We start from the raw sequence: 108,695 nt of genomic DNA, 5'->3' as shown, positions 1-108,695 counted from the left end.
GAGCAGATCAGGTGGCTGCTGGGGCTTCCAGGCTTGTTTTTTTGCAAGCTCTGAAAGGCTTTGCAGGCATTTGGCGGGGGCTGGAGTATTAATTTTCCAGGATGCAGCTGCTGTGCTGAGTCACTCCTGAGCGCAGGTCTTGCAGTTGCAGCATTTCTCTTGCCCTGTCACGTTACCCATGTCCTTAAAATCTCCACTGCCAAATAACTCATCCCTTGTTATTCTGTCTACAAATGGAAACCTTAATGGTGCAAATGCTTCTGGTTTATAATACTGTCATTTTGTATACTTATCTTCAGAGTGTTTTCCATTAACTAGGATCCTGTGTTTTCTTTCTGGCTGGTGTTGAAAATTGCTGTTACAGGACTGTACGTAGGTGCAGGATTAAAACTTTTCAACATACGGACAGATGAAATACAGTGCAAAATAGCAAGAGCCTTTATTGGGAGTGCTGGGGTGAGGTATTCCCTCGCTGGCAATGAAGCATTGAGCTCGGTGGCTGCAACATGTCTTCAAAGCACCACGAAGAAACAGAGCGTGGCTTTTGTGCCTGGCTTGTGCCAGGTTGCTAAAATCAGTATTTTGAGGTAGGGTTCAATACCACCCTGTTGGCAAATGGTGGCATTTTGGTTTTTTTTTTTAATCTTTGTATTGGGAGTGCTGGTGGTTGCTGTCAATCTGCCTGGGCAAGAATTGGCAAGAGGAAGGAAGGTGTGCAATCACAAGCTTGATCAATAGCTTAAGGCAAGCACAACGTGCGAGCTTTAAATTATCCTCAGCAGGTTCTTGGAGTGAGTATGACTGGGAAGTTGGGGATTTACCTTTTTTTTTTTTTTTTTTTTTTTTTTTTTTTTTTTTTTTTTTTTTGGTGGTGGTCCAGGTGCTCCCAGCCAAACCCTCGGGTTGTAAATGCTGGAGCCATCGGATCTACCATCCCAGGGCATCACCAGCCTCGACCCGCAGCTCTGCTCTCCATTCTGGCAGCTGCTTGCATTTTCTGATGGGGTTTGGAGGTAAAGCAAAAAAAAAAGATAAGGTCCTGGGAAGAGGATTTAGCAGTCAGCTGAAGAAATGCCACAAAGCAGGCATGTTGTGCAGGTGCCTTGGCCAGGAGATGCTGAGGAAGCAAGATGAAACTGTAAAAATGGACACAGGTGGGTCCCTGGGCTGTTTGGACACATTTAACTCACTTTGGTGGCAGAGTCATGGGACAGGCCAAGGTTTGGGCAAGCCCTGGCTCTACCCGTGCCCTGCACGCTTCTAGCATCACTCCTTCCTTCGCTTGCACCTGGATGTTGGTCTCATCCCTGGCTCCATCATTTTGTATTTCCTAGCTGTGACCTCTAAACAGCCCTTTGTATGCATAGGTATGTATGTGCAATATATTTATTTACTATATAAATTTAATATATACAAATACATATTAATATATTCTGCATAAATATTTTCTATATTGCATTATATAAAAATATATTTTAAAATTATTATGTATTTATATACATGTATTTTTTATATATAACTATTTTATGTTTCTGGGGGTGTGCGGGGGAAATGTCTGAGAGCAGCTGAGCCCCACACACACAGGCAGAGTATTTCCTGGCAGTGTGGGAGGTGTGAGGAGCCGCAAGCCCAGTGCTCCCACCCTTCCTCTGAGCCAGCTCTCTTACACTTCAAGAAAATAAACCAGACGTCCATGGGTTCGTGACCTGGAGGTATAACTCCACAGGGGGAGAGAATGTCCTTGTCCGCGTACGTGGCTTCTTTGAGATGTTAAAAGCAATGCGTAAACCTTGCACGCTGCCGCACTGGCTGTGTGCAACTCAAGTGGGTGAAGTTTTTGGGTAAATGGGTTTGGCAAGGCGCTCTTGCTTGCTGTGAGCTGGGACAAAACCCTCTGGAGATGCCTCCAGCGTGGCCTGGCATCCTCAGGACTGGACGGCTCTGCTGTTCCGAGGTATTTTAACACCTTCAATGCAAATGAGATTTGGGATGATGGGTGTTTCTTTTATTCTCTTTTCTTGGAGTTGTTGGAGTGAGTCCAGAGGAGGCCACAAAGATGGTCAGAGGGCTGGAGCACCTCTCCTCTGAGGACAGACTGAGAGAGTTGGGGTTGTTCAGCCCGGAGATGGCTCCAGGGAGACCTTATAGGAGCCTTCCAGTACCTAAAAGGGACCTACAAGAAAGCTGGATAGGGACTTCTAACAAATGATAGGACAAGGGGTCATGGCTTTAAACTGAAAGAGTGGAGATTTAGATTAGATATGGAGATGAAATTCTTCCCCATGAGGGTGGTGAGGCTCTGGAACAGGTTGCCCAGGGAAGCTGTGGATGCCCCATCCCTGGAATTGTTCAAGGCCAGGTTGGATGGGGCTTTGAGGAACGCGGTCCAGCAGAAAGTGTCCCTGCCCATGGCAGGAGGGTTGGAACTAGATGACCTTTAAGGTCCCTTCCAACCGAAACCACTCTGACTCTTTTTTTCCCCTCATGAATTGCAGTGTTCCCTGCAGAAGAACAAGGTGTCTGGTGCACTTTCTTCCTACCTCATCCAAATTGGAATTTTTCCTAATGAGGAATTAATTGCAACCCTCCAATGTGGCTGCTTGCATTCCAGGTTGGAAAAGCACCTGGTATTTTGCGGGAGGTTATTCAGCCCTCCGGCTCCTTTTACACCAACTAATTGCCTCTGAATTGCAACACGGTCTCTGCGTAGGAGGAAACATCTGTGCAGCCTTTGTGTGAATAACCCGCGGGGAGACGGGTGCCGATGCCGCCCAAGGATGCCCCGCGGGCTCGGTGTGGGATGTGGGGGTTATTCAGGGGGGTCCACGCCCATCCCTGGGCTTTAAGTCTTTAAGCTTAATGTCATGAAGGCATTGCAGCATGGTTTTCTTCTCTTGGACTTTGCTCCTGTGAGTACCATGGCAGAGGAGTTTCCAGGGCAACTGGTAGGAAAGGGGAAAATGAAGGAGAAATAAGAGGAGTCATTGTTTATGTATTCATCGAGTACGTGCTTCATGGTGGCACCTCCAGACATGTTTATCAAACCAGCCTTTAGGACATGGCTGCTGCTTCACCATGTGAGCATTTATGAGGTTTACAGTTTCCTTCCTACTGCTGTAATTTAATTTTGTCTTCCAGCTTCCCTCCCTTTCTCAAGTATTTTTTTAATCAATGTAATCCAGAAAAACAACCAAAAAAACCCCAACGACAACAACAACCGACAACCAAAAAACCCCAAACAAAACAAACAGAATTAAACCAGGAGCATCCAAATAATGTTGGATCAGCTGTTGGTGAAGATGCTGGCCAGCAGCTCAGGCAGGGACTTTGTGGGGTTTCCTAAACTTGCACCAACCTTTCTGCTGTTAGAGTCGGGCAAGGTTCTTGTCTCTTTAGGTGCCAAAAATGCTCTTGTATCTGGTTCTGAAATCACTTAAGCAATATTAGAGATGTTTATCTCTTCGTCTCAGATTTGCTTTGACTGCTTGACTAACTGGTAATAGTGATCTAATTAAAAATTGGAAGTTAGTCTTTCCTCTGATATTTATAAAATATTGCAGCCCTGTGAGTTTTATTTTTTCTTTTAATTTTTTTAAATTCAATTTTATTTTTTTGGTTGTCATTTTTCATTATTCATCCTTGTGATTTCTTTATTCCTTCCCATCATGGATGAGATTAACTTTGCTTTAACCTAATTTGAAGGCAATGAGTAACTCTTCCAGCATGCTACTCTCAAAATACATTTCTGGGCACAGGATCTTTCACCAGGGCCTGTCAGGACCAACAGGACTGTGGGCAGGATGTTAATCTGCCTGACTTTGTTTCTGGCAGCTCAGGGCTTTCCAGGCTAATACTTCATGAGGATTAGATTGATTAAATCATTGATCTTCCTGGGTGCTTCGATGGGCTGATGAGTGCTTTTCATGGTAACTGCTGCTTCTTCTTTAGCGGTAATTTATTATAAGAATAACTAGTTGTCCTACAGCTCTCCCAGTGAGCAGAGCGGTGGGTACCTTGCAGCAGAGGTTGGCAGCGTTATTGTAACTTTACAGGTGGGGAAACTAAAGGATGGAGGTGAAACTCTCCATCAGCAAACTGATCAGAAAATAAATCGGGGTGAAATTCAGAGACAAGTGTCACCCTGTCAGATCCCCCCACCAGCCTCTCTCGAGGAGCATGTGGGTAAGATTTGGGGTTTGAAGTGCTGAGCCCCGACAAACAGAGAGGGTTGGAGGCAGTGTTCCTAAACCATGCTTTCCAGTAATTAATTTGCCCATTAAATTAGGTTTTGAGCTGAAAATAAATCCGTGTCCATGCTGGCTCCCTGGTTAGACCATCTGCTTTCCTCTTGCCCCATCTCACCAGATGCGGCTGGGAGGAATGTCCAGCTCTGGAGCTGAGCAAATGGTCCTTCACCATCTGCCCATTTCCCCCTGAGAAAACCACTCACTCCTGCCCCAGCCTGTCCTGTCTCCCCAGGGCAGGGCTGCTCCTTCCCTCTGCCCCATGCCAGGGCATGGCAGTGATGCCCATAGGGCTATTGATGGGAAAAAGACCCGAAACAGGTGAGCACAGCTCTGGATTTTGCAAGCAAAGAGGTTCCATGTGGCTGGGAATTCACATCTGGAAATCACAGTTGGCCATGAGCTGCAAAAACTTTATCATTTTTTGGGCAAGGGGGTGAGAGAAGGGAATTAAAACTTATGAAATGCAACGTAGCAAATAAAGCATTTCACCCATTTCTTTTCCTTTTTCCTTTTTTTCCTTTTTCCTTTTTTTTCCTTTTTCCTTTTTTTCCTTTTTCCTTTTTTCCTTTTTTCCTTTTTCCTTTTTTTCCTTTTTCCTTTTTTTTCCTTTTTCCTTTTTTTCCTTTTTCCTTTTTTTTCCTTTTTCCTTTTTTTCCTTTTTCCTTTTTTTCCTTTTTCCTTTTTTTCCTTTTTCCTTTTTTTCCTTTTTCCTTTTTTTCCTTTTTCCTTTTTTTCCTTTTTCCTTTTTTTCCTTTTTCCTTTTTTTCCTTTTTCCTTTTTTTCCTTTTTCCTTTTTTTCCTTTTTCCTTTTTTTCCTTTTTCCTTTTTTTCCTTTTTCCTTTTTTTCCTTTTTCCTTTTTTTCCTTTTTCCTTTTTTTCCTTTTTCCTTTTTTTCCTTTTTCCTTTTTTTCCTTTTTCCTTTTTTTCCTTTTTCCTTTTTTTCCTTTTTCCTTTTTTTCCTTTTTCCTTTTTTTCCTTTTTCCTTTTTTTCCTTTTTCCTTTTTTTCCTTTTTCCTTTTTTCCTTTTTCCTTTTTTTCCTTTTTCCTTTTTTTCCTTTTTCCTTTTTTTCCTTTTTCCTTTTTTTCCTTTTTCCTTTTTTTCTTTTTCCTTTTTTTCCTTTTTCCTTTTTTTTGGCAGTGCAGGGACTGGCAGCAATGGGAAGAGGATGGCCTGGTGCTGGTGCTATGCCAGTCTCCAGGATGGTGGCACCTCCAAATCCCTTTGTAGGAAGGGAGAACCCACCTGCCAGTCCCAGCTTGGACAAGCTCTGTGAACTGTTTGACCTGTGCCAAAGCCAGGCTGGGAACCATCCAAAAAATTCTTTACTGGACAGTAAAGATGAATTAACCAGACAAGATGCAGTCAGACCACCTAAAGGAGGTGTCAGGACAGGGCACCCCTGCTGTTGCCATCTTACATAATTTCCTTTTTTAAAATGACATTTAAGCTTGAAAACAGCTTTCTTTTTTTTTTTCCTCACCTCTGCTCTCTTCTCCTCTAATGGCTAGGAAGTTTCCTCTAATTAAATGTATCCATGGACAGATAATCCTGTTTTGGTCTTGTGTCAATATGATCCTTTAGCTAAATTAAATATTTTTCCCTGCCTGATGTTTATCCCTCCCTGTCTGCCCCTTGGCTCCCTCCTGGAGGTTATTTGAAGACTGTGATCCCATTCCATCAGATTTTTTTCAGAGTTCTGACTCGTGCCTCATCATTTAAAGGGTTCCCATCCCCAAGCCTCTAGAGGTTTCCACTCCTGTAGCAGCAGTGTGGAGAATCACAGAATCATAGAGTAGTTTGGGTTGGAAGGGACTTCCAAAGCTCACCCAGTGCCACCCCTGCCATGAGCAGGGACATCTGCACCAGCTCAGGTTGCTCAGAGCCCCGTCCAGCCTGGCCTGGGATGTCTCCAGGGATGGGGCATCCACCACCTCTCTGGCCAACCTGGGACAGGGTCTCGCCACCCTCAGTGTAAAAAAATTTCTTCCTCATGTCTAATCTGAATCTTCCCTCCTTTAGTTTAAAGCCATCACCCCACCTCTCTCAACCTGTTCTCACAGCAGAGCTGTTCCAGCCCTCTGATCATCAGAAGGGGTCTATCATCTCCCCAGCTGCCATAGCTAAAGCCATCAGGAACTGAGACCCAGAGCCCCTTTTTCTTGCGTGAGCAAGTCCATTCTTCCCCATCGGGTCCCCTCCAGCTCAGCCCAGCTGCAGAGTGGGAAACCAGGGCTGTGGCTGGCACTGCTGCTGCTCCAGACCTCAGGGTCTTCCTTGGTACATCCAGTGTGTGAACACAGCGCCGTGCCACCAGCACACATCTCTAATGAAAGGTGAAATACATTCACCTCTGCGCTGACCTCGGGGTTCTTCTGCTTGCAGCTTCCCTGCAACTTTCCTCTCTGCTTTTCACAGAATCACAGAGTGGCTGGAGTCAGAAGGGACCTCTGGAGATGATCCAGTCCAACCCACCTGCTAAAGCAGGGTCACCAGAGCAGATCACACAGGAATGTGTCCAGGTGGGTTTGAATGTCTCCAGAGAGGGAGACTCCACAGCCTCTCTGGGCAGCCTGTTCCAGGGCTCTGGCACCATCAAGGTGACAGTTTTGCTTGGCTTGGATCAATGGATGGCAATTTATGAAGTTAAATATTTGTTGAATGCCTTCCCCTGTTTTGGGGCTGCATCTAGCTTTGTCTTGAGCTCCACATTTCTGCACGGGGTGGCAGGTCATCTTCCTTCTTGAAGCTCTTTGCTGTTCAGCGAGCTCGACTTCCACTGCTCCCCTCTCCCCTCCCATTGTGGACATCCAAGGGAGGGCCCTCACTGCTGGGAAACCCTGGTTACTTTAATTCTTTGCAGTCTTGTTGTTTATTCCTTGTATCCTTAAGATGGAGAGTAAACTCAACAGTGCCAGTGCCAAGTGGTGGTGTGATCCCCCTCATATGAAACATCAATTCTCATCCTCTCGCATGGGGTGGCCCTGTCCAAATTCCCGCAGGGACAAGACGATGGCCCTGCCTTCCTCCAGGAGCTGTGCACAGGTGACCTTTGGGAGGGTGTGAGCTCCCCTGGGCCAGATCTGGGCCAAGGATGTTCCTTACACCGGTGGCATTTGCAGCCAGCCTTTAGTGATGCTTAGTTTGTGAGCTTTGCTCTTGTGAAATCAGGAGCCTTCATCATGGCCCTGCATTTGCTTATGCTTTCACTTCGCTTGCATCAACCACCCTGTCTGGACTAATTCGGCCCCTGTCTCCTCTGACTTTCTGTGGTTGTGGTAAATAATTTATGTAACAGGCTGAGTCAGGATTTGTTGCCTGGGATAAAGCACGCAGGCTTCTGCAAAACCTGCCTCGGTCTTGCTGCTAGCCTAGAAATAGGGCCATTAATAAAATAAACATGTAATAGTCTTGGCATTTCTCCCTCCTATGGTGAGATAAATTGGGGGTGACACTCACTCGGTAGCTGCAGCTAATCAGTTGTGCCGTGAGTGTGCAAGATGAAGTGCCAAAGAGATGAACCTACAAGGTTTTCTGGATCTAGCAGGGAAATAAAAGCTGGTCTAGCAGGGACCAAATCCTGACAGGTCACCGACAGACATAATCTTTGAACTCATGAGCATGGGCACATATCATGGAAGAAGCTCAGCATGCCCTTTGGATACACAAGCAATTCCGTGGTGGGGGAAAAAAGCTTTTTGATGGGGAGAACAAAAGTAACCTGTGTTTTCTGTGGCCTCATACTGAATGTCACCCTCATCTTTACCATCTTTTCCCCCTTCCTTGTATTGCTCTGCTTTCCCCTGCTGCGTCCGAGAGCAGCATCCCTGGAGGACCTCAATGTGGAAGGATGTAGGGTGGGAATGTCTAGGGGTGGCTTTCTTCCTGCATTCATTGCCAAAGTAATGCACTCCTCCACATCATCCCCATGGATAAATAATTCCAATGATGCTTTGCTGCCATGAACAGCCATGTGGGTCTTGGTCTGAGCCTGGCATTCTGAGCCACCAGTGCTCTGGTCCTTTTGAGGCCCTTCTGGAGGAAGCAAACTAGGATGGCATGTCAGATTTTAAATGAATACGTGTGTATCTGTGGAAGAGGCAGTGATACAGCAGCTGGTTTGTATCCTAAAATAGCATTCAGCTTAAAATCATGGAATAGTTTGGGTTTGAAGTGACCTTCAAAGCTCCTCCAGTGCCCCCCTGCCATGAGCAGGGACATCTGCACCAGCTCAGGTTGCTCAGAGCCCCGTCCAGCCTGGCCTGGGATGTCTCCAGGGATGGGGCATCCACCACCTCTCTGGCCAACCTGGGCCAGTGTTTCATCACCCTCATTGTAAAAAATTTCTTCGTTGTGTCTGGCCTGAATTTCTCCTCCTTTAGTTTAAAACCATCACCCCTTGTCCTGTCACAACAGGCCCTGCTAAAAAGTCTGTCCCCATCTTTCTTATGGGCCCCTTTTAATTACTGAAATGCCACAATAAGGTCTCCCTGGAGCCTTGTCTTCTCCAGGCTGAACTAGCCTGGGTTCACTGATTTTTGGGATGCTCATCCCAGCATACACTAGCTGAGGGGCACCCAACCCTCTGGTTTGGGTTTGGATGTTTGCAGGATTAAAAAAACTTCCCCTGAGGGCAGCAAATCCTTCCTTTGGCTGAACCCCTCTAATGCCACCCTGGCACTCAGTGCTGCCCTGAGGTTGGGTCCCTAGGCCAGGTCCCAGCTCCCTTCTCCTGTGCCACCCACTGGGTTCTCCATACAAAACCCGCTAACCGGACTGGTTAGTCACTGTAAAAACCCGCCGCTGCCATTGCACGGTGGGGAAACCCGTGCTCAGCAGGGATGGACAGGCACAGGGAAACTGCACGATGGCCGAGTCACCCGACATAACCCCTCGTTTGTCTGGAGTCCCAGCAGCTCCTGGAAAACGAGCCGAGTGACTAATGCTGCAGCATCAACACATGCTGACAGAGCACCGCTAATTATAGCGCCCAGGCTCAAGCAAGCGCAGCACAATTAGTGTTTCTTAGACGAGGTTGCAAGAGGCAGGAGTGCTGCTCAGCTGGTCCCAAACTCCTCCAGGCTGAAGGTGACAGCACGATGCCCACCAAGAGCTGCCCTGCCCTGGTGACAATCCTACAGCGACTGGCATTTACACCCCACTGCCCCGAGGGTGATGTTTAGGCTCAGTGTCCGGTATTTAATAGCAGAGCAATAAATCGCATGCAGGTATTGGAGGAAGGCCAGATGCTCCCCACTGGCAGCTGCAGCAGGAGGGGGGCAAGTGGCCCGAGTGTGACATTAAGGCTCGCAGCGTCTGTCCTCTGCGTCACTCATTCTCATTGTTCCCTGAGGCTCTGTTATAAAGCACAAGGTGTAATTTTCAGCGCTAAAATGCCAGCAACTTACCACCGTCGATCTCTAAATGTGCAGCTACTTCCTTCCTGTGGACACATTTTTCTGAAGATAGAAAGAAATGTCTATTTTGACCAGAGTAAGTAGTGATTTTCATGCACTTGCTGTTTCTTGGAGCATTTGGCAAGCTGACTTTACCACATTAATATCCGATTTAATGTAATACCACAGCACTCCATAGACACACCCCTCATTCCATCAAGCTGGAACACAAGAGATTCCACCTAAATTTGAGAAGAAACTTCTTCTCAGTGAGGGTGACAGAACACTGGACCAGGCTGCCCAGGGAGGTTGTGGAGTCTCCTTCTCTGCAGACATTCCAACCCGCCTGGACACCTTCCTGTGTAACCTCATCTGGGTGTTCCTGCTCCGGCGGGGGGATTGCACTGGATGAGCTTTTGAGGTCCCTTCCAATCCCTGACATTCTGTGATTCTGTGATTCCGTGATCTTCAAGCTCCGGGAAATCTCTGTGACAGGCACAAATAAAGCACCTGAAATTTTTCATTAAAGACCAGGGATGGTCCCTGTGCCCCAATATGTGATGCTCAACGCTGCCACGACTGGTGCCAGCCTGGGCACCAATTCCAGCCTGGAGTCTGAGGAGATTAAGTGAACATTTTTATCTGGGCCTATCGGGATGGGACAAGGGTTGATGGCTTTAAACTAAAGGAGGGGAGATTCAGGCCAGACATGAGGAAGAAATTTTTTTACACTGAGGGTGATGAAACACTGTCCCAGGTTGCTCAGAGAGGTGGTGGATGAACCATCCCTGGAGACATCCCAGGCCAGGCTGGACGGGGCTCTGAGCAACCTGAGCTGGTGCAGATGTTCCTGCTCATGGCAGGGGTGGCACTGGATGAGCTTTGAAGGTCCCTTCCAACCCAAAATGTTCTGTGATTTCTGATCAAAGGGCTGAGTGGGCCTTACTAGCTCTTCTCATGGGATGTAGGCGCTCAAGTCCCATGCCAAGGACCTGCACCCACTTTCAGTAGGGAGATGGCACAAGTGAAGTGCCATCAAGCCTCACGTGGCTCTCCTGGGACACATGGTGGTTTGGAGGTCGTCTGTCCCCATCGCTGCAGTGAGCAGGCATCCCGCTGTCCCCCAGTACATAGACCTGGGTCCCCATGGAGTTTCTATTTGGATGAGCTCAATGCCCAGCACATCTTCGCATCGCATCCTACACCTGCGCATTTTCCCTCTGCTTCCACCCAGCAGCTCTCAGCGGCATTAGAGCTGGTTCATTAGTTCAACTGAAAAGTTTGATATTTAACTCATTTCCGCAGCTGTGAGAGGTGAACCAGCGAGGTCTCACCTTATTTCAGCCAGAAAAATCACGTCTTGTTCTTGCGGCAGGAAAAAAACTTGGCCACAAACTTCTTGCATCTTGCTGTGCACTGGAAGTATCTGCTTCTCACCCAGGCTGGTGTCTCCTCCTCTGATCCATGCGGTTATGGGCTAAAAACTGGCACAATCCCACCAGCTCAGCATCAGATTGATGCATGTAACTGCCTGGTGTGTTGACAGTTTTAAAGTGTGGCCCATATGGTGCTCATAGCTTAAAAAACAACCTGCCTTGTGCCTGGGATTGGGCTTGCTCCATCTCACCCAGCAGCGGTTTGGGGATTGTGCCTGCCTGCGTGTGCAATCTCACATCCCCAGCACAACTGGTTTAACGAATCTGAGCAAACGAACACAGAAACATGGAGCCATAAGGATTTTATGTTACTGCCAGATTTTGCACCCATCTCGGGTGGTGGGAGCCAGGGAGACAAAGTACAGCTCATTTTGTTGATGTCAATGAGTTTAAAATTCGAGACTAATTAATTACAACTGCAGTTTTTGATTGGTGAAGGCGATTTCATGAAGCATTTGTTAAAGACACCACTTTAAGGAGGAATTTCCCAACTGCAGAAGTTAATAGCTTTAAAACTGCTACTCAGGCTCCCTGCAAATGGGACTTTGTGCTGCAAATCTCTTTGAGACTCATAATTCAATCCTATTTAGAAGCAAATTTCTTAGATTTAAAGCAATGAATATTTAAATACTACCAGTTGAAACATTTTCAATTTTGAGATCATTTCAAAGCCGGGAGAGTTTATAGCATTCGACTACTCTGCAACGCTTTAGCATCTGAATTGATATGGACTGTAGCTGAATCTTAAGCAGCTTAAACAGCTATAAAGGGTTAGAATAGTTTAAAGGGTTAGGGTAATTTAAGCAGAATATCGTGTTTTCAGGGCTTTGGTTAAAGAAACGAGTGTTCACGGGCTGTCAAGCTGAGCAGCTCCAGATGAAGGACCTGACAAGCATCGCTCGAAAAACTCTCTGAAGCACTCAGCATGTTCTCTGCTTTCAAACCTTGTCTGCTTTATTTTTTCTAAGAAAAACAAGAAAAAGGAAACAAAATAAGCAGGTTGAATATGCACACAAAATGCAGAATAAAGGTAAAATGTATGGGTAATCCTGTGAAGGTGGCTTTGCGCTGACAACAGGCTTGTTGCTGCTTTCTGATATCTGACACTCATTTTTCTTTGGTACAAACCACTTCAAAACACAGCAACACTGTGAAAATGGCTGTGAAGAAAACACATGAGCTTTCCAGTGCTTGCGTTTAGCCTCTTCCATGTCAGATACATGTAAACTAAAAATTGAAAGAGAGAGCTTTTAAAAACTCGTGAGCCCAAGCTCATTCTGCACAAGTATTTGACCAGGATGATTATTTTGGACGGGAAAGAAGACAAGGAGAGAAGGAGGTTTGTTTTTTATTTTTGGTAATGTATATTTATGCCAGTCTTAGCCATTAAAAAAAGCCTCTGTGTGCCATTATGATTTATTCCTCTTGACTAAAAGCCATGCATATTCCAGTACAGTTGCTCCATCTGTGCTGTTAATGTTGGACTGTGCAAAAAACAATTCAGGATTTATTGGATGCAAGAGGCAGCTGAGGCAGAGGGAAGACTCCTTAGCTTGGTATAACGCAGACGGATGAATGTGTGGGATCTGATTCCAGTTGTTTCTCCAACTGGACTGGCATAAGGATGGTACCTGGGCTGACACAAGCCACCCACGCCTGGGTGACAAAAGCGAAGTGAGAAACAGTGCAGTGGAGGTGACCCTGCAAAGGGTCTTCCTGGTGTTGTCTCTGCTGCATCCCCTTCCCATCAGCCGAAGGGGTTACAAGAATGGGACAGGACTGCTGTACCAGGTCACCTGCATGTCCCAGTCACCCCCTGTCCTGTCCTGGACATTCACCAGAAGCAGGTGTCTGGGAAAGGGATAGTAACAGGTAATGACCATTGCCTTTGCAAACCCTCCTGTCTCTGACCATGTGTGGCCTGGGGAGGGTCTGCAGCAGCTGGGGTCTCTGGGTGCTGGGCGACCCTCCATGGGCGTCTCACCCATAACCACCCAGGCTCCTCCAGAGAGAGAAGGACCAGCCTTTGCCACCCAAAACTGGCCCTGGCAAGGAGTTTTACAGCTTATCAAAACCTTGTACCAAACACCAACTTGTTTATTTCAAGCCTGGTAACCTTAGCTGATGCCCTTATATATTTAGCTAGTTAGTTAGTTAGTTAAATAGTATTTTTTACTGGATGAAGCAGTGAACAGTCTGTCCCCTGCTGATTTCACAAGCCTCATTGTGTTTCTCCTCCAGCCATTTGTTTTCAAAGACAGGGAGCCACGACCTACTCATTGGAAGAGCTGTTGGATTTTCCCGACATCCCTTCTCCAAACTTCTCCCCTTCTGCCCGTGGTGAGTGGGATGCCAGACAAGGCAAGATCACATCCACACCGGGACCATACCCCAGCAGCACTATTGCTGCAGAAGAAAGCACCAGCCTTGGTCAGATGTCCCCTTTGAGGCTATTTCCAGGGCTTTCTTCAGGGATGGGCTGTGTAGCATTGCCACAGTAGAATCCAGGTAATCATTCAAGTGGAAAAATAACTCAGGTGCCATCTTCTCCCAAGTAGCAAGTGATAGGATGAGAGGAAATCATCTCAAGTTGCACCAGGGGAGGTTTAGATTGGATATTAGGAGAACTTTCTCAACAGAAGGGGTTGTCAGGCATTGGAACAGGCTGCCCAGGGCAGTGGAGGAGTCACAGTCCCTGGAGGGGTTTAAAAGACATGGAGATGAGGTTCTTAGGGACATGGTTTAGTGCCAGAGTTAGGTTATGGTTGGACTTGATGATCTTGAGAGTCTCTTCCAAACAAAATAATTCTATGATTCTATGTTGTCCTCAAAAGCGTCCAGCCCTTGCTTTAATACTTGCTGTCCTGGAACCCCTTTCTCTCTCACTGGGTTGTGGTTAGAGCACCAGCATTCTCTGATCTGGCAGGATTTTCTGTCCCCTCTGAAGTTGGCATGTGGCAGATCCCCTTTCTTTTCTAAAGCACTTTGCAAGAAAACTGCTTATATATCATATTGAAAAGGATAGTAACATCTGCATCAACAGCATTGGGACTTCCCTGCATCAGGATTTCTTCTGGCTTGTGAACCAGTTCCTGGGACAAGACAGTGACAAACTTCCCACCTGACGTAAGTCACCAGCAGATTTCATCATCCCAAATCTTTCCAGGAAGCCCTGAGTCAGGACTGTGTGATCCCGTTCTCCCACCCAACCCATTGCCTTGACCTCCTCCACGGTGGTCAGGCTTGGGGGCTGGAGACGTCATCACAAAAATGGGCTGAAAAACGAAAGACTGGGGGGGGAATTCCTTGTCAAGGGTCTTTCTGTTGCGGTTTTGCGAGCAGACCAACTCCAGCTTGGCTGGAGCTCTTCCCAGCGTCTTTTCAAAGGGTTTTCGCCCTCTGGAGGCTAACTTTGGGAAAGCAAACCATAGAGTCATAGAGAAAAAAAGAAAACGGGCTGACTCAAATCTTGCATTTGCAGAAATACAGTCCTATGAGAATAAACCTGCAAAGAACTGGTGGGATTCCAAGTGCTTCTCCTGAAAAGCTGGTCACGGGCAAGGACAACTGTTGCAAGGCATTGAAAGCCTCAGTGGGACCCAGAGGTATTGTGCTCAACCTCAGCCTTCCTATTCCCACTGCAACAGCACTAAAAAATATATCCAGACAATGTTGGATCATCTTGCCTTGACAATTACAGATGAGACCTGCTAATATGGTTCATTTTACAATTATTTTATTCCCTTCCCCCCCCCCCCCCCCCATCTTTGCCACATTATGATTTTTAACACACTAGACAGAGCTGAAATGCACATGACATTTCTAAATTTTCAAAATTAAATGTTCGGATATCCTTTGAAACTCTTTGCCTGCACTTAGAACCAGAGGACAAAAACAGTAGTTGTTTTCCTTGATACATAAATATTGGGCGGGGGAAAGGGTGACACTGAAAACCTGGACTCAGGTTTGATTTGCACTGGGCTTGTTCTAGCAGCATCTACACATCTGTCTGATTTTATTTCCCTGTGTCTTTCTGCCATGATTCAGTCCTGGTTCTCCAGAGACCCTGATAGCCCATGAGGTTCCCCAGTTCTTCTGCATTTTTCTTGCCAGCCTCTAGTACACCCTCTGTTGAAGTAACACACAGCTCAGCCTCATGAGTCTCAGCAGGAATACAAAAGCTGCTGTGCGTGGAGGCATGAGGCCAAGAACATGCCCAGTGGAGGCTGTTTTCCAGGCGTGGGTGATGTGATTCAGTGAGCTGCAGGCAGAGATGCAGAACGTCCCTTTCTGACCAGTGCTCCCACGCGGGACACTCTTGTTTTTTGCGTTTGCTCTCTTCCAGTCAGGCCAGGTCCTTGCGTGTCTGCCAAAATGACAGCTTGAAGCCAGGTGTATGAAAGAGCTGCAGGCACCAAGCTCCTACTGGTGGCATAAACACTCATGGGTGCTGACACAGGTTAGAAGTCTACATAAGAATGATGCTCCTAAACATCTTTGTGGACTTGGATCTTGTTTCCAGAACACAAAGCACACAGTAAATGTGAGGGGCACCATAGATTGTTAGATTTTCATAGCCTCAGAAACATTCACCCGCAGCTTCTTACCCCACTGTCTATTCATCTGTAAGAAGGAGTTTCCCAACTGTGACCTATACATCTCAAGAGCTCAAAAAGCTCCCATAATCCCCCGATATGTCACAGCTCTACATCACCACTCGTGGCTGGAAGAGAAGGTGTGCAACACCATGGAGTAGCCAAGTGTCCCACACTTGCCCTGTCCAGCTTCATGCCCAGTCATGACAAGGTGCCCACTTCCAACTCCATGATGTTCAACTCTTGTGCATGGGGTCAGCTCCACCCCACAGGGCTGCCAAAGTGAAAGCCTTTCCCAAGCAGAAAACCAGAGACTGTGGGAAAATGAAGCCTGAATGAGAGAGAGATAACAAGGAAAACCTAGATGGGATTTGCCACATTCTTGGTCTTTGATCTTGAGTAGTGATGGTTTACCCAGTGCCACTGGTTGAGTCCTACATCGTAGATTTGGGTTGGCCTTTGCTTCTCTGCAGGCCTGTTTTAACTTCCCATCCCTGAGCTTGTTAAGGTCCTTCTCTGCTGCCCATAGGGCCCACAGGTCACTCAGTCATCTGCAGACTGTTCTGGGCCAGTAGCTCATCAACTGTCCATGGTCACCACAGCCACCGTAGTTCCTTGATGCCAACACCAGCAAGCCTGTGAAGGCCTCAGCTCAACAAGCTTTGATGTTTCTTGATCCCTCAGCACCTGAACTCACAGCCATGAGTTTAGCATCCTGGATCTTCATACAGGACTTGAGGAGATGTCTGTTTATGTCTGAGAATGACTCTTCCCACACTTGTATAGGTCTGAATTTGGGAAAAAGCCTTCTAAAAAGCTAACCAAAAGGGGAAAAAAAACCAAAAACAAACAAACAAACAAAAACCCAAACAAAAACAAGCAAACAAACAATCAAAAAAACCCAAACCAAACAAAACAAACCTCCAAACCCACAATTCTTTTGCATGTCCCTTTATCTCAAATAAAAAACATGACCATTTCCTACTGTGCACTATTGGGGAATCGCATGCATTCAAGAGACTTCAGAGGAACTCATAGCCATTGTAGCCAAGGAATGGTGGCATGTAGCTCCTCCATGGGACCTCTTTTGGTGTGTAAGTAACTATTTAGTGTGAGGAAATGTGCTACTTATTTGGGTTTGCTCTCGGCAATTCCCAGTACAAGAGCTGTGAGAAGGCATTGGACAGAGGGGGACCCAGAGGTTGCTCTGCCCCAATCCCCGTTTTAGGGGTTTGGGAGGCAATTTTAAGAGGATGCCTTCTCAGACATGACACTGGTTGTGGGTGAGGGCTGAGAAAAGGGCTTTTCCCTGTTTTTGAGGGATATTATATAGTGCCAATGAAACATGTCACATTTTAGCAAAAGATTCCACAGATTTCAATGCTCTTGAACATCTGACCAGAGACCTGTCACCACGCAGCAAAAAGACAAAGCTGAGACAGGTGATGCTTGTCACAAAACCCCCAGAAGTTCTGGGTACCACTGGAGTAGGGAGCAGAACATAATTTAAACCACACTATTACAACACCTGTGCAGCCCAGCAACTCCTAATGCAAGCAATACCATTCCCAGCTCCTGTAGGCAGTAAATTACTTCATAATTTAATCCTGTGCTCTACAATAAAGGTAAATAGGTTTTGGTGGAGGAGTAGAGGTAAATGCGTTTTGGTGGTGGAGTACATCTGGTGTGCACTGAAGTTACTAAATTGAAGCAGAAGCCAGAAGGGCACTTTCATAGCATGTGGTGGGAGGGGTACGGTCACAGGGACGTGATGATTACTACAGATTTGGGATCGGCTTTGTCAGTGCTTTACAGGGAACCCAGGAAGGCGCCAGCGATGTTTTGTATTCTGTCTGCAGGACCGAGATTTGTACAGCTGAGCAGGTTTTAATGTGATGTTTTCTGAGGCAATAGATGTGGAAGCCCGAAGCGCCACTGTTACGAAACTCCAGTCCAAGCAGAGACACATTTTAAATAAGCAATAAAGATGCAAGAGGAAGTCAGGACTGAATAGCAATTCCACTGAAAGATCACGAAGCCATGACCAGGCATAACCCGATTATTTATGCATGTTAAAGTAATTGGAAAGTTGCCTTGTACCTGTTCCTCATCTTATTAAAGGACCTGCTCCTATGAGGACACACAGGGTCATTTTTCAATGTTTCTGGCACTCTGCACAATTCCTTGGCTGGGTTTCACAGTGTGCCAGTAAAGACTTACCTGCTTGTTTACTGGAAAAGCAAGGATTTCAGACCTTCTTTAGAAGATTATTTAATCTTCTTACACATCATTTTGCACTTGGATAAGCAGGTCAGCAGCCAAGGGTTGAACCAAGAATACGGTCTGCCATCTCCTTACCTTCTGCCTCGGCCAGCACTGGTGTGCAGGAACAAGGAAACCAAGCAGGACACACACGTCTGAGTCTCTGTAGCTTTAGCTTGTTTGTTCATACTTGATGTACACATGCCATATTAGCAAAACTGTGAAAATTTGACTCAGCGTGGCCTGGGCTGAACATGAGTTGGAGCCCTAGCAAGTAAACAAACCTATAAGTCATTCTCCAGCCGAGCTGCCAAGAGGCTCTTCAATCCCCAGGCAGAATTCAGTGGGTGCCACGCTGCCAGACTGTCCACAGCCTGCTGCTAATAAGGAAAAATCATCACAGTTTTGCTCTCCTTTGATTCATCTAGCGTACACAGAGAGCTAATCCTGCAGACTAATTCTCAGCTGGCTCAGCCACAGGACAAAGAAAGGGAAGGTCGTTTTACAAAAAGCAACACAATTCTGCCTTGCTCAGCCTGTGGTCACTCAGGAGGCGGAATTGCACCATCTCACTGTGACGCCAAGGGTTTACACCCGTGACAAAGACATGCCACACGATGTCCAACACATTTCAGGAAGCAGCTGATACTTCCACTTAGTCCTAAAAACCTACTTTTGTCATGCTCCTGCTGAGCACTGCGTTGTCCTTGGTCGAGTCATCACCCGCTGGGTAGGCATGTAAGTATCTCTGAAGTCAACCATTGCTGGTGAGTTAGTGACTCAAATCCCAGAGTTTCTCATCTGAGCAGCTCTTTGCCTGTGCAAAGGTAAGAGGAATCAAGTCTGAATAAGGAGTAAAATCCAAAACCAGGAGGATGAAATGATGTTTTCCATCATTTATAAGCTGGCTCTGAACCATCACTATTTGCTCTCTACAACTACCTGAAAGGAGAATGTAGCATAGAGGGGGTTGGTCTCTTCTCCCAAGTCACAAGCAATAGGACAAGAGGAAATGACATCAAGTTTCACCAGGGGAGGTTTAGATTGGATATTAAGAAAAAAATTCTTCCCAGAAAGGGCTGTCAGGCATTGGAACAGGCTGCCTAGGGAAGTGGTGGAGTCACCATCCCTGGAGGGGTTTAAAAGACGTGTAGACAAGCTTCTTAGGGACATGGTTTAGTGCCAGTGTTGGGTTAATGGTTTGACTCGATGATCTTGAGGGTCTTTTGCACACAAAATGACTCTATAATTCTATGATTCTATGTTTTTCCAGCTCAGTCCCTACATGTTGCTATGACAGCTGAGTGAAGGCAGCTGCCTTTGTCTTCACTGGGGTGTGACGACCAACCCAGCTGCCGTCACCCCTTGGCTCGGAGATGGGAGAATCAATACAGCTGGGCAAACTTTTTTTCTTTTTTTTTGGTGAATGTTTTACCTGTAACTGCCATCCTGCATAGCATATACCCATCACGTGTGCCCTGCTTCCTTGTCCCATGAATGGGGCACGTGTGGTACATAATGCCACTTGCAGCAAGAACGTGGGCGGGAGGAAAACTAGGTAAGGAGGGTAGAAAGGCTGACGGTGAGGACAAGAAAAAAATGAAAGAAACTATGCAAGACAGTAGAAATAAAACAGAACCTCTGTAGAAAGCTACAGCAGAGCTCAGTGAGAGGATGGCACATCTCCCTCTGGGTTCATTAACCACTAAGAGGATTTATAAGAAGAATTTGTCACACTCTTAGGAGTATTTAGAAAAATGAAAAAGTAATCTGGAAAGAATCTTACACCCTATAAACATCTATCCTTTTTAATGAACACTTCATGCTTGTTAAGAGTGGAGGAAGTAAAAGGAGCTAAGCAGAATCAAGCAGTGTCTGGTTTGAGATGAAACCCCCTGAGGTGCGCAAGGACCTGGAGTCCTTGGCTCACACAGATATTTAGGGCTGTAAGAGGTGCCCTGAGCATCTGGCCTGGCCTCCAACCACCACTCAGTGGCTGTTGATGTCCCACATGTTGCACCTGGAGCACGTATCTATGTCTCTGCTGCCCATGAGCACCTCGATGCTTTGGGCTTTCAGTGAAGCTAAGCAATAGTGCTTCCATGGGCTTTCTTGTATGGGTGCTGCAAATTATGGGCCAGGCTCAAGGGTAAGAAAGGTCACATTCAGATTCAGCAGATGTCACAACCTGAATGGACCAAAATCCTCCACTGTAGAAGGAACAGTCTCAAATGGCTGCTGGTGACCCAGAAGATTCTCATTCTTGCCTGGGGAGAGAAACATCAGGCAATGACCTACTTGAAAGCAACTGTGCCACCAAAGCCAGGACCGGTGACACTGAGGCACTGACCCCTGACTCTCTCACAGAGCTGAGCTTCTCAAGGTGTTCTCCATTTGTTCTGGGCTTTAGGAGTCCTAACAGCAAACCAACAAGTAATGCCTGAGGCATTTTCAAAGCCACCCTGATAATCATTAGCTTTCAACACAAGGTGGCAGGCTGTCCCCAAGATGGGGAGCAGCCAGGGCAGTCCAAGCGTCCAGAAATGGTCCTTTGTCACCACTGAATAGAAAACGTTGCTCCTTCTTGTCCCCTCTTAGAGGAGCGAGGAAGGGCACAAGGTTTCTGTGGGACCTGTGGTGACTTAGTTGTAGATGGTGAATGAAGGATTGTTGCTGTGAAAAGCTTCTTCTGAGCCTGAGCTCTTGTCCAAAACTACCTACCAGGTTGGGAGGAAGGTGACTGCAGAGTACTGGCAGTCTGGGTGTGGTGGTGGTGGTGGGATGCTGCTGTAGATGCATCTCTCCTGCCCAGAAATTAGATACTGGCAGCACCCTCAGTGCTTGGAGAAGAGGAGACTGAGGGGTGACCTCATTGATGTTTATAAATATGTAAAGGGTGAGTGTCACGAGGATGGAGCCAGGCTCTTCTCAGTGACGACCAACAGTAAGACAAGGGGTAATGGGTTCAAGCTGGAACACAAGAGGTTCCACTTAAATTTGAGAAGAAACTTCTTCTCAGTGAGGGTGACAGAACACTGGAACAGGCTGCCCAGGGGGGTTGTGGATTCTTCTTCTCTGGAGACATTCAAAACCCGCCTGGACACCTTCCTGTGTAACCTCATCTGGATGTTCCTGCTCTGGCGGGCGGATTGGACTGGATGATCTTTTGAGGTCACTTCCAATCCCTAACATTCTGTGATCCCCTTTAGTGGTTTGGCTACCAAGTCTTGGGGCCAGACTGGAGATGGAATAGCTGAGGGCTGTTTCCCATCCTTTGGACCTGTCTCACCCATATGGACTTGTCTGGTGATCACCAGGCTGTGTCTAAGCCTGTTTACCCTCACCAGGCCTGATCCTGACCCCAACCTGCAGGTTGACTTTGCAGCTTGATCTTGGATCCACCTCATCACCTCAACTTGCCTGAGGACCTGGACTCTTGGTTATAGAATCATAGAACCATAGAATGCCCTGAGTTGGAAGGGACCCACAAGGATCATGGAGTCCAACTCCTGCCCCTGCACAGGACAACCCCACAGTTCACACCATGTGTCTGAGGACGTTGTCCAGTCTCTTCTTGAACACTGTCAGGCTTGGGGCTGTGACATCTCCCTGTTCCAGTGTCCAGCACCCTCTGGGTGAAGAACCTTTTCCTCATGTCCAACCTGAACCTCCCCTGGCACATCTTCGTGCCATTCCGTTGGGTTTTGTCATTGGTTGGTAAAGAGAATACCGGTTGAACCTGGCCATCATCTCCTGACCTGCAGCAAACCTGCACCAGCCATGTCAATAAGGAAGAAACAAGAGGTAGGGAGATGCCTTTGAAGGCCACTCACCAGTGCAGATGTACCCCTGGCTCAGCTGCCCAGAGTTACCCCAGGGGTTCATATCCCTGTGGGTGCGGGGTGGTTCTGTGATCATCTACCTGCTCTTTGTCATCCCCTGATGAAGGAACGCAGAACACATGGACCACAGAGCTCTCCGCGGAGCAGGAGCTTCCCATAGCTCCTTGTCCTGAAGTTTATTTATAGAGCACTTTATATTGCAAAGAGCAACTAAGCATGGTGGGACCATGGAAAGAGCAGTCTAATCCATCAGGTCTCACATCTACAGCAGCTGTTGGCACTAGGTGACTGGCGTGCTACCTTTGACGCTGATGTTGGAGTTTGAACGCTCCACACTAATGGCTTGATGCCCTGCCTTCCCCTTTCCCAGTTGAGAACATGCCGGGTTCATTAAGCCCATTTGCATACAGCTCTGTATGAAGTCATTAAGAAGTGCCAGACATAAGAGTGAAACTGGATGAAAGCTTCAGCAGTGGGAACAATCAAAGGAAATCCCAGCACTCAAGCTCCAGTTTGCCTCAACAGAGGGGAATTCAATTAAGGGCTGATTTGATTTGTGCAGCTCAGAGAAAAGCCACCTGACTGGGTGTTGGACATATTTTTGGCTCTGAATCAGCCATAAATACCAAGGATTGTTTTAAGCAGACTGGAACAAACATGCTGGACCAAGCCCATCTCCAGCTACCAGCTGGGGAGCCAGGGTGGGCAGCAGAGGAGGCAGAATTGCCCCTCACAGCTAGAGAGCTGATGTGTAACTGCTCGCAGGGGTTGTCTTCTCCACAAAACCCTCTCTAGGAGGAGATCCTGCAGATTTCAGCTGTGCTGGATCTGTCCTTGGCTCCCATGCAGCTTGCTCATGCTCCCAGCTGCCACACACCACTACCTCGTTAGTCCTCAAAGACCTGCACGGTCCGTTGCACTAGAAATGCACCTTCTCACTTCAAGAGCTTTTGATCTTGCAGTTGCCTCCCTGGGGACACTGAGATAAGGATGGTAACCAGTTATGATCAAACTTTGCAGAAGCGATTAGGTATCCTGTGTTACTCATCTTCCTGTTATCGTTCTCTTTTCTTCCTTTGAAAAACTGCTGTTTGTAAATGAACTGATTAATCCTTTGCCAATGCACCGGATGAACAGTGCCTGGTTTGGTTTACTTCTCCCAGGTTTCTGGCTGAGGATACTCAAGATGAGTGGTTTCTTAGTGATCTGAGCCCACCTCTGGTGGGTACCCATCAAATCCTATCAGCTGCTGGTCCTCCTAAAGCCTGGAGGAACTGCCCTCCCTGTGAGTGCACAGGAAAATTTAGCTCTTGCGTGCAAGGAGCTGCTGCACTAATAAAATTAATGTGAACCTTGCTCCCTAAACACATGGGCTTGTGCTCAGCTGTGGGGCTGCATAAACACGAGGCAGCTCATGCAGCTCCTACAGGGACCTTGTCTGTCCCCGGGGTCCCTCTGTGCCGGGCAGGGACGGGATTGTCCCGCTCTGCTCTGCACTGGGGCGGCCTCACTTGGAGCGCTGTGTGCAGGGCTGGGCAACACAGGATAAAAAGGATATAAAGCTACTGGAGAGTGTCCAGAAGAGGGACATGAAGTTGGTGAAGGGTTTGCTTTCTCACCGCCTGTGAGACCCAGCCACCATTGGTGGTGCTTCCAGGAAAACCCTGCCCAGCAAAGCCCTCCTGTGCTGAGGGCCTCAGGATGTCTCAGACCCCAGCTAGGGAGCCAAGGCAGCATAGATACCTGGAATCCATATCTTGGACACCTGGGGTCTGTATCTTGGACACCTAGGATACTTTCCCAGTATGACCTTGTGGGTCCCTTCCAACTCAGGGCATTCTACCACTCTGTGTGCCCAAAGGTGCTCATAGGCTTAAAGCACAAGGCAAACGCCAGTTCTTGTGCACATTGGGAGCAGAAAAGATGCACAGAGCTGCCCACAGTTCCCAGGAGCTACATCCACAGGGAAAGATGATGCCTGGAGGCACAGCCAGAGCCAGAGTGATCCCTGTGAAATGGACAGGACAAATGGAGCAGCCTTGGGTAGCACAGAGCAAGTGGTGCTCAAAGACTAGTGCAAACAAGTTGTTCATTGAATTCCCTCAGTATTTCATATGCACAGTGGGAATTAGGGAGTCCTTCTCAGATGAAAATTTATTTCCAGTGCAAAGCAGAGTATTGGGTTGACAACACAGTGTTTTTTTCACTTGCTCAGGGAGCAAAATGGAAATGCGTAGCCCCACAAGGGAGCAATGAACTGATTTAAAAGGATTTGTCCTTCACATATTAAGAAAGTCATTGGTGCTGCACCTGAGGTCACATGAGACATGTCTATGTGAGGGTCTTGCTTGTCTACATAAAACAAGAACTTCTTGGTAGGACTGGGCAAAAATCCTCTCAAAATATTTACCTCGGGAGGATATAAATTTTCTGCTGAAACTGCTCAAACAGGAAAATTCCTATGGGTGAGTTCACTTTGTTTTTTTCCTCTCGTCTGTATGACACAAGGGCTCAAACAGAGCTTATCATCTCTTCCTCTCATGCTCTTACCCATTTCCTCTGCCCTGTGGCATCTCAAGCGCTCAACCAGTTTCTCCTTCTGCCGTTCTGCTTCATCCCTCTATTCTGACTGCAAACCAGCCCAGAAAGCAAACATCCCAGAGGTTTCCTGCCAGCTCGGTGAGCTGAATCAGCTGCCCCAGCCAGGCACCCATCGGGAGTCAGGGAAGGGGAGGAGGCAGGGCTGGAGCCTGCCACATTGTCCTGCTGGAGCTTTTTACCAGCTAAAAATTATTCTTAAAATTGGGGAGGGGGTCTGGGAAGCACCGAGTGGTGATTGGGCTGTTGGGAAGAGCTGCCTCCCTCAAAGACTTTTAATATTGTTGATAGCTTAATGCTCCATATGTGAGTTCCCTCAATTAGAAAGGATGCCAAAGGCTGGCTGGAGCTGCCTGGGTAAATTTTGAGTCTGGTACGAAACTCTCAGGATTTCTGTAGCAGTTCTAACATAAAAGTGGACAGACAGGCTATCGCTAGCCAGCTACAGCCAAAGCTAAACCTATCTGTTTCAATACTTGGCAAAGACTGCATTTAATACTAAATAAATATCGCATTCTTGGAACCATTTCCCTTTAAAACGAGCAGGCTGGATGAAAGGCTTCCCTGGCTCTCCCAACCACATAAAAAGCAAGATTTATTTTCTTGCTCGGCTGAGCAATGCTGGTGGACAACCATACCTCAGGTTTTCCTTCCTGCTTCTATCATGTCTGCTTATCAGAAAGTATCACCTGTTTACCCAAGGTATGACAAACAGAGTTTGCTCATCTGAGGACCTTCAGAGACATCCCATGAGCATCCTTTGTAGTCTGAACTGGACAACCTGAGACCGACAGCCCCCTGAGCATGCAGCTCAGGCTGCTCAGATTTGCCGGTGTTTTGAGCTGCATCAATGCGTATTTTTATGCAGAATCAATGTGAAATCTGGGCTGTGCTTCCCAGGGAGCATCTGACCAACTTTAAAGCTTTGAATCAGAAGGAGGAAGCAAAAACTGTTCTTCCCAGAAAGCAGTAGGGACTGGCGCCTTTCCCATCTGAGTTTGATTTTTGGTCATGGGAATGGACATCGTGGCCATGTCTACACAGATCGGTGTTGTCCCATGGCCCCTCACACTTTGTGACTTGCACTGTTGGACATGAACAAGTGGGTGAGCAGGGGCTGGTAGCGGCGTGTAGCCCTTGGCAGGACTAAAACCCACCAGCAGCAAGCGGTGCTGGTCTGTGCTGCCTGGTGGGAGGGGGAACGGGAATGATGCTTCTCCTTTGGGACACATCCTGCACCAGACAGCACCCATGGAGAGAGGTCCCACAGGGATCACAGCTCCTCCATTCACCCCAGGAGCACCAGCCCCTGTGTGCCAGTAGGGCCAGGGGGATGTGTTTAATGAAGTCTGTGCTTGAGGCGCTTGCCCACACAGTTCCCAAGGTCATGTCTAAGCTCCAACAGCCTCCTTTCAACCTGGAGAAGAGGAGACTGAGGGGACACCTAATCCTGGCTCCAGCTTCCTCACAAGGGGAGCAGGAGGGGCAGGGCTGAGCTCTTCTCTTTAGTGACCAACAACAGAACCCGAGGGAACGGCAGGAAGATGTGCCAGGGGAGGGTCAGGTTGGACATGAGGAAAAGGTTCTTCCCCCAGAGGGTGCTGGACACTGGAACAGGCTCCCCAGGGAGGTGTCCCGGCCCCAACCTGACAGTGTTCAAGAAGAGACTGGACAACGTCCTCAGACACACGGTGTGACCTGTGGGGTTGTCCTGTGCAGGGACAGGAGTTGGACTCCATGATCCTTGTGGGTCCCTTCCAACTCGGGACACTGATTCTTTGATTCTATATGTATCAGCAGCACCATGTCCTATTGTCCCCTGCCTCACTTTGCTGGGACCATAAGGATAGTGGATTTGGATGAACCAGCAGTTTGCTGCGCCAGCTACTGTGCAAGGGATCTGATGAAAGGAGAAAAAACAGGAGATGTGCCACATCCACCCAGCAAAGTCCTCCTACACCGTGTCTTTTACACCTGCTGCCAGCAGCACCATCTCACACCCCAGGAGACCCCTCAGAGTTGTGTCAAGTGACAGCACGTGTCACCCCTGCATTCTTTGCTGGGTTAGGATAAGGCCAGTGCTTTCAAGTGTAGACTAGTCTCAAGAAATTTATCTTGCCAGCTTCCCTTTTGTAACAGGAAGGATAGCAGGCAAACAAGAATTGCAGGAAATGTGCAGCTGACCCAGGCAAAGGTAGAAAGTTTGCTCTGGATCGACATTGTGTGCAGATGGGAATGAGGAGAAGAGCCATTGCTGAAAGTCTGTCAGTCTTCTTCATGGACTTTTTCTTTAACTGAGAAATGCTATTTTGTCACAAATGAATTCTTGTGGAAATGTGTCTGACTCCACAAAACTACATATGAAACACTGACAGGGTTATATGTGCTAGAAGACAGCCTGCTTTCTCACCACCTGTGAGACCCAGCCACCATTGGTGGTGCTTCCAGGAAAACCCTGCCCAGCAAAGCCCTCCTGTGCTGAGGGCCTCAGGATGTCTCAGACCCCAGCTAGGGAGCCAAGGCAGCATAGATACCTGGAATCCATATCTTGGACACCTGGGGTCTGTATCTTGGACACCTAGGATACTCAACAAGTAACAAGAACCACTTCTGAGCTTGGTGGAAGGTCCTCAATGCCCTGGCCTGGGGCAATTTTCCTCTAGTGTTCAAATTCTGTAGAACTTGAGTATTCACTGTTTGGACTGACAGCTAGCAAAGTTGAGAGAAACCATCAACACCCATGGCTAAGCCTCTGTTTCAGTCTCAGTATCATTTATCAGATAATTAAAATGAAGTATTTTGTTTATTTCAAAATGTTTTTCCTGTATTTCCTTCTCTTACAGACCCTATTAGAGATTCTTGTTTAAAGTCCTAGAGCAGGATACAATTTTTACAATATGTGATGACTTTCAGCTGAAGGAAAAGTCCAGTTTTCAACCACCTCTAATCTCAGCTATCTTCAGCCTCCATTCCCTAGCCTGTTGGACAAATTGCACTCCAGAAATTGGACTGGGGAGATCCTGCAATGTCTTAGGCCTTCTGTAAGGATCAGCATGTTCAGTGATCTGGAGCCTGGGGAAGAAGACTCCCAGAGGAGCGGCTGTACTTGCCAGTCCACAGGTCTGGTCCCCTTCTCCATTCACCCTTGAAAAATGAGAATTTACACTGATGCTGATGAAATTCTGTTGGTGCAAAACCCGTGTGAGAGGAAATTCAAGCCAAACATTTGCTGTTCAGCTGGGACCAGAGAGAAGGTCAAACCTGTGTCCAATGTCAGCTGAGCCTGCTGATTGCACACCCTAACCTAAGAGCTGGGTTTATTTTCATGTACACAGTCTACTGTTGATATTTCATGTCCATTTATGTGTTAACCATTGAGAAAGAACCACCTTTGTGCTGCACTAATAAAAAGGCCAGGTGTGTTGGTTAATAAACAAATCTTTTTAATCCATAAATTGCATTGCTGGGACGTGTTAAGCTGATAGTTTGGTATTGCCCCTTTCTCAGAGGGCTTTTGGGGTCTGCTTTTGGAGATTTCTGTCCAGATCTGTTCTACACGTGATATGCCTGTATTGGGCCACAATCCTGCAGGTTTTCCAGTAATTTCTAGAAGTGAGATCTGAAATGCTATTGGGAGAAAACAAGTCTGGAAGAAATCATAAAATGCACATGCAGTCCCAAATCTTTGACTTGGCCAGGGACAGCCTGTAATCATCAGCAATGTCTTCCTAGGTGGATGATGTCTGGACCTGGTCCAGGCTGAGCTCCTCAGGAAGGGACTCTCAGAAACCTGGGAAGCTGAACAGGGATCTACCCAAACAATTATTGAGCAGACAGAGGCATCTATAGGCTTAGACAACAGCTGATTTGGGCTTTCAGCATATTCGATAATGGACACGGAACTTGGCACCTGAGGTGGCAATTAGGTTCTCACAACCCTGCGGGTGCTTTGTTTTGGCTTCAGAGTTCCCTGCTTTGAAAAGCACAGGGACTTCCCAGCAAAACCTGTTGTTAGACGCAGCACCTCACACCCGTTCCTGCTTTACTTCAGAAATACCAACGCAATGCAGCCTCAGTACGTCCAAGAGATGTGAAGGAGGCCATGACACTGCTTATCTCACCTAAATCCTTTAAGGTGCAGTTTGCAGTTGCTCAGCAATGCCTATATCAGCTCTGCATGGGTGTCAGAGCTCAGCTTAAGGGATCAGACCAGAATGACTGCATACCAGAGAGGCATATTTTGGTGTTGACAAATGAGAGAGCTCAGGGGCCGAACAAAAGCCAAACTTTGGTCTCAGATCTGGGAAACTGAGTTACAAATCAAGGTTGTGTCTGGCACTTGATCCCTTTGGCCTATAACACTGAGGTAAGTGTTTTCCTTGTTAAGAAATATTTGCTTTGGCTTCTCAGATCTGTCTTTCTCTATTAGTCTCCCTACTTTTTTTTTTTCCTACTCTTTTTTTTTTTTTTTTTTTTTAACAAGGAGAAAACACAGCGAACTGAAGCCATCAGCACAACTGAGGGCCCCAACCATGGGAAAAGTCTCTAAGTGAGGCTGCTGACAGAAGGATCCCATATCTAGCAAGGCGCAAGGGATTTGGTACTCAAATGCCACACCATTCTGCATTTCACTCTTGTTCCAGCTGGATCTGGGCCACAAGTCAATCAGTCCTCCTCGTGTGTAATGGCAAGCCTGAATAATGATCTGAGAGCAAAGTATTATGGTAGGAACAGATGCTTAGATGAGGCGCTGCCTCTTTCTTCATGTTGAGTCTCGGTATCTTTGAGTTTTGCAATATAACTGCATCCCTATGGACTGAAATACTCCCAGTAGTCATTCCCTATGGATTCAGATGTCTATGGGCAAGCGTCATGGCCCTGAGAGCACTGACAGGCTTTGCAAGCTCTTTCTCTCTTTGAGGATTGTTTGCCTGTTCCCAAGGCCAAATCTGCAATGGTACAGATGTGTAACCAGGGCTCAGACTGCTGGGAAGACAGCTAAGCTGTGAGAAGCAGCTGTGGGACATCTCACTGGGGACCCTGGCTGTGCTCAGGAGCCACATTTAAGTTTTGCCCTTGGTCCTTGGCTGAACCACTTTTTGCATCGGCGTGTGCCCAGCCTTATACCTTCCTAATCCCAACAGCAATTCAATGATGTGACCTCCCAGCTTCACCTTGAACCTGCACCTTCACTATGGGTTCATCTGGGGATGGGACTGTGAATCAACTCAGTCACTGTCACCAGACCTGCTCTGCTTTCCTTGTTCAGATGCCATGGGACTGTGGCCATCGGTGAGGGCACTGCCCTGCCATCCTCACCACCAGTACAGCTCCTGGCTCCTGCCATGCAGATCATCCAGCTCCTTCTGCTCCCTGGCACGGAGTCTCCCCTTCCCCTGTGGGTTGAGCATCCACCCAGGCAGTTGTAAGCCAAGTCCTAAGTCCCTCGGCAGGTGCCTTTCCACTGGCTTTCCTAGGAATTTGCCAGTCCTTGGGAGCAAGCTATTGCAAGTCAACTAGAAGCTCTGCTGGTGTCTTCCATGCCAATGGAAAGCACCAGAACATTCGGAGTAATGGGTTATCCAGCATTTGGGATATCTGCTGGTGGTTCCGATCTGCAAGATAATTCAGTTCCTTATGGCTCCCTTTATCTTGAGTAAAAAGCGGCTAATGGGCTGGTGAACATCATGTATCAGGCACAAAGCAAAGATACTTGGAGCAGGGGTGTCAGCCTCATTTTCACCAGGAGCCACATCAGCCTCGTGGTTGCCTTAGAAGGGCCGAATGTAATTTTAGGACTGTATGAATGTAGCAGTAGTTACATTCATACAGTCCTAAAATTACATTCAGCCCTTCGAAGGCAACCGTGAGGCTGATGTGGCCCCCGGTGAACATGAGTTTGACACCCCTGACTTGGAGAAAGTTTAACTAACTACCACAAGAACATGATAATGCAAAAATTCTACCAGCTAGGGGATGAGAAGGGGATGAGTCATTTGTCAGCATTCTCCTGATAAGCAACTGAATTGTGCCAGACTTCTTCCACACTACCCAGAAAACAAACTGCAGCTTCCTTCATGCTGTTATCAGGCAGAGTTTCCCCATTTCACAGGGCTGTAAGCAAACAAGGAAGTATCTCTTAGAAGATGGGAATTCAGGTGAACCACCTCTCCCTGTCCAGTAACACTGATAAAAGCTGCTGAAACACTCCTCACTGGAGCCAGGGTGCCCTTCCCCACTGCTCTGGCTCCAGGCCCATTGCTGTGTCTCACACCCGGGACACTGTCCTGAGCTTCTCTCTCCTGAGTCCCTAAAGTGCAGGAAGATATGGGGCTGTTCAGCAACCTCCCACCTGCTTAGGATAGAACTGTAAAAAGATAAAGTCTTATGAACCACAGAAGTGATGAAGTTTTTCGCCAACTTTATATCCAACAATTTTTATTGCAATGTTGTGGAGTCCCATCATATTATCATAGAATCATCGAATGTCCTGAGTTGGAAGGACCCACAAGGATCATCGAGTCCAGCTCCTGTCCCTGCACAGGACAACCCCACAGGTCACACCGTGTGTCTGAGGACGTTGTCCAGTCTCTTCTTGAACACTGTCAGGTTGGGGCCGGGACACCTCCCTGGGGAGCCTGTTCCAGTGTCCAGCACCCTCTGGGGGAAGAACCTTTTCCTCATGTCCAACCTGACCCTCCCCTGGCACATCTTCCTGCCGTTCCCTCGGGTTCTGTCACTGGTCACCAGAGAGAAGAGCTCAGCCCTGCCCCTCCTGCTCCCCTTGTGAGGAAGCTGTGGCCGCCATGAGCTCTCCCCTCAGTCTCCTCTTCTCCAGGCTGAACAAACCAGGTGACTTTAGCCGCTCCTCATACGGCTTCCCCTCCAAACCCTTCACCAACTTCATGTCCCTCTTCTGGACATTGTCCAGTAGCTTTATATCCTTTTTATACTGTGGCACCCAGAACTCTTCCCTGTAATATTCACCCGTTATGGTAAATAGTATAATATGGTATAATACTCAAGCTACCACCCCTGCCTTAGACCCTACTGCAGTCCCTTTGTGTCCTCTCTATGCCTCTGTTCCCAACGATTTCCAACAGACCTGCCCCTTATCTCCCCATGGTGCTTCCCAGTTCATTTCTATACTCCCCTTTCTAACACCATCAACCAACACATGTGTCTGCTCCCTGGTTCAGCCTGGGTGTTGGCCTATCACGAGTCTTCACCGTACAGTTGGCAACCACTTAACTGGTGTTTGACTAGTTGGACATCTTTTCTAGCAGCTCAGAAGCCAAACAAAACATACTTGTCCTTTAGGTATTTGTCTTTCAGCCCAGCCTCTGACAGGAAACATGTTGGTATTTATTATCGTTGAGATTACAAGAAATGACAGTATTTCTGTCCTTCACAGAAAATGTGTCATCAGTGTAAAAGGTGTTAAGGAAGGGATTAACAAATATTGCAATATGCAAACCATGCTCATGGCTAAACAAAACCCTGCCTCAAATCAGTTTTCTTCTCCCAATAAATGTGGTGTTGTCTCTTTCTGGTGACATTAGAAGTGCCATGGACAACTAGCCAGGGGACCTTTGTGGAAATATTGTCTTCTTTTTAACAGTAGAAAGAGCGCATCTTGTCCCAGAGCAAATAAGTGCGGCAAAGAAGAATTTGATTTCATAAAAAAATAGGACTAGGACCTGGACCTAGTCCAGGGAACACATGGTGGTGAAGACCATGTCATGTCATGTCTGCAAAGGAGCAAAAAGATCAGATTCAGACAGGAAAAGTGCCTTTCACAGGCAATTGTACCAAATACAAAGGTTTCTGTATGGTCAGAAGTTTCTGTTTCGCCTAGTCATTTTCTATGCAAAAGAGGAAATGGCTTGCTGAATGAATGGGCTATATATATGTATTTATATATAGAGGCTCTCTGAAAGCTGAAATTCACAAATCCTTTTCGAATCTGGCTCTCTTTGGACTCAATTACCTCTAGTCATCCATGTAGTGACTCCATGGCTCCCATGGAGTGATCTGACCTTTGCTGCCTCATGCTTGCTTGGGATTTGCAGCGAGCTGATGGACATTTAGGGCAGAAGGGTGACTGGGGAGCAGATGTACGACCAGAATGCTCTTTACTGGTAACCAGTGTGATGCATAAATATGTTTGGACCCAGTCAAAAGTTCTCTCTTCACTGGAAAGGATATGTAAATCCATGAGCTAAACATACATGCAACCCACTGCCATGTACTTCAGCCAACACACGTTAAATGTGAATCAGTAGTGGTTGTACAGTCTGCATTCTTTCACTTTGGAGACTCTCACAGATAGCGGTTCCCTTCTTCTTTGCCTTCATAAGACATTCTGCACGGAAAACGCTTTGCAGGAAATGCCCAAGGTATTGTGCCTTAATATCATAGATGTCATTTGCTGTCAGAGCAAGAATTTTAAATCCGTGTCTTCCTAGGCAAGTTTATTATCCTAATGCTTACCTACATGAGGCTTCCTCTCTCTTGTTAAATAGATTGACTACTAAGTAAATAGAGTATTAAATGACAGGAGCACGAGAACATAAGAAAAGGCAGTATACACACAGTCTGTCTGCCCACTTCTGTGCTTGTCATGGAGACAAGATGAGGAGAAAAGCTCCTGGAGCTCTTTCCCTACACATTCTCCTTTACCCCAGGAGAAGAATACCATTTTTTTATCATAATGTAACACCTCAACTTCCTCACCATGTTGGACTATGTTCCACATCAACCAGACTTCAAAAGAAAGGTCTTGGCCCTGAAAGCACTCCCAGCTGGTTCCCCATGTGCATGAGGTCACTCCCATGCCAAAGTCTGCGCACTACCAGAGCTTTAACTTTTCAGGAGCTTCCATTCACACCCTGCCTGAATCCTGAAGGTTCTGCTTGATTCCAGCTCCAGGTGATGATATTCTCTTCCCTCCATACCCACTCGGGTTCTGGCCATCTCACTGATGGCACCATCTGGATGATGACAATATTCTTCCATCTCTTTCTGCTGGTATCTACTGAGCAGTGTCCTAGTTTGTCCCTTTGACATGCCAGGACCAGGACCACTCCTTGTGCCCCTGTCCTGTCCCACTTGTGTATCTTCAGCTCCTACTTGTCCTGCTCTTTGGAGCAGCAGCTCTGTGTCTGCACACCTTCAATGCAAAGGTATCCTCCTGACAGCTGGGCTTCTCTGTGTTGTTATTATTACTTCTATTAATAAATTTTATGTGCAGCTAATACAATAAGTGGGAATTTAACAGCATACTGCATTGTATGGAGTTCTTAAACCTCGTGTTATGTAGGATACAGCTTTGCAGAGCTCTCCACACTCAAATCCCTCAGGCCATCATTTCTGTTTGATAACGCACCATTAAAGAGCATTCCCTTCATTGTCCATTGTCAGCAGAAAGGATGGGAAAATGGCCATTGCCTGGAGCCATCTGTTTTAAACGGGGCGCAGCTAACCCAAGGGAAGCTGCCTGATGTTTCAGAAAGGAATGGGTGGGTTGCACTTTGTGGGTAGGGACTCATAAATCCCTGGAGGAATTGAGGAATTACTGCATTTTCTTCTAGGGGAAATCCAACAATCGCATGAACACAAAGGCTACCATTTACAGGCGTTTTCCACTTCCCCTCTCGGTTTTCACAAGAGTTCAATGAGTTCTCCATCGTTCTGCAGAAGTTGCTACCTTGGCCTGGGTCTCTCCAGTGGTACTTCGTATCAGCTGTGAAGGCACTTGGCTGCCTATTGTCAATACTGCTTTTAGCACACGAAGCTTTATATAACCCCAGGCAAAATGTGCCATTAAAACCACAGTCCACCAGAGCACCCAGATGCCTAATTTAATAATAAGAGGGCTCCAGCAAATCTAAAAGCTGAAAGAGCAGGCCCTATATTAGGGATGTCAAATAGTTGTATCTCTATCTAAGCCCAAAAATGAAGAAAAATGAGGCACCTAATGTAGGAAAGCAGCCAGCTGTGATATGAATGTGTCAAGTATTAGTGAATAGCACAGAAATTTGAATGGATGGTTGATTGTCAAGATTATTAAAAATGTGAACCTTTGCTTTTAAATTAAATTTGTTCATCTTTAGTTTCCCACATTTGCTTTTTCAGTGCCTTTCTCTAGAAGATTAAATAGCCATTTAGCATTTTGTGGCTTCTCAACACCATGATTGCATTACGCATTATTGTAGTCATCATTCTCCTATGATGAAATTCATACAAGTGTGGCAATTAGCCTGAAAAAACATGCTATAAACCCAAGACATTTAAACCTGAAATAAACTCACAAAGTTGGATGATGGCAGTATACAACTGAAGCACTCCAAATACCCAGATTAATTGTAATCACTGCAACAAATTCCTGGCGCTTCTGGAAAAAAGTAATCTTCAGGAACCTTATTCATGCAGATAAATATTTTCAGTTGACCACTGGCTGCAGTGAGACAGTCCAGAGCACGTCGCTCCTTTTGATATGAAACCATTCAGCCTTTCAGCACTACTGTCAGTTCTAAATATATTACTCAAGTCAGGTGTATAATGAGACATCTCATCACTTCCTTCCTTCTCAGCACATTAGAGCAAAGTGAATCAGGATTTGCTGCCCCTGGTACGAGCAAAGGTTAATTCTTTGCTCTCTGCCAGGATCACCAGGAAAACTGAAATATCTCTTTGCTGTCCCCGTGCACATCAGAGCATTGCAGCTCACTTGATGGTCATGACATTCCTTGATAAAGACCTGCTATATCCTCCTTCTAGTGACCTGTGGCATTTAACAATTTAGATTGGATATAGTTGTACTGAGATTCCCCCGCCAACTTCAGAGCTCCATAGTGCTCAGTGCTGTGGAAACTGAATAAGCTTTGCCACGCAAAAACAGAACACAGGAGATATCTATATATATCTATCTATCTATATAGAGATATATATAGATATATATAGATATATACATAGATATATATAGATATATACACTCTCCTCAGGCCCTGCAAGCCTTTCCTAACCTCTAAACCAGATTAATTCAAACCTAGCCATACTTTGCATTTATTCATACCTGCTCAAATATCAAAAGTTCAGGCTTTCCTCATTCCCTTCAAAATGTATATGTCCAGCCAGAGCGCCAGCCTGCATTTTGGCAAATTGAATTGTTGGATGTTGCTAAACCATGCCTGTCAGCTCTTACCTTGAAGTCCAAAGAACCATTCAACTTTGCATAATGACACATTTATTGCAGCAAGGTCTTTCCACAAAGAGTGTTATTCACCTCACTTCACTGGAAATGCCGGCAATGTAGATACCTGCTCCTGAGATGGTCTTTGAGGCTCCTGATACTCGACAGACAGTATAAGCATCTCTAGTCCAAGTCGATTTAGATACTTTCCTCTGAGCTATTTTAGACATTTATTTAACTGTTCTCTAGAATACTCATTTCTCTCTAGTTCCCAGATGTGACAGTAAAATCTGCCTCAGGCTTTGTTGAAGATTTTAAACTTATCTTGATGTTGAACAGGAACAATTCTGAAACCTTGGAAACTAGTGTGGGGATGGAAACCACCTTCCACCCAACACAAAACCCACCAGCAATACCAATAAAAGTCAGAAAAACAAGAATGAACAATAAACGTACCACAAGCACTTTCTATATACTTTAAAAAATAATCCGTCAGGTGCTCCACTTTAGAGAAATAATCATTCTGTCACTCTAATCAAAGAATGTCAGCAGCATTTTCTTTCCTAAATGTCCCAACCACCATATTTCGCTCATCCCAGTCTGCAGACGGAGATAAATGGGAATAAAATTTCCAGCTCCAGCCAGACAAAAAAAATGAAACTGAAAAACCCACTGAAATGAAATGAGTGCTGTTAGATATAGAGTCTGCTGCTAAATACAAGGAAATGTAGATCACACTCATTAATTGAAAGAACATGAGGATGTGGTATACAGCTCTGTCTCTTTCCCTCTCTGCGTGAAGTGTATGTCAGTGAGCACATGGGTGAGGGGTATTCAGCAGCGAAATGTCCAAATGTCCCTTTTTGCTTGTATAGTATGAACTGGACCATGATACAGTAACTAAAAAGTGATCCTGAGTAGAGATATCAGGCTACTAAAATAAATTCCTGATGTGTCCAGAATGAAAGATGCTCTTAGCTGTGGGGTCTTGAGTCCTATATACAATTTTCAATCTTAAGACATCCTCAGAAGGATGGTCCAGATACACCCTGTTCAGAGCCTGAAACAGAGAGAGACGAGCTGTTCTCAGCTAACAGTCAAGACAGAGAAGCTGATACCCTCACAAAGCAACACTCATCATAGGTGGCACACGCCCTGTGCCATCTCATGGGTTGATGTAGGATCACAATGCTGTAGTGTGTTGCTTGCAAGAAGATCAGAGGTGGTGCAAAGCCAGGAGAGACTCAAGCAAGGAAGCCATTATTGTGTCCATCACCATGACTGAGCCTTAGGGAGCCATCCCCACCTTCCTGGAGTGCAGTCCTTTGGCTAGCTCACGAAAACCACAGAATCATAGAATAGTTTGGGTTGGAAGGGACCTTCAAAGCTCACCCAGTGCCCCCCCTGCCATGAGCAGGGACATCTGCACCAGCTCAGGTTGCTCAGAGCCCCGTCCAGCCTGGCCTGGGATGTCTCCAGGGATGGTTCATCCACCACCTCTCTGGGCAACCTGGGACAGGCTCTCACCACCCTCATTGTAAAACATTTCTGCCTCGTGTCTGGCCTGAATCTCTGCTCCTTTAGTTTAAAACCATCACCGCTTGTCCTTTCACAACAGGCCCTGCTGAAACATCTGTCCCCGTCTTTCTTATCGGCCCCTTTTAAGTACGGAAAGGCCACAATAAGGTCTCCCTGGAGCCTTCTCTTCTCCAGGCTGAGCACCCCCAGCTCTCTCAGCCTGTCCTCCCAGCAGAGCTGTTCCAGCCTCGGATCATTCCTGTGGCTCCTCTGGCCCCTCTCCAACAGGTCCATGTCTGTCCTGTGCTGAGGACCCCAGAGCTGGACAAAGAACTGCAGGGGGGGTCTCACCAGAGCGGAGCAGAGGGGCAGAATCACCTCTCTCAACTTGCTGGCCATGGTTCTTTTGATGCAGCCCAAGATACGATTAGCGTTCTGGGCTGCAAGTGCACATTGCCGGCTCATGTCCAGCTCCCTCTCTGAGATCCCCAGTGTTAGGCAGCAGGACCCACACAGCACAGTTTGGGTGTTATTCCAGAGGTACTTGTCCTTCCAGATGCATGAACCTGCCAAGATTTCTCTGAGACCTTGGCAAGGAGCCTTTGTGCCACAGCTGCATCACTGGGTGTTGCTGAACACGAGTTCTGTGTGGAAAGGCTCACCCATATTAATTTGAAGACAACTTCAGCACCTCTCAGCATGAAAGGCACCATGGCTGAAAGTCTGAGAAGCACCTAAACAATTCAGACTCCAGACCACTGTGCAGAGTGACAACTGAGGAGGCTCTTAGGACACCTTACCCTAGAAAAACAAGGTAATTTATTTTACTTTCACACCCCGATGACCAAAAAAGTGTTTTCTTCATCTTGAAATTACGCTTTCCAGCAACTCTGTGAGCACCCCCACCCAAGTGTCCCTTACATCCACTTCCCCACCAACAGCAGGAAATCGCTTAGAAAATATTTCTCAGGTTCCTTCCTGGCCAGAGGTCATCTCCGTGTTTCGTAGCAGCAGGAATCACCGTGTTCTCTGACACAACAAACGGAGAAGGAAGATCAGCCCTGCCCATCCAGCACAGCGTTTTCAGGCTTGTGTTTTTCAGCTGCAACTCCACCCCGTGCTGGTGGAGAAGGCATCGGTTCCCACTGATCGCAGGAAAGGGAGGTCACGGGATTTGCTTGATTAAATCACCACAAGCCAAAAGGTTCTCTCCCTTACAGAGAATTGCTCACAGGCTGTTTAATTTGTTCCAAAAAGAAACGCAAAACAAAAAAGCAAACAAACCCCCAAGCCCAACAACCAACAGCACACACGGAAAAGCAGGTGTGTCTGGAGCTCTTGGGAAAACAAAGGGCAGAGACCGAGGCAGGAGTTGACACTTGGATGGGAAGTTTCCTTCCCAGCACAGAAGGACCAGTTTGGAAAAGACTCGGACATGACCAGCACTTGTTGTCCTACAGGTATGGATGATGTGTGTGAAATGCAGCATCGGTCTCCTTGCATAGTTGAACAGTTTGAGGCAGGTGAAGGTGGCTTGAAGGAATTTCCGGGGCCAGAATTGGACATTGCGGTGAAAGCTTTGCGTGACCAGTAAACTTGCTGCAGGTTTCTACTGGGAAAGCTGCAATCGGCGCATGTTTCCTTTTCTGGTGATGAGTTGACGGGTTTCTGTAGGATGCTTTTGGCTTTTCAGGGTATGAATTAAACCATTCAAGTTTCTGATGAAGTGCTACCGCCTGTTAGTTTGGCTAGAGAAGATTAATAGAGGTTATGATTATTCTAGGTTAAACTCAGGGCTGCAGAGGTAAAGAGGGATGTGCATGGAAATACAGTACTAATCTGGACTGCATTTATTACCTCCTAAGGCATACTGCATAGTTTCTAGAAAAAAAAAATAACTGCAATAGCATTTGGGTTTTTTCACTTTGTTTTATGCTTACAGCAGCTGGGATTTGCAATGCAGATAGCAGGCACTTTATTTTTGTCAGCTATATAAAATGATGGGTTTGTTTCTTTTAAGAGCAATCTCTTGCATCCCCTTCAGTATCGTATTAGGTGACGGTGACAGGGGAGAAGGTCTTGGGGCGAGCGTGGCCACAGGCTGAGACACTGCCGTGTACTGTCTTCAGGTGTCACATTTATCTTGTTTCCATTCCTTTCTACCTGTGTTTTAAGCTGCTTAAATGAAAACCAGTTTTATGGTGTTATGTTGGAGTGCTGTTTCCTACTGCTGAGTGTCAGGGGGATGTGGGGATGCTTTCTGATGCTTTCACCCCCATTGGTGTCTGTAACCCCCAAAGTTCTGCTCCATCCAAACATCTCTGGTGCAGCAAACCTGCTGGTCGTTTAAAGGATCATGATTCAGAAAAAAATACAGCTGTGTTGTGACCTTATACAACCTTGTTTCTCTCTCCGCATCAGTAAGAAAGTGATGATTGCCTACACGCATCAGGAGCTGTCAGATTTGGGGGAGAAAGGTATAACTGTTTGAAAGCTGTAACTCCCGCTTTCAGTGACAGTTTTATGGGAGGCAATGAGCTTATAACAGGCAAGAGAATAGCAAGGGAAAGGGCATTGAGAACTGGAAAGCCTGAGGCTCCATTTCTCCTCACTCCACCACTTGCTCTTGCATGGTGAAAATGGCATTTCTCAACCCATAGATCTTCCTCTCACCCAGAAAATTCCTCATCCATTTTTGTCACTTAATCTGTCTTGTGATGTCTGGCAAAATTGCATAATGAAGTGATATATAAGGAAATTTAGGGGCAAATCTTCAGCATCTACATAGAAGTGACACTTGACTAAATTCAGCAATGGTTCAGCCGGATCAGCAGGAACCTGGTGTATTTGGCATTTGTCATTATTTAACTTCCCTAGATTCCTCTGAGTTTGTCTCCAGTGATGCAGGTTTAAAAAACAAACAAACAGAACATGCGTAGGCTCTGGGAAGATATCTTTGTCCTGATCTCCTTGATTATTTTTATTTTTTTAACACCTCTTAGACAGGCTTAATAAAACAGTTTTCCAAAGTCTGAATTGGAGACGTGGGAAATTCCTCAAACTAGGCAGAGCTTCCTCTCATTGTTAAAACACAAAAGACCAGTGCAGCCTTTACTAGAGTTCCTTTTTTAACCCATTCATCTTGATCAAGAAAGCCTCCCCACTGCTGCCACCGTTCATGGCTGAGATTTGAGGTTTTCCAGAAGAAACAAAAGCTTAGGATGTGAATTGCATCATCCATGAGGGCATCATTCATTTTAGGGCTATATTTGCACATTGTAAATGAAATGTACTGGGACTTGAAAATGAAATGCTTCACTGCTGGAATTAATCTCAACCTTGGATAAGAATTGTGGCTTTTTAAGACCAAATGGGATGAATCTACAATAAAATCAAACTCATTTCAGAAAACCATTTTCCAGTTTTCCATGAAACAGTCTCTTAGAATTGTCATCTCAAAGAGGGGTCCAGCTGCCCTTCATGAGCTGATTCGCTGCAGCTTCATGGTTATGCAGAGCTGATTTCTCAAATGATCTTGTGTGTTGCTCAGCATGCCTATAGGCAGTTACCGCCCATCACTAATCTGATCCAGCACCTGCTGCCTGCAGTAATGAAGCAGCAGCTTGTTCCCCTTATCTGTGCTCAGCAGCATCCTGCACAAGGACTGAGCCAGCACTGGGCGAAACTGGAGGGCTGTGGTGGTGGCCCTGACATGGGCTGGAGGGGTTGCGTGAGGAAAGTGGGTGAGATGGAAGCACAAGGTGGGTGCGCAGGAACAGGGAACGTGGGAAAGAGCATGTAAAGGATGATTTGCAATGGCTCGTTTCTGTCTGATGGAGGAATGATCCATCCATGGAACTGAATGCATTAGCTGCTTTATATTGAGGTTATCTGAAATCTAGTGAAACTTGGGCCTATTTGTACCCTTTGCAGGGTGTAGAGGAAAACACTGAAATAGTGAAGGGTCAGCTATCTCAGACTTTGGCCACTGGAAGTCTGAGAGGAGCTCTGATTTTTTTGTTTGTTTGTTTTCCATCTTGAATTTTCTACTTTTTCTGGTTGAATGTGCACAGCATATCTAGAACTATCCATTCACTTCTCAGAAAACATTTACAAACTAAAGGTTTTCTAGTACTTTGAGAAGCATCTAGTTGGATATATAGCCTCTAGCTCATGTTGGAAAAGAAAGTTGAATCTTTGGTATGAGAGGAAACTTCTGTTTGCAGGTTAAAGCAGACACAAGAGGGAAATTTTTCATGATGAGAACAAGCATTCGAATAATCTCCCCAAGGAAGTGGTCGATTCCCCAACATTGGACACTTTTAAGATTCAGCTGGACAGGGTGTTGGGCCATCTTGTTTAGACCGTGCTTTTGCCAAGAAATGTTGGACCAGATGATCCTTGTGGTCCCTTCCAACCTGGTATTCTATGATTCTGTGCTTTTTGCAGGAAAGAGCAGTTCCTGCAGAGCAGAGAACCCACTGTGACTGGTCGTTAGTAACTACAGTACTATATTTGCATGTTACAATGATGCACTGGTGGACTTTGTTAAGGATTTTTTGACTATATTTGCAGCCTATTCTGAGGGCTTGTCTAATTATGGTGATGGCCTGTGAGAGAGTTTTCACTCTGACAACCTGATCTAGTTGAAGATTTCCCTGCTCATTGCAGCGGGCTTGGACTCGATGACCTTTAGAGGTCGCTTCCAACCCAAACTGTTGTATGATTCTATCATTCTATGATTCTATGTTGTAACCTTAATCCATCATTTCTACACCCAGCCCATATCTTCTGTCCAAATTTCTGTTTATCTCTGTGGAAACCTGTAATGAATCTTGCCCCAAAGCCCTCCCCTCTCCATCGTAACTCCCATCAAGATGGGAGTACTGGGTATGGCTGGGACAGAGTTAACTTTCTTCATAACTGCCCATAATGTGCTGTGTTTTGCATTTGTGGCTAAAACAGTGTTGATAGCATGCTAATGTTTTGGCTACTGCTGAGCAGTGCTTGCACAGCATCAAGGATTTTCCTTTTTTCTACTCTGCCTCTGTAGTGAGTGGGCTGGGGGTTGGAAGGGGCTACAGCTGGGAAAACTGAACCAAAATCACAAAAAGGATGTTTCAAACCATGTAACATCATGTTCAACAATAGAAAACGGGCAGGATTGTTTTCCAAGGTCATCATTGCTTGGAGACTTGCTGGGCATCTGTCTGCACGTGGAGGTGGGAGTGATCGCCTTCACATCACTTATTTTTTCTTTCCTCTTTCTTTTGTTAACCTGTACTTATCTCAACCCACCAGTCTTATCACTTTTTCTCTTCCTATTCTCCCCCATCCCACTGGCAGGTGAGGAGTGAGTGGCTGTGTGGGTGCTTAGCTGCGGGCCAGGGTCAACCCACCACAGTAGGGTATCTAGCCCGCCTTTCAGACACCTTCTAATAGACCACTTTTGAATAAATAGAAGGTTTTTCCCAGCCCAGAAAAAAAAAAAAAAAAAGAAAAAGGAAAAAAAGAAAACACCTTTAACTCCCCTGTGTCATCTCAATCAGCTGATTTACACAAAGTAATATTTGCTTTAGGAAGAACTCAAAGGTCACCTAAAATTGACCACTCCTGCTACTGAAATCCTTCCCTCTGGCTGAACGGGGAGCTGTGTCTCATCTGCCTTTATACAGCTCTCCCTTTATCAGGCTGTTAGTGCAAGCACTGATGGGTCATTCCTGCCCCAGGTTCCCTCTAAACACCCTCTGAAGTAGGGACAGCTACTTGTTTGGCAGCAGAGAACTGAAGCACAGAAACAGTGAGTGTCTGCTTACGTGGCTGGCTGCTGTTAACGCAGGTTCTGCCTAAATCCACCTCAACAGGAAAGAAAATGCTGTGGCATCCCAGGTTTGAGGATGCCTGTGAGTAGCAGAGCTGTATGTGTTCCCCATTTAAATGTTAATATGAAACATTAATTTCCAAATCCTTTCCCTAAAAACATAATAGAGCTGTGATCTAGTATGTAATTTACTGTCCTCGGAAATGCCTCAAAACAGCAGAACTTCCCCCAATTGTTCATGCACAGAGGAAAAGCTCTCCTAGAGTTCCTGCTCCGGCTCGCTCCTGTGACCACAGGCTTGGCCTTTGACAGCCATCAGGCTGAGTGTGTAAAAACCATTTTCATTCCAAAGCTGTCCCTACGTGCCTTACGACAGGCTGTTCACAGCATGCCCCTTGCTCCTGAAATTGTTTTACTGTTCCTTCTTGAGAGAGAAATTCTTTAAATTCCTGCATGGGGTCCCTAAAATCTGGGTTGATTGATCGCATGGCTGAGACCTCAGATAAGCCTGTGCATACCTAAAGTCTCTCCAGCTGTGAAACAGGACTGATGGCACTTCCTTCCTTCCTTCCTCTCACTATCTGTCCAGTTTCAAGCTTATGGCTTAAAATGTCCAATTGCTGTTCATAATTACTGGACCTTATCTCAGTAAGGACACTCAAGATGTTACAATCATAGAATCATAGAATGGCTTGAGTTGGAAGTGACCTTAAAGATCACCTAGTCCAACCGTGCTGCTGTGGGCAGGAACACCTTCCGCTAGACCAGGTTGCTCAAAGCCCCATCCAACCTGGCCTTGAACACTTCCAGAGATGTGGCACCCATGACTTCTCTGGGCAGCCTGTTGCAGTCCCTCACCACCCTCATGGTGAAGAATTTCTTCCTTATATCTAGCCTAAATCTCCCCTCTTAGAGTTTAAAGCCATTATCCCTTGTCCTATCACTACAGGCTCTTGTAAAAAGTCTCTTTCCAGCATTCCTGTAGCCCACCTTTAGCTACTGGAGGCTGCTATGAGGTCTCCCTGGTACCTTCTCTTCTCCAGGCTGAACAACGCCAACTCTCTCAGCCTGTCCTCATAGGAGAAGCGTTCTATGCTCCTAATGCAAATCTGGCTCAAAAGCTGCCTGCTCTTTTCCCAAATGACTTATTTCTGGCCAGCCTTGCAATGGTGGCTCCAGCACTGTTTCAGCATCATAGTACCAAACTTGACAAAGACCTAATCCATCTGACAACATTGAAAGCAGGCTTCCCTTGTCCCTAATATAAGTGCAGATGCTTCTGAGGCTGTTGAAACAGAGGAGATTCCTACTGAAGTAAGGCTTAGATTGCCTGTATAGTCAGTGGAGAGAAACAAAGGTACCTCTGAAGATTTGCCATGAGAGATGCCACCAAAATTAGCCACCAACCTCATCTCATTGAGGACAGAGAAGCTAAAGAATATTTCTAATCTTGAAATGTGTGTTTTACCTTAGCGCATGCTAAGATTAGAAGAAACACATGCGACAGCAACAGTGCAGTGTGAGAGGCTGGAGTTGTTCCCTAACCCTGAGGCCATCTGTCAGGGCAGAGCTCTCCTCCATACACCCAAACTCTCCTTTTCCCTCTAAAACAAAGCAGCCTAGGCTGTGCAGCTGACTGGGAACAACACCTAGTCCATACTGTGTATTGAGTAATTTCTATGAATCTTAGCATTGGCTGAGAGAGGGAACAGACGAACTATTGACTAGGTCTCCCAGAAAGACACCTCAGCAGGTCATCTACTCTGGCCCTACATCTAACGGCAGGTGTTTGTCTAAGCTCTCCAAAGGCACCCCGGGACCTAAGAAATGTCACTACCCAGCTCAGTGTTGGATCTAATGAGTAAACCTGCTGTCAGGTGCAAGTTATCTTTGCATTGCCATGCTTTTACGTCATATGAACCCAACATGCACCACGGGTGTTGACAAGGTTGGGCGATCCCTGGTCTAAATCTGAAGTGTGATGTCATTTTGAACCAGGTCAAGCATCTGTCTGAAGTCTGATATTCCTTAAAAGTCTTCTGAACATCAGTAAAACAAACTAGTCCCAACTATGTTGGTCATATTCTGTCTTGATCTCACACCTAATGCCAACGATGAAGATGAAAGAGCTCTGATGATTTTGAAAATGTTATAGACAAGTGTAGCCTTCAAGGAAGTTAAATACTAGCACTATTTAGCATTTCTGTGGTATCCTGTGCTCTGAAAGACAGACAAGTACAAAAATAGTAAGTCTGGAAGTGAGATCAGCAGAACAAAATAGAAACAATTATTTTTTCTCTCAGGCTCAATCATTACAAAAGGGAATAACGAGATATGGACAGCAGAGACCTGCTCTCACTGATCTAAGGGACTTCCCTCCATCTATATGATTCTTTGTGCAAAAGGTGGATGCTATTTTGTACTTCTACATTTTTTGTTGCTAGGTGTGACAGGCCAGGCCCTCAGGCAGGAAACTCCTGCTGTCCAGAGCGGGATTATACAAACTCCAAATGGCTGACACCTACACAACTTACAGTAGCTTCCTACACAGTCAGCTGTGCTTGCAGCAATAACAGGAAAAAAATCAAGAGGTTAATAAAATGAAATGAGCAGGAAGCATGCAGTCATCAGACTTTCTAGTACTTTGGTCTATAGAAGTAACCTGTGGCTGGCCTGACTTAGGGACCTAATCCAAAACTCATTGAAGCCCATGGAAATTCCACTTCAACGGATGTTGTTCGACCTCACTCTTTACTATATCGATATGGGAGTATAAGGAGTATTCCACCTTCTCCATGCTCACAACACGTTGAGATCCAAATCTCTTGCTTTGTTAATACTAGCTGTGAGACAGGCCAGACACTAATAACTCAAAGGCTGAGGGAGCTGGGTCTCTTTAGCTTGGAGAAGAGGAGACTGAGGGGTGACCTCATTAATTTTTATAAATATATAAAGGGTGGGTGTCACGAGGATGGAGCCAGGCTCTTCTCGGTGACAACCAACAGTAAGACAAGGGGTAATGGGTTCAAGCTGGAACACAAGAGATTCCACTTAAATTTGAGAAGAAACTTCTTCTCAGTGAGGGTGACAGACACTGGAGCAGGCTGCCCAGGGAGGTTGTGGAGTCTCCTTCTCTGGAGACATTCAAAACCCGCCTGGACACCTTCCTGTGTAACCTCATCTAGGTGTTCCTGCTCTGGCAGGGGGATTGGACTGGATGATCTTTCGAGGTCCCTTCCAATCCCTAACATTCTGTGATTCTGTGATTCTGTGAACTGCAGATGGTCCAAAAAGGATGAGAAGAAGGGAAAGTTCATGACTACACCCCTTCTCTCATCCCAGCCATTGGAGGTGAGCAAATGTGTGCTGGCATCTGCTTTTCCACAGCTTTTCAAAACATGGTACTCAGCTATGTGCAAAGAGCTGGAGTAGCAGAGTGGAACTCATTGTTTCACATTTTCTTTCTTTTTTTTTTTTTTTTCCCTTGGTTCCTTCTACAAATCCCCAACATGAAGGTCAAGCAGGAGCCTTTAGCTGGAGTTTAGAAAAACCTCTTGAGTACAGATGAGGAAGAAATGCCAGGAAGAAGGCAAGAATTGGGATGGGCTTTCTTTTTTTTTCCCAGTAAAGCACTGATTTAAATGTCTTTTTCACTTTGGTTTCAGCTACCACTATTTTCAGCCTGACAAAGTAATGTGCCATGTGGCCTGGGGAGCATTCATCCCTTCGTTTATGAGTCCCGTGGCATCTATTTGCATGCAACTACCCCACAAAAAATAAAGATTGACCCTGCAATCCCCCTGGGAACTCAACCTCTGCTTAAGTCCTACAGATCCCTTTGCATCCCAGCCAGCTCAGCCCCTGGCACCATGCAGGGCCCAAAGCTGGAATAACAGTTTCTCAAACATCACAAAGTATCTCACAGCCTGTTTATTGCCTGTTTGAATCCTTATCACCAAGCAGTTCGATTTGGAGTCCTTGATTAATTTGTGTTTATTTTATTTTTGTTCGCATTCAGATGTGTTATCTAAGGTCAGTGCAACTTCCCCTGCCCCCCCCCTTTCCCTTTTAGCCAACTCTCCCATGAAATATTGTTGTGCCTGGGTGTGTGTTTCTTAAAGTCATTGTGTGTTTTATGTCTGAAACAAACATTGTCTGATCATCCAACTTATTACGCACTACCCAAAGGTCATGTTTTATGCACAGACGGGAAAGCTCTTCTATTGTGGCTGAGGAAGAACAAACTGGATGGTCACTGAAAACAAGGGCTTTAGCACCAGAGATGGAGTCTCTGAAAAAAATGCTGTCTGGAAAGGGCAAACCAGGGTTCAGATGCCAGAAGCTGCTGGGCAGCCATGGAGCTAGACTGTCTTGTGCAATCCACGTATTTGCTCCCTTCACACCTTCTGATCTTTAGCAACTCCTGGTTCCTCTCTCCATGAATCCTCCACCTCCACACATCCCATGGCACAATAGGCCTTTAATCCAAAATGCCTAAAGGGAGGCAGAGCTCTTCAAGCCACAGCGAAATGCTGGCATGGGGACAACTGAGCTTAATCAAATTCAAAAGATATAGCTCAATTGGAAAGGTGCAGAGCAGAACAAGTACCGAAGAGGTGGGATGGCTGCTGTGCTAGAATGACGTAGGACTCGTCAGCCTAGACAACTGATGGGAAATTTAAAAGTGATGTATGCTATTACAAGGCCGTGGAGAAAATGTGCCATCCAGTTTGAAACGTAAGGACCAAACCTGACCCTAATTAGTGGCAGATGCAAAGCAAGCAAAGGAGATTCAGACCTCCTTGCTCCCGGATGTTGTGGATGTTGGATGCTTTCCTAAGTTTTCTTATAGTTTACTTCATTTTGTGTAAGCTCCATAGGCTGTCAAGGGCTATTAAACACCAAGGTCTTGCCTTTGCCTCCAGAAGTCCCTCTACCTCTGATGGCCAGCAGTGGAAAGAACATGCTGAAGAGTGCTGCAACATGCTTATTTTGCTTTTGTAAACCTCTTCCCTAGGGCCTCTACCATAGCTCATGTTGGATAAGAAGTGACTGGGCTAGAGGATCCTTGGATCCAACCAAGTGTAAGTCTGCTTATGGCATTAAGCAACCACTACCCATTAGAAAGGTCAAGGAACTGTCTTTCAGTGTGAGCAAAGGAGTAAAAACACAGAACTACCTGCTTTTACAATGAGGCTTGACAAACCTCTAAAGCAGAATATAGGAGGCTGACCACACAGTGGGGTCATAGCCTCAGTGACCCAGGACGTGTCTTACAGCCCTAGGAGTGGGCCAAGAGCTGAGGCTATGGACTAATACCTCACAAAAAGCTCTGCTGGTTGATGATATCTTGCAGCTACAGAATTGTTTGTTATTCTCCTGCCATTGATGCCAAAGGTGTGTTCATCTCTACTTCAGCTCAAAAGGGGTCACATTCCCAGACACAGAATATGGAAGTTTCAGCCAATGGGAATGAAATACCTCTTTCTAGGATGGCTGTGTGAGGATGGATACCTCTGTATTCTAGCACAGAAATGCTCGTTTCAGCTTACGCTTCTTCATTCATAATCCCTCAGCAAAGAAGCCACACGAGGATGGGTGCTTCTTGAGTTCCCCTCATCAGTTATTTATAGACATTGACAAGATCCCCTTGTGCCTTTCTTTTTCCAGGCTAAACAGTCGCAGCTCTCTCAGCCTCTCCTGACATGACAGATAAGAAACAAGAGAGTGGAAATCTGAGAGTCAAACAGAAGTATAAGGTGGAATAAGCCAGGTCCTGCTGAGAGTAGGTTACCCAAGTAACAAGCCACAGCGCTGTAAGAGTCTCTAGAAGCAGTCTGGCCATCAGGCATGAGCTACCAAGTCCTGCTGCTAGGAATAATACAGCATGTCCACTATATATTACTTCTGGCTCTGGTACAACCCAGGTGTCTCTGCACCACGTTACACTGGTAAGGCCATAGAAGCCATAAGCTACGTGGGCATCATCTCCCTGCCAAAGATGGACGTGTGTACTCTGCAGAAAGTTAGTCCTCAGTAGTCCTTTCCTATCCCAACACAGTGAAATATCTCTAAGGGCTGGTGAACTTTGTTACCTAGTCCCATGAAAGAGGCAGGCCAGAGGTCTAGTGTTGGTGTTGTACCTTCCCAGACAGGTCCACTGTGCAACTAGCCAGCAACTGGGACAGTGCAAGTGTCCTGCCAAATGTGGCAAACTGTTTCACACCTTCCTCCTTCCCTGAGATACTGCTTAGCCAATAGCTACCACAATTAGTGCCTATTCATGTCTGAATGCCCTCACTGATCCAGCAGATTGCTGTTCTCCACTAACAAGCAGCAAGTCCAACTGTGAACTGTTCCAGCAGGGCTAGGATGATGTACTACCCATGCTATTTCAAAATGGTCATGGAAAGTTCTGTTTGCTGCTCTTAGAACATTAGAACTGCTTGAAGGATGTCATAATTTGGCCATTCAGCCAGACAATATTTTCTGTACTCTCAATTATCTGGATGACTTGTTCCTATTCCTATTCCAGCTACTGTGCCTCACAATCAGACTTGCAGAGTTATTTTCTTCTCATAGGAAGTCCTGCTTGGTCATGGTATGAATTGAGCCTGATCTGCAGATAGCTGGGGCTACATTATTTTCATTTTCCATGTACACTGTTTGAGTATGTAAAAAGGTCATCAACAATTAATGGGAAGGCTTACAGAGGAATAGAGGAATTTAAAGTCATAAAGTCAACAAGGAAACGTTTATACTTCATAAGCAAGGATGGAAAATGTGACTTGATGTAGAAGAGAGTGTAAACCAGACCCCTTCTCTGGAATATCATTTAGGGGAAAACCTTGACAAGACTATAGATACAGTTCAGCTCCTCTGTGCTTAAATCAGTGGGAATGTTGTGCTGGAGTGGTCCAGAAAGGAATTTTGGAACTTGTCAAAGATGGATATAGCAGAGTACAAACACAGCTCTGAGTACACAGATTGATGGTCTTGCACGTCTCCTCTGAAGGCCTTTGAACTCATTCATTGCACAGAAATTGAAGCAGTGTAGAGAAACAGGAAGAGGTAACAGGAAGAGGTCAATACCTACCTGGTGCCCCATCACCATAAACACACATAGAGGCAGAAACAAGGACTCTCTTCCATGTCAGCAATTTTATAGTCTCTGCTTATAAACCTCCACTGAAGAGAACTTTGCAGCTGTCCTGGGTAGCCTAATTCAGTGTTTCTAACCTTTACAGTTACACATTTTACATATTCACCAATATATTTATCTTTACTTCAGATTGTCCAGTTTCACAGCATCCTTCATCCAGCTGTCGTTGTGAACATTTATGTCGGTCCTTTACCAAGTGACAGACCGTTATTGTGTCCTTACCTGAGTCTCATCCTATCTAAACCAAACAACCTCCAACCTGTCCACAAGGTCATCTTCTGCTCATGTCTTTCTTCGCATTCACATGGCTCTCCTTTGGATGCTCTCCAACACATCAACATCTGGACACCGCTTTCCCGGCCAAGGCATCACAGCATCAAGTAGAGTACTTTTGTTACCTTCCAGGTCTTAAATTAAAAAAATACTTGTTAATAAACTTCAGAATGAGATTAGCCTTATTTTCAATAACATCAGCTGAGTGGAGTTAGGTAGCAATTTGCTAGGACTCCCTCCAGATTATTTTCTGCAAGACTAAGGCTGGCAAAACAATATAAAATCATGTGAGAGAGATAATAAATGAAGCACCAGACATGGACAGTTTCACCTCAAAGCCTTTTGTCTCAAAGTAATCTGCCTGTTAATTCCAATATGCTCAGGATACACTCTGTCCTCCCATTTCTGAAACATATCTCGCTGACAGGCTGACCATGCAAAATTCAGACTAAAAAATAATAAGAACAGCAAATGGTGTAAGAACCTGCGGTGTTGTATGCAGCTTCTGAGAGGTTTTGCTATCTTTTTGTGAGTTTGGGATACAAGTGACAATAGGATTTGATTACACGAATTGTTCAGGTTAGATTCTAGAGATGAGACTGAAGTGTTAACAGCCAGGACTGGAATAAAGATGGGTGAATCGAGAGGGCTGTATCTTGTTAAAATTCATTTCTAAGCTGTTTCCACATTTACTTTTGCTGTGAACAGAATCTCTGAGGCTGCACCTGTGTGGGAAGATTACCCTGGTCTATTTTGTTCACGCAAGATGAAATGTGTTCTCATGTTTTTGTGGTAGCAGATTTCCAGGGAATTACGGGATCAGTGCAGCTCTGCCTTGTTTTGGATAAGCGCTGCTCATTCAGAGCAAGCGTCCTCTAAAACACCTTTTTCTTGCTTTCTTGAGCCTGTGATTGCTCTCTAAGTGCAGTCTCAGATCCTGAAACTAAAAGTGTTCTGGGGTTAAAGCTTTAAAAGTTTAAAATCCAGGAAGTTCACAGTTTCTGGTGACATGACAGTAAATGATGAATGCATATAGGGAAAAAACAGCAGGATGATCAGGACATTTCCCTGTGCTCACATACCAAGTTGATTATATACCTAATGCTCTGACATTGTGCAATTTTCAGATTCTCCTGCAAAGTGAACCAAGATTTCTCATCTGATAATACAGCGTCTAGAGCAGAAACCCTCTTTTAAGGAATATTTTCACCTTGCTGACATTCTTTCCCATTCTGCCTGCAGAGAGAAAGGTGGTTGCATTTAGTGCTATAGATGTAGCCTCGTTTTTCTGCTTGTTCAGGTTCCTGAACCAGACTGATATCACTGCAACAGTGGGAACAAGCTCTATGGGCAATGAGGGCATCAAGCATGCCAATTTCAACACCTTAAAACTGCTGCAGAAGGGCAGGCTGAGGGCTCATTCACCACATCGTGGGGCGGAGCAGATGACCAGGTTTGCAGAAAAAGGAACAGGAATAGGCTGTATTGCTGCCAAGGACAATACACCCTCAAGTTGGCTCACTGGAGAGAAGTTTAAAATTATGTATTGTGATATCCTCAGTATCCTTAGTAATTGCTGGCACCTGCAAAGGCTGCAAGGCAAACTTTTCTAAACACACGTTTTGCTTTCTATGAATCACACCTGGCAGGAAGCAAAATGCTCTGACATGTCTTAGGGCTTTTAGAAATGGAGCAACCAACACACCACAGACAGCTGATAGAGGATTCAAGACCTGGTCCAAGCTCACTGTGATGCAAAAACGGTCACTACTACTCTAGTCAGTTAACACCAAAGACAACCCAAACTATGCCAAATGCTGCTGCGACAGCTGTCACTCCTGCTCCCCTGAGACAGCCCATGTCAGCTGGCAACACGATCCTATTGCAACTGCTGGACCAGCACCAATGTCACAACTCCTTTATTTGGCAAGTAGTGTCAAAGTGGGAAAGACATGTCACCTTATCTGGCACCTTATTGACTTTCTAACTTCTGTTTTCCTTCTGCTGTGTGGCAATGAGTGGCATTTACAGCTTGACTCAGTTGTCTACCTTGGAGATGTGTGCCTTTTTGGCATGCCCTGGTGTGTCCCACGTTGCCTTCCGCTGCTGCACGGTGGCTGTGAAGGTCCTGGAGTACATCCCATGAGTCCTTTGCTCCCCATGGACTTATTATGAGAAGGGAGGATCTCCACAGGGACCATTTCCAGTCTGTAGGGGAACAGGAACTCTTTCCATAGACCTATTCCCTGAATAAATCACTGTTTAAAAAATAATCCCCCATAATATAAGTTTAATCCCAGGCTTTTCCACAGACACTGCATGAGTCTCACACACACTGATATGGAAACAAATTCCATTGATAAACTGTCTGTGATCAAACACTGTAGGGACAAGCACCCCATTGTTCTCTGGAGAGATGTCCCCTGTTTGTGCACTGGGTTTCTGGCTCCAGAATTTGTTCAAGGTCAAAACAGACATAACACACCAGAGTTTCCCCTGGTTTCTGGGGTTTTCTTGCTCTTCCATCAGAGTCGTTGGTCTGCATCACTGTGCAGCTTCTCCGAGGGCACCAACGCCAGGTCCAGCCCACAGCGAGTACGCTGCCAGCTCAGGTAGGAAAACTTTAGAGTTTTCCTCCCTTGGTGTCTTAATGAAAGCCCACAAACATTTTACCATAGCTACAAAACATGATTTCACTATTTTCAGTCCTCAACACCCTCTTTTGTTAGAACAAAACAGGTAAGAGCAGTGGAACAAGTTAGTCCACTTGATAAACTAATCTGCAGATAAGACACCGAAGGACTTAGATCAGTGCAGGGTGAAATAATGAGTACTGCCTGATGAATAGTATCAGGAAATATCTCCTCTTAAAATGCCTTGGGGGTTTTCTGCAGCGGCATCTCTGATCAGCCTTGCACTTGAAAATCACATGCTGGCTCCAGAGGCAACTTGTTTTCTGGGCAGTAATAACATGTCCAACTAATTATACAAGTTCATGTGTCTTGATTTCCCTCTGAGAGAGCAGCCTGAGCTATACTACAAAGCAGAGGGTGTTTAAGATGGATCTAATTAGAAGATCTTCTATTCGAATCACCTGAGAAGGTAAACCATATTATAGTTCCAGGTGTTTTCATTATTTTTTAAAACATATGTGAGGGTAACTATTGTGCTGGGTGGATTTTCAAGAGAGGGTGTAAATATTTTGCAACATTTATGAAAAAGAGAAACTTAGAGAAGAAGTAGAAAGAAGGTCATGTAGATCATTTGTGTCCTGGGTTAAAGTGAGACCTTGCTATTTACCTCTAGGAATCTTCTGCGCTTTAGAGTTAGCTGTAAACATTTTTCAGCCTGAGAGCTGTGGAGAAGAAGAGATTTGGTAGCAAACCTGGGCTTCTCTAGCTCTCTAGGCTTTATAAGTCAAAGATGCTTATTGCCTTCCAGGAGACAGTTTGTATGAGAAATTATGAATGTGTCCACATACCCTGTTTTATCAACTCAGGGTAGATAGATACTTGGGAGATTGCTTGCTGAAAAATTTACAGCAATTCTGTTTTCAACAAGACATTGAATGAACAAGAGAAGCAGCCACGTTACTTGAGAAGGATATTAACATTTTTCCTTATTTGCAATTCGATATTTATTTGCTAGTTTTCTGTCTTTCTAGATACTGGTTTGGGAATTTTAGACTCTTAAATAGCTACCAAAGCCCGAGAGCAGCATGGTTCTAACTTACATGACTTGTCCTCTGTATGGTTTATTATGTATACAATTAATGGGGCATTTAGTCTCAGCTACATGGTTGCACAAAGGGTGTATTTGAAAATAGAGGCTGACCCACAACCTTTGATTGTTAATGCAAGTTTGTTGGCGCTGCAAACGATACATGCAAAACTGTAGCAGATGCTGTTTAACCTCATCATAAACTTTGTTTAATGATATTTTTTCCTTTTATTATCTGTAACCAATGAAACACAAGTTCTTTGTACAGATTAAGCTATTGTACCATATGTTGCGAGCATATGCTGCATATACAAAATTATCAGAAATCTTTGTTTTGTTAGTGTTTCTACTATTAAGCCACTATCTCAAAGACTTGTGCCACAGATTATAACTTGGCAATGTTTCTCTCTTGATTCATTTTGATCCATCTTGATCTTGGGGTCAGCCAGATTCATGGAAGACTTGAGGTGGTCACAAGTGGATGATGTCTTCAAAATAGCAAAATAGCCTTTTTTGTGGAATGCTGGATATACTGATAGACAGTCCCAGGAAACTGAAGAGATACTTCCTTTCTCTTACCTTTTTGTTGTTGTTGTTTTTCCCCAATTCTGTCAGCTATTCATCCACTAGATTTTGGGGTAGGGGAGAAAGATATTATGAATCTACGAAATGTCTTGGTTTCTGGTTATTCCTACATTGGTTCATAAGAGCAGCCATATTGCATCAGCTGAAATGTCTCTATAGCACAGTTTTCTGGTTTGTTTTGTTCTTGTTTGTTTGTTTTCCCTCTATTGCTACACTAGAATATATTAAAATTAATTTTCCTTTTTTAATTGCTCCTCAGTTGCCCCATCCATGGAGACATCCCAGACCAGGCTGGATGGGGCTCTGAGCAACCTGATGTGGGTGAAGATGTCCCTGCTCATGGCAGGGCTTGGACTGGATGAGCTTTGAAGGTCCCTTCCAACCCAAACTATTCTATGATGTTGTGATTCCACGATTCTCAGAGTTCAGCTGACATTTCCTCAGACTCCATTTCTGAGTGGTAATAGTGAATTCAGAGCCCATCACATAATACATAATGTCAGGATCATTTCTGTCTACCTCACACTTATCAATGCTGAATTTCATTAATTTCATGACCCAGTCACTCAGCATACTGCAATCCTTCTGCAGATCTCCATAGGCAGACTTTGCTTTTGTCAGTCTCAATAATTTAAAGTTTTCCATGGTGTTGCATCACTAGTCACTGCCTTTTCCACATGAGAACAGAAGGTAAGACACAGCCTTACATGCACATTTTGGCAGAGCTCTGGTTATAACATTTCTCTACTGGAAAAGCAAATAATTTCTTCCTACTTTTGCCTCCTGTCTTGTAACCAGGTCAGTGTCCAGGTGAAGCCTCACACAGATGAACCTTTCTAAGAACCACCTTTGATGAGAAACCCTGACAAATCCCTGGTGGATACCCGTATAAGTGACATCAAGTATATCGCTTGGCTATAAACCCACTGCTGTCCTCTGTCCTTTCACACGGTGAGACCACATATCATGTTCATATTATAATTTTCTGTCATGGGCTCTTTTGAGCAGCAAAGTCACAGCGAAGCACCCTGTCCACTTGGGAGCAGCAGTTCTGATGTGCAATGGTGGTGGCAATAAGCAGCCATTGCCAATGTTCATTAACATCTCAAGAGATGTTGATTTTTCTGCTTTCACCTGGTGATTCACAGCCTTTCAAATCTTGAGATTCTAGCTGGTTTGTATGAACAACCTTTTCAATACAAAAGGATAATAATGTCACCCAAGGTCATTATTTTAATCAAGCTGACGTTATCCACTCTGAACATACTCGTCTGAACATACTGTTCTTGTAGAGCATGCTGGTATTTCCTATGGTGTGAGTCAGCTGAAAATTCCCTGAGCGTTTTGCTTCATTTTCTTTTCAGGCTGTACAGCAAAGTCACCAGACAAAATGCCATCCCTGATTACTGCAGGTCTCCACTGCCTATTTCTGCTGGTCACAGCATGTTGTCAGACATCACAGGACTCAAACTTCAATCCATTAATCCACTATGTAGTGAGTATTCTTTCCCAACCCCATTGGTTTTCATTTGGTCTCTGCTTGTAGCACCCTGCTCTACACCTACAAATCCTTTACCTCCACAAGTCATTAAAATTTAGGTGGGGAAACTGAACACAGAGTCATCCTACTGTGTAAAAGAGGCGGAGAAACCCAGGACCTGGGCTCTTCTTGCTTCCCAGTCTTAAAGCCTCTCCAGAAGGAGCTGAGCAAAACTTCTGGTTTCTCACTTGTGTTAGGCTGTAAGGGATTTAAATTTCTGTCCCCGTGGCTAAGCCTCTGTAACAGCTACATGGACACTTCCTGATGGGATTCATCCATCCTATGAGAAAAACCAAACAAATCTTTCCTAGAAGTGTCCTGTCAGCAAAACCAGCTCAGGAACGGAGGTGCTTACAGGTAGGTGACAGGAGTCTCGCTGCTGTCTCCACAGCAGGACAAGTACACAGGACCAAAATGCCACTCCTGATTGACCTGTGTTTAGATGTGACACAAATTTACCAACTCTTGGTCTATCACAATTATTATTGGACCAGAAAATACTTTTTTTTTCTTACATCATGAACTCTATGAAGCCAAAATGGATTCTAACATCTATCTTCACCCCCCAGCACCACAGGGACCTTAGTTCTGATGGACCAGGTGGAACATAATGTGCTTTTTTGAGAAGCTTGCAAAAAGGAAAGGAGACATGAAGAGGAAGGTGGGAACTCCTCAACCTGTTTCTACCACCATCCTCTGTCTTGGCAAACCAAGATATAGCTGGTTCCAGCAGCCTCATCTGCCCTTCAGCAGACGTCTAATAGTGACAAATATCTTGTTTGATCTGTTTTTTATAAACCGTCGCCATCTCAGCACTTGCGCATTTTCATGAAAAGACTAACACTGTATTTTTTAGCATCATTGATCCATGATACACCCTGAAAATGAGTCATTATTTAACGGCACAAAATACGTGAAGTATTTAACAACATAGCAATATCCAGGAGTTGTCTGGGAGAACAACTGACAAAGGAAACCACTGATTCCAAACCTGGAGGAAGACGTGGATCACAGGGGGCTTTCTGTAACTCTCACAGCTGCCCTCTATGGTGAAAGAGCAGTACGAAAATGCCCATGCACCTTGGGATCTTCTTTGCCAGCACAGCTGTGATGCAAAGCCCAGCTCTAATCACACACCAGCTGGTTCCTTTAAATAAAGAGATGACTTAAGACTTGCCAAGCTATTCACCCTTTCTGTAAATAAAGATTTCAGTAGGACTCAAGAAACTGGCAAAGATGCAAATTTCCTGCCTGTGTCTTTGCTTGTGCTTTAGCTTTTCTTGCTAACTGTGGTGCCAATGTATTTTTAGGAGATGGCTAAAAAAAATAAGGTGGCCTGCGTCTCAGTTGGCTGCACCCTGCATGAACCCAGTCGTACTGAATTTGTGCCACCACTGCCCTGGTCAACAGTGCTATTGATGGCCCACAAAATAGCTGACCTGGCGCCTGAGCTGGAGCCAGGGCTTTTCAACCCCTTTTCTGCTGCTTCTCAGGCTGGCTTTGCTGCTGCAGAGCTGGAAGCTCAAAGAGGAAAGCAAAGGGTATTATGAGTCCATTTTCTGGATTCAAAGGCTGAGTGGCCAGGTCTCCCAAGCAGTTTGCAAGGCTGGCCCAGGACTCAGAGAACAACATCAGCCCCGTAGCCAGTTTGCAGCTCAGACACAGGATTTCTGCCTTGCAGAAATATGCAGAGAGACACCTGCAAACTCGGTACATCCTTCAGCTGGTGTTTAACATTTCCCTGCTTGGAAGATATGAATATTCTGTTTAAAGAGGAAAAGCAGGGTGGGGAGAGGCAAAGATTGGTGAAGGGAAACAAAAATATCTCTGCTGGTATTTTATTTGCTAATTCTTTCATGCCAAGAACAGCAGTTGAAGCTTCACTTTGTTTTTTCACAGAGCTTCACTCTTTTTTTCCCACAGATTGACAGTGCACTAGGAGAGGAAATCTTCCAGCCAGAGATGCACAGGCAGAAGAGAAACAGTACGTAGACAAATATGTGTTAACAGAGCAGGTTTCTAGTAAGCCAAGGGTGAAATCACTATTGGGGACAGTATCTTCTGAAGGTACTGAACTGTAACCATCAAGGAGCACGTAGTTGTTGTGGTTTAACCCCAACCAGCAGCTAAGCACCACGCAGCCAGTCTCTCACTCTCCCCCAGTGGGATGTGGTGAGAGAATCAGAAGGGTAAAAGTGAGAAAACTCATGGGTTGAGATAAAGACAGATAAATCAGTAAAGCAAAATAAGGAATTTGTTCACTACTTCCCATGGCGGGGCAGATGTTCAGCTGTCTCCAGGAAAGCTGGGCTCCATCAAGCCTAAGGGTTACTTGGGAAGACAAATATCATCACTTCAAATGTCCCCTGTTCCTTCTTCTTCCCCCCGCTTTTATCACGGAGTGTGACAACATATGGTGTGGATGTCATGCTGCAGGTGATATGGTGTGTGACATCATATTGGTCAGTTGGGGTCAGCTGTCCCAGTTGTGTCCCCTCCCAGCTTCTTGTGCACCCCCAGCCTACTTGCTGGAAGGACAGAGAGGGAAAAAGAGAAATCCTTGATGCTGTGTAAGCACTGTTCAGCAATAACTAAAATATTGTGTTATCATCACTGTTTAAATTACAAATCCAAAACATAGCTCCATACAAGCTACTATGAAGAAATTTAACTCTGCCCCAGCCAGAACCATTACAGTAGTAAAGGCACAAACAAAAGCGGCAGAAACCTTTGCCTGGTCAGAGGTTGACATGTATGAGCACAGCTTCTATGCAAGGTGAAATACATGGTATTGAAAAAAACACGAGCTTCTTAGCAGAACAGGTTAAGATAATCCTGTATGGCTTCAGTCTATGGTTGTCAACCCGTCCTCTTTCTGAGTCAAGGAGAGAAAGGGTGAGACAGCTTTTCTCTGTATATATTATGCCATTTATATCAGCTTCCTTTTGCTCTGAGACCAAAGAAATGTAGTTTTTGTCAGACAAGCAGCAGATGAAAGATGTGCAGAATATCTGCTGAGTAGGGATCAAGAAGATTTCCTAAGCAGAATGACACACTAAGCTACCATTAAACAGTAACAGAGCCCAAATGCTAAAACAGAAGCCATCAGTTTATGATTTACCCTCACACACAGCTTTGCAGTCTCATGCTATTTCTCTTTCAGTGCTTACCTTTGATCTTCCCCCTCTGGAGTACACTGTTGACATTGAAGTAAGCCTTACGGATTCATCTTTTCTGGAGCCGATCAAAGAGTATTTAAAAAACCTTAATCTCCCAGTTTCAACTAATATTTCAAATGCAGAAATGACAGTTTCAGACATCAACGTTACAACAGGTGGGTTGATTATTTATTTTTGTATTTTGGATTATGTGCTTTTTTGCCAGTATTTGATCTCTCCCAGTTTCACCATCCATCACACTTAGAAATCAGCAAAACTGAACTGCCTCTGCTGCCTACTGAAAGACCCAACAAGACTGAAGCTCAAGCACACAACAGCATGTTTTGTTTTCTGCATCCCACCGCTCCTCTTTAAATAATACTGGCATTAGGAATAGCCCTAAATACTTTACTTTTCCTAAGGAAGGGACAAAGCCAGAGGAAGCCTGAGCCAAATGATTTTGCTCTGGTTTGACTAACAAGTAGTCTGAGTTACTTTCAAGTTTCAGGAAGCTGTGACAGTGGTTATCAGACTGTTTACTTCCCTCCACTCGCATTTGAAATGTAAATTGCTGTAAGAGGTTGTACTCTGACCCTGGCAGAGACACGCTGCAGGAGATGCTGTCTTTCCCTGATATAACCCACTGAATGTATTCTTACAGGGCAAGATACAAGACAGGTTTTAGTACATGAGTTGTGGTTGTGCAACATCACATCCAAGTGACTAATATAGCAGAGGATCAGAGGCTGGAACAGCTCTGCTGGGAGGACAGGATGAGAGAGTTGGGGTTGTCCAGCCTGGAGAAGAGAAGGCTCCAGGGAGACCTTATTGTGGCCTTTCAGTCCTTAAAAGGGGCCGATAAGAAAAGACAGGGACAGACTTTTTAGCAGGGCCTGTTGCAACAAGACAAGGGGTGATGGTTTTAAACTACAAGAGGGGAGATTCAGGCCAGACATGAGGAAGAAATTTTTTTACAGTGAGAGTGGTGAAACCCTGTCCCAGGTTGGCCAGAGAGGTGGTGGATGCCTCATCCCTGGAGACATCCCAGGCCAGGCTGGACGGGACTCTGAGCAACCTGAGCTGGTGAAGATGTCCCTGCTCATGGCAGGGGTGGGACTGGATGACTTTTGAAGGTCCCTTCCACCCAAACTACTCTATGATTCTGTGATACACAAACACACCAAGCATTTACAACAGTAGAGAAGGAAATTTGGTACTTTCTTATCACCATAAAGGAGTGAAAGGAAGTGTTTATCAGGTCTCAAAACAACATGCAAATGGAACTTTCAAAGGCCTTCAGGTCACATGGAATGTGTGAAAAACATTTTGTTAATATCTTACTTTGCCAATGGTTCATTATGAGCAGAAAAACTTATAATTAAGTGGGTTCTTTTTATTTTTTATTTGAGAGAATGTATGTCTTTCAAGCATTTTGTGATACTGTTGCATCCTCTCATGCAGCATCTGTCAGGATACAGTCAGAATGACACAGCAGCTCACTAGCCACCAGGACTTTGAATGGCCATAACATGCTCTTACGATCTTTAAAAAGCCTATACATTTGCTTTCGTCCCAGGCAATATAGACATATCTAATCTGAAAACTATCACAGGACACTGGCCCATATGCCAGGTAAATTTTTAGGATCAGACTTCACATCACCATTCAACTACTTAAAAGTAATCAATCAGACTTACCCCTGTGTCAGCCTCATTCCCATTTCTGATTAGTCATTTATTATTAGTATAGTAAGATTTGCAAGGCATCAGTTCTTCACACTTACATCATTCAAGTGAACTCATGAGAAGGGTGATGTTTAGTTGAGATCATTGGCATAAAGATATAGCAGAGTAAATATATATCATGCAGTATGTTATGCCCCATTTACCATTCTCACAGAATTTGTCTGTCTGTCTGACACTAGTCTGCCTGCCCAGTGGTGAGAACAGTAGCTGTTGTTCGTGTGAAAATGGATATGCCTGGCCAAGTGCGGTGTGCAGTGACTTGATAACCTGCCCTTCCGTCAGCCAAGCACCCGACCTGCCCTGCGGCTACGTGAAGGAAGTGCCTTTCTATGGACCTTACTGTGAGCCTCGGACTGAAGGTAAGTGCTGAACTTCATCGCCATACAACTCATATACTGGTTGTGATAAAGCAGCACATGAGGACTGAGCTGTCTACCACATATTGCCTACTAATGTAGAAAGTCTGTAGAGACACTCAAGCTCCTCTTTTTGGGATGTGGGTCCACCTTGACCCAAGTACTTGGAGATATTTAATGCCATGCCGGAGTCCAGCTCCTGGAATCACTCACATGCCTCTTTGGGACTTTCAGCTTCTGCTAAGCAAAGAAAGTTTAATCTCATCATATTTTCAACAGAGGAACTTACAAATGTGACCAAAGTGTGCTGTAGTGATCAAGAGAAGAGAAGGAAGAAAAAACCCCGGCATGTATCTTTGGTTTTATTTCATGACTCTTGTGACAAGGTGCCCATGACTTTTTAGGAACCTGACTGATTCCTGGACACTTAGGCTTGGCAGCACTGGCATGGACCACTACCTGTTGTCTCTGCAATTCAAGACAAACCTCCATGAGGGCCTACCTCTGATTTGTGACAGAGCAGCATGCAGAGGTATCCCTAGAGCTGCAAGTAGTCCAGTGCTGTCATGATGCCCGCTCTAGTCAATTCTACTTAGAGGCAATTCTTTTACCATAGGGCAGCCCCACATCAATACTGCTACACAATTTCCAGGACCAAAGGTAGTAACTCTTCCATATGGAAGTCCAACATCCCTTAGAATTTGAAGGTCCTGGGTACACTGCTCCTCCACTGCATGGTATGGACATGTCCTTAAAAGGACCCAACTTAGAAAATCCCAATATCTCTCTAAGCATTTTATACTCTTTTGTGCCCATTGATGGGTCTTCTCCAAGAATATTACCCTCCTGGAGTCATTGAGGATTCGTCCATTAATTTCAGTGAGACATAGGTGGAGATTCACCCTGTGTAACTTCCGCTGTGTAGAAGTTAAGTGCCTGGTCAAAGTTACTCATGGAAACTCTCTGTAACTGGAACAATGTAGCAATTCAGCCATTGTGGGAAAGCTGTCTATGGCCTTCTGAATGTATCACCTTCTGAAGGTGCCTACAGGTTTGCATCAATGGGAGAGAAAGTATGGATATCTAGCAGTTGCCAGGCATATAAGTTAGATATAGAAAGTTAGGAGAATCCCAGCTTCCCTATGATACAGAATCTTAACAAGTTGTAAGATTTTGATTTAGGACTAGGATGACTTCACCAAGGACAAACTGCACCTGACTAATCTAGTGGTCTTATACGATGGACTGCATCAGTGGACAAGGGAAGAGCTAAGGATGTTATCTACCTAGACTTCTGTAAGGCCTTTGATACAGTCCCCTACATTATTCTTGCTGCTAAATTGGAGAGACAGGGGTTTGACCCATGAACTGTTAGATGGATAAAGAACTGACTGGATGGCCATGTCCGAAGAGTTGTAGTTAACGGCTCAGTGTCCAAGTGGAAGATAATAATGAGTGGCATCCTCAAAGAACTGCACTATTTAATATCATCGGTGACATAGAGAGTGGGATTGAGTGCACCATCAGCAAGTCTGAACACGACACCAAGCTGAATGATGCAGTTGATTTGCTAGAGGGAAGGGATGCCATCCAGAGGGACCTTGAACGCTTGAGGAGAGAGCCTGTGCAAACCTCGTGAAGTTAAACAAGGCCAAGTGCAAGGTCCTGCACCTGGGTTAAGGCAACCCTGAGTATCAATACAGACTGGAGGATGAATGGATTGTGAATAGCCCTGCAGAGAAGAACTTGGGGGTGCTGGTGAATGCAAAAATGAACATGAGCCGGCAATGTGCACTTGCAGCCCAGAAGGCGAATAATATCCTGGGCTGCATTGAAAGAACCATGGCCAGCAAGTTGAGAGAGGTGATTCTGCCTCTCTGCTCCGCTCTGGTGAGACCCCCCCTGCAGTTCTTTGTCCAGCTCTGGGGTCCTCAGCACAGGACAGACATGGACCTGCTGGAGAGGGGCCAGAGGAGCCACAGGAATGATCAAAGGGCTGGAACAGCTGAGAGAGCTGGGGTTCTTCAGCCTGGAGAAGAGAAGGCTCCAGGGAGACCTTATTGTGGCCTTTCAGTACTTAAAAGGGGCCCATAAGAAAGTCAAAGACTTTTTACCAGAGCCTGTAGTGACAGGACTAAAGGTAACAGTTTCAAACTTAGAGAGGGTAGATTTACATTGGACATAAAGAAGAAATTTTTTATAATGAGGGTGATGAAACACTGGAACCGGTTGCCCGAGGAAGTTGTGGATGGCCCATCCCTGGAAGTGTTCAAGGTCAGATTGGATGTCCCTGCCTCTTGCAGGGGGGTTGGACTAGATGATCTCTAAAGATCCCTTCCAACCCAAACCGTTATATGATTCTAAGATTCTATGATTAAGTTAGAAGAAAAGGCTAAGTAATCACTTTGTAAGCATTACTTCTGATTATGTTTACATTTATTTTTATGTTTTTCCCTACAGACTCATGTGGTATGGGAGAGCCCATTGTAATGAATATGTCAGTCAGACTTGACACAGACTTTTGGGATGATCTCAGAAATTCTTCTTCTGAATTATACAAAAAATACAAAGCTGACCTTGAAAAAGCGGTAATGACTTTTGTTTTCCATCTCTAACGTAGAAAGTCCTCTAAGAAATACAGTATTTACCCTAAGTATCTTGGAAATAGTGTGCACTGTCACTGTGTCCATGGAGAGCTGTGAATTAAGCAGCAGTGCTAGCTACAAAGTGGGCCAAAGCTGAACCTCCATTGAAAGGCAATGACAATATTCTCATTAATTTTAATATGCTGGCCGGCTGGGAAGTATTTAGGAATCTTTTGCATCAAAAGCATGGAAAAAAAAATCACATTATTCGTCCCAGCTTAAATCCACATAAGCACACACAGAATGAAACTATCAAAGCAAACTTATCCCAGTGACAGTGGGGAAGGCACCAGGCCTATTCTGTCAGATATGCTACGTGCCCTTAAATCAATGTTGAATGGAGACTTTCCTAGTTTAAGCATGCTAGAGTAATATACAGAGAACTTACATCATGTAATATGTCTTTGTTTACAGTTTAATGCTAGCTACAGATGTTTACCAGGCTTTGAATCAGCAACAGTAACTGGTTTCAGGTAGGTAAACCATTTCATTTTTTCCTGGAAGACAGAAATCTTTCTGTCCAGTCTCAAGGAGTCACCAGTCAGCAGACTACATTCATTCTGACTAGAACCCATGCCCAGTATATACATACTGAATAACAGTATAATAGCTGCAAAGGAAAACCCAACTATTAGCGTGGAAATAGGATTGTGGGTGAAATTCACCAGTGTGCAGAAGTCCAAGAAACACGACCATTCTCCATCTGGATCAAAGCCTTTTGTGGGAAAGACTGAATTCCATGCAAAAGGGGAAAAGATGTGAAGAAACCTAACACCATCTCCCAGGTCATCAGGAAGATGAATTAGTACATTGACTCTGGATATAATATTGGATCTGGATAAAAGAGACATCACTTAAGTCCGCACATATTTAAATGCAGCTGTATTTTAGGTTTTATAAGAGAAGTTTACTAGAAATAGACAGCAGATGAAGGAAATGTCATGTAAAGATGTTCCTACTTTGGGAAAAGCTGTAGCACAACCTTCTTGTATACCAGAGAAAGTTTTGAGTCACAACAGGAGCCTTCACAGGTCAACCCTGTGAAACCTTCCTAGCCATGCAAAGATGGGTCACCACAACAGACACAACCACTAATGTGCAAGGATATTTAATTCTCGTGCTTCTCTCATTCTTGTATCTCTTTAGGCCTGGAAGTGTTTTTGTGAACTACGAAGTAAAAGCAGGAGCAGCAAGCTTTGATCAGATAGCATATTCCAACAAAGTTGTACCACAATTTTTAGATCCAGCATATGAGCTAGACCAAGGTACCTTCACAACAGAAATAACTAGTAAGTTTAAAGCTCTCTCAGTATTTTTCTTTGATCTTTAGTATTTACAGCCTGAACCACGTAGCTGCCCTCTACTGTTGATTATTTGGTATGGATCTTCAAAAACCATCTATTTCCCTAGCTGTTTAATTTCAATCTGTGCCACCAAATCTTAGAACTTACATGAGATGACCATGCATGCAGAACCAAATCCTTCCAGCTACTCCTCATGCAGTCTCTCCATGAGAGAGAGATGGAAAACCCTTGAGTGTACCTCCAGAACTGAGACAGCTCTTAGCATATCAGGCTGCCAGCACTTCCCACTTCTTCAAACAAAATAAAAAACCTCCTGCAGTTTACATGAGAACAGGTTCCCTCTGCTTTCCTTGGCACATTTGCTATGCTGCTGCTGGGCAGCCTGTTACAATTTGGTTGCCTGATCAAGTGCCCCAGCAGATTACTTTAACCTGTTTGATTGTCCTCCTGGTTTATCTACTTAGAAAGTAGCAGTGGTGATAATACTCACAACTCTCTGCATAAAACCTTCTGGGATCTTTGGCAGACAAAGACAGTAGAAGGATATGTTCTGGGAAAATTGCACAGCTTGTATCAGAGGTGGTGCCCTGGAACTGATGCTAAGTGCATATTGGTCATGAAGCACCTAGGATTCCCACGAGATTAACAACATCATATAGACATGAGCTGAAATGGCAATAATGCAGAACGTTGCTCTTTGTCTTCCCAGATGAGACAAACTTCACTGTGAGTCCTGGTGACATTTTTGAAGGGGATACAGTAAGGCTGATTTGTGAGATAAATTCAACATCTCAGGATGTGACCTGGTATCACTTTGATCAGATCATCTCAACCGGCTTCCCGTATTTGATGGAGATAAAAGTTACAACAAGAACCTCAATGTCGATTCTCAAAATAATCAACATTACAATGAAGGATTCTGGTATGATTTTCTATAGTAAAACAGCAGATGTAAATCTCTAGCAGTGATTGCTTCTCCTAGAGCAAACTGTCACTCATAATTTTCCTGTGAATTTTTTTCTTTAATGAACTACGAACTGACTGGCATTGCCAGTAAGATGGGAACTGACTGAAGTGGCTACACAGGCCTGGGTACTCTCTGTCCCAGGTTTCACTGCCATATCACAGGAGACAGCGGTGACTACATGGCTGTGAGGCCTTCTCACCCTTTTGGTGTGGTAACTTGAGGCTGTGGTTGAATTTGTCCTTGATGGCCCTTTCCCCCTTTGCAAACATAACGTAACTCATCAGAGCTCAGACTTATAGTTTTTCATGTGTTCATGTTTAGATCTTTTTGAAATTGAGAAACAGGTAAATTGGTGACATTTTGCTGGGAAGAGTTATCAGGGGAATTAACATGTATTATCAGAGTTTTGACTCAAGCTCTCACTCAGTTCTTCTCTTTGAGCTAAGAATTTTATGTTTGACTTCGTAAAGGGTAGCCTGTGACCAGGTATTTGGGGAAGTACAAGTCATGCGTCCAGATTTCTTTGGGCTAAGGATGTCCTGAACCTTAGTGTCTCCACTCCTATGTAAGTGGCCTTCTTACTTGGATATCGCAATGGGGAAGGGAAACCCACATACCTGAACTATGAAGGAAATTTCGAGATCTGATTACCAATTTGAAAAGGAAGCTTGGCTGCATCCAAGGGACAAGTGCCTGAGAAAGTGGCTGATAAATATTCTGTTTTCTTTGGCAAAACCTTCTGAGCAGTGTATTTGCCTACAGTCAGTGTCAGGTCTTGTGGAGTCCACCTGGGCACCTCTCTCACACCCATTCCATGTAGGAGGAGCCTTTTGCACAGTTCACTTTCCTACCGTGACATATTTTGCTGCTGGACTATGGGCAACACACAGATCTCCAAAACACCAACTCAGGTATTAAGTATCTCAGTCCCAGAGAGTCTCAAGTACCCATCAACACCAAAAATGCCTAATCTGGATATGTTTGGCACCAGGAATCTGCAAAGAGCATACTGTAGATGACCCGAGGGCACATTTAGATTAGCAGAGCCACCAAAGAGCAGGGAGATAAGAAAACTAGGTGTGGAAGTAGCTCCCAGCCCTGAACTCCAGCTGTAGACAAAAAACCAGTAAAACATGTTCTCAATGCTAAGATACTGCCTATTCTTTACAGGTTCCTATAGGTGCACTTTCACAAACCGCAATCAGCATCTCACAATGATATACAACACCATGAAAACAATAGCAGTCTCTCCGCTATACATCACTCCAAACTTAAATGACATCGATGTTACATGCAACAACCCTGAAATGCAGACAAACAGTCCTCTGCTGTCCTGTTGTATTGACAGACACTTACCATCGCTTACTGGTAACTGGAAAATAAATGGAGCAATCAATATTACAGGTAAGGTTAACAAAATATTGTCCTTCACCTGCTAGGTTTGTTCATTCTTCAAAGATCGCCTCCTAACTGGTTACCCCAAAGGCCAAGTCCTAGGATGAATACAGGGTGTGCTCCAAATGGTGTGTGTCGGGGAAGGACGATGGATGGACAGCGTGGTACAGACTTCATAAGTGTTGTGCAGGTGCCAGTGGGATTCTGGGCACCTCCTGGCACTGTGCAGACATTGATGCTTAAAACGTGCCATCCTAGATGGAAACAGCTGCCTGGACCAGCATCATACTGACTTCTTCCAAAGAGCTGATTTCTGCATTCTCTAGTTTCGAGAGCAAGGATGAGTGTGTCAATGTCCACCACTATCTCCAGAATCACCCCTGGGGTGTGAAAAGCTTCTGTGTACCACGTGCTGAGATTTGGCAGCCAAGAGAGGCAGGTGGTACATTTCAAAACAGCAGCAGCATAGCTAAATACTGACTGCACAGCTTCCCTCGCCGCCTGTAGCTGTGATACATCCCATGGCAGTTGGGTCAGTGGCATCCCACAAGACTTTATTTACAGTAAGAAAATAAAGAGTTAATAAAGCACTAAGTAAATGTTACAAAGAGTTGCAAAATAACATCAACAGAAACTGTCATAAAGGCCTATGAACCATAGTCATAAACAGCCTATTGCCCTCTTAATGTTTTATGGGTATGGATTAACTGTTTACTGTTAACCATTTGTTATAAATGAAATTTAGCAGAAAGCAGGACAGCAAAATGAGGGAAAACGCTCAAAGCTCATGTGCACAGTCATTTCCACAGAGGACAGGTACCGGTGTGCAGCAGGGCTTGCACAGAGAGGGGTGACCCTGGACTACTGTGATCAACAGTTTTGCCCTCAATTCCCTGTGACCAAGCTTTCCCCAGGAACTCTGCTCTCAAGCCAGGCGCACTTTCAGCTGCAACTTGGGACAGCTGTAGTGGGGTTTTCCCCTTATAGCTAAACCAGAATTCTTCAGATTTAAAGTTGAATGACTGCCAAGTACCTCCGAATGTTTATTTCAAAATAATATGACATTGAAATCTACAATATTTACTCCTCTTTCATTCATCTTATCTTGAATATTGCAGATAATGAGGTTAGGCTGACCAGAATATTCTTCATTTTGGCTTATCCTGAGGTATCCAAGCAATCTTGTTGCTTTCAGTCTGGTTTTGGCAGTAGGTACCCAGTACTGTGCTGAGAACCATCTTCAGGCCTTTGGAAGACCAGTGTGAGTGTTGCCAAAGATGTGAATGAACTTCAGGAACGATGAGTTAAAAAGGCCATGCTGTCAAAAATTATCAGAGAATCTTTTTGGTTGGAAGAGACCCTCAGGATCATCGAGTCCAACCATAACCTTGTATGTAACCTTGTGGGTTACATACAAATCTGCGAGGCTTTCCTTACCTAGACTGATTGCTTGCGATTTCCAGAGCCCAGGTGTTTTTTGACATCCATAGAACTTCAAGGAATGTTTATTTCTCTTCAGGAGTCTCCAGTTTCAGTGAAAACTGCACTGAATACAGGCTCAACATTGATCAATCACTATGTCCACCTGAGAAGTCAGGTACAGTGACAACATATACGTGTGAGCTGCAGACTGGACACGGTGCCAGGAGCACTCAAAACATCAGAGTGACGTACCTGCGGAGAGGTAAGAACCAGGCAGCATGTAACAGACCATCGGTACGTGGCTTCTGTGGCACATGTCACTTGCAAGCAAATTGTTATACCAAGTGACTCTCAATAATATGACATTTATCTTGTGTTGTCTCAGCCCATGTAACAATATATCCGAGCATAAAGTCATCCGTTTCCAATGGATATGCATTCAATGTAACGTGTGAAAGTGATGTGAGCAATTATGACAGTATCAGTTGGAAAATCCAGTCTGGAAATAACACCAAAACAGTTGATTGTGATACGTGCATCGAGAACAGCAAATCTCCAGCCACATCTGTGCTCACAGTGAAGACCGCCACACAGGACTGGAGCGGTGAGTGAACCTGGTTTATAGTGGCTACAAAGGCAACGAAATGTCTGTACCAGATCATTTATTTACAGCATCTCTAACTCTACAAATCACTGTGAAGCCTGACCACGGTAAATTAAAAAAAAAAAAAAGAAAGAGCTAAAATTATAACTGGTGGAGGACATCAAGATGTGATGCTGCCAACACCACCGTACTTATTCAGCATTAGGGCTCATGACTATGCAAAAGCAGAGGAGCATTTCTGTTGACTGAAACAGGTTTTGTGTCACTTCTTTCAGGCACCTACATCTGCACGTTCTCCCAGAAGTACCTGGAAAGTTCTGCCAATGTGACAATTGATGTTATTTCCTTGCCTCTGAAGCAGAACATTCTGATAGACCCCATTGCAGCATCTATACAGTGCAAAGTGCAACAAGCCCTTGAGTGCTGCATAAGCACTAACAGCGTGGAAGATTACACTGTTACGTTCGTGGTTCAACAAAATGAATTTCAAGTTGGTAAGTAACAACAAACTTGCAGAATCACAAATTGCACTGTGTGTCACAACCCAGTCCCTGTGGTTTTTTGGTTTTATTATATATTTTCAGTTAGGTCCCTGTAACCAGTTCATACTTACTGCTATTATGACAACCCACAGGCACTCCTGAGAGTGTAGAAAAAGGGAAATGGACCTTTTTTAGGATGGTTGCCAGGCCTGGGGAGCACGGTCGAGATTAACAGAAGAGTAAATGAAGCCACTGATGTAGTGATAAATACTTTAATACTGATAAATACTTTAATGAATTAATAGATAAATTCAATATTTGGTTTGCCTTGCCACGCAGTGAGAAGTGAGTATCTTCTTCATTGTTCATATTAGAAATTGCTGAAATCCATTTATTTGCTTTTGTCCACTCTGCCACTTTTTTGAGCTGAGTATCGAGGAAATGTTACTTAAGAAGCAGACGTACTAATTAATGAAAAATGTAGATAACACATTAAGAATGCAGTTTGAAGAACTATTTTACTTTGTTCAAGCATACATGTAAAGTATCTTATATATCACTAAAGCCTAAGCTTGTATGTTTTCAAATTTAGGGCAGTTCTGCAGCTTCCCTGCATGTTTTCAAAAATTTTCAAGTGGGTTACAAAACAGTTAATTCGGAAAAAAGCAAAGAAGACCCACCAAAACTAACTCGGAAAACAGACAGGAGTGCAAAACAAACCGTCTGAAGTGTAAAGCAGGTGGAGACTGAGGGGTCCTTTGGTTGCTGAGAAAAATGCCACGATCATCTTCTTGGAAGATATTTCAGTCAGGGAGCCTCAGGCACAGGCACAATGAAAAGCAGCAGGAGTGTGGTACAAATCTTGAGTTCAAAAGAGCCATAAAAGAATGGCAAAAAAGTATCCTAGCCTAAATGAAATACCTGTGGTAGAAGAAGAAGCAGAAACAGTATTCTTCAAAACGATTTCTAAAGGAAATTTTGGTCCCCGCACAGTAAAAAGAGGATTTGGGCAGGATTTGCCCATACACTAGTAATTGAAAAGGTACTGATCATGCAGAAGCTGCCAAAAAATTTACTAAGTGAGGGGAACAAGAGACAGAGATCAGCACACAGAAAGGAAGTTTTTCGACAAAGGAAGTTTTTTTCCTCAGGACCCACGGAAAAGAAAGTTTTGCAGAAGCTTTCTGCTGTGTGCTAGCTGATTGTCCCCAAATCTGTGTTAACCTACCTTAAATCCTTCCATACAGGGAGGAAGAAAAAAGGAAATTTGTTTTGCTACATGTACAATTACACAGAAACAGAATGCAGCAAAGAGAAAGAGCTCACGGCGTATTGCAAGTTTATTAACCGCATTGGGCAGCAAGTCAACAGTGAAAGTATAAAACTGCAGTTGATATCTGGTAAGAAAAAAGTTACTATTTAAAGCTGTTAACTAGGAAATCCCAGTATCTTTGTTAAATCAGATACCACAAATTTATTACTGGTGACATCTAACAGAGGCAGTTTTTGTTACCCAAGAAATTTTGTCTCCTTTTTTGATGGGAAATTTTGAGATACCAAGGCAAATATCAATTTTGCCATATTTTTAAAAATTAGACATGCTGTTTTGTCTTCACTGTATTTCCTCAAGGCCCAAATGTATTACCAAGCAGTTATAGTTCAGTCATCTTCTGCTTCTGCTTCCTTCTGGTGAAGCCTGTCCCACCAAGACCCATCTCCAGTGTTGAAATGTTATCGTGCAGCTCCCAGCTTGCACCCGCAATTTAGCAAGGATAAAAGATTGTGATGCCTCAGGAAGAAGTCACCTGGCTCAGGAGGGCAGCCTGTGGGAGAGGATATTCACTTTAACCACAAGAATGGCAATGCCCCTGAGATGTTGCAGAACCTGGGCAGACCCAGCTTCCAGCCAGCTCTGTGGGAAATACTGGGAATTAGAATTCAGCATTGGTAAATCCAGTTTTGGTGTTGAGTTCTGACCAGAGTTTGGATGTTTCGACTTCTTATTCTAAATTGGAAAGAAAGAAATGTTGCATGTCCTCATAATGCAGAAATTTTCTCTTTTCCACAGTAGTGATGCCTACTGTTGAATCGCAGTATCTGGTTAGATTTCACTCTCTTCAGCAATAAATATGCAGAGACTTTATTCCCTTTAATCAGCAGATACTTACTGATATGACTAACCAAATCAAAGTTAATTAGCAAGACTCACTGTAAAAAATGTGCTAAGGCATCACTATCAAGGTCTTAATGAATTTCCTATTAGTGCTACAGCAGCACTGAGTTCCTTAGCAAAATAAACTTTGTGTGAATTACTGTTCACAGAGTGGTCAATATAATCCCACTCCACACAAATCTAACCCTGTATTGGGTATTGGTTTGCTGATTTGCTTTCTTGTGGCCAAGAAGGCCAATGGCATCCTGGGGTGTATTAGAAGGGGGTTAGTAGGTTGAGAGAGGTTCTGCTTCCCCTCTACTCTGCCCTGGTGAGACCTCATCTGGAATATTGTGTCCAGTTCTGGGCCCCTCAGTTCAAGAAGGACAGGGAACTGCTGGAGAGAGTCCAGCGCAGGGCCACAAAGATGCTGAAGGGAGTGGAGCATCTCCCGTGTGAGGAAAGGCTGAGGGAGCTGGGGCTCTTTAGCTTGGAGAAGAGGAGACTGAGGGGTGACCTTATCAATGTTTATAAATATATAAAGGGTGGGTGTCACGAGGATGGAGCCAGGCTCTTCTCAGTGACAACCAACAGTAAGACAAGGGGTAATGGGTTCAAGCTTGAACACAAGAGGTTCCACTTAAATATGAGAAGAAACTTCTTCTCAGTGAGGGTGACAGACACTGGACCAGGCTGCCCAGGGAGGTTGTGGATTCTCCTTCTCTGGAGACATTCAAACCCGCCTGGATGCCTTCCTGTGTAACCTCATCTGGGTGTTCCTGCTCCGGCAGGGGGATTGGACTGGATGAGCTTTCGAGGTCCCTTCCAATCCCTGACATTCTGTGATTCTGTGATTCTGTGATTCTGTGATTTTTTTCAGTACTAAAAAACAAGGGGCTTTGTTCAATTACCTTTTCAATGTCACGATTCTGAAAAATTAGGAATGCAAGATACATACACCCTGAAAGGTCATAATTAATGAAAAGAGCAAAGTGAAATTCTAATTAATTTAAAGATTTCTGAACTTCAGGAGCCCAGAGGTTTGATGAGGGTAAATTATTCATCTCTCTGATTTTTAGTTTTCTACCGCTATGTCTTTTTCTCAATACAGATACGGAAGTTTCCTGCTCAGATAGCTTTGGCATTGGAATAGAAGGAGCCACATTAATAAAGCCATGCTGTGACTTAAATAATCCAGATGGTTTTACCCGAGGCAAAAAAATTTACAAGTGCTCCAACAAATCATGGAAGATTGAAAGGAACAACTGTCTGTCTGCACCAATAAACAACCTGCTGACTGGTGCTGAGGTAACATTCATGAGTTTTCTAGAGGTGAGGGGAGGAGAGTAGGAGAGAACACAACTTTTTGTTGGGTGTGTTTTTACTTAACAGAATCTAAAATATATGAAGCCTTAAAAAAATCAAATATTTAATTAAATGTAATTAAATTTATCCTTTAAGATTATTTTAGGTCCCCTTCTCCAGTCCAAAGGGCATGTGGCACTGCATGGCTACCATCCATACACACAAAAGCTCGCTCCCCCAGACAAGATGACCTTATTCATGGCATCCAGTGGAACAGTCGCTGGCCTGGGGTGTTGCCTGGACTATGCTCAGGCATTTCCTTGCTGAATGCTTGTTGCTACAGAGTACACTAACAATGAGGCAGTAGGGACAATCTACACTTCACAAATAGGTGCTGGATCTTTGTTTTCAGCCTGGATATCCTATGATAGTGCTCTTCACTTCCACAGACCATCCAGAGTCACCCTTCTCTCAGAAAGGTTAGATGAGAACAATTAACTTTCTTTCATCCAATACTTAACTACGTTTATTTTAGTAGATTGAGCACGGCAAGGTCCCAGGCAGAGGTACAGCTACTCAATTAGTCATTTTCTTAACTTGCTAGATGAGTCCTTCATACAGTTCAGGCCCAGGCCAACTATTTTCTCTCCTAGAATTTCTAGGGCTAGTCTGTGAATCAGCACAGATGAGAGACCACTCCCAACAGGCAGTTTGGATATCCTGTTGCAGAGGGTCAGAGAGTTGAACACTACCAGCGTGTCTAGAATGACCCTGGTTCTGTTTATTTTACTAGTATAGGTGAAGCCATTGTGAAGGAGGACCAGGCTCCAGGCAGTTGCACACATGTGATATACTGTTCTCTTCTGTTCCAGGCCTTGGTCAACAGTCCTGACGCAAAAGCAGACCTACCTACCTACCTTGCAGACCTTAAGGAAGAGATAAAGAAGGAGCAAAACACAATAAGCAGTTCTCCTGCAAACCTTGGTGCAATTGTTACCATCCTGGACATGGTCTCCTCTATCCCAGCAGAAGCAGAGGAGCTCACCATTCAAGTAAGGTTTTATCTTCTCTCTTACCTATACATATCAAACACTTTGCCCCCTTTTGTCACAGGAGACGACATTCTTCCTGAAGAATTTTCACAGTTAGTTAGAGTGAGGAACAGGAAAGTATTAAAGGAATGAGATGAAATGACAGTAAAGATATGGAAGAGTTTATGAAAAGTCAAAGTGATGAAGACAAGGAGCCTATGCATTAAAGAGAGACTGTTCCATGCTTAGCAACTAGAAATGTTCCAGGGACCCTTAAATGTCTCTAGCATTCTAAGTCAGAGGAAAGGACAAGGAATGATGGATTAAAAACTGGATTTGAGCCAGCAATGTGCACTTGTAGCTCAGAAACCAAACTGCATCCTGGGCTGCATCAAAAGAAATATCAATGGAGGTGATTCCCTTGCTCTAATCCCCTCTTGTGGGACACCACCCAGGGTGCTGCATCCAGCACGAGACAGACATGGACCTGTTGGAGAGGGGCCAGAGGAGGGCCACAAGAATGATCAGAGGGCTGGAACAGCTCTCCTACGGGGAAAGGCTGAGAGAGTTGGGGTTGTTCAGCCTGGAGAAGAGAAGGCTCCAGGGAGACCTTATTGTGGCCTTTCAATATTTAAAGAGGGCTTACAGGAAAGATGAAGAAAGACATTGTAGCGGGATCTGTAGTGACAGGACAAAGGGCAACTGTTTTAAACTGCAAGACAGTAGATTTGCTTTGGATACAAGGAAGAAATTCTTCACCATGAGGGTGGTGAGACACTGGAACAGGTTGCCCAGAGAAGTTGTGGATGCCCCATCATTGGAAGTGTTCAAGGCCAGGTTGGATGTCCTTGCACATGGCAGGGTGGTTGGACTAGATTATCTTTAAAGGTAAAAAGCTTTCTTTGTTTCTATGATTACGAGCAGAAATAGAATAGAAAAAAAAAAAAAAAACAACAACACATTGAAATAAGGATGGGGATCAAGCAAGGAAAATCAATTAGATGTTACGAAAAATGAATGGCAAAACGTATCTCAGAAATACTTGGAAACATTGATTGTGAGGTACAGAGAAAGAGTGCTGCTCTTCTGAGCAGAAAAGTGCAAAGAGACATGATGTTTTGTAGCTGGAAAACCCTACAGGAGACATAGAGAAAAATCAAAGATAGTACAAATGCAGAGAAAGAGGGGAAAGAAGGCTGGAGAAAAAAAATACTAAATAATATGTAAAAAAAAGCCTCACAGCTCCACTTTTGGAAACCTTAACTTGAAAACAGAGCATGCAGAGGGTTAATAACTGAAGGTTTCACATTAATTGAGCAAAATAATAAAATGCTGGACTTTCTCAAAAGGCAATTCTAGGGCCACACAAAAATTACCATCAGAAACAACAATTATTTGTATGAGATTTCAGTAACAGCATTATTCTCTTCTTCCAGAATTTTCTCTCCACAGTGGACTTTATTGTTTCTGATTCCACAACTGAAGCTTGGGAAGACCTGAATAAAGAGGAGACACTCAGAAGTTCTTTGTTACTGCTTTCAGTAGAAAACTTCTCCCTGCACCTCCGACCAGTTAATAATACCATTCCTTCTGTCTCCACAAACAGCCTTCAGCTACAAGGTATGGTTGTCACAGAAAACAGCAACACAGATTATAATAAAAGCTTCCGCAGTACAGAAAACCTCACAGCCAATGTGCTCATTGATGAAACTGAAATTCAGACTCTAACCCAAAATTCAACCATTGTCAGTGTGATGTACTCACGACTTGGACAGATTTTGCCCCGGAATGAGCCTGACTACGTGAACGGCTTATTGATATCAACAACTGTGAGTGGCAACAGAAGCCAGAAGTTTGATATTAATATGACCTTTGCAAAGAAAAACTCATCTCTGAAGATGCCCCAGTGTGTCTTTTGGAACTTCACACTCAACAAATATAAAGAGGGCTGGGATACTCGTGGCTGCACACCCACAGAAGTAGAAGATTATGTCATTTGCTCCTGCAATCACTTGACATCATTCTCCATTCTGATGTCACCTGATAAATCCTCCCAGGCAGTCTTCGAAGACTATATTACCTACATTGGCCTGGCCATTTCAATCTTGAGTTTGGTGGTTTGCATTATAATTGAATCCTTAGTCTGGAAATATGTGACAAACAACACAACCTCCTATATGCGCCATGTCTGTATACTCAACATAGCTCTATCACTCCTGATTGCTGACATTTGGTTCATTGTCACCGCCTCCATCAATAACCAAAACCAACAGATGAGCAGAGATGTCTGTCTTGTGGCCACCTTCTTCATCCATTTTTTCTACCTGTGTGTCTTTTTCTGGATGCTCAGCCTGGGCCTCATGCTTTTCTACAGGCTGGTCTTCATCTTACATGACACGAGCAAGACCACTCAGAAAGCGGTTGCATTCTGTCTGGGATATGGGTGTCCCTTTGTCATTGCAGTTGTCACCATCGCTGTCACACTGCCACGGAACAGTTACACCAGAAAGGATGTCTGCTGGCTAAACTGGAAGGACAGCAAAGCTCTCTTGGCCTTCGTCATACCTGCCCTGGTCATTGTGGCCATGAATTTGTTCATCACTGCAGTCGTTATAATAAAAATACTGAGGCCAACTATTGGGGATCGGTCAAGCAGGCAGGAGAGGAAGTCTTTGTTTCAAATTGGCAAAAGTGTGGCCATCTTGACACCACTATTAGGCCTCACCTGGGGATTTGGCTTTGTCACCATCATCAAAAACAGCCATCAGGTTTTCCACATCCTCTTTGCTCTGCTCAATGCTTTGCAGGTGAGTTACACATATGTATGGCTTTGTTTCCTCTATGACCATTTAAAATGTAGTGACACCCTTGCAGTGCTGTGCTTGGCGGGGAATAAAACCATCTTGTGAAGGTTCAGGTTTGTCTTGCACATCCTCATTCCCAAAGGGCTCTTTGGGAAACCCATCCCAGGAATTCAGCAGTATTTTGTATTCTCAGATGTCTTAACAGACGTTCCTTCTAGATAAAGGTGATATAAAGATAACTCCCAGCTTTTCCAGTAGCTTTGAGAAGAATGTCATTCCTGAAAATCAGGAAAATAGCCCTATTATGTTCAGGTGGGAAAGTTTCAGCATGTGTGGTCTCATTTACAGTGCATCTGGAGGCATCACATTATGCTCTTGTGGGTTCGAGTAATGAGGGAGTATAAAGAACGTGAACGTTACCAAGGACAGCTGAGTAGCACTAATAGTAAAGAGAAGAATTGAACAAATTACACGATTGAGCGTTTTCCGTCAGTATGATTTTTACAGCAATATATTTAGGTGGCCAATAGGATCCCAATACAATAAGATTTCTTAAGGACACAATATTTATGTCTACTCCCTCTCATAAGAATGACCTCGAAAGCGTATGCTTCGGACCAAACTCATTTGCCTTTTATATTGTGAACCTGGTAGCTTATCTGGGGAGCAGAGACAAGGCGTGTCTTCCATACACAAATGTCTCTTCTTCCAAATATGTTTAGTGCAAGCAAACTACCTGTGTCACTTTTGCAGACCAGATATACACATGGTTTAAGTAGGCCAGGCCTGAAGAAGTCCTGCCACATCAGCAGTCCATTATGTCAGACACAGTTAGAAAAATGCCTTCTGTCTAAGGGTTCAGAGTTTCAATAATCAACACGGACATCGTTTGAGATAATTAGGCAATTAAAAGGTTGGTGTCATCAAACTTCATGTAATTATCTGTCTCCTAGGGATTATTCATTTTGGTGTTTGGGACTCTCTGGGACAAGAAGGTAAGAATTCAAACTATTTCTTATATTCTGTGAAAATACTGTTGGAATTTGAAAACAATTGCTGTATTTATGGATTTTGATTTTTTTTAACAAACAGATACAAGAAGCCCTGCTGAAGAGGAATTCAATATCCAAATGGAGTTCGCAGCAAACAAAGGTTAGAACCTTGAGCTAAGAACGTACGTCTGTTACTGCTGAACAGTCTAACATTCTCCAAGTGTCTTTTAAGTCAAATGCACTTTATATTATGAATTATTTATTCGAACTAGTCAGAGAAAGTGAAGATGCTAACAACAGAATTATAAATACAGTCCCTTTTTCAAAGGCCATTATTTCACTTACAATTGGTAAAAAATGAGAAAGAGGTTGTTGGATATTTGCTCTAAATTCCACATGAAATAAACCACAAAATGTAATTGAAACTTTGTCAGAACACAGAAAATTTCAGGGGCGCTGTTATTTATTCACAACATAAGAGAAATGCAAAGGGAGCTTCTTCGGGAAAACGCCCTTCAGCTATGAGCAGGAAAGGATGGAGGAACTGCAACTTGAACCCATGAAACAAGGAGACGGGTCAGCCTCCACTTCAGGCTGGTAGCAGAAAATGTGAAGAAGTTTAAATCTTTTGTCAAAATCATGCCTGTGTGTTGCAAAGATACATAGCCTCAAAGCAATTAAGGAGTCTACTAAGTATGAACTATCAGCTCAGAGGAGTAGCATCAGCTTAAATCCCTCCAGCTTCCACAAGAATCGCAGAATTGCTGAAGTTGGAAAGTACCTCCACAGATCATCTAGTACCACCCTCTCACTCAGAACATGGTCACCTAGAGCTCAGAGCCATGGCCAGTTGGGTTTTGAGCAGCTCTAGGGATCAAGACTCCACCATCTCTCTGTGCAGCCTTTCCCTGTGTTTGACCACCCTCACAGTGAAAACGTTTCTTCCTAAGTGGGATGTCACGGAGGCACCCCAAAATAAGTTTAGGTGGACAACAAGGTCCAAACCAAACTTTATTCTGGCTGGAAAAGTACCGCCAATAAAACAATTAGAAACAGGGTTTATACAATTAGTTAGCACTCCGATAACATAAGATACAGGTTCGGATATTAGGTTAGGAGATTATTTGGGGTGCAGTAAAATAAGAATAATGAAGATCCACAGCGTGCATATACGCACTCACGAGAAAACAAACCAGAGCCCTCTCTGCCCCGTTTTGCCTATAAGAGAGAAATTCCTGCCTGTTGCAACCAGGAATTTACACCCGTCTGTCCCAGATGAGGAATTTACACTCACCTACCAGGTGAGGACTTATTAAAGCATATATTCAGTAATTTATCACTCACCCACACGCGGAGGTGAGGCGCTCCCCATCCCGGGAGGTTACCTTAGACAGCTTCTCCATCTAAGGGAAGGGACTCCGACAGCATGGCAGACCCGCAGCTCCGAGAAGACCACACAAAGGGAGTGTCTGGTGGGAACCCCATTTATAGTCTGATCAGATCTGGCTGTGGGCATAGAGTTCATATAGTGTACAGATGACAAGCCAGCATTACAAAAACTCTAAAAGCACATTTCAGGTAACAGGGTTCTGCTAAGACCAACTGCTTACACACGCAGGCACTAATCTTCCTCAATGGTGTCACCCTAGCGTGACTCTCATTCCAAAGACTGACTTTAACCACCACCCAGTTTCAGCTGGAGCTTCTTCCACCCCGTCCATATGTTGCAGCAGTCAGGATTGTTCATCTTCCTTTTGTCCTGCAAGAGAACACAAATACAGACTTCGGTCCCTTTGGAACTGGGCTTTGTAGATGTTAGAAGTCCGGGACTATCCACTGGACACTAATGCAGTGGGTTTTCCCACTTTTTCTGTTGCTTTCTGTGCCATCCCCTCGAGGAGGGGGGACGGTGACCCTTTGTCTGTTAGCAGCCTCTCAGGGCAAGATGCCCTGATTTTAGAGAAAAGCAAATTGTGCTTTGTCTTCCTCCCTTGGAGGGAAATCATGAAAAGCATGTCTTTGTTAATCACCACTGCTCATCAGACACAGGAAGAATGGGCGTGGCTGATTATCTTTTTTCAAAATCATTAATGACCTCCATAATGCCTCATTTTGCTGCATTCAGCAGAGGATATTAGGAGTGCAGGTTATTTAGATAGCAGCAAAGCAGGAGCGATTTGCAAAACCTTAATATCAGCAACTCCCTTAGGCTGCAACGGCGCAGAGGTAAATTGCAAGGTCCTAATGGCAGCTGCCTCTGCCTCGTGGCTCTCAAATTCTAAGCACCCTTATCAGCTACTAAGCGGGCTGGGTGGTCCAGGTCCCAGGCCACAGCTTCTATTTTTCTTCCTCTACCTCGGTGGGGGGGTTGCTCGCGAGGCCGGGCACCACAGGCGGCTCCGCTCCGCGATCGCGGAGTGGGGGACGCTCGCGACTCGTTTTGTCTGTGTGGCCTCCTGGATCCAGCAAGTCCCAAAGCAGGAGGATTTCAGCCCAGGTTAATACATGTGCAGGAGGATTTCGAGGGTTCTGCTTGCTAAGGTCGATGGCCTCCTGGATTCTCTCCCCAAGGGACTGGACATGTATCTTTAAGGTGTTTGGCAGCTCAGGTGGCCAAAGGTGGGTCGGATTTACCGGTGCAGCCACGGCAGGGGGAAGTCCCTGTAACCCTGTCTCAGACCCCTGAACACACTCAACTAGCTCTGGCAAGCCTCCTACACTAATGGTGTCAGTCTTTCCACCTTCTCCAAACTCTTTTATTCCCGTCACGTTCCCGGAGTTGGGGGGGGAGGCACCCGGAAAACTTGAAATCACATCACTTGAAAACACATCAAGTTCCCAAAAGCCCGCAACTTCCTCATTACTCAGTGATATCTGATCGACTCCCGTAAGTGGAACATGCCAAAGATATTCAGTTTCTATCTCACCCAGCTTGTGTGAGAATTTAGATTGCAAGTCGCCAAGTTCAAGTTCCCAGGGAGCCGTCCGGAGGAAGCCGTCTGGGGGGAGGATTTCCACCGTGTGGTCCCATACGGGTCTCAGTTCTAAAGAGAGGATGCACATACTTTGTCTCCACCTCCTCATCAGCACTATTTTCAGAATCTCCCCAGATATCTCTGTCCCCGTCCTCGGTTACACACTGGTATGCCCAGCTCTCAATTACTTTCCAAATTAGGGGAGCCCCAGGAGGGGGTCTTGCCCGGGTTAACAAACACCATCTCCTTTGTTCTAACAAACGCATGCGCTTTTCCTCCCATAGCGATTCTGCCCTCAACCACTTTATTTCTAACAAATGCAACCTCCTTCTCAAACGATATATTTCCAGCTGCCTCTTATAATCACATCTCCCTGACTGGTCCTGTGTCTGCTTAAGGCATTCGCGCAGGACAAACAGTAGCACACACACGGCAATACAGAACACAGCGTACGCAGCTACGATAATTTCAGGACCAAACCACTTCACTTCAGCCTGAATGCAGGCAGTCGCAGGAGGATTATTACAGCTGTAACCCCGAAATAATTCCATTTTTAATATCCTACCGACTACGCCATTTAAATGTCACGGAGGCACCCCAAAATAAGTTTAGGTGGACAACAAGGTCCAAAACAAACTTTATTCTGGCCGGAAAAGTACCGCCGATAAACCAGTTAGAAACGGGGTTCATACAATTAGTTAGCACTCCGATAACATAAGATACAGGTTCGGATATTAGGTTAGGAGATTATTTGGGGTGCAGCAAAATAAGAATAATGAAGATCCACAGTGTGCATATACGCACTCACGAGAAAACAAACCAGAGCCCTCTCTGCCCCGTTTTGCCTATAAGAGAGAAATTCCTGCCTGTTGCAACCAGGAATTTACACCCGTCTGTCCCAGATGAGGAATTTACACTCACCTACCAGGCGAGGACTTATTAAAGCATATATTCAGTAATTTATCATTCACCCACACGCGGAGGTGAGGCGCTCCCCATCCCGGGAGGTTACCTTAGACAGCTTCTCCATCTAAGGGGAGGGACTCCGACAGCATGGCAGACCCGCAGCTCCAAGAAGAACACACAAAGGGAGTCTCCGGTGGGAACCCCATTTATAGTCTGCTCAGATCTGGCTGTGGCCATTCCAGAAGCTTCTTGGCTTCTCTACACCCCGCACTCTGAGTGTGGGCATTCCGGAAGCTTCTCAGCTTCTCTGGGCTGTGGGCGCTCTGGGCCCCTCCTCTGCTGAAGACCCTGTCCACTGACTCTGGGTCTCCACAAAGAGCCATCAGCTGCCCATTAAAGGCCCCAGTTCTGAGAGGAGGGGATGGGCAGCTACCAGTGCAACTGCCACACCAGTTCTCAGGGCGTGTCGAGGGGGAAAGTGCAACTGCCACATGGGATTTCTTCTATTTCTATTTATTCCCAATGCTTCTTGTCCTTTCACCGGGCACAAATGAGAGAAGTCTGGCTCTGTCTTCATTGCCTCCACCTTTTGTCCTTTTACTGGGCACCAAGGAAAAATGCCTGGCTCTGCCTTTACTCCTTTCCAGTCAGACACCCCCCAGCATGTCCTGGTGCATGAGGTTGTTTCTCCTTAGAGACAGGAAGACTTCACATTTCCCTTTGCTGAACTGTCATCCCATTTCTCCAGGCTGTTGAGGTGCCTCTGAATGACCTGATCTATCAGTCACTCCTTCCAGCTTTGTATCATCTGCCGACTTGGTGAGGGTCCACTTTTCCAATCTATATATCATTATCTATCTATATATCATGAATGAAAATGTTGAACCTGTATTGGACCCCGTAGTGACCTCTCTGCATGTCCCTTCCAACAATGTGCTGAAGGCTCAGAGGGAGGCAGCCTGTGATGTGGTGCTATTCTGACTGTGGGAAAAACTCCTTTTTCCCAGTAAGCTGCAAGGAAGGCAGGAATAACTGATACAGATAATCATTAAGCATCTCCGTTTCTTTATTCCATCCTGTACGGACACATCCAGCAGAATAAAGCAGAGAGAACAACCTTAATTCTGAATTCCTTTTCAGACAAAATCTCCTGAGCCAAACACTTCCAACTCTAGTTCACACTGTGGAAGCTGCCCCAGGCAATGGGAATTGGCTTATTTCTGTGTCAGTTCTGTAAATAAGGAATAAACAAAGCAAGATCAAAGTCTTTTTAGGTGTCATTCTTTTACCTTCTTTCTCTGCCGCTTTGTGACATAGGTGACAATGCACAAAACTGCTTAATTTCCCCCACCATAGTACAACCTAATGAATGAAGATGGACTGAACAGAAAAATATGTGTTTTCCATACTGTTTTAAAACACATCTTTTGGAGAAATCCCATTAAATTCTCAAACCGCTTCAGAACCGAAAAATAAACTTCATTTCAGCAGCAAAAAGTTCCTTCACATCTGGACTGTAGAGTGTTGTGTTCCAATGCCCTCTAGTGTGTCAAGTTAAATTTGCCTCTGACTATCTCAGGCTATTGGCCTTAAACGGCCATCCCCAAGCATATAAATCTCCGTTTTTCTGGATACTTTAATGGATATACTCCCTCAGATAAGGCACCAGACTCTGTACTGCCTGATATGACAGACTGTGGAGCCTAAGTCATCCTTCCTGGCCAATAGGTAGAGACAGGCTCTTTGTGTCCTATGGTTTCTTTTAAAGTTGATCTCCTTCATCACCATCATAAACATGCAAACAGGTGAACCTGATGCCTCACAAACATCTGATTTGTCCCTCTGTGGATTGCTTGCTCTTACTACTGAATAAAATTTTATTGTAACCCTTTTTTCCCCTCAATGTGGCTATGAAGAAAGTTCTAGGCTTTTAACAAAAAGCAATTTTCTCTCTTACAGTCATCCTCCCTGATCCTGGTGACACCAATGCTTGCTATGAGCTATCCATTTTCAAGAACCTTTAACAACTTATGTGGGAAAACAGGTATGTGACAATAGATCTCTCCTACTGACGCACAAACAAGGTTTTACCTGGGTTCTCACCCTCAGGGTCTGTCTATCCTGATATCTATCAATCTGTTTGTCTACCCATCCACCCATAGATGGTACTTGATCTTCTAGTACAAAGGAACTGTAATAATCATTGGGATCATTAGCGTGATGGCTCATGATTGTAGCATGATTCTAGCAGTGTATTTACCTAACAGTAAAATAAGTATTGGATTATGACATGTTTCACCAGTTGTAAAACCCACCAGCTGAGCTTTGTTTTGAGCTTAATGATATCATGACAGAGTGCTCCTGAGTTCATTTACAGTTCACGTACTCCTCGCCACCTTGGAGCTGTATCTCTTCAAAGGTTCTCTGGCTGTCACTTTATGGACATCATCATTTCAGTTATGACTTTATTTTGTAAGAAGCATTGCTGAAAATATGAGTAATTTCATTCCTATATGTGTAATCTTTGCATCCAACCATTTCTCAGAGAAGATGGTGACATTTGGTCAAAGTGGGAGAGGACAGAGTTTAATGTAGGCAAGCAACTGCTTTTTAAGAGTCTGTTTTTCGGTCAGATGGTGGAACAAGAAGTTGGTCTCTGACTGATACATTAAGTTTACATGAGTACACTAGCCAGATACAGAAGTCTCCTACTTACCATAGGAATAAGACTGACTCACAACTGCCCACCACGCTGCTGCCACCCGAAACTCCCAGATCGTCAGCGCTCTCTTCCACACTTTGCTCCCGGGTTCTGTGCACCTGGGTCTTAGTTCAGAGTCTCGTGGTCACGAGAAGGAGGGAGCTGGGATTCATTTCAAGGCCATGGGTTCTAGATGTGTCCCCACGCTCAAGGAGGAGCACTAGGTCCCTCCGTTTGTGTGAGCGAATTACTGCCCTGTGGCAGAATCGTCAGTTCAAGCTGACATATCCTGGCTGTGACACCAAAGACATTGGCTTCTGTGGTTGCTGGCATTGCTATAATCCAGCTAGTATCAGGGCTGCAGAGCAAGTCAAAGCCACTTGGGCCATCAGGACAGCTCTAACCATCCTTACTTTGCAGTGCCAACATCTCCCAGGTTATCTGTCTTTATGTCTAACCACTATGCTTTGTTTTGCAGGAAAATACAGAGTATCTTCCTCAGAGCCATCCAGCTCTTCCTCTGAAAACACTTCCAAGTCATATTCTTTGCTTAACTGAGGCATTGCAAATGCTAAATCACATAACTCTGAAAGGACCTCTGCTCTTTCTGAGACACACAGAAGAAGTACCTGTGAGTCACCAAGAAGTGGACTGCTTCATTTTGACTAAACTGTGCCTTGGTGCATTCTTCTGGAATAAGCATTTCTGGTTGACGTGTAAGGCAGAGAAGCTTTGAGAGGTGGAATTTTACAGGGGCTGCCAATCCCAGAAGGGATGACAAGATGTTTCAAACTTGGAAGGATTTGAAGGCCTTCAAGTGCCAGAAAAGACATTGGGAGTGAAGAATTCTCAGCCTTCAAGAGGGTGCTTAGCACTATGCAGTACTGAGCCATGAATTAATTGCAGTGCTATACACAGCTGTTGTCCAGTGGCTTTAGTATTTCCCCTATCAACTCTCTGAATGACTCTAAAGGCCTGTGCAGATACACAAGTACCTCATAGCTCGTCTCCTGCCCTCATATTAGAGTCTGGAAAGGCCATAAGGTATAGTGCTCACCACTTTAAGACTTTCTGGAGCCAAAGATTCACAACTGAGAAGGTTTATTTCAGATCTTCACTTTTGACTTAGATAAAATGAAGACTCTGATGATTCCTGCGTGGTCTTCTTTAAGATGGAATGTACTGAAAGCCCCATGTGGCACTTTGTTGAAGAAAAGGAAGCTTTATATCCTTAACTATAATTGTTCTTCCCTTGATATGTAATATGGTAAGACAGAGATGATTGCTGCCCTCTACTGCAGAGGGTACTGCGTTTATTTAATGTATAGTAGTATTAAGTACGCAAGGAGTCTTGTGTAAAGTCTCTGTGTTTGGGTCTCCTCTCAGAGGAGAATCACACTTGGAGGGCTCAGAGAGTCAATTCTGCAGTGAATATAAACCATCATGTGCCAGGCAGGATGAAAGGTTTTATATAAATTATTGCTCTAATGCTACATTTGTGGAATCAGTTATTTCCTAGCCTGTATACCTTTAAACGCAGGACTCCTGTCTTAAGCAGAGGGCTATGAGAGAGCCTGCAAACTATTTATAGCGCACAAAATGTTACAAAAATTAACGTAAAATATGATAGATGGAATCATGAAGATTTAGATTTGAGGCCAATATTAAATACCACTGTCGGGTGATACAGCCCCATTTGGTTGCTGGGAAATCAAGCCTATGTTTACCAGTGGTGAATCTGTTCCCTGGACTTTGGGATGAACCAAGGTGGGAAACTGTTGCCTACAGTTACAGGCATGTGTGACAGCTTGGTGTGGGCAGATAGTGATGACTGAAGGCAATAAACAAGCATCAATCAAATGTATTATTTATATTGAAAGCAATTTCTTTGTACTTGAAGATGTAGATACAATACTAGAACTAGAACACAGAGATTAAGAAGAAATATTTGAAAATCCAGAATCTCTTTGAACTGCATGGCCAGTGGAAACTTGAAAATCAGACCTTTGCACATTATTCCAACCAAAATTTTCCTTCGGAGAGCCGTTTGGTCTAACTCACTCTGGAAATAGTTTGTGCAATATTGACCTGCAGAACCATCCACTCCCACTTAGAATAGGCTTTACATAAACTGCAAAGTATGAGTCCCTGTAGATGGCACAGTCCCACCACACCTTATTTCTGCAGATATTTCATCTCTGAGGTTTCACCACACCTCCTAGTTTGGCCAAGCCTGGGTCTTGACTGTATGTGAATGAGAAATCAGGATGTGATGCAGAGCTGTCTGGCACTGAAGGGCCATCTTTGGGTGGATCTTCAAAGACAAGATCCTTACCGGTGCTACAGAAGCCAAGAAAATTCATGAAAGAATGACAAGGCATGAAAGAGAAGCAGTTAAGAAATTAACTGTGCCAGTCTTAAAGACTTAGGGCCAAAGCTTCACTTACATTTATACGTGGATCAAGATAAAAGAAGAGAGAATAAAAAGTGGAAGGGAGTGCTGAATGGAGGAAGAAAGGGAAATACATGGCAGTGACCACACTATACCCTTCCCAACCACTCCAAGCAGCAAGAACCAGGCACAGGCAAGGTGGACAGTGGGCTCACCAGCAACTTGCTCCCCTCAGGAGTCTGGCATTTTGGGCAGCTAGCTATTTTGGGTCAATTGGCCTATCCTTCCCTTTATCCCAATCAAAGCCCAAATCCCTCCATTCAGCCTCCTTCCTGAACTCAGGGCTGTCACAGAGGCTGTCTCCTGATGATTGCTGTCACTCGTGCCCCTCCTGCTTAACTGCGAGGCACTTGGTTAAAGCGCACTACTACAAAAACCCACCAGGTTAATCTCATCTCTGGAAAGGATGGGATCTCTGCCTTACTCACCCCTTATAGCACTGGATGGACAACAGTCACTGCCTTGGCACCTTCCTCTGATTTATCCCAGCTCAGGCAAAACAGTAAAGGGGGCAATTGTGACATGCAGGTTTTTGAAGCACTGACCTGCCTTCTCTCACACTCTCTACTTAGAGTTTTTGGATTATGACAGTTGCTGAACAACTCTTGCATGTGCTCAAGCCCAGATTTCGCCCTTCGTTCCTTAAAGACTTTGTAAACCTTCAATATGAACAACGCAAAGAGCCCAGAACCGTTTTATCCACACTACAGTGGCCACTGAAAATCCATGTGCCCCAGAACTGGGGTTTACAGGTGTGTGGTTCTGATACCTTTTCTTTGGACCATGAAGCTGATTATGCTCTGATCTCTGATGTTTTCACGGCTCAGCAGTCTGGTCAGCATGTTTACTGCTTACACTATCCCAGGAAACATGTTCAGGTCAAGTTAGGCAAAAATAAAAAGTACATGTATGAAGTGACCAGTGTGTAAGGTATGTTCAACCTCATGTTCCCTCATAGCACCTCTGGCCTCAGCTGGATTCATTAGTCCCACGAACAGAAGAAATTAGATTCATTTCTTACAGGCTTATGTCCTGTACCCACCAACCCTCTTCACTTTCCAGTCATCTGAGTTTCCATGGACTTCCAATCCTCATATATCTCTGTCCCACAAGATTAGGGCCTCCCTAAACCTCCCCCCCCATACACACGGTGCTTTCTCACCCGCACTGTCTCCAGCAGCTGGTAGGAACTGGATGTGCTGTGGGGAGGGGTTCTACGTTGCCCCTCTGCTCCGCTCTGGTGAGACCCCCCCTGCAGTTCTGCGTCCAGCTCTGGAGCCCTCAGCACAGGACAGACATGGACCTGCTGGAGAGGGGCCAGAGGAGCCACAGGAATGATCCGAGGCTGGAACAGCTCTGCTGGGAGGACAGGCTGAGAGAGCTGGGGTTGTTCAGCCTGGAGAAGAGAAGGCTCTGGGGAGAACTTATTGAGGCCTTTCCATGCTTAAAAGGGGTCAATAAGAGTACTTGTGAACTCACAATGAGAACTTCTCTGAGGTCTTTGGTTCTCAACAAGATTCAATGTTGAGAAGAATCATAGAATCATTATAATTAGAAGAAATGCACAAGATCATTGAGTCCAACTGTTAAGCTAATTCTGGCACTAAACCATGTCCCTGAGAACCTCATCTACATGTCTTCTAAACCCCTCCAGGGATGGTGACTCCACCACTTCCCTGGACAGACGGTTCCAATGCCTGACAACCCTTTCAGTGAATAAATTTTTCCTAATATCAAAAGACATGGGGCTGACGGGCAGACTCACTACAGACCTTGTCATTTCCTTAGTACTTTCCTGTTTGAAAACCAGGGATAAAGCATGCAATACAACCTACACAAAATACAGGATAATTTCTTCTAACTCACACTCTTTCCAAGCTCTTATAAGCTTTTACCTTGGGATAAATAACACCAGAGAGGGTTCAGGTTGGACATGAGGAAAAGGTTCCTCACCCAGAGGGTGCTGGACACTGGAACAGGCTCCCCAGGGAGGTGTCCCGGCCCCAACCTGACAGTGTTCAAGAAGAGACTGGACAACGTCCTCAGACACACGGTGTGACCTGTGGGGTTGTCCTGTGCAGGGACAGGAGCTGGACTCGATGATCCTTGTGGGTCCCTTCCAACTCAGAATATTCTATGATTCTATGAAATAAGAGCTTGCAGGATTTTTTCCACGTGCTGCCTGGCAGGAGAAATCACTCAAAGCAATGCTCTCAGGAGACGGTCCTGACAGTGCCCAGTCCAGCACTGCTGTGAGCATCAGCCAAACCACTTAGGCTATGCTGTCCCCAGGGTGGTGAAGAAGGAGTCTGTCTGCAGCCCCCCTGCAGCAGCGATGGCCAGACAGCCCTGCAGCAGGATCCTGTTTAACTGCGGGTCTGCAGCAGCCAGCCGTGCTGGGAAAGATGAGGCGTCTTGTTAACACCAAAGAAAATATGTGTTCATGAGAACTGTCTAGTTCCAGCTTCAGTCTTGGATGAGGGAACACCCACACAAGAGCCAGCCCACTGCGATGCTCTGAACTGTTAGAAAGGCTCCATTTCTTATACCAGCAGAAGATCTGGTAGTAGGGTAGGGGAGCAGAGATACGTGGGGTTATTTGTGAGCACTCAAGTCATTTGGATGAAGTCTGAAATGCCCCGGCAATCACTGCAGAAATATTTTCCGCCCTTCTACCCCATGGTGCCTGGCTATAGATCTTGTTTTGCCCTAAGTGGATGAAGTAGGTTCACACCCTTCAGTGATGTCATTGCTGATTAGAAAACCCACAACAGATAGGACGGGCACCTTGCTTGAGAATAACTGCTGCAACAGCTCTTCCCATCGACATCCTAAGCTTGGGTTTGGGAGCTGGCAAAGCTACACTTACCTGCTTCTTTGCTCAGGCAGTCTGAGCTGTGCCTTTCACATCTCTTCCCTGTAGCAAAGAGCTACAAGCAATTCTGACAACACCTGGTGGCACCAAAGTTATATGCAGGATAGGACTTAACTAGGACTTGCTTGGATCCTCTCTATCTCTGGTTATTCTGATTTCATTCCAAATGCAGAGAATAAGAGGGACAGAGTATTAACTTATTGCTAATGCCTTAATTAAATGGTTGCTTTTCCACTACTCACGGGACTGATGTGAGCACCAGGATGAATCCAAGTGTGAAAATAAGTGGAAACCAGCTCCCTGTGTACAACCTACTGCTGTGAGAGTGCATTTTCCCTTGGCTGCCATCCCTTGTGGCAAGTATCTGATAAATACAAGGGTAGCTTCATCCTCCGCAACTATTTACCATCGGCATTCTGAACTCCTCCTGTTCTGATAAGCAGACAAGAAGAAACTGCTTTTGGAGGAAACCTAGGCAACAAAGTTTCAAGTGTGCAAACTGTTAGAGCCCTGGAAAGCAGAGACCTCAGGACATATTATACTAGATGGGTTTCTTCCTGCCCTGTTAACACCATATCCAGCACACTCTAGTACCACAGGCACAGTCCACATCTTCTTACACTCCCACCGCCCTCCTTGACTTGTGAGATGATGATTTCCAAAGAGATATCAATTTAATGGTAACCACTACAGATCCTATCCTATGATAACAGATACTCTGCTCAACTTTCATCTAGAAATCATGGGATTTTTATAGGTGGTTAAAAAAACCCTTGGATTATGCCCAAGAATAGATTTACGCTTGAATATTTGAAAACTTTGTGTGGTGAGGCCTTCTAGAGAAACAACCAGCTTTAATGTGAAATTATTTCCCTGCTAGAGAATTGGCCGAAATTGTATAGTTGTAATTTACTATTAATTCTATGTAATAGCTAATCAGCTTTTGTAAACCAGCACAGCTCCACAGAAAATGAGTACTGATGTACTGATTTACGTAACCATGGATTTGTACCCTTTAGATTTCTTCAGTGATTTCTACAGGAACATTTCTAGAATCTAAATATATGTGTTCTGTGTGACTTTCGCTGGTGTTTTGAGAGGTTCTACCAGTTATTTCATCTAAGTTTGAACTGCAGTTGAGAATAAGTGCATGGACTCTCAGCACTACAGCTTGCTATTGGATGAAGAAATGAAACATTCAAAGAGTACACAAGAAAGGCAGTGTATGAACTTTCATTAGACAGCAGTTCTACAGGATATTCGTTCACTGTCAAGTCATACAGAGCAAACAGATCACTGCCAAGCTGTTAGTAGAGCATTTCTTCCATATGCTGACTGGTGTTCTATAAGTGGGATTCATCATTTTTCACTGAAAACTGATGTCTTATGAACTATGGAAAAATACCAGGGTGAGATTTATCCCTCTGCAGCTCTTTATCTTCTAGCCATCACAGAAATGAGGACGATGGTTAAGACAATGGTTCCAGCAATTCCACCAACTGTCATTCCCAGGATGTTCCCATGGACCTGCATTGACTGACACCTTTCACCCGTGAAGAAGAAGGCTTGTCCTGATGGACACCTGGGAAAATAAAGAACAGACTCACATGGATCAGGAGTTTTGTCCTGCCCTATGGGCCCACCTCAAGGTCCTCCCACTCACTATCCTGGATGGGCAGTTCCCATTAGAGGGGTTCACATCACAATATTTGCATGCTATTTACATCCTCTGGAAGCATCACAGATCTGAGTTTCTTAGCTTCTCTTTACAGCTGCTAGTAGAAACTACTCACTGCAGTGAAGTGTTCTGTTTCTACTGTCTCTTGAAGACCTAGTAGCTGAGACCTCTGAGGTCTGTAGCTCTGAATACTTGTTATCTGCATTGTTTGGTTCAGAAGAAAGTCAAGGCAAGCAGGGAGGGGGTCGGTGGTACCTGCAGCTTGCTCTCCCTTTCACATTCACACAGACTCCGTCATTCTGGCAAGGGTTTGGCTCACACGGGTCTCGCAGATAAGGCAGCTGGTCTTGAATAGGCTCCATATCCAGGGCTGCTCTCTTCTGCCTTTCAAGAACGAGGCCTTCCATGAAGGCAGGTTGTTCAGGTTCAACAGGGACTTCAGTGTTATTGAGATGAATTATATCTTTTAAAAAAGGAAAGAGAAGACAAAGACATCAGATAGGAGTGAGTGTTCTTCATACCAGGGGCTCACAGGGTGCTGTGGACTGGAAGGTACTCCTTGCCTGTTTGCCCTTTACAGAGCTCTTGCTGCATCACAGCAAGTTCTGCATATTTAAAGCACAAGATAGAAAATAATACTGAAATGATGGTAACTAGTTAGTTAAATCAGAGGCATTCTGTACTTTGAAAAATTATACCAAATGTGGCTGTTCTGTTTGAAAATAAACACATTGAGGATGGTCTTTTAGTATGTTCAATGCTTAGAAATGGACATAGCTACCGGTTAGGCTTCTTATAGGTGTCTAAGAAGTTAACCTTCAGTAAATCATCACCATTTAAATGTCTCTGAACTCACAAACACCTTGGTCAATATCACCCACCTGAAACTAAGATATGGAAATGTTTTTAAAAGTTGATCCTCATATAGAAGAGGACTCAGAGACAGATGGCAACAGTTGCTTGAGTGTATGAAAAGAGATATAAAGGATCACCCATTTGTTTTTGTAAAAAGAACCAGAAAGAGGGTCATTACCATTAAATTCTGCAAAAATAATCAGGTCGTCATTTTTCAGGAAGTTTCTCCGTCTTATCTGGCTGTGGGATATGAAGCTATTCCACCCCCAGTTTACACTTCTATAGCAATTGCACGAAGCATCGAATGTTCCAACAATTGATGGTTTCTCCCATATTAAGGTTCCGTTGGCATCTGCAAAGAGAATATTAGTGACAAATAAGAACCACAAAGTTCTGCAACTGGAATTATGACATCACTTTTTTGTGTATGACAGTGTTAAACAGGATTTATGCTGTAAAATCAAGTTCAGAGCTGAAATACGCAAACAAATCACAGGCGGCTGACAAATTATGGGTGCCAGCAGATCCTTAGATATGGTCGCTTAGTCTGTGTGAGGGCATTTAAATTCTTCAACTCCGCTTTCACTGAGGACTAACCAACCACAAGTTATCACCTTGTTGTCACCAGCTAAGAGCTCCCTCCTGCATAAGGACACTTCCTCATCAGTTTTTAAGTACCTGTGGTTTAGAGTCTAGCAGATCTTGTTCATTGCTATGGTTCTGTTAAACATATTCATACCTAAGGCTTGAAACTTCCTACTGAAAAACATGTGTACTAAACTTCCACTGGAAAAAGTGAAGAGGGATGGAGATTCATCTCTAGTATTTTATTCTGTACCAAACTCAATATTGTCCTGTTATTCTTATTTCTTCAAATTAACACATCCATGGAGAATCCTAGGGGTGAACGCAGAACTATGGTGCTACATGCTATATAAGCCCGGAGTTAAAAGGTAGCTCCTGTCTGAAATAATTAATAATCTGTAGTCTACATCCAGCCAAGCAAGACAGGCTTCAAATGATGCAGACTGATCTCAGAGGTGTTTTCAGGTATTTTTTCTTGAATACAGCTCCATTGTGTACCCTGTGCATTCAGACCATGTATGCTCAAATTAACCAAGCCTCCAAAATGCAGCTTTAACTTAAATTATTGTTGATTTAGCAATGGAACACAGCACCTTGGTGGCATTGCACCATCCAGTGGTGCCGTATCACCTATCGTAAGGGGCAAACCACAAGTAGAATGGGAATCATTAGCTCTTAGGAGAACTCTGCAGTTAGAGTCAAAATTAGATATCCCAGGGGTTGCTCATAATCACCAACCTTGTATGCATAACTTTTCACAAGATTGGATATTAGGAAAAAATTCTTCCTGGAAAGGGTTGTCAGGCATTGGAACAGGCTGCCCAGGGCAGTGGTGGAGTTGCTATCCCTAGAGGTGTTTAAAAGATGCATAGACGAGGTTCTTAGGGACATGGTTCAGTGCTAGAGTTAGGTTATGACTGGACTCGATGATCCTGAGGGTCTCTTCCAACCAAAACGATACTATGATTCTACACCAGATGATCTTTTGCAGACAGGAATTCTGAGTCATAGACAAGAAAGTCATACACAGGAAAGTCATACACAGAAAAATGTCCCAAACAGGGAAATGCAGCCAAAGTTGACCAGCTCTGAGTCCTACACTGAATCATTTGGCTCTGATTCCATGGCTTTCATTTTCACCATTCCTCCTGGCAGACACCACTTACCTGAGCTAATGTGATCTGTGCTCGTGGTGAAGCTTTTACTCGAGGACATCCTTTGCAAGACATCAGGGTCCTGGTCCAGCACTGTGAGCACGGCTTGGCGGTTCAGAGCTGGCCACTCTAGAACACCATCGTTCTCTCCACTGCACAAATGAAAGGCGATGCGACTGTAGCCACTGGTTCTGGAGTGGGGATACAAACTTACGCCGAAACCATAACCCTCAGGACTATAAAACCGGGGGCTTTGAATAACATCAGTTGTTCCATTTTCAAGGAATTGGCTGAAGTTCCGAATGACCCACACAGCTGTGGGACAGGGAGTCTCTGTCAGTGTCACGTCATCAATAGCAATTCCACCAGATGAAGAGCTGGGGTCGCCCTTTAGTCCTTGGAAGAGGTAACGGAACTTCTTCTGAGCATTGAGGGTTACATGGGCAATTTTCCAGTTATAATCATTATCCGCTTTGGTAAAAGGAAAGCAAAACATTGCCATCAGCATAATTACCGATATTATGAAACAGCTTATTCCTAACTACCCATTCCAGCTGCATTTTTAGACAACTGGAGCTCTCACAGAGTCCTGAAGGCTGGAGATCTTAGGCTGGTATTGTGATTGTCACATACTCACATTGCCTTATTGTCTAAATGCTTCGGACAGATTGTTTTAGGAACACTTCACACACTGGTGAATGACACTCTCTAGTATAAAGAGCAACAAGTTAAGGGCCAAGACATAACAAGCGGATGGGAGTCAATGACCCAATGTCAGAATTAAGTGTTGCTGCCACTTTATCAGGGACAAGGTGTGACAGCTTCAGACTGAAAGAGGGTAGATATAGATTAGATAAAAGGAAGAAATTCTTCACCTTGAGGGCAGTGAGGGACTGGACCAGGCAGCCCAGAGAAGCTGTGGATGCCCCATCCCTGGAAGTGTTCAAGGCCAGGTTGGATGGCGCTTTGATCAGCCTGGTCTAGTGGAGGGTGTCCCTGCCCATGGCAGGGGGGTTGGAACTAGATGAACTTTAAGGTCCCTTCCAGCCCAGACCATTCTATGATTCTATGACTTATCCTTCCCTGCAAACTGCTGCAGCTTGACATAGGCAGGCTGCTCTGGCAGGGGGATTGGACTAGATGATCTTTTGAGGTCCCTTCCAATCCCTAACGTTCTGTGATTCTGTGATTCTGTGATCACAGGTCTTGAGTTTTGACAACATAAACGCACAATACCGTGGTGGCAGAATTTATCCTCTTTAGAAAAATCAGCCAAAGTGCGAACTGGGTTCACATTTCTAAAACTACATATGTTTTTACATTTCCAACTATATAAAAATCAGGCTGGGATTCTTATTGACTGCAGATGAGCACAGGTATTTTCATCTGAGCTCACTGCCAGACCATATCACAGCTAGTGGAGATCTAGTCAATTCACAATGTGTAACATAACTGAGTGTAACATAACATTATTAGGAACATTGTGACTTCTGCTGTAGACCACCTAAATTACATTATTAAAACCCACAGTCTCACTACTAAATGCCCTCATGTAATACCAAAATCCCTAGCAAGATTTCACGATCTTCTGGTAGCTTTGGGAAAATGTTTTGATTACTGAGCCAACCCACATGGACTCAGTAAGACAACTTTTCCTCAAGTCAACTTTTCTTCCCCTAATATTCTACATATTCCTCACATTTCCAGAATTACCTTGAAAGGTTTGAATTTTCCTCATCTTGCGAACATTTCCAGTGCCATCATCTTCTTTAAGCCAGATGATCAGCTTGTCAGAAAGGCTTCCTGTGATCTTATAGAAGAACTGGAGGCATTGTTGAGTTCTCTTTGGATAAAGAATTCGAGACTCTAGGACTGCCACCTCATCTGCACTGCCAGAGCTGGTGCTGAAGTACATGAAGTAGCCAGCATCTGTGAAGAAAATGTGCAGTGTCACTGTCTCTTACCAGATTTCCTGCTGACTGCATGGTGTAAATTTATCATTTCAACTCTACTTTTTTAGTAGGCGTAAGTGTAGTACTTAGCATGAACAGCAGAGGAAATGGTATGTGATAAACATCCAAGAAAGACCAGGATAAGAACAGTAGCAGTAGTTTGGCATATGTATGGAACTCACTGCTGGCAGATAAAATCAATTTTGCATTAGTTGGTCTAGCTGGAAGTTGGATGCCTCAGGATTATCAGAGATATGAGACAGAGAATTCAGTGCTGACTGCAAGCAACTAGTAGACATTTTTTTCACTCGATTTATACTGATGATAATCAAAAGATGAGATCTTAAAGATCATATGCTATATTACCTTGTAAAGAGTAAGATAATTTCTTATCAGTGATAAAGATAATAAAAAAGGTTTGGACACAAAACTAGCATTCTCCTGACCTTGAACATGAAGAAGCTCTTTTTCACAGCTTGCCCAAACACTTTTCAAAACATAGCTTCTCAGTTTGGGGAAATTATTTAAGAATTCCTGTCCCTCTAGTTTAATTTCCCACTAAGATTTTCTGAAGTGTTCCTTACTTTAGATTTGAAGTGTCTACTTTTATCCTTATATTCACCATTTGCACACACATCCCATCTTGGTATCACATGAACTTGTAACGTCTTATCTGTATTTTGTTGCCTTTTAGTTATTCATTATAGTCTATGATTAAATTAAAAGAAATTCTTTTAGCTATTGTGTGGAAGCTTCATCTGTTCAGAGCCTCCTGCATGGTTAGTGGAGCTGTTCAAGCTGTTTATCATGTTTGCTCTAACCCTGTCAGGGGAATATTCTCCATTACCTCCTACACGGTAGCAATGCTTTGAACTCATACCCATAGAAACCTTGCAAAAGATACCTAATTGCTTTATGCCCATGCATAACACTTCACCATAAGTTAAATTTATGTTAAATTTAAGCATGTTAAATGTAAGTATGATCGCTGTTGCTCCAAGTGAGAAACAGGGCTGTGAGCCTGATTCAGATGCTTAACTTTGTTGTTGAACTTATTATGGTATCAAACCCCAAAATGATCTAGACTCTTCCTCCTTTTTGGTAAGAAAGTCAAATAAAAGCAACATTAAGCATCTATAGCAGTTAGAATATTAGAATATCAGCACTGGGAAACAGGGATCAAATCCAAAGCCAGGCTGCCAGCTCCTCTTGAAATGTTAGTCTGTACTTTTCCTCCTCCAGTTTAGCCAGTAATAAGTCAAAAATGCAAGAAGGCAAAATCATTTGGGCAAAATATCATCTATCTGTGTTAGAAACCTAAAATTTGCCCCCCCTTGAGATGACTGCAGAACCAGCTCTCCAAAAATGTCTGAATTTGAATGAACCGAGGGTCACCAAAGGCGTCCAAAAGGAGAGGGACTCCCTACTCGTGCAATTCATTCAGACACTCTGGAGATCCTCAGAGGCACTTACCCCTCTCCTTTAACTCTTCAGATAACATCAATACTTATTTTATAGCGAGTCACTAGATGCTAAAGCATAAATGCAAGTTAAGTGTTTACTTCAGACAGACTGGATTTTACCTGGTAATCTCAAATAACTCAGCTGGATTATTTCTTAGTTTCAATTATACTATATGGGGGGAGGCGAAGGAGAAGGAGAGAAAGAATTTAAAATATCAGGTGAGGGTTAGGAGCATGTACTTCTAGAAGCTGTCAGAAGGTTTTCTCAAGTTATATTTCATTCCTGGGCCTGATCGACAAGTACCAGCATTTTATCAGAGGCTGAGGGGAATAGGTTACTCTGGAGTGCAGCAAGTCAAATTTTTCTTTTATCAAAGAGTATCAAAGAGTAACAAAGCACGATTGAATGTGCTTTAGGCCAGGATTTCTTCACTCTGTACTTAGGCAAAATTTACTACAGAAGTCACTATTTTCTTGGAAGTCTGTAGTAGCTTAACCTGTCTAAATGACAAATCAGGCCCTTGCTTTTCAGAACTGCCTGTTGGGATTTAATCCTAATTCTCACTTGTAAACTTGCATCCTGAGACTGTGACTAAGGCTCACTCCACTCTTTTTGAGATTTTTTTCTCCAGAAAAATGGCAAAATTACTGTGTGAAAATTATCCCTAGACTCCCATCATAAAAGACTTTGCAGCTTTCTTCTGTTTCCAGAACCAGTTCTCCTCAAGTTTAACATCTCAATTGCTTTGCAAACACAACATTTATGAGTGGCTACAAGTGTTGTTTCATTCTTATCATGGGGTAACATAACTCTTACTTAGACTTTGAAGTTGCAGTAAATCCTTTTCCAGACTATATTCAAGTTAAGATTGTTCTTTGTCCTCTTTTATCTGTTGTGGAGAACATTCTAAACATTCCATTATGTTCAAAAAGCTCCATGAGACCACAAGGGCAACCATAAACTCACACTCACAGGGCCAAGACGCATGAAAAGAAAAAGAGCTTTTCGCTTAACTAGAAACATTACAACTCTGCTGTTTGCTGAGTAGTGTCTTAATTATGGTCATTTAATCCTGTGTTTTCAGAGTAGCCAGTGCTGGGTTTTCTCAAGGGTTGACTATAGTGACAGGTCCAGAGAAGTTATTAAAGATGCTGTATTTAAAGCACACAGACCAATACAGACATGCACAAGGGACCATTACTCCATCTAACCTTTTTTTTTTTTTTTTCATAGGAAAGTGTTCTGTTACTCCATTTTACCTCTACAGCGCCCAGAAAGTGTGTGGTCTTCCTGCCCATCAGCACTGCTCTGTTGATGGACCCAGTCTAGATCATCTATGGTGCCCTGAATCATGCCACAGATATTGTCCAACTCAAAAGAACACTGGTCCAAAAAAGTGTGAGTTGAAGCTGAAAAGAAAAGGCACACATAGTTACCTCCAAAGTAGTATCTCATTTAAAATAAAATTTACACTCCAATTTTGAGGGGTTTTCTTTACGCTAGTATATACAGCATGTAGAGAAGAACTTAACCCACAGCAGGTGTGAGCCCAAAGACTCAAAAGAGGAAAGGTTTTATTCCTAGAGGGATTCCCTGCGTAAAGAGACCAACATTTGACCGCTTTTCAGAATATTAACAAACTCCTATGGTGCAAGTGAAGCGCAGCGACTGGTGATGTTGGTCTTTGTGCATGCTCATAAGCCTTGGAGAATCAGATCATGTTGTGAACAGCAGTGGTGTTGCATTTAACCATTCCCCTGCTGGAGCTTATTGTTCTCCATGGCTCACTTGTTTGCTTGATGAGCATGAGCACCATTTAACCCATTTCAAGCAAAGTCCACTCAGTTACCTTAGGCTCATTCAACTAAGTTTGCCTGCAAATTGATGCTTCTGTCAGCAGATCCAAGGGGACAAGAACTTTTCCCTAATGGTGATAACACATGATGATAACACATGGTGATAACATCTTCAACCAACTAGACAGAGTGTTGGACTCTAGACTTAGCCAGTCTCAGGTGCAAAGTAAGATAATTAAGACCAAATGTCAGTGAAAGAGGACAGTGAAAGGGTGGTTCTAGAGACATAAGGGAGGTGAACCAGCCAGATTCAAGTATAAACAAAGAAACAGCTTGCCATGGGTCACTTATGACTTACTGCAGTTATACATGCGATTGAGTCTTTCCAGGTCAATGGCACTGAAGTCTAGACGTTGTCCAATTATGCTGTCGAACACTGGTATGTTCGCTGTGATTGTGGGGATGCTTTCATTTTTGTTAAATGAAAATGGTGCGTAGTGCATCAATGATTCGTAGTCATAAGGGGTGTTCAGGTCAGTGATGAAGCTGTCATCATACTTCTCAAAATTGTGCTCTCTGCCTGGTAAAAGAACAGAAAAGTTCTTCATTTTCAGAGAAATTGGAAAGGAAATGGCTTTAGCATGGCGCCTTGGATACAGTTTTTTGAGGCTGAATTACTTTACAATAAAATATTCAAATTTATCAAGATTTGTTTATGAAGTCATTTGGACAACTAAGTGGTGTCTTTAGATTGTGGTTCTGTGCCCTTACATGTGACTTCAGTAAGTTCAAAATCAAATATCAATGAGCTGTAAAGAATGTGGCATATAAGAAGTCATATTAGGTGGTCTAATGGTAAACATCCTGAAGGATTGAACTTAAAGATTAATGTACACTGTTCCAGAGACTGTGAATATTGATGCAAACATTTCCCAGGATATTAGATCACACATGAGCAAGGAGGAGACCTGGAGCCCTCCACTCATTAATGGGACAGGTATGACAGTCATGGAGTGCCTCCAGGTTCTGCTCTTCTTTGAAACAAATAATACATTAGGAATCTGTGAAAAAAACAATAATGTTTTTACCCTAGATTGACGATATTGCTACGATATTGCTATTGAAATGTCTTTTGGAAACGTGTTTCTCATGGTCTCTTGGTGAAATAATTTGTCCTTAGAAAAAGATTTGCATTATAAAGGTGTCTGCTAGATCAGAGAGAGGGAGCAATTTCACATACTTCAATATGGAAGTAAAGAGAGATTGCCAGCAATTCCAACTACAAATAATATTATCAGAATATTTGGTATTCTTTCTCCAAGAAGAAACAGCACGTGCCTGCTCTGGTGGATAACTACAGTTTCTCTGCGTAAAGACTTCCCTTCCCTTCTGTAAGTCTATTCTGGGTGCAAAGGTCTTCAGTCCAAGGCTTGAGATTGTATAAGAGCTTGAATTGTTTTCTTACAGATACCTGAATTGCACCTTTTATCAAAAGGGTGAGAATCTTGCTAATTAAAGTGCTATCACTTTTTTATAGCTGGGGAAAAGATCTTGGCAGGACACAGGCATGTGTAATGATGTTGTCTTTTAAGGTCATTACCAGGCAAAGGGTAATTTCTATGTGTTTTTAAAAGAAATAAACCATACAGCAAGGAGGCTGTTCCTTTAGGCTGTCTTGTGTGTTTTCTCTGAAGTTTAATAGGCATCTTAGCTTTTTTGACAACAGCAGCGTGAATGGGGGATGTCTTCTCTCATCAGCCAGCTATCTGCATTGCAGTTTATGAAAATGCATTATGGCAAAAGCTGCTACCATGCTATTAAATTTGAGATTGCAGATCAATAATTCAGGGACAGATGTGCACACACACGCATAGAGCACAATCATATCTGCCTTACTTTGCTTTAAAGAAACAGACAACTTTCAAATGGTTTTGATAGAAATTTTCTACTTAATGAATCCACCTAACTGGAAAATGAAGTTTTATGATATGGATAGAAACCTACAGAGTATAGGAAGTGCCACATGAAAGTCCATCATCTGGATAATTTTTTTGGTGTCTCAAATTTGTGGCTACTGACTACAACACAAATAAGTTGAGAGGATTCAATGACATATTTTTTTGAATTAAAAAAAATAATGCACAGAGAATTGGCACAGTTTTTCAGTACCTCTGTAAATCATGGAGCTCACAATAGTGCATTGTAAGTACATTGTAAATCTTTTTGCATTGGAGGTGGTTAGTCACAGTGCACAGCAAAAAGGGGCCCAAAACTCTGGGTCTGGATGCTATCATCATCATCATCATCATCATCTTCATCACCATGTTTCAAGATGGGGCCAAGTTAGCAATAAAGTGAACTGTTTTTGCTGCTGCTCATAACAATAAAAATTATGGTCTGCAAAAGGAATATCCACATCCCATCTACTGCTCAGCCACCCCAAGAGATGACACAGGCTAGAGGCAAGTAGGAATGCGCATGGCCATTCAACTTGGAGCAATTCCAAACATCAGATACTGCTCTTAGAGGTCAGCAGAAATTGCTCGTACCAGCAGTTCTTATCTATCCAAGAGAGAACACAGTGCTCCCTGAATCTTCTTCCTTCTTAATGACTATTTTGTGGGTGTTTTTTTACTTATCTGCAAAGATGGTGAGTGCATAACCCTGAAGACTGAAGTGATCAGTTCGCACAGAGCATGAGCAATGGCAGCGCAACTTTGCTAATGTGCCTTTCAGAACCTGTTATCCCGTTCACTTATTTTCACATATATGATCATTAAGTAGTATGGAACCAAACCTCACAGGAGGCAGCAGAAGAAACTGCCTAGGGACCAGGGGATTGTGGAGAGTTTGCTGAAACTCAAACAGCCGCTGAATCTGGTGATAGTAAGCCTGAAGGCAAGAACCTGTGGAGACAGGTTAGGAGCAGGACAGAGTCCTGTTTTATGTGTCTCAACTGATCTAATCACTTTGAGGCTTCTTCATGTGCAAATTAAATCTATCCAGTTGCAGGAAAGCCTGAATCTCTGAGTATAAAACCTTTCAGATTTTGAGAGGACCTCAAAGTTCACCATCCCGGTAAGTTTACGATTTGCATTGCACAGCAAGAGGAAAAAGACTCGTAGAGATGAAGTTATTTGTTCAAAATCAGAGAGAAGGCCAGTCCTGGAGCCAATGGGAAATAAAGTCTTCTGACTTCCAAGCAGGGCTTCTCTCTTCTGACCTTGGACAGTCTCTGGTCTTTGACCAGAGAAGTTGTATCAAAATCCTGCTACAGATTGAATTACAGGGGTCTCAGGTATGGCCCAGTGTTTCTAAAATTATATCTTTAAGAAGATTTTAAAATCTAGGAGGAAAAATAAAATACTGATGAGTTTGCACTTCACAAAATCTGACTTGAAGGTCAAAACCCACCTGTAATAATTTCATCCCACCAGATGGTCACATAGTCATCCCGGTCTGACCTCGACTGCTCATGATAAAATCCCAGAGCATGCAGGATCTCGTGTTCCACAATTGCTCTGTAGTCACACCCTGACCCAATGGAGAGGTCCTGGCCAGTCTGCAGGTCCCCCACCATGGACCAACACCTGAGAAAGAGAGAGACCTTACTGTCTGTTAAGTACAGTTTTCTTCTCTGTATTTAATTTCTCATTCTGCTCACTGGACTTAAAGCAATATCAAAAGAGGTTTAAATATAAAAGGAGTAATAGAAAACATTATTACATTATGTAGGTTTTAACCAAGTGTCTTCATACCGTATAGATACTCTGCACTGAAAGCAGACTAAGCCCCAAAAACATACTCACTGTCACTTGCATAAGGATAGTGTTTTACACACCCTCTGTGTTAGACAAGCTCACCTCTGATTTCTGAGATCCACAGAAGTTTAGTCCTATATCAGCTGCTATTTTCCAAAAAAACATGCCAAGAAACGTAGTATATATAAGGAAACACTAAACTTGTCAAGACAGACTGAGTTTTTTGCGATCACTTCAGCTAAAGAAAGGTTCTAGGGGGATTTAGAATAGCAGCATTTGGTTCTTTTTAACAGCAACTATACAATGCCTTCACCCTAGGTGTGAAATTATATTTTGGTGTGAGGGCCCAGCCCCTCATCCGTGACTCAGCAGAAACTAATCATGACTGAGGAGGAAAGGAGTTCCTCAACCAATTCAGTGGAAACTTTTTGGGGTAGCCTGAGGGTGATGTGAGAGGCAAGTGCTGAAGAGCACCTGCTTGCACTGTATCATAGAATCCTAGAATATTTTGGGTTGGAAGGGACCTTCAAAGCTCACCCAGTCCCACTCCTGCCATGAGCAGGGACATCTTCACCCAGCTCAGGTTGCTCAGAGCCCCGTCCAGCCTGGCCTGGGATGTCTCCAGGGATGGGGCATCCACCACCTCTCTGGGCAACCTGGGCCAGTGTTTCACCACCCTCGTTGTAAAAAATTTCTTCCTCATGTCTGGCCTGAATCTCCCCTCCTGTAGCTTCTTTTGCACATCACAAAGAATCATTGGGTCAAGTTTGTTGAAGGAGCTCTGGACACACTAATGTGGTACTGAAAACGAAAAGCTTGAGCCTCTGGTCTCTTGAATTGCTGCTACCAGGGAGTTTCCAGTATGAGACTCTTCAGCACCAACTTGTCAAAAATCATGGTGCTTTCAGTCTTGTAAGAGAAGTGTCACAGGACATATTACCCAAGGAAGAGCTGAGGGCAGAAATATCAGTGCCTACAGGCCTTTGTGAAGTTCTGAGAGAACAAGAAGTATTGACAGCTAACATAGTGAGAAGATTTTTGTGTTTTTCTAGATGTTCCTTCAAAGCATGTTTAGATGTAGGAAATTAAGTAAATCTTTCCAGTTCCTGGAAAACCTGAATCTCTGAGTCTAAAATCCTTTCAGATTTCAAGAGGAACTTTCATTAAAGAAGAGTCACCTCGAAACCACAGCAATATTACAATAAACTGGCTTTCCATGGCTCTTTTTTGACCTGTCTTCCAAAGATTTCAAAACCTAAATTCTGGCTATTCACATCCTCAGTAAGTTAAGAGAATGTACATGGGAACCATTTCACCCACCACTAGAATGGAAAACATCCCTAGGAAGGAAAGAGGAAGCAGTTGATGAAAATCCAGCGATGCTGGGATTCACCTTCTCAAAGAATGACCATCCAAACATCAGGTACCCATTCCAAGTTCATCATCTAAATATCCTCCGCAGTCAGCAGAGGGAGTCAGCTGCTTCCAAGCTTCGTGTCTAAGAAAGTTAGAAGGGTTGCTTTCTCCAGGGTCTCTTTTTCTCTGCTGACAACAAATTTAGACTAGACTTTTAGACTGCTGAAGTCAAATGGAATGAATTCCCAGTGTATTCTACACAGCAAAACTAAATGGAAATTGATATAACCCTTACCCGCTTTCTTTTTTAAAGAATATGTAGGTCCTCTCTCCTTCATATGGCTTAAAATCAATGCAAGACTTAAGGCGGAACATTTCAAATGCCTGGAGAATGACGCCTTTGGCATTCAGATCTGGAAAACAAGTGTCAGGAAAGCACCTTTAACACACTGCAGATCATTCACCCTGGAGAGTTAAGGTATGCACACAGATCTACGCATGAGAACAAAAGAAAAATGATCGAAAAGAAAAATTATTGAATTTGATTGAATTATGTTTTGTTACAATAGCCGTAGAAGAAAAAGAATTTTTGATATAAAGGAGACATCTAGTTATTAGTGAATTTTAATGTGATAGAACCAGTCCTAAAACAGGCAAATTTTTCATTATAATGACTCCAGTGCAAATAAGAATTAGAGTTAAAGTCTGAATTACGTATCTGCATTACCTAGGTTATCACTCAGAATATAGGGAATGGGGAACTTCCATCTGTAGGTCTCATTTCTTAGGGCATTTCGCTGCTTTTTCTGAAAAGGGAATTAACAGCTGGTGATGCATCTGCTGTGGGGAGATGGGCTGATTTGTAGCAAAAATACAATGAGGACACATGATGGATATAAAGTTTTTAGTTACTTACAGGAAGCATGATATCACCCTGAAAGAGGTCCAGTCCAGCAGCTGAAAAGTAATTTAATGAAAGATAATGTGAATGAAATATCAAATGTATTTCACATCATAAAACATATTGAGCATACTTATACAAGGTTAATATCCTTGGGCATTTACAGAAAATAAAGAAGGACCAGCCATTTTACATTGAAATATAGCAACAGGCCTAAAAGTAACAGTAGTTCCTACTCAATATTTACTACCCAGCAACATCTACCTTTTTGGTAGCAGAAATCTGGTGGCCACCATTATCCATGTGTAGTTTGATAACCTCTTGCTTGCTATCAGGCAGCAGCAACAGCCACACTGTGAGGTAATGCTCTAGAGAATATGGTGTGATGCATCAGGAAGAATATTGTACAGTGCACCATCGAAGGATGGACGGAAATTTACATTACAGGAAATTAAAAAAAGTAGAGGAAGAGAGTACAGTGTGTTGTGTCTTTTCCATTTGTTTTCCTTACTTCCTTATATCGAAGCTCAATAAACATCTAAGCTATATTCTACTTTGTAAAACTTTATAAAAATCATATAGAGATGGGAGAAGAATGCTGGTGGGACTCCGGAGCCTTTCTAGTTGATACAGAGTGTTGCTGCCTTAACACCATGGGTCTGTCCAAACTTCAGAAGTGAAAGACATCTGCACTCCTTCTTTGCATAGTTACATTCCTAGGATAGATTCATGTGTCATACCCAGAGGAAGGTAATTCAGAGCTCACTTAATTATATTTATCTGTTACTATGGGCTATCTGACCATCTACCCACGTCTTTTTTACGATACTGAAAACTCAGTATTTTGCTCACAATTTTTCAGGGGTTATGAGAATTTAGACATGAACTCACCTAAGTTTATGTCTGGAATGTCTTTGATTGTCTCACCAACATCAGCATCTGCTGCTGCAAGACAGACAAAACATCATCTGCTCAGATGTGGTGGCACACAGCGAGCAAAAGAAAAGGCGTCAAAACTCAAACCAGCTCACGGAGCACTTACCAGCTTCACTGGCGACGTGCCCAACCTGAAAGAGAATAAAATAGAACCAGTATAAGGTATGAAATGTCTCTGGGCTGAGGGGAGCATGTAGAAATCAGTTTTCTACTTACAGACACTGGAGTACCACACACATGATGTAACAAAAGCACCAGGCAGAGCGGGAAGATGCTGGAGCCCATTTTTGCAATGGAAAAAGAAACTGGTCCCTCCTATCTCTTGCAATATATAGGGCACACTGCTGAGCTTCCCACAGAACATCAGCCAACCAGCTTCAAACTTTCCACCTTTGTAACATTATTATAACAGCGAGATTTTCCTCCTACATGGAACGCGATGGCATTGTTGTTATCAATTACCAAAGTCCACTTTGGAGGAATGTTACAGAGAGGAATGTGATAACTTCATGGCTTCAGTGCAGCTGGTGAAAGCCCTACCCGGGCTTCCTGTGAGAAGATCTCAATCTGGCCCAAAGTTGCTGACTCCTTCTACTGTGTTTATTATCTGTCAGCATTACGATCTCAGCCACACAGGAGGAAAGCCCCATGCTTTATCAAAATTATTAAGGGTTTATAGCACTCCGGTGACATTAGAATTTGACCCAGTGGTGTTTTGAATTAATAATTAACATCAAATTGTGAAGATAAGAGATAGAAGAGATACGATTATGAATGCCCTGACAGCGATCCCATCCCAGGACTGATGCCCCAGTGCACAACATGCCACCCTTTGCCTCCAGAGGTGGTCAAATACATCAGTAGATCCTGGGCCTTCCAGATTGATGCTCCTTTCTTTTCTGGTGGGTTTCAGACATGAAAAAACTCTTGTCCTGCACTTTGCTGTCTTCTTTCTCAGGGGACACAAGTCAGGGAGGGCACACAGGCTGAGCCAAGGCTCCAGAGAGTTCTAGATTTCCCACATGTCCTGCATCATACCTGCAAACCCTTGCAAACATCCCATGTGCCCTGGAGTGTCACAGTGCCTTAAACTTAGGCAACTGAATCTTGTTCCTTTGTTTCACATCTGAAATTACAAGTGATGAAGGTGAGGATGTCCACCTCTATGATCAGCAATTATGTAGGAAAAGGCTCATGCCACAGACACCACGAGGGCTTGAGTAGGAAGACAAGAAAAAATGTTCTGGATGTGCTCCACACACCAGAACCAGCAGTGTTGGCAGGAGACACAGGACTGCAGTGTGGAGAAGATGCAAATGCAAGTAGGTTTTGAGTAGGAAATGTGCATGTGTACAGTGACTACCTTGTCCTGGAAAGGAGTCAGTCCTCCAACCTAAGCAACATATCTTCCTCTAAAAGATCAAAGTAGGAAGGTATTAGTACGCATTCACGTTGTAGAGGAATAGGTATGGAGATCTTTTCGATTTTTGAGAAGAAGGGCACCAGAGGACTGATCTTTCACCTAGCATCACCCCGTAGGGATCCTCATCATAAGAAGAACATTGAGGTACCAGAGAGAGTGCAGAGGTGGCAACGAAGCTGGTGAGGGGCCTGGAGCACAAGTGTGATGAGGAGCGATTGAGGGAACCGGGGCTGTTCAGCCTGGAGAACAGGAGGCTGAGGGGAGACCTTATCACTGTCTACAGCTACCTGAAAGGAGGTTGTAGCATGGACGGGGTTGGTCTCTTCTCCCAAATAACAAGTGATAAGACAAGAGGAAGTGGCCTCAGGTTGCACCA

The 108,695-nt window shown here is 44.3% G+C and overlaps 2 protein-coding genes across 2 annotated transcripts; one reads left to right on the top strand and one right to left on the bottom strand.

The window, feature by feature from the left end:
- The first annotated feature begins 38,257 nt into the window (after positions 1–38,257).
- Positions 38,258–88,468, top strand: ADGRF5 (adhesion G protein-coupled receptor F5). Its single transcript, XM_065631976.1, has 22 exons — positions 38,258–38,546; positions 55,446–55,598; positions 56,012–56,142; positions 58,111–58,171; positions 59,351–59,521; positions 61,270–61,449; positions 63,907–64,034; positions 64,506–64,564; positions 65,238–65,380; positions 66,105–66,317; positions 67,533–67,766; positions 69,277–69,441; positions 69,565–69,783; positions 70,059–70,277; positions 71,513–71,665; positions 73,529–73,725; positions 74,595–74,774; positions 76,190–77,560; positions 78,511–78,552; positions 78,650–78,709; positions 84,390–84,474; positions 85,610–88,468. The coding sequence occupies exons 3-22, from the start codon at positions 56,038–56,040 to the stop codon at positions 85,687–85,689; spliced, it is 4,065 nt and encodes a 1,354-aa protein (XP_065488048.1). The 5' UTR covers positions 38,258–38,546; positions 55,446–55,598; positions 56,012–56,037; the 3' UTR covers positions 85,690–88,468.
- Positions 88,469–91,892: 3,424 nt separating this feature from the next.
- MEP1A (meprin A subunit alpha) lies at positions 91,893–107,181 on the bottom strand. The gene is made up of 14 exons (XM_065632316.1): positions 107,113–107,181; positions 107,003–107,027; positions 106,852–106,905; positions 105,976–106,016; positions 105,787–105,865; positions 105,355–105,472; positions 103,357–103,532; positions 100,301–100,522; positions 99,406–99,555; positions 96,444–96,659; positions 94,743–95,201; positions 93,170–93,343; positions 92,392–92,599; positions 91,893–92,040 (listed from the first exon to the last, which is right to left on the bottom strand). The coding sequence occupies exons 1-14, from the start codon at positions 107,179–107,181 to the stop codon at positions 91,893–91,895; spliced, it is 2,139 nt and encodes a 712-aa protein (XP_065488388.1).
- Positions 107,182–108,695: the final 1,514 nt, after the last annotated feature.

This window comes from Caloenas nicobarica, chromosome 3, assembly GCF_036013445.1.
Source record: "Caloenas nicobarica isolate bCalNic1 chromosome 3, bCalNic1.hap1, whole genome shotgun sequence".
NCBI lineage: Eukaryota > Metazoa > Chordata > Aves > Columbiformes > Columbidae > Caloenas > Caloenas nicobarica.
Note: the sequence above shows the minus strand (reverse complement) of the source record. Positions and strands in the feature narration are given on the sequence as shown.

Excerpts from the sequence above, each read along its gene's own strand:
- ADGRF5 (XM_065631976.1), top strand. The coding sequence starts at position 56,038 with ATGCCATCCCTGATTACTGCAGGTCTCCACTGCCTATTTCTGCTGGTC. Across the intron at positions 70,278-71,512 it reads ACAAAATGAATTTCAAGTTG|GGAGGAAGAAAAAAGGAAAT; the intron begins GTAAGTAACAAC and ends CCTTCCATACAG. Across the intron at positions 73,726-74,594 it reads ACCTGCTGACTGGTGCTGAG|GCCTTGGTCAACAGTCCTGA; the intron begins GTAACATTCATG and ends CTTCTGTTCCAG.
- MEP1A (XM_065632316.1), bottom strand. The coding sequence starts at position 107,181 with ATGGGCTCCAGCATCTTCCCGCTCTGCCTGGTGCTTTTGTTACATCAT. Across the intron at positions 105,866-105,975 it reads AGGGTGATATCATGCTTCCT|AAAAAGCAGCGAAATGCCCT; the intron begins GTAAGTAACTAA and ends TTCCCTTTTCAG. Across the intron at positions 105,473-105,786 it reads TATTCTGAGTGATAACCTAG|ATCTGAATGCCAAAGGCGTC; the intron begins GTAATGCAGATA and ends CTTGTTTTCCAG.